Source organism: Andrena cerasifolii, chromosome 15 (assembly GCF_050908995.1).
Source record: "Andrena cerasifolii isolate SP2316 chromosome 15, iyAndCera1_principal, whole genome shotgun sequence".
Taxonomy (NCBI): domain Eukaryota; kingdom Metazoa; phylum Arthropoda; class Insecta; order Hymenoptera; family Andrenidae; genus Andrena; species Andrena cerasifolii.
The window spans coordinates 898504-1042682 of NC_135132.1; the positions used below are offsets into that span (position 1 = coordinate 898504).

The following is a 144179-nucleotide window of genomic DNA, read 5'->3' on the forward strand; positions in this document are numbered from 1 at the left end:
AGTTTCGATATCTCTATGTCATATAGCTAACTTCACGCAATCACATATATTTAACCAGCGGAAACCGCAACACTGGCTTATATGCGGCGCCACGCAAACTTCGCGAGCGAGAGCGTCGCTCGGCGCGCAGCCATCTCGCGGCCGCACTCGGTAGCGGCGGGCAGCGCCAGGCGCGAGTGATGAGGGGAAGATCAGCGTCCCACCGTTATAACTCGTTACACTCTCTTTTAATGTGCCCAGAATATGCATATTGATTGTTTCTTTAATAAAGTAGAAGCTATCCTATGTAAACGCCCAGCCACTGGCGTTAACTTGCTTTTTTTTGTTATTGAACCAAGCGGTACTCGTCTTTTACAAGTTTTGGGAGTTGACTGGATGGCTACCTTCGCAGCAGAATCGGAAGATGAGGAAGGTGTATTCTGCACACTTGAGGCAGATTCAGGAACAGTATGTACACCAATTGTTAATGCATAATTGCTCTATTCCTTCATCAGGAGTTTCACTACTCTTACAAGGAATGATCTGTATATTATCAGAACTGGGCAAAAGCATTAGATTTTCCAACCTACAATGCCTCTGCGTCTTCTCATCTTCTACTCTCATATTTTTTAATGCGGCAGAAGAACTGATGTTTAACATCAATTCAGGAATTGCATCTTGTTTCAATGTTTGACGAATAAGTATACTGTTATAGGAACTTTTCAAAAAATGCAGTTGACAAACTTTATATTTGCGTAATTCATTACATGTGTGACCATGCAGGCTTGGATTACACTGTCTAACAGCCATTTTGGTCTGTAACATTCAATAGCCGTTTCTTATAGATTTCTGTGCGCTGAAAACAAATCCGCAAACCATTTGTCGCCATCACCCTGAGTTTTTGAGAAATTCGATGTTGAAAAAAACTGCAAATATTCAACTTTGAACATCTTTTGTGTCGAAACGGTAATAGTTATTCGGTTGCTTGTCACGTCAAATTATTCTATAAATCCTCCCGAATACAACGATACAAGTTATTGGTGCATTATGAACATTTAAATTTGTTTAAACAACGATCAAAGGGGAAAGAACACCCGAAATGCACCCACTTTTGCAGATATCTTTAAATTTATTTGCAAATCTAAGGGTCTAGATGAAAATCTGACTACTCCACGCGATGCGGTAGAGATTTTTCCTTTGCGAAGCTTCAACAAAAGTGGTAAGTCATGTTTTGTTTTCAATACAAAAGCGAAATAGTTTAGCAAAACGTGCGGCGTCGGCAATGGTAGTCAACGGCGGCGCGCGAGTCACTGCCGCTCAGCCTTACAAAATCGCGTCCGTGTCGCACGTTTTGCCAAACTCTTTCGTTTCTGTACAGTCTTATACCCCCTTAAAGTGACATATAGCAACCGAAATTGTAGTGCAAGAAATGAGTTACTTTTCAGTTTTTAGTGCATATTTAATAAAAATCGTTTAACATAACAATTCTTTATCGTATATTTTTTTTATTATCGAAATTATATTTACATTATACTAATCAATTTTTCATGTAATTTCCTTAATTATTGTCTGAATTATGTCGTTTCTAGGGCCCTTTTCATCGGGAAAACATAAAGAATCGATTGAAGCCATTTTCGCAAAGATCTGGTGAGAAATGCAGAACTTCAGATTCGTCACGTCTTAGTGCGCAACATTGTATGGCCCCCCTGGTCTCGAGCGTCGAAGACCCCGAATCTCAGCGAGGCTCCGCTTGTTCTCAGCACTGCCTTGGAGGACTCTAGCGAGAGAATCACCCTGTATTACGTTACATCTTGCTAATATCAGATTGATTTCAAGTAATGCAACTTGCTTTGGATGGATGTTTTCCTATACTTTTTTCAGTCATACCTTTAGCTACTATTTACATAACAATTAGTCGATAAGTTTAATGCTAATAAAACAACACCATTTTTGGCAGTATAGCGACAAAGTATCCGATAGATGGTATAATAAGGTTGAACAAAGTGATGATAAATATTTCGGTTAATGGAATTAATTTCCCCGTGTTTTTATAAATACGTTTCCAGTGATAGTTGAAGAATTGTGCATAACACGTAAATGTATTATGTTGCCATTATATTTGTACACTTTTTGCTAATATGTGAATGAAAAGTGCAATAACAATTTGTATAAAATGAAGCTTCCAGGCTTGCTTCGGTATCCTATTTTTGATATTTGTTATTTCTTTAATTTATTTTGCAATGAATATAATAATACAGTAGTTAGTTAGTAGATGTGTATGTGCTCTAAATTTAAGGGGTCATTCTACTTTGATCGGCCGAAAGATGAAGCTATTTTTAAAGACTTTTTCTCCATAATTACAACATATAATGAAATAAATCTGTTTGCAATTTATTAAGCTACTCTTATATTATACAAAAAAAGTGAAAAGTTCTTTATTAATTTGTTTAAAATGTTTTTTATAGCGTCAATGTGACACCTACAAAAAAGAGGTATGTTCGTGATTTCCCGCCTCAGGCTTATCTGAAACAAAAAATTCGAAAAGATTCTTAATCTGTATGAGTGTCGCTATCGCCCGTAGCTCGATTAACAATTTTTATTGAGAAATAACAAAATGACCTCGGTTTGAAAGAAAATGTTCCTCAAAAAGGTGTTTTCTCGAATGTTCCCCGCGAAAAATCTCGGTTATTTTTCGACGAAACTTGTTAATTGAGCTACGGGCGATAGCGATACTCACACAGATTAAGAATCTTTTCAATTTTTCTGTTTCAGATAAGCCTGAGCCGGGAAATCGCCTGCGCCACGAACATACCTATTTTTTGAAGGTGTCACATTGAGACTATAAAAAAACATTTGTAATAAATTGAAAAAAAATCTGTTTAAATTTTGTTGTATAACATAAGAGTAACTTAATAAATTTCAAAAATATTTATTTCATTATATGTTGTATTTATTGAGAAAAAAGTCGTTAAAAATAGCTTCATTTTTCGGCCGATTAAAGTAGAATAACCCCTTAATTGCAAATAAACCCTCACTTGACACCAGAATATTGTAATATCGGAAACATAATAAACATTTCGAGTAAACTTGTTACATGCTCGATTATGTGTAACATTTACAATTGACTACTATAATATTTAACAGAATGCCACCTTACAATTATTACTGATGACGTTTGAGATAAAGAAATCATGCATATGTAACGGGACATGCAATAAATACAACACATAATAACTGGTAAGTTGTGGGTGTTCACTAAATGCGTAATGTTTACAAATATATTTCTTAAATACATTAAATAAGATATTCATTTTTATAATCCATACTCTATGTAACTGGCACGATGACATAAGAGAACACATAACTAAGTTCATTTAACCGACGGTTCACTTACGATTAGTGATTACAATTCTTTAAACGTGTTTTTCATTTAGATTTTCAGAAGAATTTAATGGGTGGACAATCGGCCGTTGTTTTATCACATTACGATTTGAAACTAAAAGTTCTAAAGTAAATAGAGACTTAATAAGCAGCAAACGTAGGAGAATGCTTTCGAGATTACCGCATTTTTATGTAATCGGTATCATTCCAATTTAGTTGTAATTAACTGTCGATAAATTTACAGTAAGTGTGGACCTTGATTTACGAAATTCATATCTCTGGGGAAAACTAATTTATTTGTAGTATGGGTCATGTTAATGGCCGCCAAATGATACAAGTAAAGAATTTTCGTCTTCTTAAAAAGCATGAAAGTACTAAATCTGTAGTAGAAGCACAGCGAAAGTAACCACAATGTTGGTAATTTACTAATAATAACATTTACGGTACAATATTAGTACGAGCTGTTCACTGTGATTCTCAGACTGAATCTTATCGACGCAAATATCAGCTATCGTGTCACGAGATTTTGCCCCCCCAGAGAAGATTTATCGCTTCAGAACGTGAAGTCGTTTTGATTTATATCTGAAGCTTGACCATGTAATTACGAATGGCGTAAACTGCTGCCAGAATTCTCTTACGAACTATACGAGATTTTGGTTTGCGGTTTCGAGTTTGCCCGGTCGATTCATTGGGTTCAAAAGAATAATGTTCATTTAAACCATTTTTCCTTTCCGCTCCAACGACTGACAATGCAAATATTAGTCATTCCGTGATTTATGGCACGTGCAATCTGTTCTTATATAACAAATATTTATAAACGTCAATGTTGTATTCTACAACAATGCATGCGTATTTTATATTTTTCAATTAGATAAGAGACAAATGTGATAATATACGGTTGTGTATACGTCTCGCAAAGCGTGCAAGTTGAAGAAAGAGAGTGGGAGAATCCCTTTTCGGTGATGGACTATAAAACCACGATCGTCCGATTGATGGATCGTAGTGTCTTTTTCGCGATTTACCTCGGAACTCAACCCTACCAAAGAAGTCGTGTGCACAGAGGAATTTCCTTATCGATATGACGCGCTCACACGCAATGAAGAGAGTCTCCATCATTTCCATCTCGGACAGAATGCAGATACCGACGACCAAACCTAAAGGTACCTGTCGCAAAGTTATTTTACGGGTTTTATTTCACAGGCACCGTAGAAACAATCGTTGGGCGCGTTCAGGAGACCGTAAAACGACAATAACGATATCAAGTGGTTCGTGATTGCATTATCGTTGAAAACGCAACCGCACTTTTCCATGGATTACTTTATCTACTTTTACGTCTGTTTGTGTTTGGATTTGCAGTTTTCTTTTCTCATTTCTGGCGGCATTTCTTAAAACCCGCGGATATATTTCAATCGATTTTATATTTGATTCTTATTCTATACACCGAGTTCCCTTGATTCTTGAACACCAACCGCACTCGTACAGTGAAAGAGCCGGCCCTCGTTCGCGCGCTACGCAAGAGAAACATAGGAAACGTCGAGGAGGGGCCGGCTTTCACTGTATGCGTGTGCCGCTGCGATCCGATAATCGAGGGAACTTATATTAGTTTGATACTAGTGTGTAGAGAAACGTATGCTACAAATGCGTAAATTGAATAAACAATGAAACCGATCATTCCGACTGATAATGAACAGAAATCAATCTGATCCTGATTTAGTGTCACTGATAAGCCGTTATTTGTCACGACTTCTGCAATGATTAGCTACGCTTGTCCTCATTTAAAATCGTGCTTCTCACGTGCCTGGGATCTCCCACTCAAGCAATTATTTTTTTACGTTTCTTCAAATGTTTTTTTATCGAATTTCATTGGACGGGCGCTTTCAATGACGTTTTAGTTTTTTTAGCTCTCTCATTAAGGAAGTGAGCATTTCACGTTCAAACAATTAATATATTCTCTTCATTAAGTTTGTCCAGTAAGAATACCACTAATCTCTTTATGCATTCGATTGGAATACACTACAAAAGTAAGGTACCCTTAAATAAAAATTCTTTCCATCTAATTCTCAATAAAAACATATCTACTTCCTTTAGTCTATCAGGCAGAATTATCTTGAAAATTAAAAATAAGAAATTATCTTTTATATTAGAAGAATAGCTAAAGATCAATGCTACAGGAGCAATATTTTTTTCTTTTATGTTTTTCATAAATTTTCATATTCTTCCTATATCCTTTCGAAAATACCATACAAATTATTCAATTTTCTCCGTAAATTTATTCAAATAAATGCCTTTAAAATTTGAGTTGGTCGGATTGTGAGGATAATTAACCCTACTACCTTACCCAATTGTATTCATTCCTTTAACTCGACCATGTCCCTCGGGCCTTTTTTGACCCCCCTGTTTCTTCATTTCGTTGAGGGTTACTTAATTTCTGGCGTTACGTTAAATGTGTAGATGAACAGAACTGAAGGCCGTAGCAGGGTTTGGAACGCGTTGCACAATTGTGAGCAGCGTGGCATAAGATAATGAATTTTCGTGCAACGTGTGCAGCATACGTACGTGACGAATCATATTTGAATTTCAAGACGTGACGCGTATGCAAGTTCCTCAATGCCAGATTTCTCGTAATGTCCTAGAGACATGGAATAAATGAATTACTCGTCCGCATTCCTTGCATCGGCCAGTTCGGTGGAATGCAGAGAAACATAGAAATGCAGCTGCTTATCTTAAGGAGTAGACTGATAAACACTATTAAGGGGACGCTGACATGCGACTTGTATACTGATAAAAACTGATTAAAATTAAACAACTACGCCAGTGAATTATCGAATATTAACACAATATAGTCGACGCAGGCTATAAAACAAACGTGTAGTTTGTAACAAAGAAGGTATCCGTTAGGGCTGGGACTATTCGAATATTTTACAAGTATTCGAATGCTACGAATAAACTTCGAATATTTGAGTATTCGAATGTTATTATTCGAATACTAGAAGAACACATCAGTATAGTATGGTGTGAAGTGGGTAAAAATTAGCTTATAAGATTTCACCCTGACAAATGAACCTAAAGAACTTGATTTATAATTCACACCATACTATTCGAATACTTAAATATTTGAATAAATATTCGAATATTTAAGTATTTGAATAGTGTTAGAATACTTGGGTATTTGAATAGTGTTCGAATACTTGGGTATTCGAATTATATTCGCCAAATAATTGAGCAACTGAAGTATTCGAATTTTCGAATACCGAAAAATTCGACAAATAGTCCCAGCCCTAGTATCCGTACATCTTAACCTCTTAATTTCACCAGCATTGACTTTTTATATAAAACCCCGAAACAAAGTACGACAGAATATACTCAAGGTGTTTAACTTTCAGAAAATACACATTCTATTATGCATTTATGATAATTATTATTATTGTTATTGTCCATATACTATTCTACATATTACGCACATTATCACTATGCGTATCTCTACGTTATACATATTTGTAAGTTAGATATTTTCACAAAAATTTCACCGACTTTATAAGATACAGATACACTTATTTTATACAAGAAGTACGTATGTAAGTGAGAATTCACTGCTGTGATTTAGAAAATTAAAACTTAAATTCCATAGCAATGTCCAAGAAATAATATTGCGTATAAAACAGTTTTCACAAATGATCTAAAAGAAATGCAACAACAAAAATGTTTAGCTTAGTAACATCAAATAGATGAATCTCTGGATTCTATTGAAGTCTTTTAATATTTGGAAGTAACAATGTATAGGAAGAATATTGTTTTTCCGAGAAAATATTTGAAAGCAAAGCATAATTAAAAGCATAATTAAACCATTTACAAATGTGTTTACACGCATATAAACCTGAATTACGTTAGTAACTGTTCAGATATTCTCGATTCATTAATGTTACCCATACAGAAGTTAATATTGTAGAAATATTGTTAAAATATTGCAAATATCCTTACAATATTTCTGCCATATTGTGTAAATATTGCCATGCAATGTTGTATTGAAAATATTGTGCAAACATTGCAGCAATATTCTGAAGCTATTCTGAACTATTACTTCGACAATTATATACTTAACATCGCGTGGGTTTTACAGTGTATCTCTTCTAACTGGATACGCTAGAATATCTTTCGGACCGTTAATGATATGAAAAAATTATTATTATGAGAGATGTTTGGTACGTCCCACGATTTTGGCATCATTGGTCACACCTCCCCGGGTAAAGGCGATGTGTTGTATCAAGAATGTAAGAATGTGTAGCTGTATATCTACGAGCTTGTACTACTGCCGCCACAACGCTGATAGCCGACGTTATTGCCTGGAGCTTCGCCCGCAGCATTGCCCGCGGGCAACGGTGGGTGCCCTTTGTTAAAGTGAAATTAGACGGAAATCTTTCCAATCTACGGAATAAATCCCAGCAAGCTAAATTTTGGTATGGGCCTTTATTTGGTTGTTTTAAACAATATGTGAAAAGTCCCCATCGATCCGAGCGCCGCTAAAAATTTTACAGAGGGTTGAAAAAAATAATAACAGTTTTTCGCGAATATCTCGTTATCTAGCAGTTTTCCGATAAAAAGAGTTATTATGAATTTTATAGGTTAGGGAATTCTCTATAAAAAGGTGCTATGAGTTTTTTTTCGTAGGAGTAACCATTTTCATGTATGTCGGGTTACTAAGTTTCAACCCCCATACTTTTGACAAGGAAAAATCTCGAACCTGGACATTCAAAAAATTCTGAAACTCTGTAAATATGTAGGGGATGTCCTCCTGAGTACAAGACAATTTTGTTTGCTGCCCAAAATCACTCCAAAAGGGTGCAATTGACCCCTGAAATTTTTTTTATTTTGTATTATTACCCGCAAAATGTAGGAGATAGAAAAAAAGTGTTCAGGAGAAAGTTACATCTTTTAATTAGGACTATCATTTGGTAAATTATAGTTCTTACAGTTCTTACGGTTCGCGAGTTATAACACAAAATCGAGAAAAAAAAACGGTATTTCAGGGGTCAATTTCACACCCCTAGAGTAAATTTGGGCAGCAAACAAAATTGCGTTGTATTCAGGAGGACATCCCCTATGTATTTACAATGTTTCATAATTTTTTGAATTTCCAGGTTCAGGTTCCTCCCTTGTCAAAATATGAATGTTGAAACTTGGTAACCCGACAAACACGAAAATGACTACTGCAACAAAAAAACTCATACTACCTTTTTTGTAGAGAATTTCTTAACCTATAAATTTCATAATAACTTTTTTTATCGGAAAACTGCTAGATAACGAGATATTCGCGAAAAACTACTATTATTTTTCAACCGTCTGTAAAATTTTTAGCGGCGCTCGGGTCGATGGAGACTTTTGACATATTGTTTAAAACGACGAAAAATGGCTCATACCAATATTTAGCTTGCTGGGATTTATTCGGAAGACAGATCCTAATTTCACTGGACTACTTGTCCGCTAGACCATAGGCTGAACAGCGCTGCCGTAGGGTCATTACAGCTTAAAATAATTTTCATTTTGTGATTGCAAAATATATTTTCGGCACTACTGCTGGATATGTTGCAGAAGTGTCGCAGTATCATTGCTGCAATCTTGCAAACAAGCGGACATAGAGATGTTACAGTAACAACTCCAAAATATTTCCTGCAATATTTCGAATCTTGCAAGGAAACGTTACTACAAGACGTTTCTGGAATGTTGCGTGCCGTATGGGTATTGACGGTTAACCAATTGCAAAATTATAAAAAGTAATTATTCAAATATATTTTTTTCGTAAGTCTCAACTTACTTATTTAAGCAGAATATATAGAAAAGTATATATTATATAATTACGATTTTGGGTGGTCATCTGTGACCGGCAGCAGTTTTTTCAGTGGCAATCTGGTCACTGATGGTCAGTGATGACCGGCGTTACGAAATATTTTAAAATGCTTGCAACAAATGAACACCTTCGAATATTAGAATTTGCACAATATATATGATAACTAGGTAACAGTGTATATTAAAAAGTGCGCTATTTAACAATTAATATTTTTTGTTTTTATTAATACATGTAATATTTCACAAAAATTAAATATTACGGAGAACTTCATTAAGAAACAACGAAGACAGTGACATTTCTTGGAACAGTGGTAAAAGTAGATGACTTCCGAAAGAACTAGAAAAATGGCGCAAAATGACGGTTGTTTTTACGATCAGTTACACTCGTTGACATAATGAGTTACACGTTATATAAGTTGTGCATACATATATTAGGTAATATTTGAGGTATGACAGGGTCATCTCGTGTGTGGCAAAACTGTCATACGTCAAATCGATATGACTGCAATCACAAAGATACGACGGTATCTACAAAGCGTTTAAGCTCTCATTCTTTCCTATAGACATGGAAAAATAAATATTCCCAGTTAAGCTTACATTCGAACTATTTCTCTTGAATTGATACATAAGAGTAGGAAAGTTTCGATCACCCTTCTGAGAACAACCTACATCGGCAGACAATAGTTTGTTTGTTATTGCTATTAGGGATGAACTTCAGTAACATTACAAATAAACAAAAATTTGAAAATTGGAAGAATGAATCTTTATGCCCCTTGCAAAATTTTAGAAAAATTGATTCGGCAGTTTTTAAATTATTTAACTTTCAATTTAACATGTATTCTTATGGAAAAACGCAATATTAGGAAATATAACTACAAATTTAAGAGTGAAATAATAGGCCAAAGTTTTTGAAATCTTATGTACAGAAAGATCAGCCACTAAACAAAATTCTCACAAAAATCCTGGACAATTGATTCGATGGTTTATTTTTAAATAAAAGAAAATTATACGAAAACTTGATTTTTCTTTGGGTTTTGGCTCACTTTTCACTGACTTTCGTGTAAGTAATAATAAATTTGAAAAAAAATAAAACCACCTTAAAAAAAATAAAAATGCACTAAAAAGTAAAAAATAATTTTTATCCTTATTTAATCTACGACTCTCAATTTTGTTATGTCGGCGCCTGATCAGTTGCACCGTGTAAGTCTGACGCCGACTTAAAAAAAAAATGAGAGTCGCAGATTAAATAAGGAACAAAATTATTGTTTACTTTTTAGTCAATTTTAGTTTTTTTAAGTTGGGTTTAATTTTTTTTAAAATTCTTTTATTTTTTACAGTTTAGTTACTTCAGTTGTATAACTAAATATATTTTGAAAAATAGGGAAGGGCCTACAACAAGAGTTGCTCGTAAAAAAGAGCCGTTTGTTAGAATTGCAAGATTCCAAAAATAAGCGACTTGAAAAAGTGAGAATATGGATGTCTCAAATTCTTTATATGGGGTCTGCAACTCAACGCGCGGAAATACTTGCGAGAATACAAGAAACACAAATTATGTTAAGAGGCGAAGTTTGAATTAACCAGTACAAGCAAAGTATTGAGCCAATATTGATACAGTGTAGGATGAGGCCACCGGGGTATCGCCCTGTTTCGAATAAAAAAAGATCATCAAAATCGGAGCATATGCTGAGGAGTTATGCGCGGACAAACATAAAAAAAATATATACGGTCGAATCTGTTGAACTTTTAGTTTATAAGCAGGTAACGTCGAGACGTAGTTGACCACACTTATATAACAAAACGTATTTATTCTGATATAAAGCACATACAGTGACTGCGCAAAAAATATAATAAAAAGATATAAAGTACATGAAACAAGTCCGAGATAAATACAACGAACTCTTATAACCGTCTTCTTACCGCTCACTTTTACTAGCTTTCTGACTGTGCACGCGCTCGCTCAACATCATGGCAGCACCTGCATTTGTGTCGCCACCGCATGGCGCCTAATACAATATTAATTTCTAACACTCCCTTAATTTTGTATCAGATCAGCGCTTACATCTTAACTTATTAGTTCGGCTTTAAACTTATTAAATCTTACACGACACAACCCTTTAGTACATATGTCTGCGATTTGGTTTTCTATAGAACAATAATTTATATTTAAAATTTTAGCCTTAGCTGTATGATATATTAGGTGAAACTTAATATCTATATGTCTTGAATTGATCTCTTATTTGTTACCCAGTTTTTAATTAGCTTAATAGCGCTTTGATTGTCTATATTTAAGTTTAACTTTGCTTTATTCCTTGTCAGCTCTTTAATTAACGGTCTGATTTCTAGCAGTTCCATACAACACTCCGTTGCCGCAACATACTCTGCTTCTGTAGTCGATTCTGCTTCCTCGAACACCAGCTTATAGGGTCTCCAGCGTACATGATAATATACCCTGTTGTACAGGGTCATCCGTTAAAACTGCAACCTACGCGCGCGCGAACAGACGAAAATGGCAACACCGCCTCACGGACGCATTCCACTACAACCATTCGCGGGCCCAGCACACGATGGCGTGTTTATAGGGAAAAATTGTGAATAAATTATTTTATGCCCTATTCCTACGTATTTCGACCTGCTGATTTAAAATATATTGTTATTTTTGTTGTGAACTAAAAAATGGTCAAAATGAAGGTTTTATTTCCTTACAAAAGAAACATAACTCATAAACTATTTATATGGATGAAAAGAAGTTATCCAATGGTATTTCTGTATATATTTACAAAATACAAAAACTGAATTTTAAGGGTTAGTGGTTGGGGTAACTTGAAAGGTCTGGATGTTTTGAAAATTAGTTTTACGCGGTTTTGTAGATATAAAAAAAGATGTATTTTCTGTTTAAACTTCTTTTCGATATCTCTCACCATTCTCAAAATATTCCACGAAAATGAAATTTTTTTTTCGAGTGGTAATTTCAGCCCCTAAAACCGTACGATGGCACCAACAAAAAATATAGTTGTGTTACGGATGAATTACTCTACATGCACACCATGTTTCACAATTTTCTGAATTTCCGGGTTCCCTAACTTCCCTTGTTAATCAGCTATTGACCATTCGGACGTTAAGGGGACATTCTACAGTCTCGGCTGAAAGTTTTTATAATGAAATTAACATTTAACGTTTTCAAACTTTTGAGGGTATATTCTACCACTCTTGAAGCACAAGAGAAAATCTTTGTTGTTTGTTTAATTCATTTGTTTACATAAATATTTCACAGTCAAGTTGGCGTCTTTAGAGTTGCTGGCGGTTGAAATTTCGGGCGACTGGATCACTTGAAATAAAAAACCAAACATATTTTTATTTTGCACGAGTATGCAGGCTATCCGGTTTACCGCGAATATGTTAATTTTTTAATATTTTTCCATTTTTTTATATTGATTAAATAGGAAAGAAATGCCATTTTCGGCACTTCCTACTCTGATCGATCATCATTTTAGTAATTTTTGTCGAAAATTGTTTTTTCACTGTATACTCGACAACCACACTCTTGCAAATTAAAAATATGTTTGGTTTTTTTATTTCAAATGATCCAGTCGTCCGAAATTTCAACCGCCAGCAATTCTAAAGACGCCATAATCATTGCGGAATATTTATGTAAACAAATGAATTAAACAAACAACAAAGATTTTCTCTTGCATTTCAAGAGTGGTAGAATACACCCCTAAAAGTTTTAAAAAGTTAAGTGTTTATTTCATTATAAAAACCATCACTGAAAAGTAGCCGAATTTTCGGCCGAAACTGTAGAATGTCCCCCTAAGTACTTAATGAGATACCATTGGCTATGAACCATTGATGAACCATTCTGCAGTTATCAAAGCATAGCTATAAAGTCATTTGTCTAATTTTCTGTACAATAAGGCATCGCGCACTCCCGGTACAGCCTACCTGTTTTAATATCGGGTACTCGCACCCTTCTCGCCGCTACTTGGGGGTTTATGGTTTTACATACATTCAGAGGTAATAAAAACAGAGAAAATGCGATTGCCTGTTTTTGAAGGAAAAACCCTTGAATTCCTTCTCTACCATTTCTTTTGTCCCTTTTCATCCCTTAGCCAATAACAATAGTTTTCTACCCCCACCTTTACACCCCCGAGTAAACTTGCCTTCAAACTAATTGATGTGAAATCAGAAATCACCAAGAGCTCAAACGAGCAATACGTATTGTTTTGTACCGTGCAACCAGTTCGCAATTAGTTCGCGTTTAATTTAATATAAATAGTGAAAAATAGGGAGAATTGTTACTAGAAAAATTTTACATAAAAAATATAGTGAGTTCCGTGGTAACATGAAAAGACTAACTGATTTTGTTATCGATACCTTTCATATACCAGTTAAGAATAAGGAAAAAGTGCAACGACATTTAGAGACACATTTTCTCTCGAAATATAAGAAACGGTGGAGAAACTGTTACAGCATTGAAAGGCGATTTCTTTTAACGTATGAAGCGTGGTTAAACGAAGATTTTACAATACCGGATGAGTTGTGTGCCGGGTCTTCATCCAATCGTGCAGTAGGCAGATCGAAAAAGACATTCGACAGTTCTGGGGATCGATTGAAAAGGAAGAAGATTGCTGAGCTTGAAGCAAGTACATCCACTGCGGAATTAACGTACGCAACAACTATTAGTCTGCGCAAATAAGGAGACGTGGCAGCGGCGGAAATTGTGAAAAAGATCACGACAACAACTCCGACACGTGGTCAGAAAATATTGAGAAGCCCGGATCGAAGTTCCATGCCTGTTGAAGAAGCCTTGGGCATGATTATGTTTGAAGGTTTGAGCAGGGCTACAATATACAGGGCATTATTATTCACGACTTTTAATAGTAGGCCACAGTTGCCTTTTATAATGTTATTTAAGCTGTGAAAGTTTGATCTTGATCAACAAATTTTTTGAGGTGCCGCAAGCCAGTAAAAAGTCACACAATCAGTAAATATGAATTTTTGAATGGCTTGCGGCACCTCAAAAAATTTGTTGATGAAGATCAAACTTTCACAGCTTAAAGAACTTTATAAAAGGCAACTTTTGTCCACTATTAGAAGTCACGAATAATAAAAAATATTTCGCCCCTACTTCCAACCTAGGCTACATACAGAAATTTAAGAAATCGTGCGCTTAAACACGGACATAACTTGTATCCTTCTGAGTACGCGTTATCTAAAGCACGCAAGGAAACTTATCCAGAAGAAGGAATTCACATAAATGAGGAAGTATACAAAGTAAGGTTACAATCCCTCCTTGATCAAACCGCCAAACAAATCATACTTTCTAAGGATTACAAGGGCAATACATCTTGCATATTAACTGTAAAATATGAATTCGATGGAAGCTCGGGACATTCGGGGTGGAAGCAAAAGGGACTTAGCGAAGAGGAAACTGACGAGTACCTCTTCCTGTGCTCCATGGTACCACTGGAATTAAAAGAGGATACTAGTGAAGAAGTTATTTGGAAGAATCCTCGGCCATGCAGTACACGTTTTTGCCGGCCCATCCGGCTTCAGTGGAAGCACAAAACTAATGAAGTTATTATAGCTGAAAAAATGAACGTGGAAGAGCAAATTACGCAAGTGACTCCATTCAAAGTTGGTGACGTTTTAGTTAATTATAAGTAGTGCTATGACCGACACGAGCACTCAGAAGTGCTATTTATGCAATGAAACACCAAAAACTATGAACAAATTGGATGAGCATAATTTGTGAAGAATATTTACAATTTGGATTATCAAATCTGCATTGCTACATCCGGTTTTTGGAATGTATTTTACATATTTCTTAGACTAGATTTTTGTTCGCGGACTGCAACAAAAAAAAAGTGGAGACAATGAATTACTAGCAAAGCGTAAAAAAATGGTGCAGGAAAAGTTTTGGACTCACATGGGATTGAAAGTTGACCGTGTAAAACAATCCTATGGAAATACAAATGACGGTAATACTGCTAGACGTATATTTAACAATCCTCATTTAACAGCAGATATCACTGGAGTTAATGAAGAATATACCTCCCCCCCCCCCACACACCCATCATAAACATGACTCATGTATGAAAGAAGCTAATTCCCTTTAATTCTCGAAAAAATTAAAAAAGTTCAGATGCAAAGATTGTGAAATCAACTTTGCTAATTCCAATTGTATACCTACAAATCAATTCAGTGCTCAGATTTTCAGATTCGGTTTTAAGTAATTAGCGGCCCGTATGAAGATCATTTTACGATCGAAGATAATAAAAACTTGGTAGAGACTAATTTAAACGAATTAAAGTCAGTAGTGGATTAAGAGAGATGCGGATTTTTTCTTATACAACTAATTACTGAGCATTGAATTGATTTGTATACAATTGGAATTAGCAAAGTTGATTTCACAATCTTTGCATCTGAACTTTTTTAATTTTTTCAAGAATTAAAGAGAATTAGCTCCTTTCATACATGAGTCAAGTTTATGAAGGTGTGTGGAGGAGGGGGGATTTCATCACTTTTTTCTTACATACAGATAAATCTAACGTAGAAGTACAAATAATACTCTTTTTTGTCCTCTACTTGTTCATGTATTGGAGGGGGGTAGGGCAGAGGAGTTACATTATAAGATACTGCCACAGACAAGGTATAGAATAGACCTGCCAAGCAATGTATTTTTGTGTCGCCGGTTCGGGGGATCCTAGGACCCCCTTACCATTTTAGTGTCGCATGCAACGTTACTGGTGAAGTTTCAAAACAGATTGTAACGCTACGCGTGGTAGGAACTAGAATTAAACACGAGTAAAACTAGGTTATGTTTTGAGAGTCAAAGCCCGCGATTTACAACTGTTTCTGTTAGAGTAACAATTTAAAAATCGTCTTATGAACATATTCCGTTCAACGGAAGAGAACGGAGGAAGAAAATAAAACGATATCACATTCGTCTTTTAACCTTGCTGTCCTATTCCGGTTTATTTAACGCAAAACAAATTTCAATCCCTTGCAATAACGTAATTTGTAAAAACAGGACTTTAATGTTTTTTAAGAGCACCTGTTGCTGAACCCTACCTATGTATCATGTGTTTCCGCATACATTAATGATGGTCTATACGATATAATACAGACATATAATAATAAAAAAAATAATAATAATAATATCCTTCTATTGTACTATATTATTTAAAAGGAACATATCGAACCCGTACACACCGATTTTGCTGCAATTTTGCAAGTCCGTAGAGTAGCCAAAAATATTCGATACATATTTTTTTAAAAAGGAATTCATTCTCCTCCATAGCTATTAGAACAATTGAGGGCTCGGATACAATAAGGGGACTAGCGCTCGAAAATGGGAAAAATTATTGTCCGAACGCTAAGAAAGATTGGAAACTTAAATTTTGTTAAACTGGATTTTAAAAAATATAGTGTTGTAAAGCTCGTCACGGCACACATTTTTTCTATTTACAGTATTTTTTATCGAATTATTAGTATTCGAGAAAAAAATTATAAACAAACAAAATTTCGACCAAAATCATTATATCTTTAAACATAAATTGCGATAACTTGAGTAAATATTAACGGATCGTTATGAGACTTGAAACATAAAACTCAGAAAACTCTAGCGGAGCCGTAAAATGTATGCACAAAACCCTTGTGTTAAAAAATGTAATAATATTTAATTAAAAAGTAATACTGGACATAACCCATGCTTTTCAACGTTCGCCGTTAAAAAGTATCGAGGCAATTTTGAGGTACATATATCTTGCAGCGACAAAGTTTTTCCTTAATATACAAGGATAATTTTCACCAATTTTCAAACTGATTAATAAATAATTGTAGATGATATGACGATATATATAAATCTCTTCGCGCCGCCAACAGTCAACAGCCGCGTATAATGCGCTATTTAGCAGTTTTATCACTCGCGTTGACAGTTGGCGCCGTGCGAGAAATATATATATCGTCATATCTTCTACAAATATTTATTAATCAGTTTGAAAATTGGTGAAAATTATCCTTGTATATTAAGGAAAAACTTTATCGCTGCAAGTTATGTACCTCAAAATTACCAGGATGGACAACAAATTATTTGAAATCAAAATTTAATCTGCGACACTCAATTTTTTTAAGTCGGCGCCAAATTTAAACAGTGCAAATGATGAGGCGCCGATATAACAGAAATTGAGTATCGTAGATTAAATAAGGAACAAAATTACTCTTTACTTTTTAGCGCATTTCATATTTTTTTGAAGTTGGCTTTAATTATCATTTTCCATTTTTTGGAACGATGCGCCAGTATTGTGACTTTTACACGCTGGTGGCGAAAAATCTCTCCGTACAGGGGTATAGCGCCGCGGTCAACCCTGTCTTAGCTGAAAATTTTGAAATTGAGACGGGTACGAGACCAGTCGACATTGTTTGCAAACCTCATTACAGTGATATGGGGTGTGAGTGGTAAACCGATCGTAAAAGCGGAGCGCGCGGCTTGCTTACCTGGGCCGGGAAATTCCCAATAGCTCTTTGCCACGTTCATTTGAAAGAGACCATCCCAAAATTTTCGAAGCTCAGGGCTCACCGCTGTCCAGCGGACGCTGACAGCCAGGGGTGTGCGGGTACCCGACGTTTCGGGCTCGGGACGGGCCGGAAACTTTCGGGCGAGATCGGGCGGAATCCTGTTACTTTCGTATTGCTCGAGAACCCGAAGTTTTCGGGATCCCGAGACTCGTTTCGGACTGCAAGCATCGCCGCCATGAGCGGGCAATTTGATTTCCGATCGGCTCGGCAAAACGCGGACGCGATCGGATTCCTTCAGTGTCGCATCTGTATTCATATTCAGGAAGTTAAAATTGGATGGCCATGATATTCTGGCCTATCTCTTGAAATCGGTTGAACGGTAACGCGTACCTTTTTTTACGACCCTGATGGGTTTTTAGGTAAAAGCTTTCGAACGACGCGGCTCGGAGGTCATAAACGCTGGACTAGTGGCATAAGGACAAAGTCAGCAATAGGCCATTCAGTAATGACTATGCCAATTTCTATCATAGACGTGTCAGTAATGGATTACTAGTGTTTTTCTGATAAAAATAACACCAAACATGATATAATTCTGATTATTTTTAATGACTGTAATAGAAAGTACTTGGAGTAAAGTAATTGAGGAAAGTAATGAAGAGTACTTGAATTCTACGTGAACTTTTCCACGGGTTGGGGTAACTTTGAAGTGACGGTGGTGAAAATTATAGTAATGAAAAAACGAGTATCCCGCTTGCTTTTTTGAACTCATTTTGTATTGCCAATTTAATTAAAAATTTAAATCCGAAATTGTCGGATTTAGTATTATTCACTTTCAGAATTTTAGAATTCTAAATTTCGAATTATTCACTTTTTTAGTATAAACTTAATAGAGACAAGTTCTTAAAAATAGGCGATTTTTTTCTCAAAAGACAGGGGGGAAAACTGCCCCTTTTGCACCCCACTCCGGATGCCCATGACTGACACGGAACTGATATGTGTACCCAGATCTTAACGTAAGCGCTACATACGCTCGTATAGTTAATTTTCGGTAGTTAATAAGGACAGAGCCAATCAATTTGTAACGACACGTAGGGATTTAGGGGCCTCGGGTCCAAAAGACTACAAATATAAATTTTACAAAAACGTTTAAATTCATTATTTTCAATGACTTTTAAGTGTCGTAGGATGGGCACCGTCTATTTAGACACGCGCGAAGTGCAGAAATTTGCGGGAATGTCAGTAGCAGCGTCAATTTTTAATATTTTTCCGTGTACGACATGTGAAAATATTAATTAAATGTTCCACTTCACGAAAAATACTAACAATCAATTTCATCTTGCAATTTATAGCTTGTATAAGCTCTCAAGAAGTGCCATATTTCAGCGCCATATAGGCTCCTGATCCCCGAAATAGGTTTTCAGAAAGAAATCCGGCGTGAGTCGTTGACAAACCGAGCCAAAGCATAGCTTAGCGAAAGCCCGCCCTCTATGTTAAACTCTCGCTCTAAACAAGTCGCACGTATACAAGCACGCACACATATTTAAGTATTTCAACACATTTCAGAGTAATTCTTGAGTTGGCCGCTGTTCATTAACAGATGTCGCTAAATTCAGTCCTCAAATTATGGGTCGGTAACACAGATTGGGTGGCGACACGAAGTCCCATAAGGTGATAGGTCTATTCTATACCTCGTCTGTGATACTGCTTTCGAAAGACGACATCTACTGGCGTCAAGTGAAAAGAAACGACAATGGCGACATCTACTGGCGTCAAGTATTAGCGCTACGTGGTGTCTGACTGTCTCGTAAAAAAAGTATCATTTTGATAACTATTAATTCAGAATAATTCTTTTATCTTTTAGAAAAACAGATTGAAACATTAAGTAAAACGACAAATGGGTTAAAAAAAATTATTCGCTGGATCATGTTAAAACACCGGAACTATGTTTAAGATAAGATAATAAGGCCAAAATAGCTGCGGGGTCGTACCCATTTCGCTAGCATTCGTGTATAGAGACATGATTGCTCATGTGTCTATGGGTAGAGGGGGAAGGGGAATTAGCTTCCAGACGCGACCGAATGTGGCTTTTATAACATTGTGTTGAATAAAACATGATATAAATTTAATTTGCGTCATAACTTGCTAGGTGCATGATATTCTTATTGTCAGTTACTTTTGTACCTCTTCTTACAACTTTGAGGGGTGGTTTTACCCCCTAAATATGTAAACAGGCCAAAATAAAAAGACACGTATTTCTTATTTTTCGGTCCTCTAAAACATATCCAAAATCCAAAGGAATCGGAGGGAACCTCTCCTTGTAAGTCCAAAAAAAGGAGACGGTTTGCTGCCTAGTTACTTTTACTTTACAATGGTTTTCGGCACCTAACACAAAAAGGTGCATCTAGCAGCAGCCGATTCCTTTTCCATTCGATAGTACACAGTTCTGCCTTCCTTATAAAACAACTTTTAGCGTGGCACATTTTTTATATACGTAAAATTGCCGCAAATAAAATGTGCTTACTTAAGAACGTTACATAAAAGGTTAAAAGAATCGGAAAACGTTGGTCTATGGGTCATTTTGTTCGCCTTGAAATATACTATACTGTCAACTATATCACAGATCTGTTGCAATCTTTGATGCACGAAACACAGAAGAAATAGAACGCCACGAGAAGTGCCTCCAAAATTTTGTTCAAATTTAAACATTTATAGAGCAGTCGGTAATAATTTTAAAGAAAAAACAAACTTTGGCAATCATACTACACGTATTTCAGAACATTTTCATGTGTTTACATTTTCAGTATCAGGTCAAATTGGAAATTGATTTTATTCACAATTCCCTAGAAAACACGCCACTGTGCGGCGTTTGGAGGGCTGCTAGCGACCGCTGGACAGCAGTGATGCCCGAGCTTAGAAAATTTTAGAATGGTCTCTTTCAAATTAACGTCGCAAAGATCTATTTGAAATTTCCCGGCCCGGGTTGAAGAATTTGGGGCCATGTTCGTATAACTTTTGAACTATAAAAGATATCGGAATGCAATTTGCGCCGCAAAATGAGAAAAAATTATTCCCTCTTAATGATGGATAATTTAAATTTGTTTACATTTACTTAATTTTTCTTTTATCAATTTTATAACCATAATTGTTGTGAAAAGCTTTTGCAAACCGTTTATTTGATACTGTATTTAATGTTCTTTTTAAAAATCATGGTGTTGATAAACAATAGGCTAGTTGTTTCTCTATCATTACTTTCATAAATCGAGAAATGAAATTTTTATTCAATTATAGTTCTGCTAACCTCAGAATCTATTGTTCTGGTTTTCTTTTTTATAATTTTATCCTTAATGCAGTGCAGGCATAGATCGAACGTAACGGGTAACTAATAGGACGTGTCTTTGATTGTAGCGGTGTTTGATTTTTTTCCCACAATTTTTGTGACCGAGTGTTTTAACCTTTTAGCTACTTAACGCCACGCCTATACCGGTTTCCGTTAATGTCATTTTTTGGAACGATGCGTCATTATTTTGGCTTTTACACGCAGGTGGCGGAAAACCTCTCCGTACAGGGGTATAGCGCCACGGTCAACCTTGTCGTAGCTAAAATTTTTTAAATTAAGACGGGTACGAAACCAGTCGACATTAGGGCCCATTAAGGGGTTATACCTAGTCAGGCGGTCGAAAAGAGGCGAATATTTGTGAATTTTTTTTAAGAAGCGGATGCGTATATTTTTACAGAACTTTTTGCGCTTAAAAGAGCAACATTTAAAGAATATTTGGTAATTTTTTCGTACACAAATATTTAAGTTTATAATGCAAAAATCACGCGAGAAAATCAGGATTTCAAATTTAAAAGCTGCCATTTTGTTTTAAATTAATGTTTCGGAAAATTCTCTCCGTCAACCTGAGGATACATTAATATACTAACGAAATCTTTTTTGTTTTTTGATTTTAGATAATCTGGTTCCGAATGGCAATGCTCACCGCAAAACCAAATTTTTAAAAATGATTCTTGGATGTCGCATGTTATTTTATTATAAACGTAAATATTTTTCTAAAAAAATTACCAAATGTTCTTTAAATGTTGCTCTTTTAAGCGCAAAAAGTTGTGTAAAAATATACGCTTCCGCTTCTTCAAAAAAATTCACAATTATTCGCCACTTTTCGACCGCCTGACTAGGCATAACCCCTTAAACTTACGTTCTTGCGCGCAGTCCAGCGCGCCACACGGCGCGTGGCAGATAAAAGTACGTGAACGCCGGAGTGCGACGCTCCTTCGTGCACGCTAGAAGATTATACTCCGCACTACTTAAAGACAGCGGGTTCGGCCTCATATCTCTACGTCGACTCCATCCACATGTTTTTTTCCACGATCCACCGCAGTGGTATATTGTGTACTACCTGTTCGATGTATATTATCGATCTGCGAAACGATTGGCAAGACACGATCGCGATATATTTGCAGTTAACACATTCACTTTTCTGACCATCATAATTATTATTATTGACGGCAATAATTACCATGTCATTGCTTGTTTTAATATAAAAACTAATATTGATAGACAATAAATACACATAGGTATGCAAGATGTTTTGAAGAAAAGGGGTAGTCTTCTGATTGTGCGTGATGCAGGTCAAATTTTTCACCCTCGCTCTTGCGTGGCACGTTCGAAAAATTGTGGCGCACCAGAAAGCACCACAATCCTGCCCGCGCGCAAACCTCGACTCCAGAAGAGTTTACATAAGAGACGGAAAAGGTAGTTAGAAAAGGAAAACGGCACTTGAAACCAAGGGTTCGGCGTGGCGCGTGGATTTCCGACAGTGCAGAATTCCTGAAGCACGTCGAGCCTGGCAGCCAAGCCTCTGCGAGCTGCTACAAGCGGTAGGAAGTGAACGCGAATTTTTTAAAGCCAAACAATTAAATATACCTATTTACTTCCAGCTTTGCGGCTTCATTTATCTTTAGGGAATATGAAAAAAATTGTATGCAAAAATAGTGGTTATTTCCGCAGTTATAGTGCTTCATATAGAGCGCCTTACAAAACTCATATGCGCACTGTTAGCATAAAATCAGTCGTTGTAGTCGCCTGAAATAGATTAATAAAGGATTAATAGATTAAATTTTATTAACCAAAATCATGATGTTATTTATTTTCATCTGCAACCTAGTAAATTATGTCTGTACCTACCTATCGCAAACTATTTGCGTAAAATCTAAACATTCGGATATTTAGTTAAAAAAATAAATATGGATATCTGAAACCGGATTGTGAAACCGTATATTTCGATACACGTGTACCCGTGAATTTCAGTATACGGATACTACGATCCGTGAATTTCGATACACGTGTTCGCGTGTATCTTCAATACACGTTCTACGTCGGGATCTCTAGTAAGAAGTGAACGCGATTTAAGAAAGGGTCAAAACTGATTTGATTGACAACTATGCGGGTGGTTAATTTCCGCAGATTTAAAAAACAGAACTAGACCATCGTATCTTTTAAAATAATAATGTAAGAAAAAAATCGTCTGGCCTAATAAATTTGCCCCATCGAACCATGCAATCCCATATAAACATTGTCGTCCTCCCTTCAAATTAAAGACGGCTCTCTTATGTCTCGAGTATAAACACGCTTTGGGATATGGAAACAAAAGGTCGCTTGACGTATGTGTTGCTAGAGAAGGTAAGCCGAGATATATATATAGGTAAGAATGAGATTATATTATAACCAATCGGAGCTGCAGTTGTTACAGCTTCCACCTCTTCGTGCCCCGAATCATCGCGCGTCCTTCTGTTTTCATATTCGAGCACGTGTATGAACTCGAGCGATACGGGATCCCCTTGTAATTTGAAGGGAGGACGGCGGTGCAGGCGGGACCCCGCGCGCGCAAACTACCTGTTCCCCGGTCTCTACGCAAAGGGTATTGACCGTTTTATATTAGGTGTTTCTGAAAATATACCAGCAGTGGCTTGCTGATGTCGAGGACAAGAACCGTTTATGAAAATCAAACGCTGCGCAAATCATTTTTCGCCCTTTTCTAAGGGGTCACCCTACCTTGATGGCCTAAAAAGCAGCGCGATATTTGGGATGTTTTTAAGAGAAACCAACAAATTATATTAATTGAAAACTTTATGCCTATATTTGTACAAATTTAAGCAACATGTAAAAAAATATTTAAAAAACGGTACCTAAAACTTTAAACGTGTTTTTCTCAAAACGATGTTTTTTCGAATTTTTTAGCATGACATCTGAAAAATCAAACACCGGATTTACTTCAAACTTGGCATATATCTTCAGTAGATGTCCCATTCTCGCCGGTACTAAAACTAAGTCGGTCGTTGCAAAATTAGACTGTTGCGACTAAAAAAAAACAGTGAATTTGTTTGCAGAAATCGAAATCCGTTTTAGAAACTGACATTTTTTTTTTAATTTTCAGCAATTCTCATTTATTCTAGTTCTGGCAGTAGCCACACTAATACAGATTACACAAATTTATAAATTTTCTATTTCAGACGAATACAACGACTGATTTTATGCTGACAGTGCGCACATCAGTTTTGTAAGGCGCTCTATTTGAAGCACTATAACTCCGGATATAACTACTATTTTCGCATACAATTTTTTTTCATATTCCCTAAAGATTGACAAATGAAGCCACAAAGCTGGAAGTAAATAGGTATCCCCATAAAAAACTTAAAAAAAAAGTAAAAAAAATACGCCAAGTACATGAAATCAAATAAATCACAAAAAATAGAAGATAGTAATAATTACAAAATAAAAAAAATATATGTGAAATCAAAATGAGCTGCAAGTACATAAAGGTGCTTTCCAACTGCGCTTAAGATGACACAACTACATATACACAGCTAAAATGCTGTGTTCATAGCTTCCATTACTCATATCGCGGACATTTTAATGAACCCATCTAAACGAATCAAAATTAATGATATACAAAAACTGCGCCAATTATAACAATGGCTATTTCTACAAAGAAAAAAGGTATTAAATAATATTATGCAGATATATTTTTATACAAATAAATATTTTAATACGAATAAATATATTATTCAAAATACTTGGCGCTGCGCTCCGAATTGGTGTTGCTAAACTGAATAAATATGTTTTAATTGCATTAAACTTTCTCACTCTTTCTTGCGCGAATAAATCTGACTGCGTTTCTAGTATGTATATGTACATTATGTATTTTAGATTGTAAAGGAGTTATTGTAAATTATTAATACTAAGACAATTAGCATTTCTTCGGTTTCACAGCGCCAAGTATTTTGAATAATATATTTATTCGTTTTAAAATATTTATTTGTATAAAAATATATCTGCTTAATATTATTTAATACATTTTTTTCTTTGTAGAAATAGTCATTGTTATAATTGGCGCAATTTTTGTATATCATTAATTTTGATTCTTTTAGATGGGTTCATTAAAATGTCCGCGATATGAGTAATGTAAGCTATGAACACAGCATTTTAGCTGTGTATATGTAGTTGTGTCATCTTAAGCGCAGTTGGAAAACACCTTTATGTACTTGCAGCTCATTTTGATTTCACATATTTTTTTTTATTTTGTAATTATTATTATCTTCTATTTTTTATGATTTATTTGATTTCATGTACTTGACGTAATTTTGTTTTTTTTTTTACTTTTTTTTTTAAGTTTTTTATGGGGATATCACTTCTTTTTACAAAGATAATTTGCATAGGAAATGACTTCAGATAATTTTTAATTTTATATTATTATTATCTTCTATAAAGTATGTAAAACAGTTTACAAAATTCTTTTTTAAACTATTTTTTAGTATTCTCCAAAGAACGAATATAAACTAAATAAATTGGTGATAATCCATCCTCTAATGTAGAAAAATACAAATATTTAACAGTAAATATGGTGTACCTTGGATTCTAAGTTTATTAAATATTTTCTAATTAAACATACCTCTGGCATTGATTAAATATATAAATTATGTTATACGTCTTCAGTGGATTAGTGGAATTGGTTTAAAATTGAGTTTTCAGATATGAACCCTGATAGCCAGATCTGGGCAGCAAAATCTGACGTCAGAACTGCAGCAGTCTGTGTCCGCATTTGGCTGCGTTCTGATGTGCAGAGCCTGAGGTGCAGTGCCTGATGTCAGATGGACAGCAGATCGACAGCAGATCGACAGCAGATTTCGCCATCTGCTAGGCACAGCAACAGCGCCATCTGTAGGCAATTGCTTGGTAATTCTGGATCTCAGATGGCGCTGTTGCTGTGCCTAGCAGACGGCAAAATCTGCTGTCGATCTGCTGTCCATCTGACATCAGGCACTGCACCTCAGGCTCTGCACATCAGAACGCAGCCAAATGCGGACACAGACTGCTGCAGTTCTGACGTCAGATTCTGCTGCCCAGATCTGGCTATCAGGGAAGCAAACATACAAGAAGAAAACAGAGCATCGAAGCTGAATAAAATCGTTTAATTATTAATATAATACTATGTCACAATAAATTATTTTCTCTGACGTAGATCACTCTGTTATTATAGATATAATAATGTTCATCTCTTTTGTTATTGCGATTCGACTGTATGTGTGTGACTGTTTGTCATGTATGATTGATAGTGGCACCGCGTGCGAACTCTGAGTGTAACGAAGGTGCGAAACGATAGTGACGCATTTCCTTCTTCGTTGTTGCCCGTTGCGCATTGTGGTTCATTGTAAGATATAAAGAGTACAACGAGATTATTGAAAAGGGATTCAACTTATATCTAATCTAAACCAAATATATTTACTAATACTAAAGACAAGTGTGGTCACTTATTAAATTATCCAATATCATAAAATCTGTATCATCTTCTACTTTGATTATCTGTAAATATATAAAATCCACATTTTAGTGATTTTAGTTACAACTTAACGTACAATTTATATAGAAATAGAGTGGCATTTTGGTATTATAAGTGTAGAGACTACAAAATATGTCCGAAGCAGGTGAGAGCGTATGTCAAAAAGTCTTGTTGCAGAAAATTTAAATGCTAATGGTAATAATGCAGCGAAAATGAACGAAGAGGTCCAATATTTTCAACACACAATTTATTGGTTTTGGAATAAAATTAGTTTAATATGTTTATTGGTGAATTGAAATATTGTTAATGGGAACCTAAAAAATTAATGAATTAATGAATAGCGTGGCAACTACTGTGGATTTTAATTAAAGTATTACAAATGTCTTCCACAAAAAAATGAAAAGCATCAAGGGAGATGTGTTTTCAGCGTACTTTCTTCACTAATGTGACTTGCTCTACAATGCAAGCAGTCCACCATAATCTATTTTCTTAATTCTTAATAAAATGTCTTTTGACAAATTTTGGCGATTTACCTTATTTTACAAGTTTCCAGAAACTTGTGCGAAACAAGATACTCTGTCTATCTATCTAATCTTCTCCGGACAGCCTCCAAGCCTGTGCATCCCCTTCATTTTTATCCATCCAAGCCTGTGCGACCCGTTGAATTCTATCCCAGACTGTGCTCTCCCTTCATTACTGTAATATAAGCTTTACATAAAAACTCTAAATTGCTGGTATATAAATATCTGGCAATTTAAATACAATGCAATTTGTTACTACAATATATTATTTTGTACATGCATGGTACAAATTTCCAGAAACTTATGCAAAAGGAGATGCTTCTCTGTCGAACCTTCTACGGACAACTTCCAAGTCTGCGACTCTGCATAAGAAATCTATTAAAAATATTTTGGAGACTTACCTAGTTAATTGAGACAATAATTCAGTCTCTTATGTAGTGTAAAAACTCGTGACATTTCACATTTGGACTCAACTTATTTGACACTTGACACGTTATGATGGATTGACACTTGGCAGGTTAGTTCAAAATAGTATACATAACTATATGTATAATGACGGACGACGATCCCTGCCGAATGGTCTCAAGAGTCGACAAATCGACGATCAAAACATGTGTTAGTATCGTTTTGGTTGAAAGTGTGCGTGTAACGCGTATACGTTAGACCGAAATTTTAACCGAATCGACAAAGTCGAAGATGCGACTTAAAGAGAAAAGACTGATCTTTCTATTGCTTTTTTCATGAACGTTCTACGATGAGTGTATCACTTGCTAGAAGCAATTAAAGTAAAAAAAAAACGGTTTTTACTTCAAAGTTGAATAACTCGGCCAAAAAAAATCGCACAAGAAATGTATTACTCTCTTTTTACACAGGAATGTAGCCGCTTTCGACTGGTGTAAATGGAATTTCTGTAAAAAAATTCATGCTCCCCGTGGAACATCGCAAAGTTGAAGAAAATTTTTTAAAATTGACCAAGTGTTCTTTATATTGCTATAACTTTGCCGAAAAGCAATGCATCTAAAATTTGAAAAAGCGGCTTAAAGTAGAGATTCCACGCTTTCGTACCATATTTTCATAATATCGATACGACTATTTTTACCGGAGTTATGACCATGTGAACTTGCCCCTATTTTTCGGGCTCCTAGAAGTGATCCTTTAATTAATGTGAGGAGTGTAGTAGCGACATCGACATATACAGTGTGTCTTTCATGTACTTGGCGTCGAGACGCTACCGCGTCTATAGATATTTAATTGTTTGGCTTTAAAAAATTCGCGTCCACTGCCTACCGCTTGTAGCAGCTCGCAGAGTCTTGGCTGCCAGGCTCGGCGAGCGCTTCAGAACTTTCCGCACTGTCGAAAATCCACGCGCCACGCCGAACCCTTGGTTTCAAGTGCCGTTTTCCTTTTCTAACTACCTTTTCCGTCTCTTATGTAAACTCTTCTGGAGTCGAGGTTTGCGCGCGGGCAGGACCGTGGTGATTTCTGGGCGCGCTATACTTTTTCGAACGTGCCACGCAAGAGCGTGGGTGAAAAATTTGACCTGCATCACGCGCAATCAGAAGACGACCCCCTTTCTTCGAAACATCTTGCATGTTACTTCTCTTCAGCATTTATCTTACGTATAACATCACTTACATACCTATGTGTATTTATTGTCTACCAATATTAATTTTTATATTAAAACAAGCAATGACATGGTAATTATTGCCGTCAATAATAGTAATTATGATCGTCATAACAGTGAAAGTGTTAACTGCAATTTCATTTGCCATCGCATTGCCGGGGAAACATCTGGACATTTTTTAATGTAGCCTTGTAAAATTTTACAGTCGTTATAACTGAGTTATAAACCATTTTCATAATTTGTACCACCTTCAGGTCAACCAAATGTAGCTTCGTAAAAACAGATGTTACAGTGTGCCATATAGTAACAGGATTTATGATATCCTCTATGAGCCAGGTATATCTAGGATTTCGTATACTATTCGCGAACTTATATCGCGATCGTGTCTTGCCAATCGTTTCGCAGATCGATAATATACATCGAACAGGTAGTACACAATATACCACTGCGGTGGATCGTGGAAAAAAACATGTGGATGGAGTCGACGTAGAGATATAAGGCCGAACCCGCTGTCTTTAAGTAGTGCGGAGTATAACCTTCTAGCGTGCAGGAAGGAACGCTCCGGCGTTCACGTACTTTTGCCTGCCACGCGCCGTGTGGCGCGCTGGACCGCGCGCAAGAACGTACGTGTAAATGGCCTTATTGTTTTCAAACGTCATTACAGTGATCTGGGGTGCGATTGGTAAACCGATCATAAAGGCGGGGCGCGGCTCGCTTACCTTGGCCGGGAAATTCCGCACAGCTCTTTGCGACGTTAATTTGAAGGAGACACATCCTACAATTTTCGAAGCTCGGGCATCACAGCTGTTTAGCGGTCGTTGGCAGCCCTCCGAACGCCGGGCCAGTGAATAGGCGTAGCGGAATGCGTCCGTGAGGCGGTGTTGCCATTTCGTATGTTTGCGCGCGCGTAGGTTGCAGTTTACAGATAAACTGTAAGCAGAGCGTCAGCACGGGACCGTCGCTCATCTACTGTTTCGGTAAACTTGTCGAAACGCTACCTCCTCATCGATTTCAGTGACCTTGACACATATTGTCAAGGTCATCATTCTAAACAATATTTCCCTTTAAACTTTTTGGCGGTCGGCTTTGGTTTACGAGATATTCGGAATAAACTTTACTTAACACTAGAACTACCGACGGTTTCACAGCCGACGATATTAGTATTGGTTGGGGCTAGATCAGGGCGAGGGGCGCGCGCTCGCTTGCAGGCGCGTAAAGAATGGTAGCTAACCGATGTGAGTATGTGTTAAACTCAGTAGTTCTAGTGTTAACTAAACTTTTTGCAAACATCGCGTAAACTAAAGCCGACCGCCAAAAAGTTTAAAGGGAAATGTTTAGAATGATCACCTTGACAACAATAGCGATATTGACCTAATCGCGCGATGGATGAACCGCAGTCCCATTTTGAACATCCCGAAACTCACATCGGTTCGCTAACATGCTTTACGCGCCCCCGTCCCTGATCTAGCCCCAATACAAATTCCGTCCGTTGTGAAACCGTTAGTAGTTCTAGTGTTAAGTAATGTTTCTGCCGGATATCTCGTAAACCAAAGCCGACCGCCAAAAGGTTTAAAGGGGAATGTTGTTTAGAATGATGATCTTGACAACATAGGTACGCATACGCTGCCCCGGTGGAGTACATATACAGGGTGTTCCAAAAATGTCGGAGTTCCTTGAAAGGGGTAACTCAGGGGGTGATTTGAATCAACTTTTTCCTTAGCGAAAATATTGAACGAAGCTTCGTTAACGAGATATTAACAAAAACCCCCGACCAATCAGAGCGCGCGCCTTCCGCCGGAGCTCCCGTTGTAGCGTTGGCTACGCGGTAGGCGGCTACGCTTGTACTACGAAGGTACGAACAAGCAAGTCGGCATGCATCGAAGGAAACCGCGTTACACAGCTTTTTTTTTAAGCAGAATCTTAAATAATAATTGTTTGAAGTGAGAGGACAAGAAATACGCAAATTTCATTTTCAAATAAGGCATAAACGAAAAGGTAATGTAACAAAAAATGTACGACAAGTGATCATAATTCATTATTGAGATAAAAATCCATAGTTTAATCAAGGCCAACATAACTAAATTTAAACAATAATAATAGGTGTATGAATAAATTCTATCAGACTGGATTTACATAATCGGTATAAAGCAACCGAATTTCTATCGCAGATGATTGAGTTGTTTTCATATTTTTTAAATCAAACTGTTATTAAACCCTAAAATCGAACAGAATTTATTTCTACGCCCGAAGGGGTGAGTGTTATTTAATTTATTAGTGATTATTATGTGTAGAAATAAATTCACCCTTTCCTTCCTTTTTGGAAACCTGTGTCACTCTGTAGGTCACTGTGCCGATCCTGGTCATCGGTGGACGAAAAGATTTATGGTAGGGTTGCGCCCAGTGCTCAGCTGATCGCAGGTATACGACACCACCCGAAGGTAAGGATCGCAACGTCAAGTGCATCCGGGTTAATGTACCGAATATTTACTTCACTGCACGGCCAATAACACTGATCACTAAATTTACTTTTCATGGAACGTGTTGTTCCTACGTTATAAAATTGGTGGCCCCGAAAGGGGCCGATTACTGTTAGTTGAGCAGTTGCTCGATGTGACCACCCTCAGCGTCTATGTACGCCTTGCGGCATCATTGACTCCGTTGAGAATAATCTTGACGCCAAACGCCGAATCGTACCCTCGCTGGGGGTTTGGATGTGCAGGTATTCTCGTGCAAGCGCTCGCACAGTAGCACTTGCGTTCCCGTTGTTCCAGGCGTACACCCAGAACAACGCGTAATATTCTTGAGCGGAGAACATTTCTGGGACGAGATTGCTAGCTGACTGACAAGATTTTTTCCAAGCAACTTCCTCCACCCCCAAGTAGTTTCTCTCGTTCCACCATGAGAAAACTCCCACCAGGACAAAAGGCTTTAGGTAAACAGACGCCAGCACATTTTTGAAATACACGTGCTTTGCAGAAGTGCAACGAACGACCCATCCTACACTTTCACAAAAGCCCGCGCTCGGTCCTTTTACTGCCAATGTACCCGTTGTTTCGAGATAGTCAGCAGACACCACGAGTTTGGGTTTGAAAGGGCTCGAAGGCAAGAGAAACGGAAAGTCTTCGAGTTGCTATAAAGAAGAAAAGGCATACCATTCCTGTTTCCGTTTTCGAATACCCTGAGTTCACGTCAGCTACGAGGCAGAACCAGCTAAGCCATAAATTACCCAAAACAAATCATTCTCTACCGCCAACTCGCAGGACAATACGGTCATAAACCGCGATCCTGGCGAAATGCTTTGGCCGACCAGCCTGATTAATTTTAAATACGTCTCGCGGAGAGACACAGGAAGAAAGGGGGTAACTCGCTGACTGCGCATAATCCCACCTGCTTCGTCCTTCCTTCCAATTAAATGCAGGACCCTTATCTCTCGAGTATAAGCATGCGCTCGAATTTCAAAACAAAAGCACGCGTCCGATTGGTCCTAATCTAACCAATCTGCCCTGTATCCCTCTGAAGCGGCCACTGTCTTGAAGAGGCCTTCTTCACAGCCATGTCTCCTCCCCAAGGCCCACCTTCTCTCGCACGGAATACGTCGACATGTGCTTTTGTTTTGTAATTCTAGCGCGTGCTTATACTCGAGAGATAAGGGATCTGTCTTTAATTTGGAGGAAACACGAAGCAGGCGGGACTACGCGCAGTAAACGAGTTACCCCCTTTCTTCCTGTATCTCTCCGCGAGGTGTATTGATGTTGGATATTACTTTTTAATTTGCTAGTTCACAAAATTAATCAAGCTGGTCAGCCAAAGCATTTGGCCAGGGTCGCGGTTTATGACTGTATTGTCCTGCGAGTCGGCGGTAGAGAACGATTTGTTTTGGGTAATTTATGGCTTAGCTGGTTACGCCTCGTAGCTGAGGTGAACTCAGGGTATTGGAAAACGGAAACTCCCTCATGGTATGCCTTTTCTTCTTTATAGCAACTCGAAGACTTTCTGTTGCTCTTCTCTTCGGGCCCTTTCGAACTGGAACACGTGGTGTCTGCTGTCTATCTCGAAGCAACAGGTATATTGGCAGTAAAAGAACGGAGCGCGGACTTAGGTGAAAGTGTAGGATGGGTCGTTCGTTGCACATCTGCAAAGAACGTGTGTTTCGAAAATGTGCTGGCTTCTTTTTACCTAAAGCCTCTTGTTCTGGTGGGAGTTAACTCATAATGGAACGAGAGAAACTACTTGGGGGTAGAGGAAGTTGCTTGGAAAAAATCCTGTCAGATAGCTAGCAATCTCGTCCCAGAAATGTTCTCCGCTCAAGAATGTTACGCCATGTTCTGGGTGTACGCCCGGATCAACGGGGACGCAAGTGCTACTGTGCGAGCGTTTGCACGGGAATACCCGCACATCCAAACCCCCAGCGAGGATACGATTCGGTGTTTGGCGTCAAGCTCATTCTCAACGGAGTCAATGATGCTGCAAGGCGTGCATAGACGCTGAGGGTGGTCACATCGAGCAACTGCTCAACTAACAGTAATCGGCCCCTTTCGGGGCCACCAATTTTATAACGTAGGAACAACGTGCATGCCGACTTACTTGTTCATACCTTCGTAGTACAAGCGCAGCCGCCTGCCGCGTAGCCAACGCTACAACGGGAGCTCGGGCGGAAGGCGCGCGCTCTGATTGGTCGGGGGTTTTTGTTAATATCTCGTTAACGAAGCTTCGGACAATATTTTCGCTAAGGAAAAAGTTGTTTCAAATCACCCCCTGAGTCACCCCTTTCAAGGAACTCCGACATTTTTGGGACACCCTGTATATTTAAATACTGCACTCCCTCCCCTCTGTACAGTATTTCAGTTAACTTATTGCGAAACAACGCATTTCACTTTCTAATTTGTCCAGGGTATTAGTATTGGTTGGGGCTAGACCAGTGCGGGGAGCACGTAAAGCATGGTAGCGAACCGATGTGAGTTTGGGCATAACCTAAAATAATTTTTTCCTGAGGAAAAGTAGGAAGAGGGTGCGTTTTTAGTATCTCAGGATCTGTGATTATACTCACTAATACAACCGTGCCAGGCCCGTGGCATACGTGGTATAGCAGGCTTGGGAATTAAGTGAACGCGGCGGCCGATTTTCAGAGGCAACGCCTCCTTTCTCCCGCCGTGCGTCTTGGCCCCAGCGGCGGCCCGGCTGCTTGGAGCGCCTCAGGCCCGTACCATATGAACCACGCGTGACGCATTGAGACGACATTGTATCAATAGGTTTCCACATCGTCCCAGAGAGCACGATTTTCGATGCGTTTTTGTTTTGTCAACGCGCCACGCGCGGTTCACGTGGTATGGGTCTGAGACCCTCGAAACACCTTGACCGCCGCGGAGGCCAAGACGCGCGGCGAGAGAAAGAAGGCGGTGTCTCCGAAAATCGGCCGCCGCATTCACTTAATTCCCAAGCCTGTTGTATAGTATTGGTTAAAAAAAAAGTATCCATTCAAATTGAAGCATAATAGTTGGTCACATTGTGGGTTAGAATATACGTCAAACGTTCACAGTCCTTTTTACTTAATACCTTTTTACTGAATATATTCCTAAACTCAAAATTGTTATTTTTGCATGTTGTTTGATACGTACTTTCGATCCATATAAATTTTCGGTGAAAAAAAGGTTTCCCAGAGAAAAAACTTTACCCAAAACTTTAAATTACAATATCTCGAAAACGAAGGCCCATTCGACAAAAAGCCGAAATGGTATTTTCATACTACATGAGTACTACGACCCCCATATTCTGTCGTTCCAAAAGCGTTTTCCACATCCGCGGTTTCCCCTTGTCAGTGGCTTTCGTTCCAGTGTAGTTACTATGATCTTTTGAGGTTGTGCATCCTTTTTCTTACATTCCCCCATTTTTGTATATTCTGCTGTTACCTCAGAATTTACTACATCATATAGATCGCTTGCTCGTAGTAGGATACTGACCTAAAATTTCCATATCTGGAAATAATCTGCAGCATTGAGTTTTTCTATTTGATGCACATCTTCTGATGTTGTCTTATCCATTTTTATTTATTTCCTCTCTTTATATATCTTTTCCTTTCCTCTTTGTTTTACTACTTTCCTGGAATACACCACGTGCTCTTTCTATCGTAACTGCGTAGTTGCGTACGTTAGGGCTGTTCGAGTACTCGAATATTCGAGTTGCTTGAAATTCGGACCGAGCCGAGCCGAGTACTCGAAAAATGCGAGCGGCTCGAATAGAACCGAGAACTTTAATTTTTTCGAGCTGAAAATACGCAGCGGGCCGAAAGAACCGAGTGGGCCGAAAGAACCGAGCAGTCCGAGTATGTGGAGTAGTTTGAAGCTTAAATGTTTCGAGTATTTACGGAAATGTTTATCTACTGGATAATTGTTCTTAATAATGTGAGTAATTAAAATGTAAACAACAAATGAAAATATTCTCCAACTATTGAAAATAATCTTCCGGGTATGTATGATTTAATAATATTCCTTCTTACGTTTTCCTTTATTTTTCTTTCTTTTTTGCTTTTTTCCTTTTTTTTTCGTTCATTATCAAACTTTAATCAAAATATTAACTGAATACGGAAATAGTAGGTAACTGAAGGGAGGGAATTAATAATAAATTAATAATAGTAACTATTTTTCGATGGAAAAGTGTGGAGATTAAATTTTTTTAAAATTTCATTAATTTCATCCTCGAAGTCTTCCAGCTCGTGGAATTCTTCAGCGTCTTCAGTAGTGGGCAATGCCCAACAAAAACTTTGACACATCATGAATTGCCACCTCGCTTTGTTTCTAAACTATCTATCTAGGACCTCTCCTGTTTCTTCTATTCATTAACGACCTTATTGACATATTCTGGAATAGTAAATTTCTACTTTATGCGGACGATCTGAAAGTCTTCCGAACTATTCGTGATGGTCAGGACGGGGAGAAACTGCAAGACAACCTGTGTAGATTCGAGCGGTGGTGCACCGCCATCAAGATGCAGTTAAATACTGACAAGAGTGTGTTAATAAGGACCCGCAGGGCTGTCAGCGTTGTAATATTTACCTATAGGTTGGGAGACGCCCCCCTGAACGAAGTCTGTGAAGCTAAAGACCTTGGTGTTACGATAGCGTCAGGCCTTGATTTTCGTAATCATTAAAGGACAGTAACCAGTGAGGCGATGAAAACACTTGGTTTTATCGCAAGATTTGGTAGGCATTTTAGAAGAGTTGAAACACTAAAGCTCTTATATGTTTCTCTCGTCAGACCGCTGTTGGAACACGCGTCGGTGGTCTGGAACCCGAGACACAAGCTATACATAAGCTATGTTGAAAAGGTTCAGCATAAATTCTTGAGACTGGCCTCAAGAGCTTCAGGTAGCCTGATGCGTTTCTATGACCATGACTATGGTCCTGCACTACGCACAACAAGGATTGCCACCCTTAGTGATCGGAGGCTTGTTTCGGATCTGATGTTTCTTTATAAACTAATACACGGTCAAATTGACTGCCCGGAGCTCTTGGCAATAGTTCGCTTTCACGCCCCACAACGGCAACTGTATCCCAGGCCCCTGTTCGAGTTTAAGGTGCCTGGGTACCATAACTACACAGCTGATCCCATTAATAGAGCTACGGATGCGGCAAACCAATACCTCACAGACATTGATATGTTCTCTACATCGCTTGATTCATTCCGGATCAAAGTACTCATTGCCAGTCGACTCTCCGAATAAAGGCGGCCACACACGTTCCGGCCCGCATGTCCGTTTGGCCTGCGCAGTCCGGACTGTACAGGCCGGGCGGAACGTGTGGGGGCACTACGGGCGTGTGTGGACGCCTTAAGGTAGGATCTCCTACCCGCGATTGGTCGCAGCGATTTGACCCAGCGACTGGGCCTAGGCTGAATCTCCTTGCCTGCGACCAGGGGTGTGCGGGTAGCCGACTTTTCGGGCTCGGGACGGGCCGGAAACTTACGAAAGTATCGCGACCCCGCCCGACCCCACCCGAAATTTTCCGACTCGTCCCGAGGGCCAGGGACCCGAGCCTCGGGACGATTCGCACACTCCTACCTGCGACCAAGTCCATTGCCACAGTGGGGCAGAATCCCAAGAAACAAGGAAACGAGTCAGAATTCAAAAGTTGGGGGAGGATTATGTATTTTTATATATTTAATGCTTTTTCCGTAGTAGCAAGGCCTAGATTATGTTGATTAGAAAACAAACAAAAAATTTGTTCAGAAGTTCCCGGAAGTGGAACTAAAAAGGGGATGATTGCTGTCAATATTTCAATTGGTTTCGTATGGAAAAAAAACTGTATGTAACTAATTATTTGCTGTTACTTAACAGAATCGACACTACTCATTTGGGGCCCCAAAAATTGTTTTCTTTTATATCACCAACAATTAAAACACGCGATTTAAAATTTTGCGCAAAAAATACATATAATCATAGACACGTGTTTACACACAGATCAGAAGTAGACGTCATGATATTTTTACCGCTTTTAGGTGCTCATATTAGTAGTCTACAGGTAACATAAAAATACATACTCCCATATCTTTTGAATTCTGACTTCTTTCCTTATTTCTTGGGATCCTGTCACACTGTGGCAATGGGTCGCAATGCAATTAATCGCAGTGCCCAGCCTGCGACTAGGTATAATGGGAAACAGACCCTCATCGCATTGTGTAGTCTCTCGAGTAGCCTAGGCTGGTACTCAAACAGACTCGCGTCAGGCTCCTACGCCTGGCGTAAACCCGACGATCGCAGACGCTTGTAGGAGAACAGATACATGCTTTCCCATTGCACCAGTATACTGCGACCAGTCGCTGCGACCAATCGCAACGACCAATCGCGGGTAGGAGATCCCGCCTTTAACTGTCTCCGGTGCGAAAGCACAATATGCTTAGGTTACTAGATTAGGTTGTCAGACTCATATCACTTTATACTATTTCCATGTTTCCATGTTTCTTGTATACTAAAGGGTTTTCCCGTTGAAAATAATAAATAATAATAATAAACTACACGCTGTACAGATGTCATATTTTGCAAACATTCAGATATCATCAAGACACACATGGAAAAACCCATAATTTTAATTCTGACTCTTTGCATTCTTTATTTATTTATACTTATTCATTTTTTTTAACGGATAACAGCCTTTGTTAACAGTGACTCGACAGAAATATAGTCCATAAGGAAATGGCAAAAAAAGAAAGAAAAATAAAGGAAAGCGCAAGAAGAAATATTAAATTATAGATACATATGCGAAAAATTATTTTCAATAGTTAGAGAATATTTTCATTTGCAGTTTAAAATTTAGTTACTCACATTATTACGAACCACTATCCAGTAAATAAACATATGTATTCTAAAATATTCAAAACATTAAGCTTCAAACTATTCGACATATCCGGACTGCTCGATTCTTTTGGCCCACTTGGTATTTTCGGCCCGCTCGGTCCTCTTCGAGCTGCTCGCAAAAATTCGAGTTCTCGGTTCTATTCGAGCCGCTCGAAAAAATTCGAGTTCCCGATTTTCTTCGAGCCGTTCGTTTTTTTTCGAGTATTCGGCTCGGTTCGGATCTTCAAACCGAGTCAGAATCGGCCCGCTTTTTCCGTGTACTCGAACATCTCTAGGGTACGTACATGCGTCGTATACTGAGCCCATAACCTATTGGACTTTTAGTTTATAAGCAGGTAACGTCGAGACGCAGTTGACCTCATTCATATAACAAAACGTATTTATTCTGATATAAAACATAAATAGTGACTGTGCAAATACTATAATAAAAAGATATGAAGTACATGAAACAAGATCTGAGATAAATATAATGAACGAACTCTTATAACCGTCCTTTTTACCGCTCGCTTTTACTAGCTTACTCACTGTGCACACGCTCGCCCAACATCATGGCAGCACCTGCATTTATGTCGCCACCGCATGCAGCTTAATACCTCCTCCTTTTTGAAGCCGGTTAAAAAGCACAATTATTTACGGTTTGTTTATTTCATTGCTAGCAGCTACATTTCAGATACATTTCAACAAAAAGGTTTATGATAAAAGATTAAATTCAATAAATTGACAAAATGAAATAAAAAGTAAAAGCGAATTCAACTAAATTTGCGATAAGAATACACCATTTCCATTTCTGACTCGTTCTCATCACAAAAAACCTTATACACATCTTGAAAATTGATTGACTATTAACTAGGATTGTCACTGAAATTCATCCTTAAGGCGTAGATTCCGGTAGCATAAATCGAGTAATTAGCAAAAAACTACAAAATTGTTGCACTATTATTGTATAGGACGATTATTTATCTTAAAACGATGTTGAATTTCCAATATTTTGCATTAAAATCCAAGCAACAAAATAATACAAATTCCATAATATCGTCAGTAAATTGAGTAACTTATGTTAAAATAGCGTTAAAGTACATAATTTATAATCTGTAAACTTATTGTTGATATTTTTTAACAACGTACGACAAACGGTAACTTCAAACTTAAAGGCCACTGGTAAAAAAATTATCGCAGCGCGTTCCGGTGAAACTCAAAAGAATCGGCAGACTCTGCACTTTAAAATGAGCTGAAGACATTGATGTTCCGGTTAGAAAACATGGAAATTTGTGCAATTTTTAAGCATATTTTCGAAAGGACATCGTAGACCGCAATTTTAACCGAATCGAGAAAACCACAAATGCGTTTTGAAGAGGAAAGATTGATCTTTCTATTGTTCTTTTCCATGAACGTTCTACGATGATTTCTTCGCTTGCTAGAAGCAACCAAAGCAAAAAAAACGGTTTTTGCTTCAAAGTTAAATAACTCGGCCCAAAAAAAATTGCACAAGAAATTTATTACTCTCTTTTTACACAGGAATGTGGCCGCTTTCGACTGGTGTAAATGAAACTTGTGTAAAGAAATTCATACTCCCGTGGAACTTTCACAAGTTGAAGAAATTTTTTTAAATTGACCAAGTGCTAAAATTTGAAAAGCTACTAAAAGTAGGGATTCCACGCTTCCAAACCACATTTTCAAAATATCGATACGACTATTTTTGCTGGAGTTATGACAATGTGTACTTGCCCCTATTTTTCGTGTTCCTAGAGGTTTTAATTAATGTGAGGAGTGTAATAACGTAATTACATTAACACAGTATTTATTGATATAACAGCAACGATAATTTATAATCTTTTGCTCATTAATATTCATAAAAGTTTCTACAGAATCTTTGTATATTAATTAGCCATCGATATCTAATCACAGGTCATTCAAGCATGGTTCCATTAAACAACATTCAATTCAAAAGCATACAGCTTAGTGAACAGTGTGACCACAATGGAGGAAAATATTCCATATATTGGTATGTTTAAAGAAAATAATAATGTGCATTAGAAACAAAAGTGAAGTAAAAATGTGAAAGGACTCCCTAAAACCGATAGGGTTCGCAATATTATTCAATTATGTATAGGTAGTGTCATGTAGTCAAAATGTCCAAGATGACACTTCAGTAATCAGCGTAAGAAATGGTGTACGGAGAGTTTTATCGGTGAACAAGTTATCGAAAACGTCACTAGGGATACTACATATACAGGGTGATAGTCACTAATCTACGGGGTGATTATACAGACGAAATCAAGAGTGATGAAATTGTGGTAATGATTTTATTTTTTGAGAAAATTGACTTTGAATTTCAGCTAAACACGCGTGCAGCGAAGTGGGTATAGTTATAGGCGCCTGAGAGGCATGCGTATTTAGCTGAAATTTAAAGGCAATTTTCTCGAACACGATTTTCTTGATTTTCGTCTTATTTTCGCCTGTAGAATTAGCCCCTAGAGCAGGCCTGCCCTTTAGGGTGCAAATACCTCCTCAAGTTCTGGGACCCGGGCAACAGCCCGGGGCTGAACTGTTAACTTGCTAACCGTTGCGTGGGTTTTAGGAGAACTGCAAGAGTGTGTGAGCGCCCATACGCGTGCGGCCCAGCTACGTAGACCCGTGGTACGAGCCAGTATGGACGCACGCACACTCTTGCAGTTCTCCCAAACCCACGCAACGGTTAGCAAGGTAACAGTTCAGCCCTGGGCTGTTGCCCGGGTCGCAGAGCTTGAGGAGGTACTTGCACCCAAAAGGGCAGGCCTGTCCTAGTCGCACTGCGACCCATTGTCACATTCGGACAGAATATCCAGAAATAAGGAAATAAGTCAGAATTCAAAACTTATGGAATTATGTTTTATTATATATTTCTTGTAAACTAATAATATAAGCTCTTATAAAAAAGAGTAAAAATATCATGACGGCTACATCTGATCTGTGTGTAAACACATGTCAAATTTTTTGTTTTGTGCAGAATTTTAAATCGAGTTCTTTAAAGTTTGGTAATGTAAAAGAAAAAAAAATGAGGTCCGAAATGAGTAGTATAGATTTTGCAAAGTAACAGCAAATAATTAGTTACATTCAGTTATTTTTCCATAAGAAACCCATTGAAAAAATATCAGTAATTATCGGCTTTTTAGTTACCTTTAATAATCTTTATATATTATACAAGTTCGCGGAAGGTAACTAATAAGCCAATAATTACTGATATTATTTCGATGGGTTTCTTATATATTTTATATGTATATATATATAGTAAATATATGTAGTAATATATATATATATGTGTATATATATATATATATATATATATATATATATATATATATATATATATATGTAGTAAATTCTTTGCTATACTCTTCACATTAATTAAAGGATCACCCCGAGGAACCCAAAAAATAGAGGCAAGTTCACATGGTCATAACTCCGGCAAAAATAGTCGCATCGATATTTTTTTGAAAATATGTTTTGAAAGCGTGGAATCCCTACTTTCAACCGTTTTTCAGATTTTAGCTGTATTGCTTTTCGGCAAAGTTATAATGATATAAAGAGTACTTGGTCAATTTAAAAAAATATCTTCAACTTGTGAAAGTTCCACGGGAGTATGAATTTCTTTACACAAATTTCATTTACACCAGTCGAAAGCGGCCACATTCCTGTGTAAAAAGAGAGTAATAAATTTCTTGTGCAATTTTTTTTTTTGGCCGAGTTATTCAACTTTGAAGCAAAAACCGTTTTTTTTTGCTTTGGTTGCTTCTAGCAAGCGAAGAAATCATCGTAGAACGTTCATGGAAAAGAACAATAGAAATATCTTCAAGACGCATTTGTGGTTCTCTCGATTCGGTTAAAATTTCGGTCTACGATGTCCTTTCGAAAATATGCTTAAAAATTGCACAAATTTCCGTGTTTTCTAACCGGAACATCAATGTCTTCAGCTCATTTTAAAGTGGAGAGTCTGCCGATTCTTTTGAGTTCCACCGGAACTCGCTGCGATAATTTTTTATCTGTGGCCTTTAAGTTTGAAGTTACCGTTTCGAAAGGGTGAGTTTTAGTTACTTTATTGCTGATAATTATTTTTTAAATTTAACGCAGACTGTGGTTAATTTCCTGCGATAATTCTCCAAATTTCCGTACATAAATTTTTCTTCGTGATTTTTAAACAGTCTTATTCAATATCAGCAACAGTGTTGGCCGTTAATGTATTACGGATTTTCATCAAAATAACGAACTACGATCACTTTTCGTTCATTTCCTGTTACATCATATTTTCGTCTGTACGATATTAACAAAAGGAAATTTGCATATTCCTTATCCTCTCACTTCAAATAATTATTATTTTCGATTCTGCTTTAAAAAGAAAACTGTATATTCGCCTTTTTACATTTGACATGCATTCCTTGCGATTTATCCTTTATTCATTATTCACTTTAAATGACAACCAAAATATAACGGAAAACTCGATTTTGTATGTCTTTTTCATTTGTTATTTTGCGCGGTTTCCTTTGATGCATGCCGATTTGCTTGTTCGTAGCACGTGCAAGCGCAGCAGCCTACCGCGTAGCCAGCGCTACCGCGGGGTTCAGCCTCTGGTTGGTCGGGGTTTTTTGTTAATACCTCGTTAACGATGCTTCAGACAATATTTTCACTAAGGAAAAACTTGTTTCAGATCACCCCTTCAATACCCCCCCCCCCCAGGGTATCCCAAAAATGGTGGAGTGATTTGTATATAAATATATATATATATATATATATATATTTATATATATATATTTATATATATATATATTTATATATTTATATATATATATATATACAGGGTGTCCCACTAAGGAATGGACAGCGCGATATCTCTTAAAGTATTGTCGATAAAAATATAAAAAAATAGGGAATTGCATGGTTTGAGGGGGCCCATTTATTAGCGCGAACGAATTTTGTTTTCGATTATTATTTTAAAAGATACGATGGTCAAGTTCGGTTTTTCAAATGGAACTATTTTTTTTTTGAAGACCTGAGTTGATAGTGCGTTCCAAGACAAATTCAATAAGCTTTAATGTATACACTTTATTTCCACTGGTTTTTAAGATATTGCGCTTGCAAATTTACTGATTTTCACTGCAAGAAACCCTTCTGGAATGGCAAAAACCGGGGGCGGTCTTACTGACGCACGGGTGGCACTGCCTGTTGAAATGGATACTTACCTGCCAAAGGTCTACGCCAGAAATGGCAGGCCCAAAGGCTGGACAATTCTTTTCCGTCAGAAATGCTACTTAGGTAGGTACATCTGCGGTATTTGTTTCTGATACAATCTGCTCCCTATGTTTGAAATTTAGTCTAGCAACTTTCACTCCTCCTAACAAATCCAACTTGCATCCCTCCCAGAAGAACCGGTCATCCGAGCGTAGAAGCAAGTGCGAAATAAAAGTAACGATGCGCTTCTCGATACCGCAGATGTACCTACCTAAGTAGCATTTCTGACGGAAAAGAATTGTATATATATATATATAAAGGGTGTTCCAAAAATGCTGCGGTTTGTTGAAGAGGGTGACTCAGGGGGTGATTACAAACAACATTTTCCTTTGCGAAAATGTTCTCCTAGGATTCGTTAACGAGATATTAACAAAAAGCACGGACCAATCACAGCCCGAGGCTAACGGCCGAGTTCCCACGTTAACGTGGCTGCGCGCCACGCTGCGACTAGGAACAAGCAACTCGGCATGCATCGAAGGAAATTGCGTAGAATGGCAAATGAAAAAGACGTAACAAATAAAATCGAACATTTCGTCATGGTTTGTTTGTCATTTAAAGTGAATAATGAATATAGGATAAATGGATGAAAATCATGTGTAACGTAAAAAGACGAATACACACTTTTTCTTTTAGAAGAATCTAAAATAATAATTATTTGAAGTGGGAGGATAAGGAATATGCAAAATTTCCTTGTGTTAATAACGTAGCCATGAAAAGGTAATGTAACAGGAAATGAAAGAAAAGTGACCGTAGTTCGTTATTGTGATAAAAATCCCTAATTCAATAACAGCCAACGCTGTTGCTGATAATGAATAAGTCTGTTTAAAAACGCCGAAGAAATATTCACATACGGAAATTTTGAGAATTGTCACCGGAAATATGCCATAGGCTGCGTTAAGTTTAAAAATTAATGATCACCAATAAAGTAACTAAAACTCATCCTTTAAAAAATTCACCAGCAGCTTGAAAAACTGTGTCACTAGGTCACTGAACCGATACCAGTCATCCACGGGCGCGTCCAGTGCATAGCTGGTCTTAGGTATACGACACCACAAGTTAATAGTCGCAACGTCAATTGCGTCCGGGTTAATGTATCGAATATCCACTTCACTGCACGGCTACTAACACTGATCACTTAATTTATTTTTCATGGAACGTGTTGTTCCGATTCTGGACCAACGCAGATGGAGGGGGTGAAGCGGGGCGGGGGTACCTCAACGAGAGCGGGGGGTGAGGCAGGGAGGGGTACCACATCTTCGGCGAGGGGTGGGTGGGAAGGGGAGGAGGAGCGCTGGTCGCCGACGTGAGAATGAGGCGGTGGAGGGGGAACGCTACTTGTCGACGCCGGGTGGAGGGTACCGCTGATGACTGATGAGTGGTGACATGATGATGCGTTGTCGGAGGCGCGAAAATTCAAAAGGATCCGTAACCCTCTTTTAGCCTGAAGGTCAGATCGCGCCAAGCGATAGTCGCGATGATTCGTGACGTTTGAACAAGGAGTGCGGGAGAAAGGCACGATCTCCCTCTCCCTCTCCCTCTCCCTCTCTGTCGCAGTCTATAGACAAAACATAGGAAGGTATGACGCGTAGAAGATGCAAGTCCAAACCTGCATAGTCCTCGCGCAAACACCTATCGTAAACATATAGCTGTAATGATGGAAGGTCTACTTCCGAAATTAATGCGCAGTATTTTCGCGTGCCCACATTCTCGGAACCGCGACAATTCAAAGCGAACCGGAGCACTTCTATCGCCCGAAGACTAGATCGCGCCCGCAATAGCCGTATCATAGCCGCGCAGTCCGTACGCGCAGGCGCGACCGCGAACGATTCGAGACGTTCGAATTAGGAGCGTGAGACGCTATCTCTCTCTCGATCAGTAGACAAAACATAGGGAGGTGTTACACGTAGCAGATGCTAGTCGAAAACTGCATAACCATCGCGTGATCACCACGCCAAAAACATATGTAGCTGTAATGATCGAAGGTCCACTTCCAACATTAACGCACATATGCTATGCGACTGTAAGTATACATGTATCGACGTTGCGTAGGTCATGTGATTTACGGACACGCGAGTACAGTTACATTGCAGGAGAATGTACCTAGTAAGGAATGAAGATCGAAAGAGCGCTAGTTTTAGGATAAGTGATATGTACCGCGGGTAGGAAAGGATTGTGTAAGGTATCAGTCGACCCTTTCAAGTGCTCCAAACCGCTCGAAAATCCGAGAAACTCATAAATCTGACCTGTGCGCGGCGCGTAGTGGCACCAGTGGGAACGTCTTTCTGCAACAAATCGGTCTTACGCGTTGAAAAAAAAGTGCGCGGAGCGCCGTTGCACTATTGAGACCCTGCTTTAAAGTTTAACACCGCGCCGAACGCGTTCGTCTAGCAACGGGGACTTGCGCATAAGCGCCCTATTTTCCATGTGTTTATTCGATTAAAATAAAAATTGATTCTTCTTTTAGTTCAAGAAATGTATTACAGTATTGTCTCGTTAGCGACTCGCTGGTCGGGACCGGCGTTGAGTCGGTATCGTGAACAGAACCCTAATTCCGAGTGTTCGTTTCTCGCTTCTTTCTGGCCGGAGGGGGGAGCGAGATGGAACACTGCGTGCGCGGCGAGCGTGCGCGATGGTCGCAAGCGCAAAGGACAGAATGTCAGGCGACCGAAAGACGGAGCGAGACAAAAATCAACGCGTCGTCGGTCTCGTACCGTCCTCGCTCGCTTTCAGTGCCTCTCGCTCGCTCTCGTTCCATCTCGCTTCAGCTTTCGCCGGGCAAGAGTGAGACAAAAGTGGTGGGCATAGCGAAGAGTCGGTATCGTGTACACCAAATCGAGTCGCTAACGAGGAAATACTGTATTAATTAAAAGAAAAATCAAATTTCTATTTATTGTACCTGCGCCACAATTCATCTTAAAAAAATACATATTTTTAAGGCCATTACACTGTTGGTCCCCCTTAACTGCCTGTAAAATCTGTTCCTTTAGGAATTTCGTTCTCAAATTTTACCTGGTCATTCTTAAGATGATGTGAGATGAAAATATAAAAAAAATTATGTTTTGACCTGAAAGTGCGCTTAAAGATATGCCCAAAAGCAGGCAATCCGCGTGCAACGGCGCACGCAGGGGCAAAGCAGGCAAGCGGTCGAGCGGTGGTATTCAAAACCAATTGCGCGTGGCATAATTCACCTCGCAAGGAGAGGATCCTACCTCTTATTAGAGGGTAAATTACCTGGGGGTGGCCCACTCCTCATTGTCAGTAACGATGGTCATAAAACCACTGATGTGTCATCATAAAATAATTTATGTCTTAGGTTTCTTAAAAATTTTATGAATTTTTTTACACGTTTGAAGTATCTTATATGCGTATTTAAACGATTACGGCTAATTTTTACTCCTAATAAGGGTGACAGGCGACAAGAACATCATCCATACAGCACATTATGGCGCAAATGAAATTTATATCAAGTTTTATTCAACACAATTTTTTACCCCTTATGAACATTGAGGGGTGGTTAACCCCCTGAGTATGAACGGGCCTCTACAAAAAAAACACGTATATCTTATTTTTCTGTCCTCTAAAACATATACAAACACTAAGAACCTAAGGACCTTTCCTTGTCAGAGAAGCTGCGACGAAATTTATCTCTTGTTCTTTATCACTTCATCCAAAATAGATGGGGGATCGTTGGATTACACCCGAAGTGCCTACCCGCTAAAATCTATTGTTTTCATTATATCCACTGTAGTCAATTGTGTTATTCACACACACACACACGTAGAAATCACACCACCCCAATAAAAATACCACATCTCTTGCACTAAGCCATGTGAAAAAAATTAAAAAAGAACACAAATTTACCCGCACCGAAGCACATAAAAAAAATAAATTTATGCGCCGTCAGATAATTGAAACTGATAACTCTTAATGATTATCAACTTCGCGATGTGTTCATGCTGGTTGAAATAAATTAATATTGACGGAGCTAGGTTGAATATGAGGATCATCAAAACGAAAATAGTTGAATTAGTTTATTTGTATGATTGCTTAGTTGATGTACTGCGTTAGGAGAATTTGGTGAGACTGACGCATGACGTCTTCGTCGGTCAACCTAAGAGAGTTTCCCTAAACTGATGCAAAGAAAGTTCAAGTATTTTAAAACTGCAATAAACGGAAAAGAAAGCAACTCCAAACCATCTGCCACATCTGGGATTATAAAGTAATGTGGGCCTACCTGCTCGACGGCACGACTCGTTCAGGTTAGCCGCTGCACTTCATAAATGAGCATTTTGTTTTGGTACTTCTCATAGTGAACACAGCTCCGCCGATATTACATTATTTGAACACATCGCGAAGAAGACAAACATTCAGTCGACCCACAAATTTACGTCGAAAAACTTACTTTAATTTTATTTATTGGGAGTTATTAGTTTCAATTGTCTGAGTACGTGTGAACGTGTTTTTTCGTGGCGAGTATTAGTGCAGGCGATGTCGTTTTTCATTCTTTTGCGTGTTTTAGTGCGGGTAAATTTGCGTTTTTTATTAAATGTTTTCACACGTTTTAGTGCAAGAGATCTGATATTGGGGGGGGGGGGTGATTTTTGCACGTGTGTGTCTCGATAATACAATTGGTTACAGTGAATATAATGGAAACGATGGATTATAGCGATTTGGCAGGTCTGGGGTAATTCAACGGTACCCTCCAATTTTGGTGAAGTGATAAAGACGAAGAGATAAATTTCGTCGCAGCTTCTTTGAGGTGAGTGACCCCATGCGACAGAGCCTTTAAATACAACCACAGCTCGACCCTTCGCATACACCGGGTCTAGGCATATTTATAAACGCTTTGAATTAACATTCGAAGCCTCAACCGCAATATCGTTATATATAATTTTCGTATTAGTCTGGTGTTTAAACACACCTTAAATTTATTCCCCCTTGTAGCTGAACACCCTGTACATATGTTTCATATTGTATATTCTTTTAGGCAATTATTTACACTTAAGCCCACTAGTTCAAATAGTAAGTAGTTTAAATATTAATATATTTAATTATTATTTATTATTCTAAACAAAATTTGTTTGAACATAATTAATGACTATAATTTCATTTGAATTTTACAGCTTGGTTTGGATGCAGACATGCGCAAGTTCTTCTAATGTCCTTCGGTTTCCTGTGCTGCTATGCCATCAGAGTCACCACATCTGTGACATTGGAAGCGATGACCAATGCCGCCAGTGCGAATCCTGACTTCGAAGTATAATTGCATCTTCATTTTTCATTTTTCTCGTTAACACTTTAAATGGCACAAGATTTGGACAACTGCCGGAAAAGGTTTATTCAGCTCGCCCCGCGCTTTGAATATATGCCGACACTTATGAAAATTTATACTTTTGTATTTCCTATTAGATCTTTATAAAAGTATTGCCATTAGATGGATTATGTACTTCTAATGAAAATGAGTAGCCATAATAGGGGCGTTCTGGATCAACCTTAGGCGAGGGGGTGAAGCGGGGCGAGGGGTTTCGTACCGAAGACGAGGGGGTGATGCGGGGTAGGGGAACGCGACTCGTGACCGCGGGAGGGGATACGCGAGGCGCGAAAATTCAAAACAACCCGCCACCCATTTTTCGACTAAAGGTCAGATCGCTCCCGCAATAGCAGCGAACGATTCGCGACGTTCGAATTTGGAGCGCGCGAGAGAGAGAGGTACGATATACATTTCTCTCTCTCTCTCTCTCTCTCTCTCTCTCTCTCTCTCTCTCTCGATTGCTGCGTCGCAGCCGCGCAATTCGGATGCGCAGGCGCGATAGCGGTGTACGATTCGCGACGTTCGAATTTGGAGTGCGCGAGCAAGGTAGGTATATATATGTTATGCGGCTCTTTCTCACTGTCTTCAGACAAAACATACGTATTATTATTATTATTAACACCATCATGTGCACAAGACGAATATGCAAGTCGAAACCCGCATCACCATCGCGTGATCACCAAGCCAAAAAACAGAACATATAATTACTATAATCGAAGGTTAACTTCCGAGAATAATGCGCATATGCTTCGGCGATCTCGCATCGCCAGAATATTATATGTAGAAGCGTGACAAGGTTTAAGGCGAAACCCTATATCTATCATTAGGGACCAGGGTGTCAGGGATTTTAGGTAGGGAGGTTCGTATATATTTAAATTGGAGCGTAACTGAGTTTACATATATTCGGATGCAATGGACATGTTTAAACGCGCGAATTTCACGTTGACCAAGGTGTAACGTTCTCGAACGAGACGTTGCCGTTTAGTTACAGGAGATTCCACAAGTAGAGCGGTTTACTCGTGGAATAGTGGGATTGGTTCGGGTGGCATGCGATAAAGAAATGAATTTCACGAACGAGAGTCCTTCTTTTAACAATAATTAACAAAAATAGTTTATTCAAAGAAAGATTATTGAGTTGAACAATAGTACGACGCGGAATTACGCGAACTTGTATTAGAACGCAACGACACGTTGATCGGTAAAACAGAATACTGTTCGATTTTCGCTCGTGACTCTAGGTCGATATAATAGAACGCAAAATTAACTTAAATATTACTTCGATCGGTACGAATGACGTTTTAGTCAAAGAAAATAGTAACTGACGCTTGGTCGAAAAGAAATAGTAGTTGACGCTTGGTCGAAAATAAATAGAACGTAGGATTGCACTTAGCTGATATAGAAATATAAAGATACGATACTAAATCGTTGATTAAATATGGAAATGTCGACTCGAAGTCGGTATGACGTATAATACGAGAATTGACTCTTTGGTCGATATAGAATGTTAAGTTGAAAGTTGAGAGTGTTCTTTATCCTGGGTTCCAATAGCTTCCAGTTGCCTATCAGCTGGTCCACGCTTTCTAGGATTGGTGCTAAGGTGCCTCGTTAAAAGCGGCCTTAGTTGTAGATTCCACGTTGCTCAGGTGTCTGGTCAAACGGCCTGAGATGGTAGCCAAGGTGCCTAGTCGAGCGCCTCGGATGGTAGAGTGCGAATGATGTTGAATGTCTTTTTGGTGCCGGTACAAGCGTCTCGGGGAGAGTCGTGAAATTAATAGTGGAATCCCAACCAATGTGCCTAGTCGAGCGCCTCGGAGAGAGTGTGAATGGTTTGGATGTCTCATGATCTCTGCTCTCTGCTGCATGCGGGTCTATATTTATACCAATCTGTGAAACCTTGCTCGCACCAATCACTTGTCGCACTTTTACGCGCACCAATTAGCTTTTGTATTTGGTTTAGACCAATCAGGTGCTACACTCGCTGTTGAGGAGTTTGAATTTCGCGCTATGCCAAAACAAGCGACGATCACAAGCCCTCAAAGAGGCGCTCGGTAAGCGCCCTCTCTACTACCGGGTAGAAGCATGCTATGTGGTTACGTCAACAGGTCGTACAATAAAGAGTTTTCTTGCTCAGCAAGATAAAGTCAAGTGAGTTTGATTTATTACAAGCCTGATATCAACACTCGCGTTTCACTCGATGTTCGAAAGATCGTACGTTTAGCGCATGCGCACTCCATCCGCTCGCGGTCCGCACTCGGTTCACTCGCTCGGTTGAATGACACTGCGCATGCGTTCACTTCACTTAGTTCTTTGACTCGTCGCTAGGTTGCATTCATCCATACGTGCATACTTGTCTTATTGCTAATACAAATGATTTAGGTAGAATATAACATAATACAAGAATTAGAATAATAAAAGGAAATATTCTAATGGCGACTCGTCGCGGTACGTTACAAAGGACTGTAAGAGTTTGTGTACCGCTAAAGAATGTAGTGCTTTTATGCAGAGGTGTGACAATGTACTAGATCTTATCGAAGTGTTTCAGTGTTCAGACCGTGTACGCGACAGTAGTAAACGTCGGGTACAAGTTATCGTTAGACATCTTAATGTAATAAAATTGGAGGCGTATTTGAAACTGTTAGAGCTGGAGGAGATTGAGGAGTAGGAGGTGGGAGAGGCGCGAACATAGTTCTAATGCTGAAAAATGGATGTAATGAAAAAAATGGATGTAATTTTGAAAGTGTATAAAACGTTGTCGCAGAGTTGTATGGATTTGTGCACGATTGAGCAATGCAAGAACTGGGTATGCAGGTACGATGAATTCATGCATCTTGAAATGCATAAGATGTACGACACCGTACGCGTGCAATCATTGTGCGAGGCAGCGTGGACCAGTATTTTTAATTATGGTGTAGAAAATTTTACACGCGAGAAGTGCGAGCTGTTGAACCATATAGCGCGATACGGTAGTGCGCGGGAATGTATGGTGTCATGTATTGTGGGAGACAAAGACACGTACAGACAGAAGTACGGATACGCGTATATACCGAAGGAGGAGTATATCACAGCGATAGCGTGTACACCATTGATGTTATTACGTGATACTGAAAATAACGTGGAGAAAGTGCGCAAAGGATTGTATCCTGTAAGGGTAATGTCCGTATATACTTTCGTAGGAGATGAATTTATTCGTTTTCTGCAAGAGCATCCGAAACGTACTAGGCCTGGTGTACCTATCCGATTTCCTGACGCGGATTTAACTACTTGGCGTAAACGTATTATGTCGGTATATAGAGTAACGACCTTTAATCTCTGATTCTGAACTGTGATTGTGAGGAAGAAAAAAAAATAAAAAAAAATAGAGATGTTCAAGAACGCGTTCGTGGTGTTGTCTCGGATGTCCGGACTTTTGAAAAGCACCGCGGAATTCCGCGACTGGATGGACAGATGTGATCAGACAATATGTCTTATCGTCGAGTATCAGCAAGGCGAACGCGTACCGGTGTGCACGAAACAGCGGATGGTATCGCTGCTTGCGCGGACAAAAATATTGCGTGCGATAGTGCGTGGACGGTTATCGCGTGAAGGTTGCGGACTCGCTGCTCGAGCGACGGTACCCAAGGTCGTGTGGGAGGAACTTGAAACCACGTTCGAGAAATTTACGAAGCATCGCGGCGTGTCCGTGAACACCGCTCTCAACGCCGAATTCATGTTTCGGAACGAGACAGACGTGAAGCGTTTCGCAACGCGTAATCAAGTACTTTTTATGTTTTCGAATGTTCGCGAGTGGTACACGAAGCAAGTGGTAGCTCCGACGTTGATCGCGATAGAGGAGTTTCAGGAACGCGAGAGCGGATGGACCTTACGGGCAGTGCAGAATCTCGTAATAAATATCAACAAACACAATCCACTCCGCGCCGGCTGCAACGTACCGCTTCCACGAGTGATCGTGGCGAAAAAAGCGGTGGTGAACGTTCAGTGCAAAGAGAACGCGTGTTTTTTGTGGTCGGTCGTCGCTATTCTGTCGTACCCGCACTATTCGACGGTGCTCCGCACGGATGCTCTGAGACTTCCCATGTCGATGGATCAGGTGCAGAAGTTCGAGGTGCCGAACGATGTATCCGTGAACGTGTACCTATGGTCCGATGACGAAGGTTGCTTGCCTCTACGCGTGACCGGCAACAAGCGAGAGGGAAGACACGCGAACCTGTTGTTGGTACAAGATCCCAAGGATGCGCAGCGGTATCATTTCGCGTGTATTCGCAGTCTCTCTCGGCTGATTTCCAGACAATTGCGCAACCATCATAGCCAAGTGTTCGTTTGCGATAGGTAAGCAAATAATAAAAAAAAATTCCAGCGATATGCGACGAAGCGTTTGCATTGTTTTTTCCGTATACGTTTTAAGTGTCTGAACTTTTCCTCATCGGCAGAACGATTACAGCAGCACACCGTGGATTGTCTGCGGTTGAACGAGAGTGCAGTAGAATTGCCGTCCGACGAGGACAAATTTTTACGATTCGAACATTATGAGAGCAAGCAACGAATGCCGTTCGTCGTATACGCAGACTTTGAGTGCTTGCTGGAGAACATCGAGCAGTCACCGATGGATCATAGTCGCACGTACGCGTATCAACGTCACAAAGCTTATAGTGTAGGATACTATGTACATTGTTCTGTCGACGAGTCTCTGCGTAGATATCGAGTGTATCGCAGCGATACCGATTGTGTAGAGTGGTTCGTGCGCGAACTGCGCGAATTTGCAAACGTTGCGTTCTCGTGGTTATGCATCAAGAAACCCCTGACGTCGTTGACGAAGCAACAGTGGCGGAGTTTTCGCGAAGCGACCGTATGTCACGTGTGCGATGGACTCTTCGACAGAGATGAAGATGACGTGAAAGTACGCGATCATTGTCACTCGACGGGAGAGTACAGGGGCGCTGCTCATAGGTCGTGCAACTTGCGGTATCAACGTTCGTGCACGATACCTGTGGTGTTCCACAACCTGTCCGGCTACGACGCGCACTTCGTGATCAAGGAGTTGGCAGACGCGTTCAAGGGCAAGATCAGCCTGCTACCGTTAACGAAACAACGTTACATCTCGTTTACGAAGAACGTGGAGGACCTCAAGGGCGAACACAAGGATTGGCGAAAAATGTTGAAGTTTGGAATCGTCGATTCCTTCATGTTCTTGGCTGCGAGTCTGCAGAAACTCGCGTCGGATCTCGGGAAAGAGAGACTGACGATTCTACGACGAGAGTTTCAACATCTACCGGACGAGCAATTCGATCTCCTGACCAGGAAGGGGATCTTCCCATACGATTACGTAACCACGTACGACAAGTTGAACGACACGCGACTGCCGCCTCGCGAAGCATTCCATAATAGACTGAACGATAGCGACGCGTCGGAGTCTGATTACGCGCACGCAACGAACGTGTGGAACAGTTTTAATACGCAGACATTACGCAAGTATAGTATACTTGTATCTCAAAAGGGACGTGCTGTTACTCGCGGACGTGTTCGAGAACTTTCGCATCGACTCTAAAGCGAGCTACGAATTGGATCCCGCGCATTATTGTACGTTACCGGCATTCACGTGGGACGCGATGCTTAAATACATGCACGTCGAATTGGAACTGCTCACTGACGTGGACATGGTGTTGTTCGTGGAGCGTGGCATACGCGGTGGCCTGAGTCAGTGTTCGCATAGGTATGCGTACGCCAACAACAAATATCTTCCGACGTCGATGTACGACTCGTCGAAACCATCCACATACTTGATGTACTTCGACGTGAACAACCTGTACGGATGGGCAATGTCCCAGGCGATGTCGCAGGGTGGATTTCGATGGATGGACGAGGTGGCGGTGGCCGATTTGGACGTAAATTCCTTGCCGGAGGACGATGGGCCCGAGGGCTATCTGCTGGAAGTGGATCTTGAGTATCCACAGGAGATTCACAACGCGCACGGCGACCTTCCGTTCTGCCCTGAACGCGAGCACGCGACCGCCGGTAAACAAACCAAGCCGCTCACCACGGTCCGCGATAAGGAGCGATATGTGATCCATTATCGATACCTGAAGCAGTGCGTTCGGTACGGACTCCGCGTATCGCGAATTCACCGTGTTCTGCGATTCGAACAATCGCATTGTTTGCGCGGTTACATTACCCTGAACACAGAGTTGAGAACGCGAGCTACCAGCGACTTTCAGAAAACGCTATACAAACTTATGAAAGACGATGGAAAATGTTCGAAATCGAGTGGACGTGCGACTGATTACGCGATGGGACGGTCGTTTTGGCGCCGAAACGTTAATTGCTAGACCTAATTTTCACAGTCGAGTAATATTTTCAGAACATTTAATCGCTATCGAGTTGCGGAAATTGAAAGTTAAATTCGATAAACCCATATACGTGGGTATGAGTGCGTTGGATGTGTCTAAGGTATGCTTGTATGAATTTCATTATGCGTATATGCGTGCGAGGTTTGCTGATCAGTGCAAGCTTTTGTATACGGACACCGACAGCCTCTTGTATCAGCTGAAGTGCGATTATGCGTACGAGGCAATGAAACGCGACGTCGTTGACCGTTTCGATACCAGCGATTACACGGCGGACAATCCGTATGGTATGCCGCGCGTAAACAAGAAAGTGCCTGGTATTATGAAGGATGAAAATAACGGCAACGTAATGACAGAGTACGTGGGATTACGCGCCAAAATGTATGCGAGTCGAGTGTGTAACGCGGCGGCGGCGGCAGCGGTAGGACGCGTTCAAGGAGAATTGTTTCCACATCAGGTTTTGAAGCGTGCGATTGAAACGCTCGACGATTGACGCTTTCATCACGCTGTACGTCGAGTAGTGGTTGATTCCGTGAGACGTCACGCATCGTTGAAACTCCGCGTTGTAGAACTCCTTTCCCATGTCGGTTTGTAGGTTTCGTGGGCATCTGCCGCTCCGTCGCAACACGGTCGCGAAAGCCGCGGTCACGTCGCGCCCGCATTTCATTTTCACGGCACAGCCCACGCGTACTTGCTGAACGTATCGATCATCGTGAGTATGTAGTTATGACCGCGATTGTAGCTATCGTATGCGCGCATTTCCACCAAGTCTGCCTGCCACAGATTATCGGAGCCTCGAGTGACGACGCGCCGCCGCGGGAAATTTCGTCTCGCGGAAGCATGCAGTTCGTCGTACTCATAACGATGATGATGACGACAATAAGTATCCGCTAGTGCTACGAGCTAACAACAACACCATGAAAAGCGAGCTGTACTGCTCGTTCGTCGTGGACTTCACGAAATCGAACAACGTGGGATCGTTGTTGAGATTCTCGACGACACGTGTTTTAACACCGAAAACCGGCACGAGTTCGACGAACTCGTGAACATTATAACCGTTAACGTGATCAGAGTAACGTGCAACGTCACTACCGGTGCGTACAGCAACGATAAACCGGTACACACGATTCACGAATTTTCGCCTCGTGTGCCCCGGGATATAAGATATCGGAAACTCGGCGACACGTCATTTACCTGCCGATCGTTGCACGAACGATATACGATCTAACGGTACGTATCTTTGATCAATATGATCGTCCTATAGATTTTCGCGGAGAAGAAACAACGATTCGCTTACACGTGCAACGGCGCTCGCGCGACAAGATAACGTGACCACGCGCACGTGAGTGCATAGCATGTTGGTGTTCGATCACACGTACGACTCGTCGTTCACCGTCGCTGCTGCTGCTGCTGCTTCTACTCCTCTCGTCTCTGTCGCGCATCATCGTCAAAGCGAAACAACATCACCACCACCACCATCAACAACAACAACAACAGGTGTGCTGATAAAAACGGGGAGCGGAACGAGAACAAGAAGAAGAAGAAGCGGAAAGCCGTTGACTCATCGAAACGCGCGTTTCCTACGATTCCTGGGATTCATCGTTACATACTAACATATCATTTATGTACATACGTACACGATGTCTACCATATTGGACGTGACGAGTAGGCTGACTTTCGACGATCATATCACAAAGATCGAGGTGCACGCTTACAATCCGTACGCTAACACGACGTTCGACAATAACGATGAGATAAGAATACCCATTCAGCAACAAGATCTGTACACGCTCCCGTGCGAAAGTTATCTGTACGTCGAAGGTCGTGTCTCTTTGATGACAGCCGCGATGACTTCCGAGGACGTGAAAGCCGCTGCGAGAGTTTTTCTGGACAACAACTGCGTCGCGTTCATGTTCGACGAGGTTCGATATGAACTGGACTGAGTGGAGATCGATCGTTCCATAAACCCGGGAATCACCACCGCGCTAAAACATTACGCGTCGTTGTCCGCCGACAGGAGCAAACCGCTGATGAACGCTGGTTGGAACCATGCCATCGCGTACGACAAAGACATTTTTAATAGCGCGGCGTTTAATTTCTGTATGCCCCTGAACGCGTTACTGGGATTGATTCGCGCGCGAGTCGATGCGAACGCGATGTCCGCAGCCTCCATTACCCCCGCGATAATACCGAAACTCAAGGTCAACAAGATACAATGGCGTATGCCCCACGTCGCGTTAGAAGAGATGAACAAATTGTCGATGCTAAGTCTCCTGCAAAGTGATCGATCGATCGCGATGAGTTTCCGATCGTGGGACCTGTACAAGTATCCATTGCTGCAAATGACTACGAAGCATACGTGGACCGTGAAAGCCTTGTCGCAGATGAAGAAACCACGATACGTGATATTCTCTATGCAAACCGATCGGAAGAATAATCTCGAGAATAGCGCGAGCAGATTCGACGCGTGCAAACTCACGAACGGACGATTGTTTCTGAATTCCGAGGCGTATCCGTACGACGACCCAAATTTGGATTTGGATAAATCTAAATACGCGCTCCTGTACGATATGTACGCGAAATTTACCCGTTCCTACTATGGCTACGGCGAACAGTTGTTGAATACGATCGAATTCTTAAGTTACGCCCCTATCGCGATCATAGGTTGTTCTCGACAGAACGAGTCGGTGAAGAGTGCAACGGTGGACGTGCCAATCGACTTCGAGTGTAGAGATAACGTACCAGCTAATATCACTGTATATTGTTTGCTCATACACGACCGTATAGTCCAGTATAGCCCTTTGACAAACGTCGTACGAAAAATCACGTGATGCATGCAACGACTACTATACCGATGATGACCGCAAAGACGTCAGTCGTTCTTCTACAACCGTCACCGATACTTCGACTAGTAATAATGTTGTCGGCAGTGGTTGATTTACAAGGTTTTAAAACTACTCGAAACTTGTTTGTGCCGAAAGAAATCGCAATTCTAACAAATCATCATCGTCAGGATATTGCGACACATCATTGGCTCTTCGAGCCCCCATACGCGTACTCGCGTCTCTCGGCATTTGAAAAACGGCAGGCGACTTGGTTATCACAAAATCATTATGGTTTGCATTGGGTAGATGGATGGATTCCGTATCGGAAACTACGATCCATGCTCACTCGTGAGCTTTCGACGGTTGACGCAATATTTGTAAAAGGAGCTGAAAAGCAGGAGTGGATCCTTGAGTTTATATCTGAACCTACATTTAATATCGTTAAAATTAACGATATGTACAATGAGCAGGAGAAAACAAAGACAGCCATCCCTGAATTTTGCATTGAAAACTGTGACACCGCCTCCAACATCAACTCTGTCATCTATGAAGACTCTAACGATGGCGATGATCGATGATGAGGGAAACATCACTGAGAACACCGTACCAACCCTAAAGATCATGTAGAGAGAGGAAAGCACTATTCGATATGAGTTAAATTCTATCACAGAGTTCGTTTACGTATCACTGTACAGTATACGCATTTTATAATATATATTCTTTTTCTATTCTTTGTATATTGCGTTCTTTAATATTATACTCTTTTTTATAAAATACTGTTTTTATATACTCCTTTTATATTATATTCTGTGTATATAGTAACGTTTTTATAATACTTTTTATATCATATGCGAAGTAATCAGTATAAATAAAAAAAAACAATTTTTCATAAATGTACGATGTCTATTTTTTTACCACTCCTTCTCTTCCTCCTCCTCCTCCTCCTCCTCCTCCTCCTACAACAACGATGATACAATTACGAATATTTCATGCAAAAATAACTCATCAATTACTACACTATCATCCTTATTTAAAATGTCTTATCTAGCATTTCGAAACAACCGAGAAAACTAAAGTTTTACCATTTTCTTTGTGATATCCCCGTACTAATTAAATACATCAGATTGTTTCTAGATCTCTCTCTCTCTCTCTCTCTCTCTCTCTCTCTCTCTCTCTCTCTCTCTCTCTCTCTACTAAACACTTAAAGGTCTATAACTTTACTCTCTCAAGTCTAAAAACGTGTGGAACTTCAAACATTTGAACTTGTCTCGAACAATTGAGAAATACAAGATAAAAGATTTTAATTAAGAAGGGCAGTACACGCGTAAAGAAACATACACTTTTTATGCGAATACACAATTTTTTTTTGTTAACTATTCCTCCTCCTCTTCTTCCTCCTCCTCTTCCTCGTACAACAATGATATACATTAGTATTGATACATTATAAATATAATAATGACGATGATACATATGCTTCTTTTGCGAATTAAGCAACATTTTACATTGGTTATGATATTGATATATTATAATTATGCACTTTATAATAATAAATATGTTTTCACAATTATTAGTGTCTCTATCGATGACGCCACATAGTGATCGCAACAGAGATGAGCTACACATAACCGATGTGATTGAACCTACACAACGAGTATGTAAGCTCACCCACGTCGCTATCGATGTGGAGTTCAAGAATTGTACATGGTACGTGTGCGTGTGAGTGTGTAAAATTACCAGCATACATATGCCATTACTGCTCTGTTAACACTTAAATACACGTTACTAGAACAACAGTGGCACATGTATGTGCGGTTCAGCCGTCAGAGCCAACATTGCCATCGTCGACGATCATAATGTCACAGTCTTCAATCGCGGAAACACTGTAGCTTAATTGACAGTAGTGTTACGGTGATTGCACACTGTGACACTATCAACAACTATCACACATATTCGACCTCCAGAAGTATCGATACGTTGACATGGACAACGATCATCTGTACATTTCAACTGTCACTGAGAAATTCATTATCAATAACAAAAAAATGTGCACAGTGATGTTGTCAACGACGCATACTCTTATTTACAGCAATGGCAACGACATCGTTACCATCACTAGTAACATCGACGTATATAAATACCTGCGCGTTGCCGCATGCCTCGGTGTCGCATCATCGAGGACGACAATCCTCGGCAACAGTATCGTCGTCGTCGTCGTCGTCGTGGACGATGATGACAGCTTTCTCGGGGAAGAATGACAGCATTCTCGAAAGGGCTGACAGCTTCCTCAGGGAGGGATGGCTGCATACTCGAGAGGGATGACTATGAAAAACTCATTACTGAAAGCGAATACTACGAACCGCACTCTTTGTTAGATTGTGAATTATTAGCGTTAGGCTTGGGTTCGATGATACGCGATGCTCGCCATGTGCCACAATAGTACGAACATGTCTATATGCTTTATCAATAAATAAACCACTTATTCACACGAATACCCGTATTGTCTGATACCTTACACGATCCTTTCCTACCCGCGGTAGATATCACTTATCCTAAAACTAACGTCCTTTCGAACGTCATTCCTTACTAAGTATTCAACGATCTCGAAACATCTATACCTATTATGCATTTCGAACATCTATACCTATTATGCATTTCTCCTGCGCTGTAACTGTGCTCGCATGACCTATGCAACGTCGTTTACACTCTCATGAATATAGAGTGATAACTGGTGCTCGCAACCGGACGTTCATGCAGCATCACATATCTCGCGTCAAATATGTTTTGTAAATCGTAATCAATATCATGTCGAATTCATCTCTCGCCGAGTGGAGTGCGAACAAAAGTATTCGTTTACATCGCTTTAATCTTCTACACATAATATTCTGGCGATGCGAGAACGCGGAAGCATATGCGCATTATTCTCGGAAGTTAACCTTCGATTATAATAACTATATGTTCTGTTTTTTGGCTTGGGGATCGCGCGATGGTGATGCAGGTTTCGACTTGCATATTCGTCTTGTGCACATGATGGTGTTAATAATAATAATACGTATGTTTTGTCTGGAGACAGTGAGAAATTCGAACGTCGCGAATCGTTCGCTGTTATCGCGGCAGCGATCTGACCTTGAGTCGGAAAGAGGGCGGGTTGTTTTGAATTTTCGCGCCTCCGACAGTGCGTGAAGAGTCATCGGCGGTATCCCCTCCCGCGGTCACGTGTCGCGTTCCCCTACCCCGCATCACCCCCTCGTCCTCGGTACGAAATCCCTCGCCCTGGGTTAATCCAGAACGCCTCTATTATGGCTACTAAAATGAATACAAATACAACCTTATCCAGACTATTTTGTAATTATACATACGTAGTTGGAATTGCTTCCAAATTCCATAGCCCAATTATTTATTTATTTACTTTAGTTAGTAAGTAAAAGGCAGTTTATAATAATTAATCTACAGGGTGTCCCACTAAGGAGTGGACAGCGCGATATCTCTTAAAGTATTGTCGATAAAAATATAAAAAAAATAGCGAATTGCATGGTTCGAGGGGGCCCATTTATTAGCGCGAACGAATTTTGTTTTCGATTATTATTTTACAAGATACGATGGTCAAGTTCGGTTTTTCAAATGGAACTATTTTTTTTGAAGACCTGAGTTGATAGTGCGTTCCAAGACAAATTCAATAAGCTTTAATGTATACACTTTATTTCCACTGGTTTTTAAGATATTGCGCTTGCAAATTTACTGATTTTCACTGCAAGAAACCCCTCTGGAATGGCAAAAACCGGGGGCGGTCTTACTGGCGCTACGGGTGGCACTGCCTGTTGAAATGGATACTTACCTGCCAAAGGTCTACGCCAGAAATGGCAGGCCCAAAGGCTGGACAATTCTTTTCCGTCAGAAATGCTACTTAGGTAGGTACATCTGCGGTATCGAGAAGCGCATCGTTACTTTTATTTCGCACTTGCTTCTACGCTCGGATGGCCGGTTCTTTTGGGAGGGATGCAAGTTGGATTGGTTAGGTTAGGAGGAGTGAAAGTTGCTAGACTAAATTACAACCATAGGGAGCAGTCTGCTCCGAGCAGATTGTATCAGAACCAATCCAACTTGCATCCCTCCCAAAAGAACCGGCCATCCGAGCGTAGAAGCAAGTGCGAAATAAAAGTAACGGTGCGCTTCTTGATACCGCAGATGTACCTGCCTAAGTAGCATTTCTGAAGGAAAAGAATTGTCCAGCCTTTGGGCTTGCCATCCCTAACCCAGACTTTTGGCAGGTAGGTATCAGTTTCAACAGGCAATGCCACCCGTGGCGCCAGTAAGACCGTCCCCGGTCCTTGCTATTCCAGAGGGTTTTCTTCCAGTGAAAATCAGTAATTTTGCAAGCGCAATATCTTAAAAACCAGTGGAAATAAAGTGTATACATTAAAGCTTATTGAATTCGTCTTGGAATGCACTATCAACACAGGTCTTCAAAAAAAATAGTTCCATTTGAAAAACCGAACTTGACCATCGTACCTTTTAAAATAATAATCGAAAAAAAATCGTCTCAGCTAATAAATTAGCCCCCTCAAACCATTAAATTACATATTTTTTTAAATTTTTCATCTTAAGTACTTTAGGAGATATCCAGCTGTCCAGTCTTCCCGCAGACACCCTGTATACTAGGGTGACCCTTATTTTCAACCTGCGATTTCTTTTGCTCCCACCCCTTAATATGATTCAATTTCATAAAAACATTGTCCCTGGAAAAGATTATTGCAATCGGACAATAGGAAAGGCTTTTGACCAGCCCTTAAAGTTTAGAATTCTTCAATGGTTTGAATTTGAAGATTTTCTCAAAAATGGTAAGCCCTATCGAAATTTTGTTAAAATAATATTAAAAGAGCATTCAATTTTCTACAATTACTGTATATATAATTTCTTCATACTTTCAACCATTTTTTAGATAATGGCGTTTGAATATAGAGAGGTCCTCACTTCGCGCATCCCCCCTGTACGGCGTGACATGTTGTCTGTAGGCGCGTAGTGCGGACCTCTCTATATTCAAACGCCATTATCTAAAAAATGGTTGGAAGCACGAACAAATTATATATACAGTATTTGTAGAAAATTTAATGCACTTTTAATATTATTTGAACAATATTTCGATAGAGCTTACCATTTTTAGAAACTGTTTAAATTCAAACTATTGATGAATCCTAAACTTTAAGGCCTGACCGAAACCCTTTTCTGTTGTCCGATTGCAATAAACTGTTCAGGAACTATTTTTTTTTTATCAAAATGCACCGTTTTAGGGGGTGAGAACAATGAAATATAAATAAGACCCACCCTAATACATACTAGTGAAATGTAAAATGTATACATACCTTTCATTGATGTTGCCAGCATTAAGTTGATGTACAGATTTCAAATGATTTGCCATCGTCGATGGCAATCCATGCTAATATAACATTGCACCACAAATATTGTAAGTTGCTTCTGCGCTGCCATCCGATTTCTTTGCGAATTTCCACACCCAACTTTTTGGATGCGGTATATCGAAAATTGTATATTATTTCCGACATGAGAAAAACAGATCTTCTTTAAAAATATCAACAAAAACGTAGTTGTTCTTAAAAGAACAGATTGTAAATCGCGTTCGTGAACTGTCAGAGATTTCAAAGCGCACTCTTTGAGGTGTTGAAAACGACTGGTCATCGAAACGGTGACAAATATCTAATACAACTTTAGCAAAAGAACTGAAAACGCCCACGTAGTGAATACCGAAATGCTATTGATTGTTAAGACAGTATACTTGGTCTTGCAAATGGTTTGTGGAAGGGATAAATTGTGTAGAAGGGATGAACTGCCAGGAAGAAATGAATTATTTAGAAACAACGAATCCTTGAAATGGATCTTGGAAATTTCGTTACCATGATCACTTCACTTTCTGCAGTTTGTCACGTTTTAGCCACATGTGTTAGCCGAGAGGAGGCGAAGTCAGCTAGCCAAAGTTTAAGACCATACCCTTATCCTTTGTAAATCTGTTAACTGATGTCACAGTGTTAAGGGTAGTAGATTCCATGAGTTTGCGCCAGCAAAATTTCACTTCCTGGCCTCCAACAGTGTAATGTAAAAAGAAAGATTTACAAGGATGTTGGGTTCCATCACTCGATTGCTTAACTCCATTTCTTTAGGATGAACACATGCACCGAAAGAGAAACTTACGCTAGAGCAGAAATTTAGATAAACTTTCTACACAAACGTCCCAGAGGATACGGACATGTGCTACCCCTACTTCTAAATCTATTCTTCTCTATCCATACACCACACCTTACAAGATATTTGCGTAAGCTACCTGCGGCGCACGGGTCTATTTTCCGAACAAAACAACGCATGGGACAAAATAAATGCAATCGCACTTCTGTAATACTATAATTTAATTAAAATTTAATGTTTCTCTACCCATAAATAACTAAACTAGATAAATTATATAGAAGTTTATTACAATTCATTACTATAGAGTTACATTAAATTTTGTTTTGTACCGTGAAATAAATTATTTTTGTGTTACTTGCTGATTTTATAATGGTATGACAAAAAATATAATTATTAATGAACAACACAATTAAAAAAATATTGTTTACCTCGTTGTATAAGCTAAAATGTGTGGCCGTTTTTATATTACATTCCCATTGTACAGTACTTAACGAAAAACAGTAGATTGGCCAATTTTAAAGTGTCCATAGTTTTTAAAACGTGCCAAAATAGAGGAAAAACAAGACTAGATCCTCAATTTGTTTCAAATTTTTAAAAAGGTACGTATTTTGAGAAAATTATATTTGTTTAAAATAATTGCAAAAACATGGTCAAATAATTTGCTTTTTAGAGTGAAATAATTTTTATTTGGTATTTTTATATATCCACTGTAAGCTACCAAAAGCTCATTTTTATCAGTCTCTTAGTTCAAAAGTTATAATTTATTGAAAAAAGGTCAACACTATATTTCAAAGAGCTGTAACATACACAATTTTTAAAATTTTTAAAAATCCTTCGAGATACGTTTATATATCACTAAAGACTATAACATAATCGAGTTTCACCACCATCCGAAATGTTACTCTGAAAAGTGTCCGATATAGCGTGGTCCTTTTACAATATGTGTAATTGGCTCGACAATTTTCCAACTTTTAAGGACTTGAAAATTTCAGCACGAACGTTATCATATACATACGTATGTATAATGCATACTTATATTCTATATGTTAAGAATTAAATGCACATTACTTTTTTACGATAATAAAAATGATTTGTTTGCTTCGCAACATAAAGAACAGAAATTACTACGCTCTGTGTGCAAAGAAAATAAAACTCAAATTATACAATTACGTATAATAAAAAAAATTTTGTTGTGCCCAATACTTTTCACTTTTCACGAATAACATCAGATTCGGCCACAGCAAGAAGAGGGTATATATGTGAAATTTTCGTTCTGTTTATTCAAGGAATTTCCATGGGATAACAACATTAAGGATACTATTCTCAGCTCCTTTTTCTGGGGTTACGTGTGCACGCAAGTAATTGGAAGCATAATAGCACATCGTTGGGGAGCTCATATACTTTTCTCGCTTGCCCAAATTATTTGCGGTTTGGTGACCCTTCCTATCCATGTGGCAGCTCATTATAGTGGCTGGGAAGCTGTTTGTGCTTCGAGAGTGATCGCTGGTTTGTGCCAAGGCACCGTACTTCCAACTCTTCACACGTTGCTCGCAAAATGGGTGCCAATAGAGGAACGGGGAAAAATGTGTAAGTGTGAAGTAAAGAAATATTTTAACTAATAAGGAATATTCAATTTATTTTCTGGAAAACGAGGTCTCTCTTACAGTCTTACAGGAATACATTTATTACACGCTTTAATTTATTTCTATATAAAAATCATTTTCCTCTTTTCAATTATTCTAATCTAATAGTTATTCTACAGGGTGTCCCACTAAGGAGTGGACAGCGCGATATCTCTTAAAGTATTGTCGATAAAAATATAAAAAATAGGGAATTGCATGGTTCGAGGGGGCCCATTTATTAGCGCGAACGAATTTTGTTTTCGATTATTATTTTAAAAGATACGATGGTCAAGTTCGGTTTTTCAAATGGAACTATTTTTTTTTTGAAGACCTGAGTTGATAGTGCGTTCCAAGACAAATTCAATAAGCTTTAATGTATACACTTTATTTCCACTGGTTTTTAAGATATTGCGCTTGCAAATTTACTGATTTTCACTGCAAGAAACCCCTCTGGAATGGCAAAAACCGGGGGCGGTCTTACTGGCGCCACGGGTGGCTCTGCCTGTTGAAATGGATACTTACCTGCCAAAGGTCTACGCCAGAAATGGCAGGCCCAAAGGCTGGACAATTCTTTTACCGGGAGGGATGCAAGTTGGATTGGTTAGGTTAGGAGGAGTGAAAGTTGCTAGACTAAATTTCAACCATAGGGAGCAGATTGTATCAGAACCAATCGGATTTGCATCCCTCACAAAAGAACCGGCCATCCGAGCGTAGAAGCAAGTGCGAAATAAAAGTAACGATGCGCTTCTCGATACCGCAGATGTACCTACCTAAGTAGCATTTCTGACGGAAAAGAATTGTCCAGCCTTTGGGCCTGCCATTTCTGGCGTAGACCTTTGGCAGGTAAGTATCCATTTCAACAGGCAGTGCCACCCGTGGCGCCAGTAAGACCGCCCCCGGTTTTTGCCATTCCAGAGGGGTTTCTTGCAGTGAAAATCAGTAAATTTGCAAGCGCAATATCTTAAAAACCAGTGGAAATAAAGTGTATACATTAAAGCTTATTGAATTTGTCTTGGAACGCACTATCAACTCAGGTCTTCAAAAAAAATAGTTCCATTTGAAAAACCGAACTTGACCATCGTATCTTTTAAAATAATAATCGAAAACAAAATTCGTTCGCGCTAATAAATGGGCCCCCTCGAACCATGCAATTCCCTATTTTTTTATATTTTTATCGACAATACTTTAAGAGATATCGCGCTGTCCACTCCTTAGTGGGACACCCTGTATGTGTTCTTCGTATTATAAAATACCCAATGAACAGAATAATATTTGTTATATCGATAAAGCTTTTGAACATTGAACAGAGGCTTGAGATCTCATGAATATCACACCAAATTTTACTTTAGATAATACCTTAACTATTGCGTTACTCACATTTTCTTGTATCACATTCGATTTATGTGTTGATAAAATCATTAAAAGTGAATCCCTAGGAGTTAGGCAAATCAAAGAATAAAATGTATTTAGATGATTAATACATAAATAATTCACTCTTTGTTCTTTCTTGATGAATTTTATTATAAATTCATTATAATTGTTCTATTATATTTGGCTTATTGTTAGATTTACTGGAAGTTCCGTAAGATTAATGTAAAATGATATTATTATGCCTCAAAACGTACAAAATTAAAATACTGAATATATTTGTATTATTCATTAAATGTACGTTATACATACAAGGTGGCCACAAATTCAGATACATCCCGGTACAGGCAGACATCTAAAAGCCTTTACCGTTTTGGGGACCGAGGCTTTGTTCTCAAGATATAAACAGTTGAATATTAGCGGTACAACTTCCGTGCCGCGCAGTTGAAAACCGAAACAGCTCAGCGGGGGGGGCAGTGGATCCTAGCGCGCACACTGCACAGTGTTCGAAAATCGAGAAAACCTGGCCAAAACATAAGGTGACCTTCGATTTATACACAAATGAGTATACTAAGGTTCTCGAGGTCGCTGATTATGAATTTGACATAAAAATTCCAAAAAACAAAATGGCGGACCCAATATGGCGAACACACATATTAGAAAAACATCATATTTGGTTTAAACTTAGTATCCTGGGGTTTTCGAGGTCGCTGATTACGAATGTTACGTCAAAATTGCAAAAAGTTTTTGTAATATTCAGGGGGGCAAGATGCGCATGTAGAGGAGACGGTTAGGAAGGGGGTGGTGACATAGCGGGTGTGAAGTTTGGGAAACAGTAGGTTTGGGAAGGACTGGGGGAAAAGAATCTGGCTGTGTGACAAGTTGGTGTGGGCTGTGGTGGAGTACCGAGTGGAGATGTGAGGATGGAAGGCGGGGGAAAAAGTGCTAGTGGTGTAGGAAAGGTTCCTGAGGTGGTTGCGGGGGGTAGGCAGAATCACGTCAGCGTATATGGTGAGGAAGGAGCTTCAAAGACAGATGATGAAGGGGCGGGCGGAGATGAGGGCGTGGGGATATGAGAGTAAACTAGAGGTAGGGGGCGGGGAGGTAGGGAGGATGTGTTCGCAAAAGATGAAAGAGAGGTGAGGAAAGGGAAAGGTGCTAGATGGCTGGGAAAACGAGAGACAATTTTTGTTTGAGGAAAAGGGGTGGAAACTGGAGGAGGTGGGAAGGGTGAGAGAAAAAGGGGAGCTGAGAGCGGAGGAAATAGTAAGAAGAGAAAGAAGGCGGCAGGAGGTGGAGAGGTGGAGGAGGATAGGGGAGTCCGTTTCAAACAAGTGGTATGGGGTAGTAAAGGGGGTGGGAGTTCCGGACTACCTAACAAAGGGATAGGTGGTAGAGGGTGGCAAGGTTCAGGCTCGGTAATGAGATGAGGGGGGATGCTGTTGGGAGGAGGAGGAAAAAAGGTGTAGGATATGTGGGTAGGGGAGGAGACGTGGGTGCACGTGTGGGAGGAGTGCATAGGGTGAGGGGAAGAGAAAGGGTGGCAGGAGATGGTGAGTGAGGTGCTAGGAGATGGGGGGAGGGTGGATGAGGAAAATAGAGTCAAGGAGAGGAGTATGAATGTATTTAGAGAACAGAGGCGTGAAAGGAGAGATTGAAGTGACAGGGGAGTCGTGTGGAAGCGGAGGTCAAGGATAGGGAAGGGGGTTGTGTATGTGTGTGTGTACGCGTGTGCAAGCGTGGGTAGCGATAAGGTTGGCGTTTTGGCGTTGCGGGTGGCTGGATAGGTAGTTTTTCAGCCACCCGGATGAGAACCACTGGACGGATTGTGATGCGGTTTCCACCGTTCTATAGAGCATTTCGTCGGGGAAGTTTACGTATACAGGGTGTCCCACTAAGGAGTGGACAGCGCGATATCTCTTAAAGTATTGTCGATAAAAATATAAAAAATAGGGAATTGCATGGTTCGAGGGGGCCCATTTATTAGCGCGAACGAATTTTGTTTCCGATTATTATTTTAAAAGATACGATGGTCAAGTTCGGTTTTTCAAATGGAACTATTTTTTTTTGAAGACCTGAGTTGATAGTGCGTTCCAAGACAAATTCAATAAGCTTTAATGTATCGCATCGTTACTTTTATTTCGCACATGCTTCTACGCTCGGATGGCCGGTTCTTTTGGGAGGGATGCAAGTTGGATTGGTTAGGTTAGGAGGAGTGAAAGTTGCTAGACTAAATTTCAACCATAGGGAGCAGATTGTATCAGAACCAATCCAACTTGCATCCCTCCCAAAAGAACCGGCCATCCGAGCGTAGAAGCAAGTGCGAAATAAAAATAACGATGCGCTTCTCGATACCGCAGATGTACCTACCTAAGTAGCATTTCTCACGGAAAAGAATTGTCCAGCCTTTGGGCCTGCCATTTCTGGCGTAGACCTTTGGCAGGTAAGTATCCATTTCAACAGGCAGTGCCACCCGTGGCGCCAGTAAGACCGCCCCCGGTTTTTGCCATTCCAGAGGGGTTTCTTGCAGTGAAAATCAGTAAATTTGCAAGCGCAATATCTTAAAAACCAGTGGAAATAAAGTGTATACATTAAAGCTTATTGAATTTGTCTTGGAACGCACTATCAACTCAGGTCTTCAAAAAAAATAGTTCCATTTGAAAAACCGAACTTGACCATCGTATCTTTTAAAATAATAATCGAAAACAAAATTCGTTCGCGCTAATAAATGGGCCCCCTCGAACTATGCAATTCCCTATTTTTTTATATTTTTATCGACAATACTTTAAGAGATATCGCGCTGTCCACTCCTTAGTGGGACACCCTGTATATATATAAATTTTATGACGTTTTGAAACATTAACGGTACGCTTCTCGCTACCGCAGATGTACCTACCTAGCATTTGTGACGAAAAAGAATTGCCCAGCCTTTGGGCCTGCCATTCCTGGCGTAGACCTTTGGCAGGTAGGTATCTGTTTCAACATGCAATACTCAACGCGTGCCACCCGTGGCGCGAACACGACCACCCCCGGTGCTTGCTATTCCAGCGGGTTTTCTTCCAGTGAAAATCAGTAAATTTGCAAGCGCAATATTTCGAAAACCAGTGAAAATAAGGTGTATACATTATAGGTTGCTGAATTTCTCTTGTAACGCACTATCAAGTGAACTCTAAAAAAATAGTTCCATTTAAAAAAACAAACTTGACCATCGTATCTTTAAAATAATAATCGAAAAAAAACGTCTCGGCTAATAAAGGACAATGTTAAGTCGCAGAGGGGATTAGTGACCTACGAACCTACAGCGTATGTTATACACCGTTGGAAAGATCTCGCCAAGACGAATCGATTGATACCATTTTTAACTTCGAAATCAAATGGGATCACCTCGAAAAATGGCCTCAAGTTCAAGATTTTGCGGTTTGGAACAAAAGATACCGGTAGTAAAATCCCGCCCCGCCTGGGGGGACCTCCGGTAGGCACCTGAGGGAAAACCGAGAGATACAAGCGATACTCTAGCAGGTTGCGGCGGCAAATGTGTCGCACGATCTTCATTTCAAGGCCGTGTTGGGCCTATGTTTGCTGCATGGGCCCCATTTCTAATGCCCGGGACGAAATCGGAAATGGATCAGTTGTTTTTCATGAACATGTTATGTTCATGATAGAATATTTGCAGGTATTATTTTGGGAATGTGCAGGTTAGCATTCAGACTAATGCGTCGCTTCTAAATTCTAAATTCCACGAATTTTAAGTACAGTTTTAAGAGTCACAAAAAGCACCAGCAATTTCACTAAGAGGGTAACAACACTCCGCCAATACTCAACTTTGGAATGAGCTGTAGCAAATAATGACAAACTTACTTTTCTCTAACTGTTGGTAATTAGTAGCCAGATAAGTGATGAAAACTGTGATGGGGTTGAAACCATAACTGGTGACTTTAGAAATTAGGGTTTTGGCCAGGTTTTCTCAATTTTCTACCACTGTGTGCTGATTCAAACCCGTGAAAATGGGTTAGCGCAATCGACGCCTTCAGCGTGTGCGTACGAGCGTACACGACCGCGCGATCTGTTGACACGGTTTTAAACTGCGTGGCCCGGAAGTTCCATCGCTAATGTTAATATCTCGAGAAGGAAGTCTCGTTTTTGCATCAGGATAAGGCATGTTCTGGGAAGTCTGTGAGTTTTGAGACACCCTGCATATTGAACACATCCTCAAATAAATATTTAATAGTTTAAATGACGCAATATCATATTAGAAAAGTAAGGTAAAAATGCAATATTTTTATGACACTTGTGAAGAATAAAAAAATGTGCCATTTCTGCAGATTGGTATTGCCATTCTTAGACCACAATTCGTATTTCTCTATCTATTCGATCATCTTAAAATCACTTTATTTTTTATAAACGATAGTTTTGCAAGATAAGATTTAGAGAATCAAAGGCTAGCAAAACTCTTTCATTGCAAATTGAAAGTTAAAAATGAAAATTTATTATTTCTATGAAAAAGAATCAAATTTTGTTCCATATATTCGAAAGAGGCACATTCACACACAAATTCGATATGACTATAAATAACAAGATATTATTTTAATGTAAAGCATAAATAAGTTGTTATTTTTATATAAGATAGCGCCCATTTTTCACTATACCACAAATTGTATTATGCAACGCATACTAATTGGTATTACGTATTTCATATCGTTGCCTAGAGTAATATTTTTGTTATTTTATTGTATCTTACATTATACAGAGTCATTATAAAAATGCGGGATATTTTTCTGGATCGGTTCTACTCACCAAAATTGTAAAAAATTTGGTATGTGCATATGTTTAATAACACTGGTTTACAGTCATTTTGCGCAGCAGATGCCACTATTTTTTCTTATGTAAAATGGCCCGCTGATTTCGAAAATAAGGTCTAAAAAATTTCTATTTATATGTTTTCGAGATATCGACAGATGAACTTTTTACCTGTCTGTCAAAAAAGTGGTCCCACTTAATTGCGAATACTTCGTGTTGCGAATGACCGATATGGTCGAAAAATATCTCAAATTAAAGACAATTTCCGTCTCGTCCTTAAAAAAACAATGCCGAAATGATAATCAATATATCGAGCCCCGGAAACACAGTTGTGTTTTACAAAATATAAAAATGCTTATACCTGCAAAACTGACCATTATTGGACATATGCGAAAAAATATCCCACATTTTAATAAATACCCTGTATAACAAACATGATAATATCGCATATAAAATTTTCCAAACTTCTACAGTGCTACCTTTGTAAGTCAAGTAACATAAGCTCTGTAGTGTTTTGCTTTGTTTGTGGTAACATTGGATATACATATTACATTAACAACTACAATTGGGTTGTGTTACAAATTATTTTTAAACTTATCTTGTATGTTTGGTACATGTAATTTAGCGACCTTCGTTTACGCGGGAGGTTGGATCGGAAACGTAATCTGTTTGCTGAGCTCAGGCCTGTTAGCAGACTCTGCTTTAGGATGGCCTAGTTGCTTCTATTTTTGGGGTGGTATTACTGTTATATCTGGGATCCTTTTCTTCTTCTTTGGAAAGGAATCACCAGCCGTACATCCAAATATACCTCAGGACGAAAGAGAATATATCGAAACTAGTCTCGGAATAACCGAAACGGAAGAGGTATGTATAATAATATCATTATTGATCAAATTTACAAAATTCAGAACAACTGTATACAGTTTTTTAACAGCTCCTGTTGCACTAACTTGAAATATTATATAAGTACCTTTTATCAGATAGTACTAGAAATATACTAGAAAAGGCAACTTGATAGGCATAATATTGTTGCGCTGGGGTGTTTCCTCGTTGACCATTCCGTCGCAAAGAATAGGGTAAGAGACGAACGAACACAGAACACAACTATATTTGAGTGTACAGAGCAATAGCTTTAAGTCAAAGCAATAAGTCTTTACAATGTAGGACTAAGGTCGTGTTCAGATATACCGGCCGGTGGATTCGTTTTCACGAGCGGCGCTCAAGGAGAAATCAGCCACCACCATCTGACGATCGTGGATTAGCAGTTGGAGTTGCTGGGCCCCCGAAGGGTACGGTGGGGCAATGGGAACGCTGATCGGCTCCGCCGACAACAGTGAACGTAGCCGTGTCGCTGTTGTTTATTATTAGCGCAATAGTTGTGTGCATTACGAAACTATGCGTAAACCAATACGAGATGAAGCTATCGAGAAAGAATCAATGCTCTGACCAATAAAATTCCTGAATTTTTTCGGACCTAACGTACACTTATTCTGATGTATGTATTTCTACGCTAAGAACTCGGTTTGGCCTACACGTCAGAAGCTTGGCGCTATCCCCGCCACTTCTGGCTCACTCTTGTTCTGCGAAGACGAGAGCGAGATAAAATGAGAACGAGTCAGGGGGACTGAAAGCAAGCGAGGAACGGTACAAGACAGATGACGCCTTGATACATACTTTGTCTCGCTCCGTTTTTCGTACGCCTAATACTCCGTCCTTTGCGTGTGCGAAGGGCATGAGCGTTTAGAATGTTTAGGGTCTCTTCCATATCATCTCGCTCTCGCCTTCGGCAAGAAAGAAGTGAAATCGACCGCTCGAAATCATGTCCCCTCTATGTACTCAAAGTGGTGGAGATGCTTCGCTGCATGTGTACGTACCTCGCGGACAGCAATCCCCACCGCGCGACGAGCAGGCGTGGCCCGAGAAAGAGGGAGAACGTAGAGAAAAGGAGCACCGAAGCAGGCAAGCGGTGTGGAGGAAGAATACCCCTCACGAAACTCACCGGCCAATATATCTGAACACGACTTTAGCTAATTTCACACGATCAGTCGTAATGGCGATTGGTACAAGACAAACAGATCATCGATATCGTTGAAAGAGACCGACCGTCTTCTCTCTTCAGGAGCGCGTACCAGCAGGTCATGAACGGGCCTATACCGTGCACACAACAATATTATAAGGATGTTGAAAATTAATGCCAAGTTGATAGGCAGGACAAATAGTACCCACCTTCTCAATCTGCTTCGCGATGTGACTTTTCTGCGCGAGCCTTCTATCTAGGGTTACACCTGGATATTTCATCACTGGGGAGGTGCGAAAGTCTGTGCCGAATATTAGGGGGCTTTAAACATAAAGTTCCGATTCCATTTGAATAGTACCATCTCCGTCTTACCTGGGTTTACTCCCCAAGTTTTGGAAGTGGCACCATTATTGGACTAGTGTGAGTGCTTCCTGCATTCTTCTAGCCATGGACATTGGGTTCTTGCTTCCGACTAAAAGGGTTATGTCGTCGACGTAACCCTGTACTATTACCCCTTATTCTCCAAGCCCACGTACTAGTTCATCCACCACCAGAATCCACACCAATGTGGAAAGCATTCCCCCCTGCGGATACCCCTGTCGGCACGAGCCCTTTTCGTGGCCCCTTCCCAGCTGACCACCACGGTTCTGGTCCGCAACATGTTGCGGATCTATTTTCCGATAGATTCCTCGACCTTAAAGCTATTTGCCGTAGAGGTTTTCAACATAGAATAATCTACTATTGAAAATGGCTCATATTAAAATTAGACTTCAAGTTTCAAAACATTTACATTATTTGTTAGGATCGAGCAGGGAGCTGTCTGTAGCTGGACTGCCAACTATCAGGGATCTGATAAGATATGGGTTGCATTTAAGGGACACCACTAATAAAAACTGATGGAATTATACCAATGCTGAACTTGTCGATGACCTAACAACTGGATTACTTGCTGAGTGGGGTAAAGCAAATACAAAATTGGCTTCTCGCTAGCTGAGACCGCCCACTACCAACCATCCCACGGACAACTACCAGCAACGAGGGGGTCTGCCTCCATGACGCCTTGAAGAACCCAGAGCACGCCAACTCACGCTGAATACACCTAGAACGTGCGCTGCGCCGAATTCTCCACCAATCCGCAGTGGTGGCACTGTACCGTTGCTAACCTCTGTATACGGCGCAGGTCCCGTCTGAAATACCCGTGTCCGGTCAGCACCAGCGCCACACAGCTGGTGACGCCACCACAATCTCTGCCCAGACAAGCCATCATGCTTGCTCATCCCCCCTCCCCCCTCTCCGAGGATCGGCAAGCGACGATCAAGCGCGGACGTCGTCGTCTCCAACCGGGGGACTAGGCGGCCGAAATCCTCGGCAATGCTTCAGTGGCTCTCCAAGATAAGGCTAAGATATTTTATCCGGGCCCCATCCTCGACACGGACATGGCCCACCGAAATTCAGGCTTGGAATGGGCTGTACGAGCCCAGCCCGCATAACTCCGCATGGGCTCCGTCTTTCGCGGAACCGCACTGAGCCCCAGAGCCTGGATTTCCGTGACGACGCACGCCAACCCTTCTTCCGCGAAGCGCATCGCCTCCGCTTAGTCTCTCCCGCCGGTTCATAGCAACGTTTCGCCAGCGTAACACGTTACGCTGACTCCAGCGGAGACAACGGCCCGCAAAACGACGTCATACGCGAGGCCCCACAGGATCGGCCCCCAAGCATCGATATCTGCAAAACCCCGTAGTATGTCTTACCCTCATTAGAGTCTCTCCTTTGGTGTGGTAAATATGTGTTCAAATTTTCGGTTCGATCAAACAATTCTAAACCCTCAAGAGGCACAAAGTTTCCAAAGAAACTGCGCTGTTGCAAACAGTTGTTTTTTAATATGCAATCCTGTATGTAAACAAATGTGTGCTAGAACTGGAGTTGGGACTATCGATTATCGATATCTTATCGATCACTTATTGATACTTAACGATATATGGATAATAACGTTAAGTTATCATTAAGTGGTGGAAGAACGAAGGTGGTACAAGTTTTCCGTTCCCCCAGTCTTTGGACTACGGCGGTAAAATATTTATGCATTCCAGGAACCTCTGTTCCAAGTGAACGATTATTTTTTAAACGTGGACAAAAAACAAATAAAGTTTATAGTATATCGTAACTTTAAGCTTGTTGCGGCAGGATTCAGAATAATCCGATTGTGCCGAAATGTTGCATACTTACCTCGCATACCAAAAGGAATAAAATTAGCGGGCGTCCCAACATTGTATCGCACCTTCAAGTTTAAAGGACACCCTAACCCTTACTACGAGCCGGGGCAGCGGCAACGCGGGGGGCCAGCAAGAAGGGTATTTCCCAAGGAATACGGTTTATGCGTTTGTTAGGTGCGTGGACGAACCTGATGCGAAATCAGGGAGCCGCTAGGATTGTTGACGGCGAGGACGAAGCTGATGCGAAATCAGGAAGCCTCTTGGACAGGCATGCACAGGACCCCCAATTGCGGGCGCGAGCGCACATTCGAGCTCGAGCTCCGAGCTTGTTTAAGGACAAGCGTGTCCGCCAACGGAGTGGGAAGCGGCTGGAGTAGTGGGAGCGGAGCGTGTAATAGACAGGTTGCCGCAGGGGTGTAGAGAGTTTGACGCTCCGAAAAGGAAGCACATTTTGGGGAATTTTTGAAAGAAAAGTACTGAATATTATAATTCCACACATTGTACTTTTATTAATTAAAAATTGAAAAATGTGTTTAAATTTTTGTATGCAATAATAGTAATTTGGTTCAAAGTTCTAACGGTACTAGTAAGAGGGGTTTGAAAAAAAAGTTTGTTGCTGGGGAACATGATTTTAGCTGTCCTAATCATCTGATACAAAAAAAAACGCAAAAATTTTCTTAATCTATGTGTGGGTATCGTATGAACTAAAATGAATGAAAAATGTTGAAAACCACAAAAATGGTTGTATTTCAAATGAAAACATTAATTTTTGGGGAAAGCATTTGTTAGTTTTCTCTATTGCAAAATTGGATTTTTGCAAATAATTACTTCATTCTAGTTCATACGATAACCATACTCATATAGATTAAGAAAAATTGTACGTGTATTGTTTCCGATGACTACGACAGCCAGAATCATGTTCGCCAAGATCAAACTTTTTTTTAAACCCCTCTTACTTCTACTATTATAACTTTGAACAAAATTAGTATTATTGTCAACAAAAATTTAAATATATTTTTCAAATCTCGATTAAGCCTCTGCATCCTGTGCCTGTATCAATTTTGATCCACCGCTTAGAATTACTAACGCATACAGTGACGGATCAGTGTATGTCAGTTGCGGCCAAGCCATCATTTAGCAGTTGGGGGTGTCATAAAAACATAAAAAGGACCTTTCCGGTGACTGCGTTGGAGCAACAATGGGAAGCTCGAGACAATACCATATTTTCCTTAGAGAAAACAAAATGGGCATACGGCCTCTGCAGTCATACAGTTCTCCACCACGAGACCTTGTACCGAGGAGTGGGGAGTGATCATACTACGGTCGAGCTCGAGGGCGCATCGACTGCCCTAGGGCAGACTTAATGTGCACCCCTGCTCTAGGAATAAAGTCAAGCGCGGACGAACCTGACTTTAATATTCAGGGAGCCGCAGGAGGGTGAAACGTCGTGAGCGAACCCCATGCGAAATTGGGGAACCACTGCGTTGGAGAGGACTCCTTGTTTTGGTGAGAGGTGCGAACGAACCTAATGCGAAATCAGGGAGTCGCGGGAAATGTTAGTGATGCCTCGTAACTCTTAATTGAAGTTTGATACAACTCGAGCGGTAAAGTTGTATCGGTGGGTATGTGCTACTAATATTATAAGAATTGCTGGGTAAAAGATGGGTTTAATGAATTTACTCGATTTACACGCGAACACGATTCGTATATTCTATAATCAATTATTGTACAAATGTAAGTGTCACGGTTAATTAATTAAATAAAGTGTGCAAGTTAACACTAGTTTTCACGGTGTTGACGCACTGGTGATGCGGGGCGCAAGAGTGGCTATTTCAATGTGCCAAATAGAATATAAACCGGACTCGCGGATTCAATGAGGTTAACTTGTGATTCTGACGGGGACTCTAGCCCGATCTTACTAGATTCAACCAACTCTGTACAAGCGTTACACGACGTGACTCTATGCGTGACTGTGTAGCTTTCGGTTCAAACCGGAGAGGGTAGAAACCAAATGGTTTATATAGTCCCGGAATGAGTGGGGATTCGCTAGGAATCTCCGTATAAGGAAATCCTAGGCGTCGTCGTCGTGTCACTCCCGTTCCCATGATCGCAATTCAGCTGGCCGAGATCATGACCCCTATTACTGGTACGTGATAACCGAAAGGCTTTTAGGACGCTTTCCCATCGCAGACGCGAGCTCGAAGTAAACGGTTGAGAGCGGCGTAGGAGAAAATTCCACATACGTAACACCCTCGCGCGTGACACCGCACCGGCCCGGATACTCTATTTACCTGTTCCACAGGTAGTTCCCGATAAGCCGTCTTAAATGGGGAGGTACGCGGTGGTATACGAGTGCCTCCGTGATTGCCCCCAGGGAAGGGTGTTAAATGTGTTGACTATATCCAACGATATAGCCAACGCCACCACACCCAGGGAAACGACCGAGACCGACAGGGACCCGTCGGAACCCAAATTGGCCAGAGCGAGACCCTACTCCGGACTGGTGTGCCGGAAGGCGGGAAGTCACTACACGCTCAAAGAGTATCCCCGCCTGGCCGAGCAGACAAATGAGCCGGTACGCGGAAGGAGAATCCGCCGGCCATCCCTCCTTTCGCAGGAGTACCAGATGCCCCCTCTTTCACAATGTGGAAAAAAGTAAGACAAGTTCAGGCGGTTTTTGGACGGTAGTTTCCAAGGACACCATCGGCCATCACCCAGGCTCTGCCGGGGATGCCATCGCGACCCAGAGCCGCGTTCTAGGCCCCGAAGCCGCCCGTCGCACCAGCCAAATCCTCTCGCACGACACCCAGTTCTGCAAACCAGAAGATCAGATCCCGCAGTTCGGTTAAAAGTCGCGCCCCCCCCCCCCCCTCCAATAATGGGGACGGGGGTATCCACGATCTCCCCGACAAACACCTGCTAAGTACTATCTTGTATCAATATACGGTCACGATTCAACGAACTGTGGAGCTCATTCCATGCCTGGGTTTTGGCCCACTTGATAGCCAGCCGCATGGCCTTCCGCGCTTCTTGATAGCCCTCCTGCAGCTGTGCAACCTCCACGCCGTCACCCCATCCTTTGCGAAGACGACGTCCAGTTCGGGTGCACCGGAGGCGCGCACGAATACACATGGAAAGCAAATCCGCAATCTCGCGCGACCATCGGTATACCGACAGTCGAGGAGAGACCCTGGGACATAGAAATGTCGTATATCGACGTCATGGCGCCCCAGGACTACTGGCCCTCTCCCTGCACGTCCTCGAGGGCCTCACCCGGTTCCTCGGACGAGGCGACCAGCGGTGGGGGCTGCCATTAAGAAGCTACCATTAAGGCAGTCCTATCGAGACGCTTCAGCACCCATCGCTGTGGCAAACGCCCATCCCGGTGGCGGGGTCGAGCATAACCGGAGCCAGTAGCTATATCCATTTGGACGCATTGATGGTCGGAGAGCGTCTCCGTCTTTACTAGCGAAGGGCGATTCCGTTAAAAAAAAAACGATACTTAAGAATCTATTCTAATGAAGCATCGATGCTTAAGAATCGATTATTTCCAAAAAGAATCCAAGAATCGATGAAAGGAATGATTAGGAATTGAATCAATAGTAAGATAAAAAGAATTTTTATTCAATCATTATATTGGAAAATACAATATGTAATATACATATATTCTGTATTTTATGCATATATTATAATATCTTTTAAAAAGGTATAGTGTATACATCCATGAAACTCACACACACACATGCGCGCGCGCGTGCATCACACACAAAATTTCAGTTTTTATATACAGTTGTAGTTTATTTACTTTACGGCATCTGAATTTCATTTTCATTTGTGGAGACTGAAAAATAAAAGATTATAATTAGAAAATTCTTAAGAATACAAAGTGTACATTTAAAAGCTTAATTATATCATGCTTCCATTTTATTAAATCCAAACTTGTATTAACAATAAAGTTGAAAGTTATTTAATAAACAAAATTAATTATACATATTCATAGCGATTAATAATTAGCAAACTTGCGTGGCAGATTCAGATAATTAATACTCACCTAGTAATTATTACTATTAAACACAGAAAGGCAAACTATGTTCCACGAGCCACGAGGGAAGCAGTTGAGACAATGATGGAGAATGCTCAATAATGCTATGGGGATACGCTGCGCGGAGGAGGTCCGTTCCCTCGTGGAACAGGGGTAGAAAAAATGTTGATTTTTTCTCGATTCTTGGTTAAACAATAATCGAGTTATCGAGAACCGATTCCTAAAATAATCGGTAAAATAATCAGAAAGAGAATTGATCGATTCTAGAGGAATCGAGTAGAATCGCTGGATACACGGCCAGATACACGGTGCACGGCTTGATGGGTCGCCTATGTGAGATCCACAATGGATTCCGCATGCCACCACTACACGCCCGCGCTTACCGAGCCGCAGTTGATCAACCGGTACTCGCACTCCGCCGCCGACACCAACACTGTCGCCCCCCACGCTGTCGTCTTGAAGGAGTCCTACGTAATAGCGTGGGCGTTGAAATCCCCTAGGACAAGCACGGTAGAGACAGACAAGGGGGACACACACCTCCCAACCTCGTCCAAGTACTCCCCGTACTCGTCGAGTCTGCATCACCCACATAATTTTTCAAAAACTCTAAATATACTACTCCCGTTACATTTCCATCGAAAATATACGGTGCATATATTTTTCGATTGAAAATACCACACCATACTGAAACTGACTGCCGATACTGGTTATTCTACCCTATACTGGTTATTATCTTCTCGTATCCACTGTGGGTTTTCCGCTGCCCACATTCTTAAATTTTGATGGCATGTCATACCATTTGAATAAAATATACATTCGTCCGTTATCATTACGTTTCTCACTAACTCTGCATCATCTTTGAGGTGCTGCAGTGTCGACATCGAAAATTGAATCCGTTGTCCGTAATCTCTACAAAATAGTTTGTGTTGTGTCTGCTTATACGACTTCAGACCATTTTTCTTTAGGATCTTATGAATTGTCGATTTCGATAAATTATAATTCGCCGCTATTTGGCGAATTGATGTCCTTGGGTTCGCATGGAACGCAGCCACAACATCTATTTCTTGCTCTGGTGTGAAAGTTGAAATTTTTCTGTAGTGTATGAACACTCCCCCTTATTTCAAAAAACACACAAATACTTTTTATTTCAAAACATACCGATTTGATGTAAACGCATTTAATTGATACAAAAAAGGCAAAACTGGATATTTAACCCTTTCTTTGTTCAGCCCATACGTCGTGCTTGCATGGGTAAAATTAAGTACTGTGCAGTGGTGAAAGAATCATTGCGGGAGGAGATTCTATCGTAACCAATTGGACCAGCGTTCTTTCCAGATACAGGGTGATTCTGGAGCTACGCCCGTCAAAGAGATGCGGCCTGGTACCCCATGGCGAGGACAACCTCCTGCAGAGTCTCACTGAATTTTATGGCATTCGACCCTCGAAGGGGTTGAAGTGCCTATTAAGAAGTGGGAAATCATTGACTTCCGCATTTCTGATCAGATCTTTGCGAAAACGACGCCAATTGGTTCCGCGTGTTTCGCCGATGAAACTGGCACCAAGAACGACGTAATTCGGACCATAATGAAGGAAATTCCATGAAAAATTCATTTCCATAACCTCAAGCTAATATCGTTAATAATATGTAGTCCGATTTGTATGATATTTGGTATCATTTTCGTCAGAAAAACATGAGAAATCCATTGGTGTGACTTCCCTTTCGATACGATGAAGAGAAGAATTTCTTAATACGCTGTAATGGATATATCACCCTCGACTGCGGGGGGTCGACCTCAATTCGCTATGTTCGGCCGAGGATTCATACCTGTTTCAGAAAAAAGCCATAAAATTCGGTGAGGTACTGCGGGGGGGGTTGTCCTCGCCACGGGGTACCAGGCCGCATACCTTGACGGGCGTAGCTCCAGAATCACCCTGTATCATTTGTACAGTGTGTAAGCTCGAGCATTGTCAGTACTCCTGCTCGAGAGGAATACGATTTTCTTTAATTATAGTACACATGTGTTTTGTAATAAAGTGTATCTATCGTCTCCTGAATTCAATAACTGACATCCAGACATCTACGCTCCTACAATCCACCATTAATACGCCTCGTGGAGAGACTCAGGAAGAAAAGGGATAGCCCGCTGTCGACGCGTGGTCCTCCTTAAAAATTCTAACAGATCACTTATCTCTCGAGTATAAACACGAGCTCCAACATCAAAACAAAAGCATGCGTTGACGTATTCCGTGCGAGAGAAGGTGGGCATTCGGGAGGAGGTATTGCTGTGTAGAGGGCCTCTTCAAGAGAGCAGCCGTTTTGGAGGGATGCAATTCCGATTGGTCCTAATACAATCTGCTCCTTATGGTTGAAATTTGGTCTAGCAACTTTCACACCTCTTAACCTAACCAATCGAACTTGCATCCCTCCCAAAACAACCGGCCATCCGAGCGTAAAACGAAGTGCGAAATATAAGACTATTGAAGGTGAAAATTTAGTCATATTTTCCTACTTTTTCTTGTGTACAAACTCTAAATAAATTTTATGACGTTTTGAAACATTAACGATGCGCTTCTCGATACCGCAGATGTACCTACCTAAGTAGCATTTCTGACGGAAAAGAATTGTCCAGCCTTTGGGCCATTCCTGGCGTAGACCATTGGCAGCTCGGTATCTGTTTCAACAGGCAATGTCACCCGTGGCGCCAACAAGACCACCCCCGTGCTTGCTATTCCAGCGGGTTTTCTTCCAGTAAATTTGCACGCGCAATATCTCAAAAACCAGTGGAAATAAAGTGTATACATTATAGCTTACTGAATTTATCTTGGAACGCACTATCAAGTGATCTCTTCAAAAAAATAGTTCCATTTAAAAAACCGAACTTGACCATAGTATCTTTTAAAATAATAATCGAAGAAAAAATTCGTCTACGCTAATAAATTGGCCCCTTCGAACCATGCAATTCCATGTAATTTTTTTTTTAATTCTAATACGTTAGAAGATATCCAGCTGTTCGGTCTTCCCGCGGACACCGTGTATATTGATACGAGGCGAAGTATTTGTGTTTCTATTTTCAGACGTAACACGGTTGTAGTGAAAGAGGCACAGATTTCATTGATTCAAGTACCGGGGTCTAACTACGTCAGTCATGTTTTTCGAACGTCGAGTTCTGGGAGAAATATTACTGGTAGTGTCATCTCACATCTAAATGAATTGAAAATCTCCCTTGAGGACTTAGATGTCGTTGATTGTGATGGAATAGCAACTAATACTGGATGGAAGAATGGTATAATTCACAAAATCGAAATGATTCTTATAAGACCTCCCCAATGGATTATTTGCCTGTTCCACTTCAATGAGCTTCCATTCAGACATTTATTAGAAGATTTAGATGGTCAACCTACAGGTCCAAAATTGTTTTGCAGTCCCGTTGGAAAGTGTCATTTGAGCTGCGAAAATGACAATGTTAAGTCCCAGAGTGGATTACTGACCTACGAGCGTGCAGCGATTGCTATACATCATTGGAAAGATTTCGTCGAGACGAATCGATAGATACCATTTTTAACTTCGAAATTAGATGGGATCACCTCGAAAAATGGCCTCAAAGTTCGAGATTTTGCGGTTTTGAATAAAAGAAACCGGTAGTAAAATCCGCACTGGCCCGCAGGACCTCGGGTAGGCACCTGACGAAAAACCGAAGGATTTAAGCAATACTCTAGCCGGCTGAGGCGGAAAATGTGCCACATGACCTTTATTTCAGGGCCGTGTTGGACCTGCGTTTGTCCCATGGGCCACTAATCCATTAGCGATTTCGTACTGGGCATTAGGAAAGCCCATAGAGCATACGCAAGGGGACCATCTCACTGGGCCTTGAAGTGTGTGCGTACGCTCTCACAAGCTACGAAAAGCGTGTACGCATACGCGATGTAGTAAACAAACCGTGTCAACTAACTTTCGTCTTGGAATCGGCAAGAAGGAAGTTTTCGCAGGTATAGTTGCCTCCAGAAGACATTCGTGCTGAGTGGTCTGGTGCATTTGAACGCTAATAAGCACCGTACGTTGAAATAATAATGAATTTATGAATCGTGTCCTGAGACAGGCTCGAGAAATGAAAGAATGAGGTGTCACGTCCCGGGTGAAGGTCTTTTTAGGGGAATGACATAGTTGAGGTAGATCGGGAGGAAGCCTCGGCACGAAAACCAGTTTCGCGACACAAGGCTAGTTGAGGGAGTTTAGGCACGAAAACCAGCTTCGCGGCACTAAGGAGGGTAGGACTTTGGCACGAAAACCAGTTTCGCGGCACAAAGTGAGGCAGGAGTTAGGCACGAAAACAAGTTTCGCGGCACTAGGAACGATGGGCGTTAGGCACGAAAACCAGTTTCGCGGCACTAGGAACGATGGGAGTTAGGCACGAAAACCAGTTTCGCGGCACTAGGAACGATGGGAGTTTTGGCACGAAAACCAGTTTCGCGGCACTAGGAACGATGGGAGTTTTGGCACGAAAACCAGCTTCGCGGCACAAGCAACCAGGGAAGGTAAAGCAGTAATCAAGCATCAGAGTGACACCCGTTAGACACAAGCATGGGTATTTAAAGTCCTGATAATTGGATTTACCGTTGCATTAATATAAGAAACCTCGCGTTATATTTCTTTGTAATAGAGGTAACGGTATGGTCGTACAAGGCCTATACGAAAGTAAGCCTTGTAAACACTGTAAGAAATCCCGGAGTTCCCGAACCCAGATCAGCTGTTGCAGTAGCTTGTTATGATTCGGTAATTCCGTAACCGAAGGATCACTACAATAATTCGAAGCGTTATTTAGAATAAGAACGTTTATTCAGTTTAAAGCATATGTGGTAATATTATAATAATGCGTGAGACGTTAAGCATTAGCACAAAACATTTATATAAATGGTAATCAATAGCAATATATAGATGAACATGAAATATGCGAGTATTAGCAATGGACAAGAATATGAAAAGCAATAAGGAAAAAATATGAAAGGGTAGAGCTGGTTACAATATAGATGGTGATGATATGCGATAGTAAAATAAGTAATTGTAATCGCTTACAGTGGTTGTCGATAGTGAATCTCTCGTCGAACGGGGTTGCACTGATTTTAATGCACGTTTAGTTACGTTCTTAAGACTGTTTCTATGGCAGAGATTTCCATAGAAGAGCTTTCTGTAGAAGAGTTTTCCGTAGAAGAGGGCTACGGCCTCTAGGGCCCTTGTATTTATACGGTGTTTAGGTATGAGGGGTGTGCGCGGTATGCACCGTGACTCATGCACGAAATATGCGTCGCAATAAGACTTCCGGGGTTTTTATAAAGGGCATTCGAAAAGGACTTCGCAATATTATTTCCGGGGTTTTTATGAGGGGCGCTCTAGAAGGGGGACTCAAACTAGTTAAATGTGGTTTAGGTGTTTTGGTTGGAACGAGGTAAGAGTGGCTTTGACTCGGTGGGTCGTAGGGAGGTCGTGAGACGTAGTCTCGATGTAAGGGGGATTTTGGGACGAGGGACTTGTTTAGACTTTGAAGGTGAGGGAGGAGCTCGTGCCTCGTAGGGCGTAGAGGGAAGGGGATTTCGTAGTAGATCACCTTGAGATGGGGACCGCTAAGGTACATCGTCAAGGTGGTCGGTAGTTGGGAAAAAGGGGTAAGATTTGAATTCGAGGGATTTTGGCGAAGATTTGGAGTAATTTGTGGGGAAGACTCTAATTACGACTGCGCGAAAAATAGTGGGACGTCACACTATTAATAAAATGTAAAACGTAACGTTTTCATTAACATACTGCAGAGATATTCCAGATTAAAATCAGTTCAAACACGGTATAAATCAGATTATTTCTAGAATAGTACTAGAAAATTAAATATAAATGTAAAATTTCTAATCTAATAATGTTAAAAATAATCCGATTTATACCCTGTTTAAATTCATTTTCATCTGGAAAATCGCAGCAGTATGTTACTGAAACGTTCATGCCGATACGATAGAAAATGTGAAAGTTTGACATTTTATTAAAACAAACAAAATAAACAATCATTGAACAATCATATCACTATATTTTTTCATAAGAAAATATAAATATTGCCCTCACTGCATACGTTACATTTCGCTCATTTGCTGCAACAACGACATAACTAAAAATTCACGATTTCTGGGAAAATGGGTTAAAAATTTTTGTTAGACAACAACCGCTTTTTCTATACTTATAACTCAAAAATTGCAAATTTTTAGTAGTGTCATTGTTCCAGCAAAACGGCGATTTCATTACGAGCGATCTGGCAAAATTGTAGAAGGACCGTCAATAGAGAAGAGGAATTACACAGAATGAGAGAAGATAATAATAATTGCGAAGTTTAGAAGGAATATTGATACGCAAATAAGTTTTGTTTCGTCCAAAGATGGGCATTATATATTATTGAAATAACTTATCAAATTATAGAGAATTTACCTTTATTCATCGTCGAATGCAAATACCCCACAGTTATTTTAATTTGAAACGCCACGGACGAATCAGTTTATTAGATAGGATCATTATTCATCCGTCGGCCACAAATAATTTTTTAAATCGAAGGCCTTCATTTTTGAGGTCCCCGAGGCCCGAGCCGAGCGTCATTGTATCGCTCACCCGTCTAACCTGGCGCCTGAAGTTGCTCGGCGATGTATCATCGATTATGCAGAAACAGAATTTCTTTATTTTTCATCGTATCAATATGAAAGTGACTCTGGCGATTAAATTGACAGAAAATAATTTAAATCGAACTATTTTGAAAGAAACGGGCTATCAACTCTGCAAATAAATTTTATATCTAATATCGTTAATAATTATCCCCTCAAAATTACCTTTTTAAAAAAAAGGTACGAAAAAAGTGCGCCAAGTATACGCGCGCGCAGACAAACAAAAAAAACTGTCGTAAATTTATTAATGTGCTATATTTAGCTTTACAAAACTAATGATATACAAAAATTGCGCCAATTATAACAATGACTATTTGTACAACCAATCGGGTTTAAATTGAATAAAAGATTCATAATTGGAAGAAACAAAGAAGATAATAATATTAAGCAGGTATATTTTTATAGAAATAAATATTTCAATACCAATAAATATTTTATTCAAAATACTTGGCGCTGCGAAACCAAAAAAATGCTAACTGTCTTGGTATCTCTACATAGTATAAAATAAAGTCCCCGATAGGCGTCTGTATGTTTGATTACGCTAATCTCGAGAACCACTGGACGGATTGTGATGCGGTTTTCACCGTTTGGTAGAGCATTTCTCGAGGAAGGTTGAGGTGTATGCAACATTAACCTATGACAAAAAGAAGCCGAGCAATTACAATTTTAGTGAAGCAAGATTTACGTGAATCGTAGCGCTCGCAGAACTATGTATAAGATCCACACTAAGTAGATTTTACATATTGCGCGTATGGACCTGTATCTCCCACCTACAACTGATTGTGCTTTAAGGAGCTTCTTACTAATTTCGGTTTTCTATCATTATCATTAATCATTAATCATTAATCATTAATCGTTAATCGTCAATCGTCAATCGTCAATCGTCAATCGTTAATCGTTAATCATTAATCGTTAATCATTAATCAGTAAATATACGTATCCATCCATACATACGTATACTTATTCATTTTATTTTATCATTAAAAAAACGTATTTTATCATTAAAAAAAAGTATTTTATCATTAACGAGAATACTTTATGAGGTGGTGGGGGCTGCATCGCAGTCTGTCCAGTCCAGTGGTTTTCGAGATTAGCGCGAACAAACAAATAGACGCCTACCGGGGACTTTATTTTATACTATGTAGAGATGTAGAGAAACCCGGGCAACGCCGCGTACTTTAAGCTGGTAAATAATAAAATAAGACAAGACACCACTGAGACAAAAAAGAAAGAATAATATTAATGCAATTTATACATATTTATTCAATTTAGCAACACCAATTCGGAACGCAGGGCCAAGTATTTTCAATAAAATATTTATTGGTTTTGAAATATTTATTTCTATAAAAATATATCTGCTTAATATGATTATCTTCTTTGTTTCTTCAAATGAGGAATCTTTTATTCAATTTAAATCCAATTGTTTGTACATATAGTCGTTGTCATAATTGTCGCAATTGTTGTATATCATTAGTTTTGTAACGCTAAATATAGCACATTAATAAATTTACGACAGTTTTTTTTGTTCGTCTGCGCGCGCGCGTATACTTCGCACACTTTTTGTACCTTTTTTTTAAAAAAAGGTTATTTTGTGGGGATTTCACAAATTTTGTAGTGTTCATTAATGACTGAATAATTTTTTCACACCCTCGGAGTTATTTGTTTTTTTAAATATATTGTATTGTCATCCAAAATACGCACGTCTGCATAGCTTCAAGACAATTGGATTGGTGGAATTGGTTTAAATTTTAATTTTCAGATATGAACCAAACATACAAGAAACAAACAGAGGATCGAAGCTGAATAAAATCGTTTAATTAATATAATACTATGTCACAATCATTTTTTTCACTGATGTAGATCACACTGTATCATCTTCTGCTTCGATTATCTGAAAATATATAAAATCCACATTTTAGTTACAACTTAACGTAGAACTTATATAGAAATAGAGTCGCCCTTTGCAATAGTAACTGTAGAGACTACAAAATGTGTCCGAAGGAGGTGAGAGCGTATGGCAGAAAGTCTTGGTGCATTCAACGAAACTGAACGAAGAGATCCAATATTTTTAACGCACAATTTATTGTTGTTGGAACAAAATTAATTTAGTATGTTTATTAGTGAATTAAAATATTGTTAATGGGAAACTAATAAAATTAATGAATAACGTGGCAACTACTGTGGATTTAAAAGTATTACGAATGTCTTGCACAAAACATTGAAAAGAATCAAGGGAGATGTGTTTTCAGCATACTTTCGTCACTAATGTGACTTGCTCTACGTTGCAAGCAATCGACTCTAATTTTCTTAATTCTTAATGCTACGTTTTTTGACAAATTATTTGACAAATTTCAAGAAACTTGTACGAAAGAAGCTGCTTCTCTGTCAAACCTTCTCTAGACAACTTCCAAGTCTGTGCGTCCGCTTCGTTTCTATAAGCTGAACATAAAAAGTCTATTAACAAATTTTGGCGGCTTACCTAGTTTATTGAAGCAATAATTCAGTGTCCTATTTCAAAAATATATAAAACTTACCTTGACATGTTATGATTCATTCTGGCTCTCACGTGACAACAATTTGCTACGCGATTGGCCGAAACCTTCATCGAATGAACGACGTGCCTGAGAGACATTTCCTCACCATTTCATGTTCTCCTCTTGCCCACATTTGACGATGGAGAAAATCTCTTAACATAAAATTCGGGAAATTGCAACTTTGCATCAAAATATCTGAGCTCATAAGGCACGTAGAAACAAAACGAGGACACTTTTCTGATGTAAATCAAACCCAAGCTATCCATTAAGACCAATCAAAACTTAATCGGATCAACCATTATTGAGATTCGATAATCGAAGGGTTCTTCCAAAACCTGCTCGGCGTAATATAGGCACGACCGTCTTGCGCTGCGCATGAACTTGGCGCGAGACCAAAGAGGAGATATAATAAGAGGCGTCACTCGACAAGGACAGACATAAACTAGGATAATCACTAGAAAACCAATTTAAATGCCCATTCGGCAATGATCGGTAAACCACGCTAAACTAAGCGAGGCAAAACATGAACGCATCGTCTGTCTCGTACCGTCCTCGCTCGCTTTCAGTGCCTCTCGTTCGCTCTCGTTCCATCTCGCTCTCGCTTTCGCCGGACAAGAGTGAGACAAAAGTGGTGGGGATAGCGAAAAGTCGGTATCGTGTACACAAAATCGAGGCGCTAACGAGAAAATACTGTATAATGTAGCATACGTATTTGAGAAGAAAAAAAGTTATTGTACAAATGAGAGCAAGGTGAATACCACTATTAATTTTGTACCTAATAAGGCAAACTTAAAACATTTATTATATACGAATGGGTTATCGCATAAAATAAAACGATATTATTGCTACATTTTAGATAATACCATGAAGAATGTGTGTACCATGTTTCAAATGAATCGGACAAATAGTTTTCGATCTGCTGGAAGTTAATTCGGCCCGCTCGCTTCTTTCCATGCCGCCAAGTTTCTTTCGGGCCACTTGAAAAAAATTCAAGTACTTGGTTCTATCCAATCCGCTTGGTTCTTTTCGGTACCTGCTCTGGCCCGGTTTTTCGAGCCGAGCTAGCTCGGCTTGCTTTTTCCGGGTACTTGAACAGCTCTAGTATATATATGTACGCCATTCGTATACTATACTGATGGAATTGTGACAACGTATATACACGCCTTTCGCAGGCAAAGGGTTAAAAGTGAAAAGCAAATGTTAAGTCAACTAACCCCATCATATTTGTCAACTAACCCCACAGCCGGGATTTGTTGACTTATTCGTCTCACTACTCTAAATATAATAAACACTACAACCTAAACTTAATTAAAACGATTTTCAAATATAAGCCTGTACAAAATGTGATCTTTACTAATACCGTTGTAGCGACCTACGGTTTGTACATAGAAAACGTTTGGAATACTGATGTTTGGTTTGATTTATGATGCGCGCCAGCGAAGCTATTGTTGAGAAGGCCGCTTTCCGTTCACATGTTTTCCTTTCGAGTCTTTCGTTTACGGCCGGAATAGCTATTGCGGGTGTCATAAACCTGGAGTTTCTGATGGGCCCACGATGCAGGCCTGGCGGCCTGCAACCGGCCACGTCACGCGCTTCGGACCGGAGCTCCCGCCAAAATCGCACCCCCGTTTCCGGAAACCACGCCAAGAGCGCAAGAAATAGGGGGCGCGATTGGTATTCGGTAAATTACCTAATTAGTCAGCATTCGTTCGTTGGATTAATCAATCACCACAAATTTCCGACCGCGGGTGTCTTCCCGGAAAATCGGAAGACTGTCGAGCGTCAGTTCCGCAACAACTATCAACCGTGACTGTACCAAATGTATCGTTACATTCAACGACTCTAGTGACATTACGGAAGAAAATGACGTGCTATGCAGAAAAAATGCATTGAAGAGTTTATTGAAATATACAGAAGTGAACCTTGCCTCTGAAAGATTAATACTACAGGGTATCGTGACCATGACCTTAAAAGTACAGCCTACTTAAAATTGGTGAGCAAATTAAAAGAAATCGAGCCTTCCAGCACCAAGAAAAGTGACGTGACTAGAATTAATGGTATGCGGAGTAACTATCGGAAGGAGTTAAAGAAAATAAAGGCCTCTATGAGGACAGGATCGGGTGCAAATGAGGTGTATAAACCGACACTATGGTACTTCAACGACCTAAATTTTTTGGACGATCAGGAGACTCCTAGAAACTCTCGGTCGAATATTCAAAGGGATGCGCCTCTCATATTTGTATCTTGTTTTTGTATGAAGGGAGTGACGAAAGAAAGGAGCCTTAAATATGTTTCTTCATTCATTCTTAAATAATTGTGCCAATCTTTACGCGCAAAATGCAATTTCTTTAATAAATTAACGTGTGAATAGGGGCCCCTTTCATTAACCATTCTTTGCACTACATACTTCGTTCTATTTTGCGTCTGCATCACTTTTTTGTAGCTAATAATAAGCCTGCTACAGCTAACACGTCGTCTGTCGATGTCATGTTCGGTTGACAAAACGGTGAACACTGTAGGGCTGTTCCAGTGCCCGGAAAAAAACGAGCCAAAGCGAGCCGAGCCGAGTATCCGTAAAAACCGATCGGTCCGAAAGAACCGAGTAGCTCGAATTTTTCCGAGCGGTTCGAAAAAATCGAGCGGGCCGAATGGACTTAATTAAGTTTGGAGCAGACCGACTGTGTCGAGTAGCTTGAAGCTTGGACGTTTCGGGCAATGAAAATGTTTTGAATATTTTAGGAAACGCGTATCTACTGGAATGTGAATAATGGTTGTTAATAATGTGAATAATTATAAAGTAAACTGAAAATGAAAATACACTGGTGGACAAAATTAAAGGAACACTATAATTTCCGAAAAATTTGGTCATTTTGAAATGGCTGTTCGCGAAAAATAGTCGCAAAAAATATTTTAAAAAAGCATTTTAACGCTTCAAGTTTCTAGTTTATGATTTAAGGACACAATTTTTGTCCAGCCATTATGATACTGTTTTATCAAGGTGAAGCGCAGGAAACAAAATTTAAAAATTGTAAAATACTGTCAGGCCGGCCGGAGCGTGTAGATGCACCATCCAGCCAGCCTGTCAGGCCGGACGGAGCGTGTTTGTGTGTGGGGGGGGAGGGGAGGGGGGCACTACGGGCGTCCAGCCGACCTGCGCAGGCCGGCCGGACCGTGTGTGGCCGCCTTTACAGCAGGCTATCGATGCATAATGCATGTGAGTGAAGTTACCTGCGCATAAAATACAACATAACACAGATAGTACAGAGTGAGAGGGATAATAGGAAGAAGAATAGGTTCACCGCTTATCTTCTATTTTCCTCGGACCGCTATCACCTCTACTTCTTCCCACTGCTGTTCACTCTTCGTATTGAGGGGTGAATGGAATAATGATGACTACGGTCTCTTTCACCACACTCCTTTTAATACGCGAGAAAAGGTGATGCTCTGCGAATCAGTGTAGTAACAATTTATTATTCTAAACAGCGCGAGTCGATGCCACTAAAGGCAGTTCCACGGAGTGAGTGAGGGCGCGCGTCACCTCTGGAGGCTATTTATACAGCCCTCTCAGAGGGACGCGTCCCTCAAGCGACGCCGAAAACGCGCGGCAAATTTTGGCGCGAAAAGCGCGTCCCCGCGCTGGAAAAACCCTGACCTGGGCGAGCCTGGCTGCCAGATGCCTACGTGGCCATAGCCTGACAGGCCCACGGGGGAAAACCCAAGCGTACACAAAGCTACGGAAAAGTCGCGTCTCCAATATGGAGGCGAAGTAACAAACAACCGCTACATCACCCCCCCGGTAGTAATTAACCCTAAATTACGAGAACCCAACTTGCAGTCTATCCGGAAATTTAACTCTTCTACCGAAACGAGTAACAAAACGTACCGGCGTAGTTAAATCCGGTGCAGGTACCAACGGTAACGCGTTTCGAATAACCGGCGGAACTACAGGTGGTCTTGTGTCCATATTTCGCGGTGTCGCAGCATCAGGTAGAACAGGCAATATCTGAGTGCGATCTAGCTGGATCGGAATATCATCCGCTATAACGAACGCTGGCTTAAGTCTATTTATTGATACAACCTTATGTCTACCCTTAATATCTATTGTAAACGTCTTATCACCACGACTAATAACATCGTATGGCCCATCGTATGGCTGTTGCAAAATAGTTTTCGCCGCGTCATGCCTTATAAAAACACGCTTACACGTTTCAAGTTCTTTAAAGACAAAAACGCGGGGTGTGCCATGCCGAGACGGTGCAGACGGTCCAATATTGCGGAAATGATCACGTAATCCATGAACAAATACGGCGGTATCGGAAATTGCTGATGGCGCTAAAAATTCGCCCGGCAATCGTAATGACTCGCCAAACACCAGCTCCGCCGAAGTCGATGAAAGATCTTCCTTCTAGGCTGAGCGGATCCCCAGCAAAATGGTCGGAAGAACCTCCGTCCACCGATCATTTTGGTAGCACCGAATGGCAGCCTTGAACTGGCGGTGGAACCTTTCCACCATGCCATTAGCCGCAGGATGGTAAGCCGTGGTATGGAAATGAGTCGAGCCTAGTAAAGCGTTTAGCTCTTTAAAAAGGTACGACTCAAACTGCCGTCCCTGGTCCGTGGTCACACGCAGCGGGGTCCCGAATCGGCAGATCCAACCCTCAAAGAAGGCTCGTGCAACCGTGGCTGCCTCCTGATCGTATAGCGGAATCGCTTCTGGCCACCGCGTAAAACGATCAACGCACGTGAGGCAATACCGATATCCCTCAGACACCGGTAGAATTACAATATCAATGTTCACGTGCTCGAATCTCGCCGATGGTTGAGGAAACGATCCCAAAGGTGCAACAACGTGCTTATGGACTTTTGACCGCTGGCATGGGACAAAAGCTCGAGTCCATTCCCGACAATCCGATTTACACGACGGCCAAACATAACGCTGCGTTATCAATTTAACCGTCGCTTTGATCCCCGAATGAGACAGTCCGTGGAGGGTATTGAAGACGAGCTGACGAAAAGGACGTGTCAGGAAAGGCCGCACCCTCTCAGTCGATGTGTCGCACCAAATACGGCTGGATGATCCTGGAATCGACACGTGCTCCAGTGCCAGGCCAGAATCCCTCAGCAAAAATGATTGCAATTCCGGATCCATAGCTTGTGATGCCGCTAACGCTTCAAAGTTCACCGTCCTCTCCAGAGTTTCAAGCCTAGATAATGCGTCAGCTACCACATTATCCAGACCAGCAATATGACGGATGTCGGTGGTGAATTGGCTCACAAAACTCAAATGTCTGATTTGCCTCGGAGTATGCTTATCTGGGCTACTATTGAAGGCAAAAATCAGTGGTTTATGGTCAGTAAAAATTGTGAAAGTTCTACCTTCCAACAAATGTCTGAAATGTTTAATCGCTTTATAAATGGCCAACAACTCTCGATCAAACGTGGAATAGTTCCGTTCCGTTGTCGACAGTTTGGTGGAGAAAAAAGCTAACGGCTCCCAATCATCACCAATCTGCTACTGCAAGGCGGCGCCCACCATGGTGCTCGATGCATCGCAAGTAAGCGTCACATTTGCATTGGGCTCGGGATGCGCCAACAAGGTGGCCCGCGAAAGACCCTCCTTGCACCGGCGGAACGCGTCGCGAGCTTCAGCCGTCCATTCGACCGGGGTGCCTTAATATTATTTCCCAGGAGATCGTTCAGAGGAGCCTGTGCCTGCGCCGCCTTGGGCATGAAACGCCTATAAAAGTTTAACATGCCCAAGAACCGCCGCAACTGCTTTGCTGTAACCGGCTCTGGAAAATTGTTAATGACGTCCACTTTTTCCGTTCCCGGACGCGACCCCAGTTTCGACACTACGTAACCAAGGAATTTAACCTCTGGTTTACCGAAAACGCACTTACTCGAATTAATAACTAGGTGATATTTACACAACCGGTTAAACACAATTTTCAAATGTTCTAAATGTTCCAACTCTGACGTAGATGCTATTAAAATATCGTCAATATACGCGTAACAAAAGTCCAATCCCCGCAACACCTCGTCGATGAATCTTTGAAACGTCTGGGCAGCATTGCGGAGACCAAACGACATGAATGGGAATTCGATTAAACCAAAAGGTGTTGTAATCGCTGTCTTCGGAATGTCTTCTTCCGCCACTGGGATTTGATTGTAAGCGCGCATCAAATCTATCGTGGAGAAAATCTTCTTGCCCCTCAACGACTGCGCGAAATCTTCAATGTGGCGGATGGGGTAGCGGTCAGGTACGGAACGTGCATTAACGCCACGATAATCACCAACCGCTCTCCACAAATCCACACCGGAACCTTTGGGCACCAAATGCAGTGGAGACGACCAGCAACTTTTCGACGGCCGCGCTATTCCCAAGCGCATCATCGTCTCAAACTCCTTTTTAGCAAATTGGAGCCTATCCGGTGCAAGTCGTCTAGGCTTGCAAGCAACGGGAGGCCCCGGCGTTGTTTTAATATGGTGACACGTGTTATGATTTACCTCGACGGGCGTGTGCCTCCAGGTTTCGTAAGATCCGGATATTTCCGCAACAATGAATGGTAGACGGACTCGCTTGCCACCATCTTGACCAATGCCACCTCGTGCCGAACCGTGGTTCCTTTCGACCGCATGGTCGTAGTCGAATCGATGAGGCTCTGGTTGCGAATATCCACCAGAAGACCAAAGTGCGCCAAAAAATCGGCCCCGATAATTGGTTTGGAGACATCCGCCACTACAAATCGCCAAATAAAATCTCGACGCAGACCCAGATTCAGCGTAATCGTCGCTGTACCATAGGTCGCGATCAAAGTTCCGTTTGCCGCGGAAAGTTCGTAGTCCGATTTCGGACCATGACTGATCACAAATTTTCGGGGAACAACACAGAGGTCCGCGCCGGTGTCGACCAAAAACTGCGTATTAGTGCGCCGATCAAGCACAAAAAGACGGCGGAATGTCGGGCCGGAGTCGCTAGCCGACATCAACGACCGCCCCGAGCGTTTCCCTGGCTGTACGTGCAGGGCTCGATGCACCGATGAGCCTTATGCGCGTACCTCGCGTGGTACCAGCACATGCCGTTTTCTGCGTGCTCCCTGGATCTCGAACGCGGCCTCGAAAAACTCCGCGGACGACGCGAACGCCCCTGGTCGTACCTACGGAAGGGTTCATCCCTCCGGGAATGACGCAACTCATCGATCTGGGCTCTCATAACTTTCGTCTCCTCCTGGAGGGAAACGAGGAGTTGCAGCATCCTCTCCGCCACCATATCCATGGAACTAGAGTTTGTCGACGGACCAGGACGCGATGATTCGGCAACCACTGGCCTTCCGGGAATGGTGTCCAAGATGGCGTCCGCTAACTCAGCCGTCTTATCCAGCAACGTGTCCTTTTGCGTTGCTAAGATAGCTTGAACACTAGTGGGGAAACGTCCCAACCATAGCGTCCTCAACAAAGGCACCGAAACGTACGTCCCCGCCAAGCTTCGTAAATGTCGCAGGAATTGTGAGGGTTTACGATCCCCCATTTCCTCACGCTCGAGCAACTGACGGATCTTCTGCTCTTGTGATACGCACACGCGACTAATCAATTCGGCTTTCAATTTTTCGTATAGACCCGTCTCCGGTGGATCTAATAACACGTCCCGCACTTCCGTCATGTAACGCGGTCCTAACGCTCCGGTAACATAACTTGACTTTATCGCGTCGGAGACGATCCCAGCCGAGAGGAAATTCCTTTCCATAATACAGAACCATAGTTCTGGGTCGCTCGGCGTAAATTCTGGGACTCGGATCCCTACTCGATTTGTCGCATTCGCGGGAAACAAGGACGCTCCGTCAGTTTCACTATTTTGAGCCATGGCGCTAAATGTCTAACACAGTCTTTGAAGTACAAAGTTTTTCACACAAGCACGAAATTGCAGCACTATCACCTTCGCGTCAAATCACGTCGGGGTCACCACTTTGAGGGGTGAATGGAATAATGATGACTACGGTCTCTTTCACCACACTCCTTTTAATACGCGAGAAAAGGTGATGCTCTGCGAATCAGTGTAGTAACAATTTATTATTCTAAACAGCGCGAGTCGATGCCACTAAAGGCAGTTCCACGGAGTGAGTGAGGGCGCGCGTCACCTCTGGAGGCTATTTATACAGCCCTTTCAGAGGGACGCGTCCCTCAAGCGACGCCGAAAACGCGCGGCAAATTTTGGCGCGAAAAGCGCGTCCCCGCGCTGGAAAAACCCTGACCTGGGCGAGCCTGGCTGCCAGATGCCTACGTGGCCATAGCCTGACTCACCCAGGCCCACGGGGGAAAACCCAAGCGTACACAAAGCTACGGAAAAGTCGCGTCTCCAATATGGAGGCGAAGTAACAAACAACCGCTACAGTATGTTTAGAACTCAATGGACAGAGAGAACAGAAGATGTGGTAACTATGCGTCAAAAATTCGTCTACACAGAGTACCTCACAATGTCACCTCTGTACGAGTTCATTTTATCGACCCTAGTAGTTTCATTAGGGTCCGTTTATTTACTTCGATCAATTCGGACCATAACAAAAATGAGACGGCAGCCTTAATATTCAGGCAAAACACCAGATAGTATAAGCTTATAGTTTTTGTTAAATAAATTCCCGAAGATGGTGTTGAAAAATGGGCATTTACACTAAAATACCCCCTTAATGCTTATTATATCGTTATATTCTGCATCAGGAGCAATAGAATGATGAAATCCTTTTATTCTAAATGGTTGTTCTTTAATATGTACCTAAAAAGAAACATATGGGATGCATTATTATTATATTATAATATCGAAATGATTATTTCTTAGAAATTGCCAACACCGTGGATAGCAATGTTAACTAGTCTTCCAATGTGGGCACTGTTACTGACACAATCTGCTCATAACTGGGGCTTTTGGTTGCTTCTAACCAAAATTCCCTCCTACATGGCTTCCGCCTTGGGCTTTGATATCAAAGACGTAAGTAGTAAATTATGTATACCGTATAAATATATGTATGTATACTATACATAAATAAATGCCAATACTTGGGACTGAATTTACACACAAAAGAAGTAAAAAGTGTTATATGAACAAAGATCACGTAAATCAAAAGATGCTTAAGTATTTGAGGCTATTTTCGCCTAAAATCGATTGTTTTCGTGTTGTGTAAACTGAAAGAACTGAGCCACCATATGACCACCGATGCCTGGTCTTATTCTGGTAATTATTTACAAAATGGCAATTTCCGATGACCTTGAAATATGTTGTCAAAGTTAACATTCTGAACCACTTTTCCCATAGGGTGGCAGTACCTAATATTGCCTAGCAAAATTTAAATCGCTGTCAATTGAATAATAATTGATATTTTCCATGCAATTCGTTTCAAAGTAAACAGAAATTATTCACCTTTTACGTAGCCTAAGTTAGAATCGTAGAACCTACAAATTTTTAATTAGGAATTAAAACACGTAAGACATGTAAAATCCGGTCCTGAAAAAACTGTACCTTATATCGCCTACTCAAGAAATATTGATTAATTTATGTATATATGAGTTTTTAAAGTCATTTCCATATGTGCTTGTATTACTTATTGCTCTATAAATGTTTTTTTAACAATCATTAATTTTATTTTTATTAAAAAATTATAGAAATAGGATTTTTAAAATATTTTATTTTTTACGTTCGGATGTACATATTGGACAAATAAAGTTTATTTCGGTTGCTCCGCAAATTTCGTGACCCCATATGTAACAAACATTCCATCGAAATCATTGTTCTGCGGTAGGCGGTATTGAAAACACGCACACTGCTAAAAGAAAAACGCTATTTTCATTGCGAAAATTATTTGAATCGATTTCATTCCTTAAGTAGATCATTAATTAGGTATTTCTAGTAGATATTCTTGCATTCATAGAATTATTAGACTTACCTTCTCCGAATGTCATGTAAAATTGTGGCAGTCCAATACATTTTTACACTATTAAGATTCACTAAAATATTTCCCTTTCTGTAATTCTTGATCACATGACGCTGAAATTACAGTATGTCTTCGTACATATGTTTAGGTATTAATTCAATGCATAACCGATAAGTTTTAGTGCTTACTTTGCGAGATATAGCGACTGGCGATATTAGGAACATGGGTGATATTAGGTACGGTCACCCTACATGTTACCGTCGTTCAGTTTAGTTTTCAAGATATTTGCAAAAAACTGTGGTCGGTAGTTGATTTGGGTTAGACGGTTTAACGGCGAAGCAAGTTAGATTAGTTTAGAGGGGCCGCCAAATTTTGAGAGATTTACGATAAAAAATGTGTTTCATAAATTGATGCGCGTGAGGATTTGAACCAGCAACTAGTACTTCTAGAGTATGTTTCTGAAACACATGTTTTTATCTTTTTACCCTCACCCCAACAAACTACCGATCAGAAATTTTGTTTAATATCTCGAAAATTTCGTTAGCTTCATCATTTGCTTTGTTTTCGACTTGTGACCATCGCAATGTATTTATACAAACAGTAGATAAGCGGCTGTCCGATGCTGACGTATATATACGTTGCTGCGGACGCGTAAAGGCTGCCGTTCCATTAGAACGGCAGCCTTAAGGATACGCAGAATTCATTGCAATAGTTACAGCAATTTTTCGCGAATATGTACTCGAGAAAACGAAAGAATGCCACAAGAAGATAAATCAGGCGAATACGGAGGGCGCTCCAACGTTGTCATTGATTTTGAAGTTAAAAACTCCTTCACTATATGCAGGGCTGGGAATCATAGCGGCGTAAGTCCCAATTTTGAGAATTTGAGTTAATAACAGTTTTTAAGTCTTAAAGGATCCATCTGTTTGCTTCCACAGTGAATTAAGTTATAATTTGTAATGTATAAGTAAAAGTTGTTCAGAATGTTGAGGTTTACAATATATTTCATCAAAACCGGAGAGGTGTACCCTATTATGCACAAATTGTACCTTAAGTTTTCAGCTATTGGAGATAATTAATACTTAACTATTTATATATTTTACTATTTTTATATTTTAACTATTTATCTTAACTTTTTTAACTATTTTATCTATTAAGCAAGAATCGTAATTTCGATCTTTGTTTCAAGCCTGCTTAGAAAGTAATAAATACTATAAATTATATTTATTATTTATAGCTATTTCTCATAAAAGGCTGGATTAAAAAATATTATGTACTTAACAGTTTCTTAGAGCAACCCTTCTGTATTGAACCTTCTATCTAATTCATTTTTTTTTTATCAGAACGGTATGCTGACTTCGCTACCGTACCTAACGGCATGGATTATCAGTTTCCCGATCAGTTATTACTCAGATCTTCTCATCAAACGGAATATCTTTACGATTCAAACGTCGAGGAAAGTTTGCAACACGATTGGCCAGTGGATTCCAGCAGCTGCACTAATTGCTCTAGGATATGTTGATAAAGAGCACACTAAAATAGCAGTAGCACTTTTGGTACTCGCTGTTGCTAGTAATATTGCCATTTACTGTGGTCACAACGTAAATCACATGGATCTCAGTCCAAACTTTGCTGGCACTTTAATGGGTATTACAAATACAGCAGCAAATATTTGCAGTATTTTAGCACCACTGGTTACCAGCGTCATTGTTAAAGATCCTGTATGTATAAATTTATTTCTGGTAATTAAAATAATTTATTATTTAGGGCATATTATATGTAGGTTTAAATTATATTAAAACTTTGAGTGGCGCAATGTTTAGCGAAATACTGTTTCAAATTAATTAGATGTTTTCGAGCAGACCGGGCTGCTAGGTGACTTTTGTACAGTTCGTTCCACGGTTGAAACACTCGGCTAAAGAATACAGGGTATTTTTCTCGCGATGCTCCTCAAAGAGATGTTGCCCGGCACCCCGTAGCGAAAAGAACATCCCGCGACGCCTCACCGAGGGTTATGATTTTCGACCCTCGAAGGAGTTGAAGTGCCTATTAAGAAGTGAGAAGTCTCAAATTCCGCATTTCTCATGAGATCGTTGCAAAAACGACGCCAATCGAATCCTTATGTTTCTCCGATGAAAATAACACGAAGAACGAAGTAATTCGGACCATAATGAAGGAAAATACCTTCGTTAAAAATAGTTCGGTTTACATATATGACATGTGATATGATTTTCATCGGAAAAAACATAAGGAATCCATTGGTGTCACTTCCATATCAATACGATAAAGATAAAGAATTTAGTTTTTCAGAAACAGGTATGAAACATCGGCCGAGCGTAGCGAATGGAGGTTGACACCCCGCAGTTGAGGGTTTCATGCGGTTATACCCCCCGCATTTTCACCTAACTTTATGAAGTGAAATATTTCTGCGATATTTAAAATTTCATAAAAATGTTTCCTAGAAAAGTTGAATCATTTTGTGGGGACCAGTGTATAGTAGCAATAGTTTTATTCTGTTGGTAGGGATTAATAAGGTGAATCTTTGTTTCTTTAAAGTTTTTTAAAGGACCTTTTCTCACCTTGAAGGATATATTGTTCAAAGTCGTTGAATTCGTCTTTAAAGTTACTACCAGGTACCAACAAATAAAATATAGCATTCCATTTAAAAAACAGAGTTGACCTTCGTGTTTTATTAAGGGAACATTCTACAGTCTCGGCCAAAAACTCGGCCACATTTCGGTGATGGTTCTTATAATGAAATAAACACTTAACGTTTTCGAACGTTTGGGGTTCGAAATTTCAAACTATTTAATCGATATAAAAAAGTTAACATATTCGTGGTAAACGGGATAGTCATACCGTTGCAAATTAAAAATATGTTAGGTTTTTTTATTTACCATGATCCAGTCGTCCGAAATTGCAACCGTCAGCAAGAGGTCAAATTCTGAAGACGCGAATTCGCCAAGTTCACTGCTAAATATTTATATAAATAAATTAAATAAACAAACAACAAAGATTTTTTCTTGTAACTCAAGAGTGGTAGAATATACCCCCAAAATTGGAAAACGTTAAGTGTTTATTTCATTATAAAAACCATCACCGAAAAGTGGCCGAATTTTCGGCCGAGACTGTAGAATGTCCCCTTAACTTAAGTCATTCCAACGGAATAAAACTATTGTTAGTGTGCGCAGCCCCCCACAAAACTATGTAACTTTTTTGGGCAACATTTTTATGAAATTTTAAATATAGCAGAAATGATTCAGATGATAAAGTTAGGTCAAACATTCTGTACAGTGTTCCCAGGATAAACGAAAAACCTCCGGCCCGGGATAATTGAGAAAGACCTACCCATCCGACTGTTTTATTTTCTCGCTACGTGGTCCAGTGAAATTACGATTCGTCTGAGGAATAATTCCCAGCAAGCTACATTTTGGTATGGGTCTTTATTTCGCCGTTTTAAACAATATGTCAAAAGTCTCCATTGATCCGATATCTGCTAACAATTTTACACAGGGTTGAATGTAAAAAGAAAACAGTTTTTCACGAATATCTTATTATCTACTAGTTCTACGGAAAAAATAGTTATTATGGAATTTGTAGCTTAGGAAATTGTCTACAAAAAGGTTATATGTGTTTTTATCGTAGGAGTAGCCATTTTCATGTATGGCGCTTTAAACTTTCAACTCTCATACTTTTGACAAGGTAAGATTCCGACCCCGAAAATTCAAAAAGTTATGAAACTGTGGATATGTAAGGGGTGTCCTCCTGAGTTCAACGCAATTTTGTTTGTTGCCCAAATTCAGTCTAAGAGGGTGAAATTGGTCTAACGCGAACGTTGTTCGCCTCGGTGTGAACGCGAAATAACAGTTTTCGCTAACAAATGACCCTACTACTGTGGTTTGCAAAAATGTTGACGGCCGGATGCTGAGCGGAGCAAGGGGGCTACCTCACTCGCGCCGCCCTACTCTCTGCCGCGGAACTTCCCAATTTCCCACTCGTATGTTCTTAGCGGCACATGCTGCATCCTTCGTCTCTTCGTCACGCGGTGCTGCTGACCGATTCGTTGACGTGACGCGTCGGCCAATAGCGACAATACGTGTGCCTTACCTCTACCACTGTGTTAGAGAACCGTGGGCCTATGACGATACACTCGATCGGACCACCAAGTTTCTGCTCGTCAACATTTTTGCAAACCGCAGTACTTAAGACGTGAAATCGTCCGGATGGTCACGGTAAACGTGGAGAGGAGGCGTTCGCGAACAAAATACGGTGATTCAGCAGAGTGGAACATTTGGGATGAACATCGACTGTTATCTCGTTCTTGTTCCTTTTAAACCGATGAAACTTGGGCCTTGCTATCCATATCAATAGTGGGGCTGCTCGTAAACAGGCGGCCCTCTATGACCATCCACTGACAGGTACATACTCCAAAAATATAGTACATATGTGTGATAAGCACGAATAAAATTTGTATAACTTTTTTTTAACTTAATCAGAATATTTGCAACGTTTTTAGCGAGATCTTTCTGGTGAAAATTAAACCAAACACGACATAATTCGGAGAATTCTTAGATCCAGACACAATATGTATCTAAGGACGGTATTCATAAACATTTCTTAAGCAAATGCTTAAGATCATCTTCTGGAAGACGATCCTATTACACTTAAAACATCAGGAATTCATAGACGTTGCTTAAGATGAGCTTAAGCATTTGCTTAGAATAAGCAATTGCTTAAGTCGCGTCTATGAATCTAGGCGGCATCTTGAGCAAATGCTTGAGATGGTCTTCAGAACATGTGTCGTCATACAAGCATTTACTTATTTGAACAAGATCTTCCTCAAGCAAATACTTAAGCATGACCTTAAGATTATCTTAAGTCACGTCTATGAATCTAGGCGGCAACTTAAGGGGGTAGACACGTCACGTGACCTGGCCGATTTGGCAGGTCGGTATTACAGCAGGTTTTTTCTGCACTGAAATGGTATTACCCATAGATACGCCGCTACCTGGTGCACGCGAGAGGGAACTGTTTGCTATTTCCGTATTTTATTCTGAATAAGGAAATAAATTCTCAACTGTTGCGTTGTACTTATAAAAATTTAAACGGATAGTCGGCTGGTACTACAAACGTAGAAAATTCATTGTACATTTTAATTACTTGAAATGTGCTTATGCTACAATATTCTACGTTAGCAGTAAGGAATTATAAGTGAAAAGGAAAAATAGATGAGGAGATGTCCCCAGAAAATGAAGTTTGTTAGTTTAGACATTTTTTTATTAGTAAAGCATCGAAACAAAACATGAAATACACTTATTACACGCCCTATGCAGAAAGCAGTTATGAACAAACATTATATATAAAATTTGTTGGATGTTGAATTGGACTAGTGAAAATGCGCTAGCTGGATGCGCGTGATTATTATGTGGTCGGCTCCTCGAAATGACAGAAAATATAACCTGACTATAAGCTATATGACAACAAATGTTTAGTGGCTGTTTCGTTCTTTTACGAAACATTTGTGAACTTTTTAGCATCCTCCCAAAACATTATTATTACGCAGTAACAGCATCTTTTGGAAATCCAGTATAGCAATTAGGTTATATTTTCTGTCACTTCGAGGACAGTAAATCCGCTTCTGGAAATGCGCAGGCTGGATGCGCGTGGTAATTATGTGGTCGGCTTCTCGAAGTGACAGAAAATATAACCTATATGCTATACCCGATTTCCTAAAGATACTATTGCGGCGTAATAATAATGTTTTGGAAGGATGATAAAAGGTTCACAAATGTAGCGTAAAAGAACGAAATAGCCACTAAACATTTATTGTCATATAGCATATACATACGTTATATTTCCTGTCACCTTGAGGAGCCAGTCATATAATAATCACGCGCATTCAGCCTGCGCATTTTCAGTAGTCCGGTCGGCGTCATGGAAGGGGTACCTCCTCCACCCTGCATTTGTGGTAGTTGAAATGATATTTCTGAGCCCAGTGAAATACATGGGCCATTCCATGCGAAATCGGACACTTTTCGGAGTAACATTTCAGATTTAGATGAAACTTGGATATGTTGTAGTCTTTAGGGATATATAGGCATATCTCGACGGATTTTTCAAAATGTCAAAAATTGTGGATCTTACAGCTCTTTGAAATATAATGTTAACTTTTTTCAAAAAATTATAACTGTTGAACTAACAAACTGATCAAAATGAGCCTTTGGGTGTTTACAGTGAAGACATAAGAGTACCAAATAAAAATTATTTCACGCAAAAAAAATTTTAAAAATTTATTTTGCAATTGTTCTAAACAAATGCCATAATTTAATAGCGGGGCACTATTTAAAAATTTGAAAAAGTAAGGGTATAGTCCTATTTGTCTCTTTTACGGACCCGTTTTGAGAAATACGGACACTTTAAAATTGGCCAAATGAAAATTAGCCGAATGTGACGCTGTGTCGCCCAGCACCGGCTCGACAAATTCAACCATATGGTATACAATGACTTTCAAGGCCACGCAAGGTTAGGAAGTAAAGAAATAGATAGTTCCATATTGTAGTACGCACGGCTCAGCCAGACGAGCCGGTGCTGAGCGACGCGGCGTCACATTCAATTAATTTGCATGCGACCAATTTTAAAGTCTCCGCGTTTCTAAAAACGTGTCCGTAAAGAGCACAAGTAGCCCTATATCCTCATTTTTTTCAAATTTTTAAATAGTGTCCTGGTAGTATAAAATTGCATTTGTTGAGAACAATTTCAAAATAAATGGTCTAAAATTTTTTTTTTTTTAAGTGTCGTATTTGTTATTAGGTACTCTTATTTCCCCACTGTAAGCACCCAAAAGCTCATTCTTATCTGTTTCTTAGTTCAACAGTTATAATTTAATGAAAAAAAGTCCATTTCCACAATTGTGAAAATTTTTAAAAACCTATGACATACATATATCACTTAAGACTATATATCACTAAAGACATATACCAGTTTCACCAAAATCCCAAATGGTAATTCGTAAGTAATAAAAGATTAAAAAGGAGAGAGTGTTACACGTATTCAGTAAATTCTGTCGCATCGAACCTCGGTTCGAAATTTAATTTGTACGATGTAAGTAGGTATAGGTATTCAGCGAACAGTATTCTCCGATGCTCGCGGTGGCTCGCGGTTATTTTGTCGCTGTCGATGGTTCGTAAAAGAGAAGGATAGAACGGGGGTCATAGCAGCCGAGAAATAAAGCCAGTGCCTCGGTCTGCTAACACAGATACACAGCGTTGCCAGCAACATTATGCAGGACCACTTATTTAGCGGAAGGGAAACACCTACAGGAGTGGTGGTAACGCATGCGTGAAGACGTTGCTGCCGCACACATTACCACCACTCCTGTGGGTGTTCCTCTCCGCTAAATAAGTGGTCCTGCATAATGTTGCTGGCAACCCTGCAGATACATAACAATTTTTCAATAACAATAAGGGCTTAACTTTTTTTACTTTTAGTTTTTTCTGCATAAACATTTTTTTTTCAAATATTGATAACATTTTCCTAATCATAATGAGAGCAAACGTGATACAATGTCGAATTTTCTTTTCTCTCTGCTCAAATTTCTTTACACTGTGCCCTAGATTCACCAGCCCATTGTGTTGTTATTTAAACTTCACGCTCTAAACAAAAACGTTTTCCTATTTTCAAAACATAGGTATTTGCTGAGGGAAATTAGAATAAGTCACATCTATTATTTTATGTTGTTTTATTTTTTTTAACCCTGTCTGCATTTTAAATATTATCTAAGGACTATTTAACTTAGGAGATAGGACCGTAAAGGTTTACAAAAAAGGTCAGGGAGTCAAATGTTGACTAATTTGGAGATTTATTCTTATTATATGTTCTATACAATAGTCGGAAGAATAAAAAATAATAATAGTAAGAGCAATATTTCAAATAATTACTGTAACATCCATATTCTGAAAAGATGATATCAGTAAATAAATACTTCCAGTATTAGTAAAAAAGTTTCAATCTCTCTTTTTTTATTTCCAATAATGTGGCCATATAATTATAACATAAATACGACAGCGATTTCAAGTGATGTATGTGTTACTGTAAAAGCGTTAATATAGTAAATGTACACAGTTCCCAGCAGTTCGTAGTCAATGTATGCCTAAAATGAATATAACCTAACCTACAATCGTCCGAAAATGCATACATTGACTCCATCATGCTTTTATTATGGCTCGTATATCCAGCTATCGCTTCAGTTTTGCTATGAATCCACGTTGGCAGTCCTCCCGAGTAGGCGCCATTTTGTATCTACTACCTCAACTAAATTTGTCACGTGACTTGCTCTGTATTATCGCCAATATGGCGGAACACTGATTTGGAAATGCAGTCACGATTTTTCGTTTTTCGTTCTTATATGAGCAGATTTTGGCCTGGGAGAGGTCTCGTTCGATAGAAGAAGATTCAATGCGGAGCGCTCTGCTCACCGTTTGAGTCACAAAACTCTTTTATTGTCCTAAAAATGCTTGGATTCTGCGGGTATATTTTGTCGACTTTTGCTTTACTTTGGACGCTGATATTATTACATGTCAACACAATCTCGTTGAACCATGAGCAGAGCGCTCCGCATTGAACCTTCCGCTTTCGAATGAGACCTCGCTCAGCCCAAAATCTGCTCATATAAGGACGAAAAACGAAAAGTCCCGAACCCATGTTTCGGGCCAGATTGTGTCGGTATACAGCGCGCTGCATTACCCGTGTCTACCCCCTTAAGCAAATGCTTAAGACGATCTTAAGCTTAAGAAACGTTTGTGAATACCGTCTTAATTGTTTTATGATATCAATACCTTTCTATATTACATAGTCAGTAATACATTTTCTTAAGAAAATAAATAAATAGATAGAAAAAATCTTATCCGGAAATGATATAGTAAAATTTAATTAATCGTCGATACCAAATACATAATGGGTATCGAATTTTTTATAGAAACAGGGTTCACAGCGATTAATTGCAGTGAATGGAGGGGGAAACACCTACAAGAGTGGTGGCAATGTGTGTGTGAACTGGCGCCTCCGCCAAGCCAGCTGACACCAGCGCCAACGCGAAGCCAGCCACGGCCAATCAGTGTCGCCGGAAAATAGGTTGTCGACGCTGGTTGGCCGTTAATTGTTTATTAATTGTTTTTGGTAGGATATTTTAACCATCTGGAAAGCAGTTAGGTTAAATACATTAGACTGTTTCTTGATCTCGACGGAGCACGTAGGTTTTTCTAACTTTACTTAAAAGGTAAAAGACGTGTGGAACTTCAAATATTTCAACATATTTTGAAAAATGAAAAAATGCTAGGTGGGACATTTTAACTAAGGAGGGCAGAATATAGGAAAGACTAATTTCTTACAACAAACATGAAAGTAAATAAATTTGTTTTAATATATTTATTTTTAGAATAATAAAAACAATTGAATAACTTCACTTTTATGCGTATATTTGAAATGCGTAATATCTATAAGGAAGAATACAAAATAGAAAGTTTTTTCAAAACTATTTATTTACAAATATTTAAAAATAATTAAATTAGTTACATTAATTATATTTCTTTGTTATTAATTACGTTGCAAATAAAAACATATATATTGAAAAACTGATTTTTTTATTCCTAAGTTCATTGGACAAGTAATGTTTTGATCTGTAAAAAGTACATAGATGTACTTTTACATTAAATGTTTATAAAAAAATTTGTTTATAACTCAATCGTGAAAATATGATGAAGAATTTAATAATGTAATACAAAGGAATAGGCATGATTAAAAATAAAATTTATGTGGTATTTTCATGCATGGCCATGCACTTACTCGTAAATTTTTTCTTGTTACATTTGGTAGTTTTGGTACTTATTTTTAGTCTAAAGGCACAAAATTTTTAAATAATTTTCATCTCAATGTTATGACAATCTGGCAAGGCAAAAACAATTTCGTTACACTTTGTCGCAAGGAACTTTTTTAGGTTACATCTAGTCCTGGTTCCGCTGAACGACACTTGGGAGGGTAACAATATTTGCAGCAACTCAACACGTTCCGTAAAAGTAGCAGACTTTATATATTTAACCTTACAGAACATTAACCTTCCAATACATGGCTTGTGTTTCAGGAACCCTTGAGAATATCGTTTTTCATTTCTTTTCGTAACGCTGATCCGAATTATAATTTTTTCCCGCTCCCAGATAGCACACGACGTCTTAAAGACGTCCATTATACGTCTGTTTTTGGTCTGAACGTCTGACGACCTTATTAAGACGTCTTTAAAATGTCGGTGTCGAGACGTTTTTAAGATGTCTGTCTTAGGCGTCTTTAAGACGTCTGTGCCAAGACATCTTTTTTATGACCTTTTTAAGACGTCTTTAAGACGTCGCTGTCAAGACGTTTCTAAGACGATTGTCTACAAACGTCGTTAGGACGTCTTTAAGACGTCTGTGTGTTATCTGGGACTTTTAATCATTTGTTTATCTAATAAATTTTCATATATGTGCAGCTATATACAATAAAGTAATAACCTTAGTATAAGTAAAAGGAACTTTGTTCATTAATAAAAATATTGATAAAACAGTGAGTCTTGGAACTCCACTCATGTACATTCGGAAATATTTTTCACTCGTGCACTGACGGGTTAAGTTTATCTTAAATTTTGTCTTACAAAATCTGATTTCAATGATAAAAAAGATTAATTTTATTAATCACTTCAATGACCAAATCAAATAATTTGCAACAGTTCGCATGTTCAAAGCTCACAAATTGGTAAATCGACTCCTCAGGCTCAGTATTAAATGAAGTTTGCTGCTGATCCCAGTTTTCGCTCATGTTGCTTCGCCCAATAGGAAAAATTACGCAGATAAACGGTGGTGGGGCTAGGCACATACCAATTAAGTGCGAGCAGTATCTCTTTCCTTTTCTACTTATTTATTTGCTCTCTCTATTTCCGGGTTAGGAGAGCAATGGCGTCGTCCAATAGAAAACGCGGACACATTTTCCGATCACTCCCTAGAGGATCACTACTCATAAGCAAGTGGAACGAGAAATTTGCGGTCGTCGTGGGCGCGGTCGATTTGGGCGCAAGTGGATCGCGCCCATTATTGGATTTAATTTGGGATTAAAATTATATTCTTATTATTTAATTATATTAACTTTTTATGATTATTGATAATAATGAATGTTTTTGTATTAATTTAAATTTGTTGTTGACTATAGTACTATTTTTAACTTTTGGTTCTTTAAGATATGTAATGTTTTATTTTTTTTTTTTAGTTAAGATTGTTAATTGTTTCTTGACAATCTATACATACGTAAACTCTGAGGTGTGAATGTATGGTGCCGTTGTCGAATGCATCACACTGGTTCGCAGCTCGCATAGCGTGCAATACCACAAACTTTAATTTTTGAATATAGGGTCTCGAAATCGTTCCACCTTTTTGGAACGCTCGCTTTACTGAAAGAACTTCAATGAATCGATTGCTGTATCGTTTTTAAATCGGTCCAAGGGTGCGACACTGGGAACAGCGTGAATTTGAGGATCAAAAGTATAACATCAAATATTGATATTTGATATTATAAATGAATAAACTGTTGTGCGCATCTTTGAAAAGAACATTTAGTCAGATTTGAAACAACTATAAACATAAAATGGTTTCTCAAAGCAGAGTGGCAATACTGTAAATATATTTACTTGTGTATATGTATATCTATATACTCGTTAATACTTTCTCCTTATTTCCCTGAGTAGTATCCTACAGCTTTAAACACGAATCACCTCCTAACAAGAATGTTACTATCTTCTTTTTCAAAAAAATCTGTTATTGACTAGTATAAAAATAGAATTGCCTCGTATATAGTTTCATTTTTAATAAACAAAATCTCATCCATACGTTGAATATATTTTCATAAAGGTAAAATAAAAAATATAAAAATTTTATATTTCTCAAAAGTGAATATGTATGCACTAGCTTCTGTCTCGCGTATTATCCCTTTGATGTATCTACCAGCGGGTGGTCGTAAAGAGTCGCTTGGTATCGAGTAATCCCAGAGGTGGAAGGAATGCGGATCGCCAGGATTCGTCAGAAACATTCGTCCGCTACATTCCCACCGAAGTACCGGCACGACATTCCCGAAAACGTTCGTATATGCGCCACATTTTGTTCGTGTTCGCGGTGGTGTGGACGCGACGAGAACAAACAAAAACGTCTGCGAACAATGTTTTTGTTGCTGCTCGCACAGGTGTGGACCCGAGAAATACCTAAAAACCAACATATACAAATGTTCATTAAGTAAAGGTTACTTTAAAAATTACTTAAAAAAACAGATACAAAAGTAATTCCTTTTAATTATTCTACTGTAGCGAATCACGGGTATCACGAGAATCGGCTTTCCTTCGGAAATTTGGCAACGTTGCATGTCACTAGAACTGCTGAGTTATACCCAGGGTTGCCAATTTAGTAGAATTTCTACTAAATATAGTAAAATAAGGTATTCATTTAGTGACTAAATTTTTATTCTGGTAGATGGTAAAAAATCTGGTAGATCACAATATAATTTTAGTAGATTTCTGGCTGTTTTCATTTTTACATGAACTGATCTTTTTATGGCAAATTCATAAAAATAAATAAATAAATTATATGAACAACACAATTTTTTGTTATAGTGAACTTATATTTTGCAATATGTCCCTCTAGGGGTTACTAGTATAATGATGAGATCAGGCTTGCTAAGATAGTAGAATTTCTACTCAAGCGATTCGCTCATCCACTCACAATATCTACTTCTTACATTGGGCCCCTATGATAGGGGAAGACCCGGGCTAACCTATAAAAGCATATGCCAAGAGAATTGCGTCGTTGGATGAGCTCATCTAATTGGCGAGATTTTTCCTGAAAGTTTTCAACTATTTCGTTGTGGTTTCAACTTTCAAAGTTATCATATTTAGTGATGACTTAACTTTTTCTTTACGGAATCACTAAGCCAACTGGCCCATGTCGCATCCAGTGTTATAGATCAGTATGGATCCTGAATTCGCCATAAAATATTAATCGATTATTTTTTTAATGCCAACTACGTACCCCCCCCCCCCCCCCCCCCCGCCACACACGCACAGAAAGTTAGTAGAATTCTAGCAGATTTTCTTCAAGGCCTTAGTAGAAAACCATCCTCCACTGTTGGCAACCCTATTTATGCCTAGTGACATGCAAAGTTACTAAATTTCCGAAGGGAAGCCGTTTTGACGCCTAGTGTATGTATAATTTGTCTATCGAATGTGGAAGGAATTCAAATTACGTATAATTGAAAGTAGTAGCCTGAATGGAGTAAGTAGTATTTGATCGCATTCCCATCCGGCAATTTTCTACTATCCATTAATAGTGGTCCTATAACTAGTTAATAAACAATATAGACCTTTAAACCTTCATTAGTGTTGACATGTGTTCAAAGCGTAAGGCGAGCTAAACAAAACTTTTTCAACTGTAGCGATCGCTTGGAAATGTCCTAACCCACTTGTAGAATCATTTCTGAAAAACTTGCGCCACTCAAAGTGTTAACAGATTTTTAAGAACCATTCTAAATAATATTAACAACTTTGACCGTGTGCTTGATCTGTATTAAAACCTACATAATATATGATTCTAAAGCAGGGCTCTCCAGCGTAGGGGCCCCTCACGCGCCTGCTTCCCTTCCAATCTTTATTTCGCGTAGCATGCCTTCCGTTGTCAAGGAGACCGCGCGACGCTACGAAGACTGCCACGACGGGCTAGCGTCCTCGCGGTTAGGGCAGGGGGGCCAAGCTTCCCTCTTACGAAAGTTGAAGCAGAGTTTGTAGCGCCTCCTACCAATAAGGTGCGTACTAAACTGTGAATGTGTGAATTGGTGTGAATCGGGACGTATGTGTATGTGTATACGTGTAATGTACCGTTTACTTTAAAACCTGTCCACGGATCGTCGCGCCAGCGACACGTATGCAGCAGATAGAAGGATAAACATTGAAATTGAATATTTCTTCTTTTCTTAGGAAAAGAAAATATATTCAATTTCTTTGTATATCCTTCTATCTGCTGCATACGCGTCACTGACGCGACAATCCATGGTCAGGCGGCATTAGAAAGGGTAAACCAGGGAAAGTGAGGACACTTCCTCGTGTCTGCGCCAAACATTTCTAAATGACGACGGTCGTCATGGTAACATTTCACCAACGTCGAAAGGTTGCGTGTCGTGCTCACTGATACACGTAGGTATGTGTGTGTGTGATATACCTAGCGCCTCCTACCAATAAGGTGCTAACTAAACGGGAAAACTTCAGCCAAACAAAGACGGCTTGGCCCCCCTGGGTTAGGGATGGAGTGCAAAATCACTAACAGTGATTTATCACAGTGATCACAGAATCATGATCACGGTCGTGAATGAAGTTAAATCACGACCGTGATCATGATTTTTTTAACATGAGTGAATTATTTACTGTCATCGTAATTCTTTATCTTGATTGTATAATTTTTTATAAAATACTTCAATATAGCTTGTGTTACAGTCAAAGCGTGCTAATTCAGCGAATATATAACTAGTATATACATTCATAAATAGTCAATGTGTGCACGCACTGATTTGATTGGCTAAAGTATTCACATATACATTATACTTTTTACCTAAAGCGAAGAAATATTCGTTAATTTAAATAGATCAAGAACGATTACATTGGTTCAAAATATACAATTGAGATTCTATGAGCACAGTGAGGACTTGAGAATGTTTTGAGAGAAAGTAGAAATTGGGGTTATGTGGCGCGTGCAAAGAGCAGTTATGCTTTCCACCAATCAGATCACGAAAATTGTAAATCACTGTTCTGCCTGCGCCAATCAGAAGCGATCACGAACATCACGGATCACTGTTCTGCCTGCACCAATCAGAAGCGATCACGAAAATCACGGATTACTGTGAAAAATCACCGTGATTGAGAATGAACGTGATCGGATCACTCGTGATTCACAAATCACGGTTCTAGCCAACACTACTCGCGGTTAGCGTCGCGCGGTATCCCTGACAACGCGGACGAGAGTGGGAGAACCTCAAGCTCCCCCGAGAGCGACCTTGGAGAGCCCTGTTTTAAAGTCCCATTATTACATATCAGCATTTGAAACATTCTATGAAAAAGTTAATGAGCATACGATAATATGGAGTTATAATTCTTTAATAATAGTTGTATAAAATAGAAAATGACTTTATGAAAATTACCTAATTTACAATACTTTCATATGTTTTAGAGCAACGTTTCAGAATGGAGAAATATATTTTTCTTGTCAGCTGTAATATATATTCTTGGAAATCTTATGTTTATTTTATTTGGCACGAGTAAAATTCAAAAATGGAATGATCCTGTGGAAAAGAAGAAAGATACTGGTTTAAATGGTGTAACAGAGTCATCAGTGGAAAATGGGTACTCCCAAAAGATGAAAGACATAGAAAGTGTGGAAATATAGAAAAAAAAGTGCAATACTACCATGACATTATGAACGTGTATGGTTTCTTGTCTTTCCTATTTATCATAACTGTTGCGAATGAATTTTTGTTGCAAAGTGAGGAGGTTTTAAAATGTGACTGTTGTACATAAAGAATTATATGTATATGTGTCTTATATTTAATATTTATTATGAAAGTAATATAATGTTAATTTTAAACAAAATTTCTATTATAAAAAACATTCAAGTGGTTTATTCTTATACTGCACGCTCATATTACAAAAGTACTGTAAAGGAATATATTTAAAATGTATTATTGTCTTTTTTTATTTGGTTTTGGTATAGATTTCCTTATTGTTTGCAAAATAAATATTGTAAATAGAATGGTTATTAGCAATGTGACATAAGTTGCTACAGGTACCATAGATGAATTACCAACTGGTATTGTCCACACAATATCTTCTATGTCCTATGACAAAAATACATAAAAATAATACATTCCTATCCATACTATTATGAAACAAGATAGTTTTGTCAGTTATATAATGGAATTTACTATCTACCTTATATGGAATTTCTCTCCATTTAGATACAAGCTGTACACATGGAGAACATAAATCAATTTTAGAAGTTCTGTGTTCTCGAATTCTTTTCTTGCACCCTAAAAGTAATGATGGTTTTTGTAAAGTCACAGGCGAGTGACTACTATTTTCATTAACATAGAGGTAACGTTGGTGTATTGGAAGTTTTAAGGTTGTCTTTGTACCAATTAAAGAGGAACAAATAGTTATATTTTGCGACGCTGCTTTGTCTGTAAACAGTTCAACATCTGTCTCTCCAATGGCACATGCTGTGTTCTAAAATATAATAAAAACCTTAAATTCATTGAACAGATGGGTAATGAAACATTTGATAAGAAACAAAAATATTATTCAAAGAAATAATATTTAAATGTAAAATTTGAATTTCATTAAAACGATATATCTAAGAATGACGTATATTACTACTTATTACTTACAATTCCTAGTCTACTCAAGTCATTTAGTTCATTAATATTGGCATATAAGCTGGATGGCAGTCTAAGAAAAAGAGCAATATAACACCCATCTACATAATCATCAAAATCTACTTGATATGTTAAGTATCTGTAAACGAGTTTGCCTTGTAAAGGTAAATAAGAACATTTCCAAAATATAAAAAAACGCGCATTCGTTGAATCCCTATTATCCGAATACTCTACTCCATTCTTTCTTCGTTTATGGAACCATTTCTTGTAAATTAAAATACTTGTAAAAATTAATATTGATTGCTATATAGAAACTTAAATGTAAAGAAATACATTCTTATCTGTTTATAATGTACCCTGATAACTATCTGTCCCCAGTCTGACATCAGATTGGTAGCAGGGTCTGGCTCTGGCATGAGAGCACAGAGTCTGACATCAGAACTGTAGCAGACGGCAGAATCTGCTGCCGATCTGACATCAGGCACTGACATCAGGCTCTGCACCTCAGAACACAGCCATCTGCGGACACAGACGACTACGGTTCTGATGTCAGATTCTGCTGCCCATATCTGGCTATCAGGGTATGCATATAAATATCATACGAAATTTATGCGCTTTTAACAATGATGTTTTATTTAATTATAAGTAAATGAGAATGTATTTCTTTCCATTTAAGTTTTTATATAGTAATCAATATTAATTTTTACGTGCATTTGTGTAAACACATAAATATATTTCTGTTACAATTCCCCTATGCCAATAGCACCAAGTGGTTGATGAGCTAATCAATTAGAAATGCATTTAACTTCAGGGAGTGTAAACTGATATGAAATTAATTTCACTTCTTGAAATAATTCCAAAAACCTTTACATTAAATAGCAGTTAAAAGACCAGAAATTAAGAATCATATTCATTCTGATTAGAGTTCTATTATTGTTGTATGCATCATTTCCCTGATTCTAGCATTTGTTCCTTGTTCTACCATATCTTAAGGCATATAAACATGGAGGAAGCATGCAATGAGCGAAAATGTAGATGACAGTAGAAAGAGAAAGATATACATTGGGGACATACTGCCACCCCTGGCGCTAGAAAGGGAGTGGGCTCCCTCATGTGTATTTTTCTCTTTTTACCGCCGTCTACATTTTCGCCCATTGCATGCTTCCTCCATGTTTATATGCTCTAACAAGAAACACTATTCAATTGATGATGGAATCACGCAGATTTTTTTATATAGATCGAAAAAATATGTCACAAAGGTCACAAAACTGTAAATTAAAGATGCTCCCAACAGCTGGTCTATGGACAGTCAGTCGGTATCGAGCAGTTGCTGTATTACTTCCCGATGACCTCACACGAGTCTCTGGCTATATTGTCGTAAGCTTTATAACAGTATTATCATTTATTATCATTAATTGTTTCTAATTACTATCTATCATTAATTTATTATCATTCATTTACTATAATGTATTTTCATATAATAGAGATAATTAAATTCGAACACACGGATTTGTCATTCTCTTTCCCTCATTTTTCTTCTGTCCCTGGTTCCACCTTTGTCGATTTTTCAAGGTCAGACCAGCTTTTGGAAGCGTGTTTAGTTTACATTTTTGTGACTTTTATGACATATACTTTCGATCTATATAAAAAAATCTGTGCCATTCCATCATCAATTGAATAGTATTCCTTGTAAGTACCATATTGAATTTCATTATGAAACTATTAAATATGTCTGTGTTAAGGTGTATAAAGAATGTTTCTAAAGTACTTATGGGGATCGAAAGACATATTTTGAGTAGGAATCATTTTTCATACCAGTTTTGGATTCTGTCTTACTATGAACTCTTCTTAATTTCTTCAAATTACGTGTACATAATGACATACATGTGAGATAACATGTGTTTATATGTGTAATACGTGTTACGCCTATAGTACTAATATACTAAAATCATAAGATTGCATTGCTAATGCATACAGACATCATGTTCTATGATAAAGTGACCAAACGTCCTGCATTGTGTGGGACAGTCCTGGATTTGAGCCCTTTGTCCCGCAAAGTGTTCCGGATTGGACATGTAATCTTTTACATTTTCCCAGTGGCATAAAGTTACTAGGGTAAACCAACCAGTGAATGACCGAATTGTTGAATCTATGGACCTTTGAGATTAATACTTGAATATATGTATTTATAACAACAAAACAACTGTTGAAATTGCATTTAAATTTATTTTTCTTGAAATTTCTATAAAAATAATTAATTATTCTTATCGCAATTTAAAAAAAAAATTACAAAATGCAAAACGTGTAGAAGCCCAGTAAATGACCGCATACTTTTAATAAGAATTGTACTTATTTATGTTTGCTTAATACCCTTAACTAAAAATATAGGATATTAAAAGTGCAACTACACTCCATTTATAAACATATAATAATGTTTAAATTTATAATTGACATTTCTTTGCCTAATGGTCATTCACTGGTATGCGGTCAATTATTGGTTGGTTTACCCTGTTTCCTCTACTTCTATTGTTGTGAAAAAAGAAATACTTTCAATTTCGTTTCAATGTATCACTTTATAATTACAAGTATGTATTTTTAAATATATTGTAAATGCTTTAATAAACTATGGAAAAGTTCTTCTCACCGATCTGTTAACCCTTTTTGTTTTGCTTGCTTGTTTGCCTGTCGCGCATTGAAAATATCTGGTCACTTTATTCTATGAAAACTCTAAATATGATTCACAAGGTGAATGCGGTTGCAAAGTTATCTGCAACCAGAACGAATAACATTGTTTTGAGTTTGTATAACTGTTTTAGTTGGAACTTGTACATAATAATTTTTAATAATTTCTATAAAATTTTCAATTTCAATTAACGTACAAATGTATATCTGACTAACAGGGTTGCCAGATCTTTGGCATTCAGCCGGAGTCTCAGGCTTTGAACCATTGTCTCTGGCCTCAGGCAGGCACAATAAAAATCTCCGGCAGAATAGAGAATATTAGCGAATTCAGCAGGCACGCACTGGCACTGCATTGGTGTAGCATGCCATACAAAAATAAAAAACTATTAAAATCTGTAACAAATTATAATAAATATTCATAATACTTTTATTATTATTATTACTCCTTTATAAGAAGTCATTGGGCGAATTCCGCTTATGCCCAAATCGTCTGAGAGTTTCATTAGGGTAGATTTCCTTATTCGCAACTAAACGCATCGTCAAGAATTTCAAAGTCGATTTTCTCGAAAATGAAGCGCAATATCAAACAATTTTATACCTCTTTCTCAACTTATTTACTTGTTACAAGTCGAAAAGAAACAGTAACTTTTTTTCATATCGTGCTTCATTTTCGAGAAAATCGACTTTGAAATTCTTGACGTTGCCTTCAGGGAAATCTAGCTTAATGAAAAGCACGAGCGATTTGGGCATAAGTGGTTTGCCCATTATAATGAATTTTAGATGCCTGTTTTCTTATTGGTCCTTTTCTCTTCCTCCCCTCCTCCCCCCCCGGCTGCAATCCTCAACGAAATTGAAATCTCCAGCAAAAGATCAGGCCTAATCTGGCAACCCTGCTGACTAAGGAGTCAGATAGCAATTATAATGTACAAATCGTTATCAGTAAAATCTTAGATTCCTGCTGAAAGTACCTACACTGCTGGAAAAATGTTATAAAATTTTTTCAGAAGGTTGCGAGCTACATGATGATGCTCCAACATTATCAGCTAACAGATAAAATATTTAGATTCTTTCAAAATAGTGTATATGACGTCTGCATGTAATATAGAAACTTTTACAACTATAAATTTAGCTTCAGACTACAAATTTGGTTGTGTTTGAAAATGTAGCTAAAGACTGGTAGTATACATTTTCAGTTAACAACTGATAACGTATTTTGTCAATTTAATTACTTCTAAATCCGTATTATGATTGATCTTTTCATTCATTATTTTAATAGACGAAGGAATGTTAAAAACTAATTCGGATAAGAGAGATTCTCTTTTCTTTATCGTATTAGTATATTTAACCTGTGAAATCCTTCTCCATCTACTTTCAACGAAACGTGTGCATTTAATTTCTCGCAAACTACTACATTTTGCAGAAGCAAAGCGAGAAATATAATAACTTGTACAAAATAACATTTAACATGACTTAGTGTCATCTTTTCACCAAAATACTCGATTAGATTTGTTTTCTGCTTTTTGACATTTTTGTACAGGTTAATTCCATGGCCAAACAATAGTAAGGATGAATCGATACCGCCACGATATCGATACTTCTACTTGTTACTTGTATCGAATGAAAGTATCGATAGTTACTTGTGAGTGTTGCGCGATTCCGAGTAAATTAGGCTGTGTTCCGAAACACGCATACTGCGCATAGACAGCAGAGAAAACCGTTCCATTTCAGTCTATGCGCTCCCAGATAGCACAAAACCGTTTTAAATACGTTTTAAAAACGTCCAGGTCGGACGTTCAGGATGTTTTGAAAACATCCAGAAAAGGTTCTAAAAACATCCATTTTCACAAACCAGAACGGTTTCAAAACGTTTTCAGGACGGTTTGTAGAACGTTTTTTGGCTTTTGCCAGTTAATAATTCTATTTTATTTAAAACTCCCGCACACTCCGCGAGCAGAGTGTTTTAGCACTCCACGGGCACCAACCCGCGTTCTGTTCTTAAAATCACCGCTAAAATACGCAACAACACCACTTTACGCACGCTTTGAAAAACATGCACCAAATTATGTGGTCCTCTCCTCAAAGTGACAGAAAATGTAACCTACATATATGCTACATGACAATAAATGTTCATTAGATATTTCATTTTTTACGCTACATTTGTCAACTTTTTATAACTTAACATCCTTCCAAAATATTATTGTTACGCCGCAAAACTTTATGAAATCGGGTATAAGATCAATGTCCGCATTTCTAATCATGTAAGAGTTCCGCTATCGTAAAAATACATTTTTATTATTTATTTGTGCATCAATCGACAAAAAACTTATTAGACGTAATATTTAACCTCCCCTTTACACATAAAACAAACAAGAAGTATTTTGAAAAACATTTTAACCTAATAATAGTCTATTTAATATCTATTATAAAATGTCTATTTCTGCTCAGCGGAAATGCTCGCATTTGTGCTCACGATCGTGACCCATTCTCTGCTTACATATCCACGTGCTATAATTATATTTTGGATAACATAAATAAACAAAATTATTTAAAGGTTTCAATGCTAATTATTCACCATTCGGAGCTACATCAGCCAGTAAAAAAAATCAAATGAACCAAAATTTGTAGAAATTTGGTGATGACATTGTATAATACTGATAATTTATCAGTAATCTTAATAAAGTAAGTCATCTCAATAGTTTATAAATTGTTTTAATTGTTATTATGGCGCAATTTATTAAAATATTTAAAAATACATGATTTTTAGTCGTATTATATTAATTTTGCGATAAAATCAGTATTATCCCTGATAGCCAGATCTGGGCAGCAGAATCTGACGTCAGAACTGCAGCAGTCTGTGTCCGCATTTGGCTGCGTTCTGATGTGCAGAGCCTGAGGTGCAGTGCCTGATGTCAGATGGACAGCAGATCGACAGCAGATTTCGCCGTCTGCTAGGCACAGCAACAGCGCCATCTGTAGGCAATTGCTTGGTAATTCTGGATCTCAGATGGCGCTGTTGCTGTGCCTATCATCAGGCACTGCACCTCAGGCTCTGCACATCAGAACGCAGCCAAATGCGGACACAGACTGCTGCAGTTCTGACGTCAGATTCTGCTGCCCAGATCTGGCTATCAGGGATAGTAAACTAAATCTAACAAGAAACAGTTTTATCGTAATATTATGTACAATACGTGTAAAAATCATGTCTTTTCAATTATTCAGATTAATTAATAAATTATAAAAAATTAAAACAATTTATAAATTAAAATAAAAGTCTTTAACCGTTGGTACCGAATACACTTCAATGCATTCGCTGTTTGTTGCTCCTACATTCTTATCTCACATCAGCTTTCTACGTTTCAGTCAAACTGAAAATAACGCCTGATACTTTTCTTCTCCGCACCATTCACGTTCTCTAGCTTCAGTCACTTTAAAAAGATGCAGTATTTTGATGTCTGTACAATTCTCTATAAATGTCTAAGTGCATTCATGGGTATTGGGTTGTGCTGTGGAGCTATTTGTATTAATATTTTTTTGCTGCAGTGCTAGATTGTGATTCAATAACTTTGCATAATTGATTGCATCTGCAGAAAGTGGTGCAAGTCCACATGCAGCAAAGCCATGTGATAAAATATTTGCCAGGTTAAGAGATTGTAAAGCAGTTTGTAGAATTGGTACAAAGTTTTATTTTGCTACAGCTATCCACCCATTTTCCATTCTCTAATCTGTGACAGCTTTTTTCCAAGCTTCGTTCAGTAGACGAAATAAGGCAACATCCATTGGCTGGGTTATATGGGTCGAATTGGGATACAATGAAATAAGTTCTATTTCATGTTCCACACAGAAATTATTTAGAGCCATTGCAGCATGTGACGAATGTCCATCTAGGTACATGACTATTGAAAATATAATTCCATTTTCAATGCACCATGGGTGCAAAACATTGATCATGAATTTCATAAAATGACTCTCCAGTCATCCACCCATTATCAGACCTTCCTACACTCCAAGCTCTTGGCACTTTGTCATTGATGGTTGATGGTAGCCTTCGGTATGAATACATAATCAATCTTGGCATGTGGTCCATGGGCATATGAAGAATGTTCAAAATGGAATACCCCTGAAGAATACATTTGTGATTTATGTAGTAATTAATTTCAAAACTAAAAAATAATATTTTTTTATTAATTTAACACTTTTCCCACTTCTTTTATAAAGAAAAATCATGGCCGGAATTACCCCACGTTAATTCCGTAATTCCGTAATTTTTGCGTTATTTCTTTCAACTTTGTTACAACGTAAATTTATGCTTTCTCGGTCATACTAATAAAAACTAGACAGTTGAAACTATCAATTCATATAACAAAAACTAGCAAATGTGTAAGTTGCTAAAATTTTATAGCGTTTCTTCCTTATAGAGCCGGAATTACCCTGCTTTTCCCTGTTTGCAGTATTCGAATTCGAAATACATAGGCACACGTAAAGCGACAAATACGCATGCGCGTAATATGCGCATTGACGGTACATGCTTTTTTCTGCATTTGCTGCATGCATTATGAACTAGTAGTTGGAGGATTCTAGGGAATTCTACGAATCAGGTAATACCGTCTATGTACTCGCTGTATGAATCGCAACCAACGCAGTGGACTCAATTTCGAAGCGAACAACACATCCCTAGAAGGTTTACGGCAGGATCGAAACGGGAGATGAGAAAGGATGTAACAAACCTCCAAAACTGCGCCTTTCCTTTTCGCATTAATAAAACCAATTAATAAGCACTTAAATACTTATATTTTTATTATATTCTTATTAATCCTACTTTTATAAGGTGTGTTTAGTATTAATATTAAAATTAGCTCAGAGTATCGCGAGACGCGAGTGCGATGAAAGAGAGAATCGAGTGATGAAGAGTGGGAGAATTGAACGCATGCGCGATCCTCAGTCAATCGGCGGATCGGCGAGAGTAAGGATCGAGAGCAGAGAAATATGCATAGCAATGAGTGGGAGAATCGAGCGTTCCACGCGCGCCTGCGCACTAACCAGTCGATTTGTAGACCGGCTGGAGAACAGATCGAGCGAGTCGAGAATGATTGACGCGTTATAGTCGAACTCCATTCCTATTGGTGCGCTCCCAAAATCCAGAACATGTATAAATACGGGCACGATAGCCCAGAGATATTCATTCTATTCTATTCGGTTCATTCGATGCCAGTCAAGAATTCTATTTCAAACAGTCAATTATTCAATGTAAAAGGATCATTTAAAGCTTATAGCTGATCCCAACATAAATTAATGCTCCAACTTTGGAAGCCGCTTTGTAGGCCCCTCGGTTCTGTCGAGCGTCCCAACCAAAGCCATAGTCGCTAAGTTTGACGAGACGTTCAGGCCGTGGAAGCCGCCTTGTAGGCCCCTTAGTTAGTTGAAGCAAAGTTATTAATTCTTATTCTCAGGTTAGTACATTACTCCTGAGCAACGTGGGACTGAGATCACTCCAGGTGGCAAACCTGACCCTGATGAAACGGAGAACAATTTAAAACGTATCTCAACTTAACATATTCAATTCCTAAATCCTAAACTATTACATAAACCTATTATCCTTCTATATTGACCGAGAGTCACTACCCATAATCTAATTCATTCTATCGACTAAGACGTTATTATTAGTCATTTAAGTTATATATATCAAATTGATCGATCAAACGGGCGTTCTTTTGTACCGACCGAGAGTCGCAACCCAAGACGATCAACTTTATTTCTTTGTACCGACCGAGAGTCGCAACCTATTTAATTATTATAATTCCTTTAAAATTATAAAGAGTTAATTTATGTTTGTTTGTATAATTCAGAAGTGTTTTCCCGAATAAACACTATTAAGTTAAATTATTGTTCTTGAATTTTAATTCTTTATCGCACGCCACTCGAACCAATCCTGAAATCCTGTAAGAAGCGTTACATCACGCTCGAAACCGTTACACGCGCTATACTCTGCAAGTAGACGCGATAGCGAATCGGTCCATCTATAGGTTCCATTCAGCGTAAACAGTTTCCACATATTGTTCTTCAAAGTTCGATTGAAACGTTCTACGACGGAGGCCTTCATCACCGAATACGTTGAATAATGATTAATGTCGTACTTTTTCAAGAGTTTCTGCACATCGGTGTTGTAAAATTCTTTCCCTTGATCGGTTTGCAAATTTTTCGGATATCGATCTCTACATATCTTTGCAAACGCTTTAGTCACCTCAGCGCCACTTTTAGGAGTCTTGTCTTGGGAGGCAACGCCCATGCATACTTGCTCAACACATCGATGACGGTGAGTATGTAGTGGTGACCCTGGTTGAATCGCGAGTATGGACGCATTTCTACAATGCCAGCTTGCCACAGATCGTCGTATCCACATACTATGACGCGCCTCCGAGGAAAATGTCTTCGAGCTGGAGCGTGCAATTCCTCCACAAGTTGTAGCTTCTTGTGGCCATGGTTTTCTTCACTCATGGATTTCGATAATGGTTGCATGTTTGATCGCAGATGTATCTTTGCCACGAATGATGCGATAATTATCTTTTACGTGCATTATGTGCTCTCCACCGCCCCAAGGAAATTCTGGACAAGTTCAACCGTCTCGCATGATTCTCCTTCGCATTGTTGCTGCGGGATAGGATTCAATGCTTGCGATATCTTTTGAACGCTGTTTTGCAACGTCAGCATATCTCTCTGAAACGCAACCAGCTTCATCTCTAATTCTTCCTGCTGCTCTCTCAAAAGTTTAATGCTCTTTTCCACATATAGTTTATTAACGGCATCTGTGTCGGCCACCGGCTGAGCTACGCGTCGTATCTTGCGCGATTTTGCATCAAAGTCGGCACCGGTCACGCAAAGAGCGTTATCACGCATATAATTTCGAAGCATGCCGCTCCATTTGTAATAGTCCATTGTAGCTGCTCCATTCTTCTCGAGCGATACCCCAAATTTGTTGATCGGCATCTCGAAGCATACAGTGCATATCATCAGCGTGCGGTTTAATTTATAATGAGGCCTGCCTCGCAAAGTTCTGCTATGTTTGTACTTGTATCCCTTGTTACCCAATATGGGGTTTTGTGCGCTATGGCCACGTCTGTGAACATTCGTCATCAGCAGTATACTTTTGTATTTTTGTGTATCAGCATCTGTGTATATAGCATCATCGGGAATTCTCTTGAAAATCAGTTCGTACAGACCGGGCGTTCCTCCATATCTTACACCGTCTATGATTATATTATCATCCTTGTCCATATCGAAAGCCTTATCCCCCAGCATCATTCCACTACCACCAAAGTGTACACCGTACACATAATCTATGGTCGTATCCCTATCACCACTTAGGATTGCGCTCATGTATTTTTGTCCCAGCGGACCGAAATGGTTGCGAAACGTTTCTTGCCCCTCGGATGTTTGGAGTTGCTCTCTAATAGATGCTGCAAGCGACTCATCGGCAGAAGTTTCGTACACGTCTTCGTCATCATTGGTTGTGAGCGACTGTACATCTGGAAATGTATTTATTGACGCAGGAGGAACCGTGGAATCGTTTGATGTGACATTCAACCGTTTCCGCTTCGATTGAACTGGTGTGGAGGTTACGAGCGAATTTTCCAATGACATGTATAACTGTTTACTATTTCTTTTACGCGATGCGTTCCATTTCGGCCGGATTTTTGTTTTAGGCGTTAATGTCTCAATGCTCATACTCGTCGCAGGTGATATGATAGCTTCTGGCACAGCAGTATTTTCCACAATATGGTTTAAGGGCTCGGTAATAGGTTTAAAGTATCTTTCCAGCGCGATATCTTCATCCATCTTGTCAGTCTTCAAAGACTGATGTTTCCTGCGAATGGATTCGCTAGTTTTTGCAATTTCCATCGCTATTCTCTCGCGATCCTTAAACTCCTGACTACTAATCATCATTGTATCGCAGACGTTGCTTTCCCACTGACGTGTTGACGACGATTGAGCATCTAATGTACCGCAAACTCGTTAAATCCCTATCTATAACGTCCATTGGACATCGCGCTATCTTTATCTATCATCATGAAACCATACTCCCGCTGCCAACAATTACGACACAAAGCCCAGAAATCCTCGTAAGACATATCGGTGTTTACATGATCGTTGTACACATGTTTCAAGTTGGTACCATCCTGCTTAAACAATATCAACAGATTCGCATTGTCGCGTATAAGATGTTTGGGAATCTTTGCATACGTCTGACAGAGATAGAAGCAGTCAACGTTCGAGTGGCGCCCCATTGCAAAGTATTCCCTTATCGTATCTTGCTTGTCGCATGCCACGTCATCAAAGATAAAAATGGAATTCGGAAGCGATTCACTCGGTGGGATGACGTCACTGTTATTTGAAAATGTAAAGTAAATGTAAATGCCAATTTCATCTATCGGAGTCAATAAATTCTCCAAATACTTATATTTTGGCTGTTGCAACGACTTGGAATACACGTACACGTTCTCGAAGCACACGCCGTGAGGACTTTCCAACAAGCTGACCAGCACGTTGGTCTTTCCACAATTTGATGGGCCACAAATGAGGCAGCGTATAGTGTTTGGTAGCATGCTACCGTGTCTGCGTCTCGTTTTCGGAGACATCATTTGCGATTTATCGTCAAAGTTAGTCACACGTATCGCCACAGGTTGTCGCACGAATCGCATCCTCTCCGTGAACTGCGAAAAATGATTTTGATACGTCGAAGCTGCGGTGCGCTCTATTTATAGCCTCGCGCCGAAGCAAAACAGCTCATTATTCAAAATGCTTCTGATCCTGTCGGATAATTGTGATATTCGAGACCTAACCACTGAGCAGTTGAAATATATACCAAAGATTATTCTATTGCGAGAGTTTGGCAGACACATCGATCGGTTATGGGACAGACTCCCCGAGCATATAAAAGCCGATTCTGAGGTTCAGCAGCATCGTCGGTGCTTGGAACATTATAATCGCCCTTGGCAGTGAATGCATATCGACGGTCCAGCAGCATTGATTAAAAACTGCAGCGAATGTCGCCGAAGAGAGTAAAGAAAGGGCCTCGAGCTGTATACTTCGACAGCTTTGTCAATCTTCGACCGCCTAAGGAATTGGTACAATATCTGGATAAAGATGTCGTGAAAATCGAATACAATCACGCGCCTTATCAGGAGTACAATCAGAGCAATTGTGGTCAACTATGTCTACGCTTTCTACAAACGATTGGCCGCAAATTTAAGGATTGACTTCTCACCACTTTGATTCAGTACGAGTCCAGTCGTACAGCTTGGAATATGTCGTTAACATTCACTCTAACCGGCAAGAGTAGCACCCTCGCGGCGAGCTACTTTCCACCCATAGATTTGAGCGACGATGATTACGAGCTTGGCCTAGCAACCTTTGAAACTTACCATACAATACCCAACATCGACTCGAGCAACGATAAATTCTACTTCACCACAAACTATGAGACCAACAGCAGCGTCGACACCAGCCATGAATACATTACGATTCCCCACGGTTCATACGAATTAGATGCCATTGCCAAGTATTTGAAACAGCGATTACTCGAGCGGTATCCTCAAAAACTCGATGGCACCGATGCCAACGATGGCAGCGACAACGATGAGTATCCTATAGTGTTGCGCCCCAACAACAACACCATGAAAAGTGAGCTGTACTGCTCATTCATTGTAGACTTTACGAAGCCCAATAACATTGGATCGTTACTGGGATTCTTGACGAATCGCGTATTAGAACCGGGACAGTGGCACGAATCGGACGATCCGATTAATATGATGAATGTGAACATTATTCGCATAGAATGTAACGTGACCGCTGGCGCGTACAGCAATGGGAAGCGCGTACATACGATACATGAATTTTCTCCCAGAGTACCGCCGGGATATAAGATATCGGAAACGCCCGCACAGATCATTTACCTTCCAATCACCGCACAGGTCATTTCGGATCTAACGATACGCGTTGTGGATCAAGACGGACGGTTGCTTGATTTTCGAGGTGAAGAGATTACCATCAGACTGCACGTACGACGACGTCGATGATAATACATGTGGTGCGGTTGAATGAGATGCTTGTGTTGAACGACTCCAGAAACACGTTTCTTCCAAACGAAATTGTTTGCAACAACAACTACAACAACAACAAGAACAACAACAATAACAACTGCAACAGCTCTGATTACGCTAAAAAGAAGAGGCTCAGTGCTGCGAACATTGCATTTTTGAAATCGCTGGGATTCATTGTACGCAATTAAGTTGAAAAATGACCGACATTCTAAGCATTGGCGGGAAGCCGACGTTTGATGATCGCATCGTCAAGCTTGAGACTCACACATACAACCCTTACGTCAACACGACGTTTGGATACAGCGATGAGATAAGAATACCTATACAGCAACAGGATTTATACTAGAGGCCACGATATAGTACGTGTAGTAAAAAGACACGTGTACTAAACGTATCCGTACCTCAATCCGTGTATCTTTTAGTACACGGATACCCGTGCACAATTTCACGTGTATTTAAATACGCGTGAATTTAGATACACGTGTATTTAAATACACGTGTACTAAACGTATCCGTACCTCAATCCGTGTATCTTTTAATAAAAAAATAACTTAAATAACGGGTCCAATAAAAGTTATTTAACTTTAGATTATTTGTCGAATAAAGTTAATTTTTTTATTCGCTGAGCGTTTCAACTTCAGCGTCGAATAAAGTTTTCAACTTTAACTTTATTCAAGATGGAATAATTTTCTGACGCGCGTTCGAGCTTATTACTATTATTAATAAATTTTAACATAATTATAAAATTAACAAAATTTATTCAATCAATTGCCTATTTTGATATAAAAAAACTACGGCATTTACATTTTCTGGCAATAAACGGGATCTTTTCGGCGTAACAATATTGCCAGCAGTTGAAAAAGTTCGCTCGGAAGTAACTGATGTTGCTGGTATCAGTAAATATTTTAGTGCAAGATTCGCAATTCTTGGATACTTAGTTGTCCGCATCTTCCACCATTCAAAAGCATCAAAATCAAATCTTAATTGCGGTTCGGCGACATAAGTATCGTATTCTACAGCTAAATCTGTCATTTCATTCCGTTCGTCATTATTGTATAGATATTCTAAAGCAGTTTTGTGGAATGTCTTCTTCTGATTACTGTTTGTTGTACTTAGTGGTGAGGCTTCAAGTAAATGTTTCACTTTGGTACGTATTATATCCCTTACTTTTACTGGCTCGTGTTCCAGGTTTTTATACCTTGGATCAAAAAAGCAAGAAATATGATATAAAGTTACAACTGTGCTTCTATCCCCGTCGAGATCAAAACGTCGTACAAGTTCTGTTATTATTGTATTCTTCAATGTAGTGATACTTTCATCATCATCATTTTGTAATATTAGATGTTTTTCAATCACTTTCCTAATTAATGGTCTAACCATTGAAATTGGAGAATGACTTTCGGTACAAAGAAGGGTGGTCACAATTTGTAATGGTTTTAGAATATTAAGCAGAGATTCAATTATACCCCACTGACTCTCTGTGATTTCTAATTTTTTTGCCATGCTTGAATTGATGACGGTTCGATCTGCTATTGTATTTGAAACAGGACATCTGTTTATATTTAGTCGTTCTAACATTAAAAACGTAGAATACCACCTCGTAGAACAACATTGCAATAAGGTTGTTTTTTGCATGTCAAGTTGTTCTTGCTTTTGTTCTAATACTGCTTTCGCAATGGTTGAATGTTTAAAATGTCCCACTACTTTACTGCATTGCCGAATAAGTTGTTGTACATTTTCTTCCTTCAGTGCAGTATTTATAGCGAGTTTGACCGTGTGAGCTGCACATGTAATACTAGAAATTTCGACGGTTTCAGATATTAAAGGTATTGCATTTACCATATTTTTGGCGTTATCCGTAACAATAGCTGTAACTTTTTCGGTTATTCCCCATTCATTGAACGTCTGTCTTAATTCATCCGCTAGATTTTCGGCTGTATGTCTTTCCTCCATTTCATGCGTGGTTAAAGTGTACGAGATTGTTCGCCATTCAGAATTGATGATATCTGCATTTACAGTAATCTACGATTCTTGTGATAGTGAAGACCAGCAGTCCGTCGTACAAACTACGTTTTTAGCAGCACTAAGATTTTTTTTTATTTTGTCTTCAATCGTTCTTTTTAAAATTGTTAGCCTTTTTTATGGCTTCTTCCTTGCAAGGTTTATAGTTTGAATCAACAACACTCATAAAATTTTGAAAGCCAATACTTGAACAAAATGAAAGGGGTAACTGGTTCATTACTATCAGTTTTGCCAAAGCTTGATGTATTTGTTCTGTTCTTTTAGGATCAAATAAGCGGCTGGCCGAAGTATTAGAAGGATGAGGTTGTGAACGCTTTCGACGTTTTCTTGAACGTTGTGAATTTTCTGGGTCCGCATAATCATTTGGATATTCACAATGGTCATCTTCATCTGCTGTATTCAAAGATGGGCAAAATTTTTATTTAAATAAACTTTCGAATACCGAATAAAAATTAAAAAATTATTCGTCACGTGTCGAATAAATTTTTTAACTTTAATCGTAACTGTAACTTTCACTTTAGTCGCCGAATAATTTAAAGTTAAAGTAACTTTTATTTGATCCTTATTTAAATAATTTGTTTGTTTGTTTTTTTTTAGTTATTGCACTTTTGCAACAATTGCAAAATTAGTTAATGCACAACTCTGGCTGCATTATGGCACTCACCGATATCAGAAATTTGCTGGCTTTCGGTTGGGGGCCTTAAATTGTGTATACCAGTCAAATGTCTGCTTAAGGATCCGGTAGTTCCACCAACACATGAAAATTCGTTATTTTCTCCCTCATCACACATGTCACAGAAAGCTTTATCGCCATCACGATGGGCATGTTGCCATACCCAACTTTTCCGTTTAGACATTGTTTAAACAAATCGGAATTAACGAAAATTAATTTATAATTGAGACATTGTTTAAACAAATCGAAACCAATAAAAGACTTTTCGTTGTCTTTTTGCATTAGGATGTTGCATGTTCCTCAGAACTGAATTGATGTTTGCACATAGACGTACAAAAACGAACTAAACGTGTCTAAAAAGAAACTCGCTTATTATCAGTAATGCCTAAATTTTTTGTATCAAAATAGGTAATCGATTAAATAAATCTTGTTAATTTTGTAATTGTATTATTAGTTACAATCTGAAAATTCGTAAAACCATATTTTCCGCATATTACTCTAGTAAATATATTCAAATACATTAATTTTTTTATTAATTTCACAATCCCTCAGAGTTCTGGGATATCCATAGATATTAAAAATCTGACGAATCAAAAGTCAAAACACGTGTATCTAAATTCACGCGTATTTAAATACACGTGAAATTGTGTACGGGTACCCGTGTACTAAAAGATACACGGATTGAGGTACGGATACGTTTAGTACACGTGTACACGTGTATTTAAATACACGTGAAATAAGGACCTCTAATTTATACACATTACCGTGTGAAAGTTTCCTCTACCTGGAGGGGAAATTGACGATAAATAAGCCGAATGATGTATCAACGGTGATGTTGGGAAATAATTGCATGGCATTCATATTTGATGAGATTCGATACGAACTGAATGGTGTGGAGATTGATCGTAACAGAAACGTTGGAATAACTAGCACGCTTAAAAACTATGTATCGATGACATCTGATGAAGACAAAAATATGGAGAATGCGGGATGGGGCTTGAAACGGCACGATGAGCTAATAGTGAAAAATCATTTCAATTTTTGCATCCCGCTCAAATATTTGTTGGGATTTTGCGAGGACTACAAACGCATGGTTATTAATGCACGTCACGAATTGATTTTAATATGATCGCGCAACGATAACAATTCTCTAATAGGATCGCCGACGTTGGAACCAGAAATTGAATTACTTAAAGTGCAATGGCGGATGCCTCACGTGACGCTGAACGACGTTAATAAGCCGTCGTTGCTACATGCTTTGGAAAGTGGACAAAACCTGAGCATTAGTTTTCGCTCGTGGGATCTGTACGAGTATCCTCTCTTACAGAGCACGACCAAGCATTCGTGGGCCGTGAAGGCAGCTGCACAGTTGGAGAAGCCGCGATACATTTTATTTGCTCTACAAACTGCTCGAAAGAGTGTGATGACTGAAGATGTTACTCGATTTGACCACTGCAAATTGACCAATGTAAAACTTTTTCTCAACTCGGAATTTTACCCGTACGATGACATGAACTTGGACTTTGACAAGAATAGGCACGCCATCTTATTTAACATGTATACGCATTTTCGTAAATCGTATTACGGACATAGTTGCAACGAGGCATTATTCACCGTGGCCCAATTTTTGCAATTTGGCCCCGTCGTGATTGATTGCTCGCGACAAAATGGGTCGATCAAGAATAGCACCGTGGACGTGCGCATAGAATTTGATTGTAAAGAAAACGTATCTGCAAATACTACGGCCTACTGTCTGATTCTGCACGATCGGGTTTTTGAGTACAATCCGTTGACAAATGTGGTGCGCAAAATCAATTAAATTACTGCGCTACTTGCCCGCCCTCTCCTATACCAAATTCGTACAAAATTTCATCGTGAAAATCGAGATGCTTTACGAGAAAGACTGCATTCTCCAGTCTGTCTTGGAAGCGAACGGACCTCTAAATTGTATCGATAATGGTCGTACCAACATTCGTTGACCTGCAAGGGTTCATCGTCGATGGAAGATTTGTCGCGAAGGAAGTGGCTATCCTACGAAAGGGAACAATTCTTTCGCACTATATTTTTGGGAGTTCGATGCCACAATATCTTCTTACAAAATCCGACAAATCGAGCATCCCGTGGTTGGTGGCAAAACATCATGGACTACGTTGGGAAGATGGAGACGTTCCGTACAGTATGGCTAAACAGCTAATTATGAAAGCTATAGCCGATGCGATCGACGAGGAAGATGACACACCCCATGTTGTATACGTTAAAGGGCTGCAGAAACGCGATTGGCTCGTGAATTTCCTCGATGAAAATACGAGAGCGGACGTGATCATCGAGACGCTAGACATTGACTACGAGGATATCAAATCCCTAAATAAACTAAACGTAGTTAATACTCTGCGATGTGGCAGACACGCAAAGCACTGTGCCATGCAAAATGTATTTAAAATATTCAACTGGTGGTCTAAACGCCAGAGGGAAATACACAAATAAAATATAATCAATTTTTAATGCATAACTGTTTTTTCTTCACCCTCCTCAACCTCCAACCTTCTGCATGTACGCTTGATTAAGACGATAGTTGTAATTATTATGTACAAGTAGTACGATTCATGATCAACGCGGTACCATACACGTATGATAGATGTTCAAGTGGTCTGATAGACGTTCGATAGATGTTCAGAGTGGTATGAAAGACGTTGAAAGTTGTACGATAGACGTTGAAAGTGGTACGATAGACGTTTGATAAATGTTCAAAGTGGTACGTTAGGCGTTGAAAGTGGTACGATAGACGTTGAAAGTGGTACGATAGACGTTTGATAGACATTCAGAGTGGTACGTTAGGCGTTGAAAGTGGTACGATAGACGTTGAAAGAGGTTCAATAGACGTTCGATACACGTTCAAAGTGGTTCGATACATATTCGATACCCGTTCGATAGATGATCAAAGTGGTACGTTATGTGTTGAAAGTAGTTCGATACACGGTTGATATGCGATCAAAGTGGTGCGATTCACGTTTGATACATGTTCAATACATGTTCGATAGATGTTCAGAGTGGTGTGATAGGTGTTCAAAGTGGTTCGATACATGTTCAATACGTGATCAGAGTGGTATGGTCTAGTCGAATGATGTGCCCAAAGAAGAAGGGAGAAGAATTCGAAGAACATGATAAGTGCACTCCGAGGACGGTCAGTGAAGAAGAAGATAAGTACATGGAGAAGGATGATCAGCGAAAATGCAGGTGGCCTGTGATGAAGATGGCGAAGAACAAAGGCATCCTACTTTGCAAAGCTATGCATTTCTCGATTTCATCATAGGAGGGGGTTTTGACGTGCGAGAGCCAGGAGATGTATCGAGACTAGTCACCAGTTGTCCATCAAATCGTGAAGGCGTCAGTTCAATTTAATAATTTAACTAATTTCTGCGAAAATGGGACTACTAAGGATTGCCCCCGAGTGTGAACCTGGGGTATGTACTTAACAATTTTTTGTCATTTATCGCGTTTAACCATTGATACCGAGTGAGATTAAAATCAGACGTTTGTATAAATATTATATCGCGGGTTTCTATGTTCCAGAACTCGCCACCTTCGTCACCCCCGGGACCGCCATCGCCGCCATCGCCACCACCGTCACCCCCGTCGCCGCGCGTGTGGTCACCGGACTGGGGCTCGCCGCAGTCATCGCCGTCGCCGCCTACACCGCCTTCACCGCTGCTGCAAGTATGTAATACTTTGCATTTTTTTTTTGCGTTTGATATTTAATATGTTTTGTATCAATATTATATCGATGTTTTGTGTGTTCTAAAATTTATATTTTATGATGAACGCGCGGCTGGTGGAGGATGAGGCACCGGCGCTGGTCGAGGAGGAGGAGAATGCGGCGGGCCACGTGATGGCGGCCCGGCTGCGGCGAGGGGGACTAAGACGGCCGCGGTCCCCATCGCCACCGTCGCACGGCGTGCGACGGTTACGGCAGCCGCTGCCGCAGCCATCACCACCGCGGTCGCCGTCTCCGCCACAGCCATCATCGCCCCAATAATTTTATTTCTATTTTTATATTTATATTTTTTTATATTTATATTCTTTTTTATTTTATATTTTTATATTTATATTTTATATTTATATTCTTTTTTTATTTTATATGTTATATTTATATTCTTTTTTATTTTATATTCATTTTTATTTTCTATTTTCTATTTATATTTTATATTTTATATTCAATTCTTTTTTATTATATATTTTTATATATATATATTTATATTTATATTCTTTTATTTTATATTTTATGGAAGAACTGCGAGCGCTCATCGATCAGGGTAGTGAGGTGTCACTGGTCAGCGAAGCCCTGGCCCAGCACCTACGGCTACCCAGGAGACCGTCCAGCATCCGCATTGTGGGCATCGGCGGGCGGCACTCCGAACGAGCCCATGGACAGGTTCGTCTGGACTTCACGGCTGGGGCTATCCCTACAGGACGTCAGACCGTGACAGCGCTAGTCCTACCGCGGATCACGTCCTACCAACCACGCTTAGGTTCCCGGTCAAGAACGTGGGCACATCTGGACGACCTGCCCTTGGCGGATCCTGATTTCACCGGAGACGACCCCATTGATGTCCTCTTGGGCGCCGACGTCTATTCCATGGTCCTCATGGAAGGGGTGCGCAAGGGTCGCCTGGGAGAACCCATCGCGCAGAAGACCTCGCTGGGGTGGATCGTCTCCGGTCCTACTCCCCCGGTGGAAGAACGCAAGAAGTTGGGTGACGTCCTGCCCACCTCGCTCATCTGCACGGCGACCGACGAGCTACTGCGATTGCTACAAAGCTTCTGGGAACAGGAAGAAATGCCGGAGCCACCAACTTATTCAGTGGAGGAGCAGCGCTGTGAGGACCATTTTCAAGCTACTCACAAGCGTCTGCCCTCCGGACGCTATCAGGTCAGTCTCCCGTTCCGCGACGACGCTGTCATCGGAGAATCCCGCCACGCAGCCAAGCGCATGCTGCAAAGGATGGAGACATGCTTCAGCCGGGATCCCACTTTCGCCAGGAGCTACTTGGAATTTATGCGTGAGTACCGAGATCTCACGCACATGTCTAAAGTTTCTGGCCACGACATTACAGGCTCAACCTACTATTTACCTCATCATAGAGTACTGAAGGTAAGCAGCACCACAACCAAACTGAGAGTGGTCTTCAACGGCTCCTACCCGTCGACCAACGGAAAGAGCCTCAATGACCTGCTGCTAGTGGTCCCCAACCTAGTCCCTAGCCTCCAGCAGCTCCTCTTGCGCTGGCGGATCCACAAGGTCTGCCTGACGGCTGACGTGGAGAAAATGTACCGTCAAATCCTCGTGCAGCCGGACGACCGCCACTACCAGCGCATTCTGTGGAGGGAGAAGACCGACAATGAGCTGGGTGACTATGAACTGAAGACGGTCACCTACGGACTCGCGTGTGTCCCGTTCTTAGCTATACGCACGCTGCACCAGCTGGCCATGGATGACCAGCTACTCTTCCCTCGCGCCGCTGTGATCCTCAGACGCGACGTCTATATGGATGACGTCGTCACCGGGACTGACTCAGTACAGGAAGCCCTCGAGTTACAGGAAGAACTGCGCCAACTCTGCAAGGCGGGCGGGTTCAACTTGCGTAAGTGGGCCTCCAACGAACCTGCCTTGATGGAGCTGTTACCCACTGGCGACACCATACCCGAGGTCAAGTGGCAGACGGAAGCGACACATACCGCCCTGGGCGTCCATTGGAGCGTGCTGGATGACAGCTTTCGGGTCCGGGTACAGGCGGGCCCCGTTGGTCAGCAAGTCACTCGACGGCTGGTGCTCTCGAAGCTGGCCCGAATTTTCGACTCGCTGGAACTGGTCGCACCTGTCACCGTCACGGCAAAAATATTTCTGCAATCCCTATAGTTGTTAAAAATAGATTGGGACACATCTCTACCAACTCACGAGGCCGAGGACTGGAACCAGTTCCTGGGGGAGCTATCTACCTTAAACTCCATCGCTGTCCCATGTTGGCTGAGCCTCCACCCAGGTCCGGGAACTTCATGGATTTGCTGACGCTTCAGAACGAGCCTATGCTGCTGTCATCTACCTGCGGACCGTGAATGCTCAGAGTCAGGTACGATGCCAGCTGGTGACGGCTAAAACCAAGATCGCTCCTCTGAAGAGGGTCACTCTCCCTCGGCTCGAACTGTGCGCGACCGCGTTACTCAGCCGACTGATGTCCGTGATACGAGAGTGTATGGGACTGGAAACGGTGGCTACTCACCTGTGGAGTGATTCCGCTATTGCCCTGGATTGGATCCGCGGACACTCATCGAGGTGGAAGACGTACGTGGCCAATCGAGTAGCCTCCATCCAGCACGAGCTGCCCGACGCCCAGTGGCATCACGTTTCAGGACTAGAGAATCCAGCCGATTGTGCTTCTCGGGGCCTCCCACCTAGTCGCTTGCCGGACTTCACGCTCTGGTGGTCCGGACCTTCCTGGCTAAGCTCTCTATCGGATTGGAATCGCGGATCATCGGTGAAGAGACCGTTGACGGACCACGAGGCTAGAGTGGTCACTCACGTTGCAGCTTCGAGTGACCCAGTGATTGGTGAGAGTATTCTGACTCGGTTTTTATCCATCCAATCTCTTCTCAGATTCACGGCCTGGAGTCTGCGATGGCGCCAATACCGGAGAAGCCCAAGAAGCGACTTTCACCCGCTGACCCCGGCCGAATTGGCCGCTGCCCGCTCACGCTGGATAACCCTGGTACAACGCCAGGAGTTCACAGCAGACGTTCGACAGCTGGAGCTAGGCCGACCACTACCGAGCCGCAGTAAGCTGCTGCGCCTCACCGTTTTCCTCGACGATCAGGGATTGCTGAGAGTAGGCGGCCGACTGAAGCACGCTCGGTTGACTGTCCCCGAGAAACACCCTATCATCCTGCCAAAAGAAGGACCGTTCACTAGGCTAATCGTGGATGAGGCCCATCGCCAAACACTGCATGGTGGGGTGCAACTGACGCTAACCACACTACGCCAGCGGTACTGGATACTCCAAGGACGCCAAAGAGTAAAGGCCCACATACACCGCTGCGTCGCTTGCGTGCGCTGGCGATCAACCCCAGGCCAGCAGCTTATGGTCGACCTACCCGCGGCTCGAGTCAACCCCGGACGACCATTTCTCCAGGTCGGCCTGGACTACGCTGGACCCCTCATCCTCTTGGCATCACGTGGACGAGGCCAACGCACTCACAAGGGCTACGTTGCTGTCTTCCAGTGTCTGACCACACGCGCTCTACATCTAGAATTAATTTCTGATTATAGCACTGAGGCCTTTATTGCGGCTCTCCGTCTCTTCACTTCCCACCGAGGACTGTGTGCTGCCATTTTCAGCGACAGAGGCACCATCTTCGTGGGTGCCGAGCGAGAGCTGCGCTCCTTCCTTCCACAGTTACTCACGGAGGATAGCGGAGTCAGGGCCCACTTGAGTCGCGAGGGGATCGATTGGCGGTTCAACCCTCCATCTGCTCCGCACTACGGCGGAACCTGGGAAGCCGCAGTCAAGAGCGTTAAGCATCGTCTCCACCGCGTCATAGGCGAACAAAAACTCACGTTCGAGGAGATGACGACGCTCCTGACGCAGATTGAGGCGTGCCTCAACTCGCGCCCGTTGCAACCACTAAGTGACGATCCGGATGACGTCAGCGCCCTGACGCCTGGGCACTTCCTCATCGGCGATGCCCTGCTGTCGGTCCCTGATCCTCCCGTCGACGGTATGCCCGCTACATGGCTCTCCCGGTGGCAGCTGATTCAACAGATGCGCCTGCACTTCTGGCGGCGGTGGTCCTCGGAATACATCCAGCACCTGCTGGCCCGCAACAAATGGACGCAGCAACATCCACCACCACGCGTCGGCGATCTCTGCCTGCTACGGTCGGAGCTCCTGTCCCCTGCCAAGTGGCCACTAGCACGGGTCACTCAATTACACCCCGGCCCCGATGGTCTAACGCGAGTCGTAACCATCAAAACTGCGCGTACTGAGTTGCAACGGCCAATATGTAAACTCGTGTATTTGCCTTTTGTTCAGGACGATTCCGCCACACTACCAGCTACTACACAACACGCCACTTGAGTTGTGCCTCGAACTCCACCTGAGCCGCGCAGCGCCACGGTCTCCGCGACCGGATCTCGCCACTCTCCCGCCTAATTAGCAGCCAGCGATCGGCGCTTCTTTCATCAGTCGACGAAGGCGGGCGGGAAATGTTCGGAAAATTGACAACGCTGTGCCATCTCCCGAGCTGGATCATTCACGAACAGCGAGGATTCAGGACACGGCCTGCCTGCTCACGTGGAGCGTCGATCGGCGTTCCCTTCCATCGAGCGGCTATCCATGGAAGGGGTACTCGATCACGATTCCCGGAAACCGACGTCGTTTTCCTCGACCACTCGCTTTGGAAATTCTTTCGCGTACGTAACTTTCGCTTGTCTTTGTGCTTGCTCTGTCGTACTTACACGCTAAACGGCTGATCGCTTTCTGCTTAAAATCTGCTTCAACGCACCGTAGTTAAAACTGTAAGAGTGCTATATCTTAAACTGCTGTGCGGGCTTGCGGTTAAATAATAACTCTTTATTGCTTGCTTAAGGTATTTATCTAAATTTAAGACAGTGTACATAGTGTAAAATAAACTTATAGACTAAGACAATCGCTCTCGACCCTCTTTTCTGCCGCGAGTAGTTCTTCGGTAATCAGGTGCAATCCCAAAAGCTTAATTCTAAACACTATGGAAAGTGAGGAGTAAGGAATATCAAAATCGCAATTTAAGAAACGATTGTTATGAAAAATTAATAACGTACTGCAAAACAATATTCTCCATTGCGGGCAGAGAGTTCGAATATAAAAAAATTCAATCTCTGCGTGGGACATTTATGACAAAGCCACGTCACCCACCGTGCGAGCATACGGCGCAGATCGGTTATGCCGAGTTCCGACCGCGACCGCTAGGCGGCCGCGAAACCGCGAATCGTCACGCGAGCGAAGATGTACGGTCTGTCAATATAAAGGCCACAGCGAGCAATGTTGAGAGATCTTGTACAGTACATAGTAGTGTGTAAACACCGCCGGACCGTACATTCAAGACGCTCTTTTTGTATCCGTGAGGTGTGCACGTGTCGACCATAGTCACGCGGTGCCGATTACCAGCCTCCTTTCCGAAATAGGCCGAGAGCAATCTTGCGCCCTGCCCTGCCGATGAGGTGTCTCCGCGCCCAATAGGCCAGAGCCTTATTGCACATCGGAAGTCTATTGTACGACTCCCGCACGACGCGCCTTATAGACCGTCAGGGCAGAACGTTCACTACCTCCACATCCTCCGTCCCCCAGCTCGTCGCAAGCGCCGCCGCCGCGTGAATTAACGCCGCCGCGATCGAGCCGAACCGAGAACCCGCGACTCGGAATTGTATAACCAAAAATAAACAATTCTTATTTATTAGAACCACGCCTCTGATCATTCGTCGAACCTGGCCTTACCGACTGAGTCGGGATCTAACTCCTTCTCCGTCCCACCGGTAACCGTCTCGCCAACCGGAGACGGTCACATGGTTTTGAATCAATGATACCTTTATAAGGCTGACTATCACTGTCTCCAATATATGACAAATATTTTATACCATGTAATGTTTCAGATCTTGCAAACATTTCTATTGCTCCATTTACCTCCATCTTACCGGAGCTTCCTTCGTGGTTTATGGAACACTCGTTTTTATGTGATTCGAACCACTCTTCGAATTCATGTGTATTTTTCTGGGATTTTCAAAATTCACACATTTTACAGTATAAAGATTTTACGTTGAGATCTAACACATTTCCACTATAATATCCAAGTAATGTAACAACTCCTTAATAGGACGAAAAACCGCGTTGTCTCCACGTGCCGTCTCCTGAAACAACTAATCCTGCTGGTTTTAGTGTATATGGTGTTGCTGCTGCTGCGGATAAGCGTTTTTCTTCTGTAGCTGCTTCGGATAATATGAATATTTTTTACAATGCTATTATAAACCGTTTTACTAAATATTTTGGAAATGTCCATAAATCCCCAAAATTTTCGGATACCGTCGTAACCGACACCAAGAAGTCTCATTGCGATAACAATACGTCGATTAATTTCGTACGCATTTTTGATAAGAGGACAAGAATTAATGTACCGCGGTTCACAATTGTTACACATGATTTCTAATTTAAATCCAAGCCATCTAATGCTCGATTCGGCGAAAGTAATATCTCCATTACATGCCTTGCATTTGATAAAGTCACGAAGTGTTGAAAACATCGACAAAAAATTAATTATGCGATACCCATGTGCTGCGCTTATGCGTATCTTGTCTATATCATTGTTCTTTAATTTCTTCGCGGAAGCACTTGTAGAAGTTGTAGATGCCGCTTTGATTTCATGCGGATTTAGCGGTCGTATTCTTCTTCGTGGTTTGGCCACACGTCCACTTAAAATTCGTGAGCCTTTTCTATTTATTCTGTTAGACTTAGCCATGACGTTTAATAGAGTATAAAAACTCTCAAGTGAAAACCGTAATAGCACTTGATTTTCGTACACCTTAGAGAATTGATGCGTTCTGCTTGACAGTCAAGAGAAAACTACCTACTAGCATTTACAGTTTTCGCTGCGTGAAAATATTTTCAAAGGTGCAGAGTTTTATAGTAGGTAAACCCCACGAATCATCATCCGCGGCTCGGCGTGGGTCGCGGTCGGCGAGTTTCCGCGCGGCTCGGCGGATGTCCGCGCGCAAGTACACGCTCACGGCTCTATACTTCGAGAAATAATCCGAATTTAAAGCTGAAACCTTTTCTCATTCTATTTTTAAGGCTTCAAACTACTGTTTAAGCACAAAAAATCGATTTTTCTAAAATTTTACTTTGTCCTAACCCCTTAAGCGATTGTGTTACGCTGAGCGGCAGTGGGTCGCGTGAATAACCGAATAACTATTACCGTTTCGGCATAAAAGATGTTCAAAGTCGAAAATTTGCAGTTTTTTTTCAAAATAGAATTTCCCAAAAACTGAGGGTGATGGCGACAAACGGTTTGCGGATGCGTTTTCAGCGCACAAAATCTATAAGAAACGGCAATTGAATGTTACGGAACAGAAAAAAAGTTCAATTTTGTTGGACAGTGTAATTAATGATATTAATTAGGGAAAAGTCGATGCAAGAATTGATTCTAGAACCGTTTCGGAACCGATATAGAACCGAAACAATAACGGTTATGGAATCGATATGAGAAGGGAAATAGGAACCGTAACCGAAACAGATAATAATTAGAAATATTGGTTCTTCATAACAGTTATTTATAATAAATGTTCTCCATAACCGTTTTCATCAGAACCTTTATTTAACAGTTTTAAACAGTTATTTTCAGAATCGTTTCAAGCCATGCTTACAATTAGTGGTCTGGCAGACCAACAAACATGTTAAAAAAAAATTTCGACTCACAGCGACGAGGCTGAAATATGGTGGAATAATTGTTTATGTTGTAAAACCAATAGAAAACAGGAGCCGGAGGCAGTCTGCTTTTATTTAAGCAATCCACAATTATCGGTGAGTAGAATGGCAGATTTGTAAATAAAAAACATATATATAAAATTCATTTTAAAGGATGTTATTAAAAATGTAGTAAAAACTGAATAAAATGCACTAAAAACTAAAAAATAATTCTTTTCTTGTACTTCAATTTTGATGGTGTAAATATCACTTCAAATAAAATCGTTGGGCACGATATTTTACAACAGGATATAAATCACCTGTTAATACAGAAACAAAAATCGAAATGAATTTGTTGTTAGTGTAACCGTATCCCGTAACGGCTACCAACCGGGCGGGAGGGGGGGGGGGTAGAGTGACCGAGTGAACAAGGCGGGTGAATTGGATGAACGGGCTTTTATTGAGTCGCGTGTACAACAAAGCCCGGCCAGGTCTATGCTGGCTTACAAGAGGATAACGGCTTAATGTTAACCTTAACGCCTTAATCTATCACACCGGTGCCGGTTTGTTACGGGCGCGTCGCGGACGCGGCGCGAAGATCGTTGCGAGTCGCTGGGGGGTGATGAAGGAAGACGAGGCGGTCGTTCTGGTGCCCTGGCTGTGGTCTCCACCAATGGCCCTGACCGGAAAGTCTTGAGTCCGATCGCCCAGTGGGTAAAACCCGTGAGAGATACGGAGACTGTAGGATGTCTACCGGGGCAGGCGTAGCCTGTCCCTAAGATTGACGGTCGATATCGACTTGCGTCTAGAGATCAGCGAACTCGCGTTCCTCCAGGGGCCGTAGAGGTAGGGGAACCCAAAAAGACGCAGTGATGCAGCTTGTTATGTACAAGAGATCGCTTGGAGAACTCTAACCGTTCGCCGAACGCTCGTGGCAGATTCTCCCTGACGGGCCCGCCGCGCTGGCTTATATGCAGCGTCACGCGAACTTCACGAGCGAGAGCGTCGCTCGGCGCGCATCCATCTCGCGGCCGCGCTCGGTAGCAGCGGGCCGCGCCAAGCGCGAGTGATGGGGGGGAAGATCATCGTCCCACCGTTATAACTCATTACATTAGGAACTTTCCATTCGCATTAATGAAACAAAATATTTTAATTGTGGGATACAGATTGTAATGTGACTTAAAATTGATAAACTGTAGTTGATGATGTTCCACTTGCCAACCAATTTGATGAGGTTCCACTTGCAACTTCTGGTTGCACATGGTGCCCCACGATTTTATTTAAAGTGATATTAACACCATCAAATTTGAAGTACGAGAAAAAAAATATTTTTTAGTTTTTAGTGCATTTTAATTTAGTTTTTACTACATTTTTAATAAAATTGTTTGACATAAAAATTGGTTTTATATATTTTTTATTTTCTAGTTTTTAGTGTTTGTGGATTTACATTTCACAGCTCTGACTTCTTTACAAATATCTTTTAGTGCTGTATACAGGTTAAGAGTTTGCTTAAACGTTGTAGTCACTAAAGTTTTAGTTTTACTATTCGTACATACGTGACGGATCATTTCTCGATAAATTCTGTATT

At 40.2% G+C, this 144179-nt stretch overlaps 4 protein-coding genes across 6 annotated transcripts; 3 read left to right on the plus strand and 1 right to left on the minus strand.

Moving 5' to 3' along the window:
* The first annotated feature begins 4233 nt into the window (after nucleotides 1–4233).
* Nucleotides 4234–115268, plus strand: LOC143377196 (putative inorganic phosphate cotransporter). Of its 2 annotated transcripts, XM_076828238.1 has the most exons (7): nucleotides 4244–4520; nucleotides 48431–48564; nucleotides 65257–65557; nucleotides 72383–72621; nucleotides 98075–98224; nucleotides 100508–100885; nucleotides 114440–115268. In XM_076828238.1, exons 1-7 carry the CDS (start codon nucleotides 4439–4441, stop codon nucleotides 114653–114655), a joined length of 1500 nt encoding a protein of 499 aa, XP_076684353.1. In that variant the 5' UTR covers nucleotides 4244–4438; the 3' UTR covers nucleotides 114656–115268. The 2 variants fall into 2 exon arrangements, with proteins under 2 accessions (XP_076684355.1, XP_076684353.1); XM_076828240.1 differs by lacking the exon at nucleotides 98075–98224 and having other exon boundaries at nucleotides 4234–4520.
* LOC143377224 (uncharacterized) lies at nucleotides 114791–119902 on the minus strand. 2 transcript variants are annotated; one of them, XM_076828288.1, is made up of 4 exons: nucleotides 119669–119902; nucleotides 115653–115779; nucleotides 115198–115491; nucleotides 114791–115103 (listed from the first exon to the last, which is right to left on the minus strand). In XM_076828288.1, exons 1-4 carry the CDS (start codon nucleotides 119800–119802, stop codon nucleotides 114948–114950), a joined length of 711 nt encoding a protein of 236 aa, XP_076684403.1. In that variant the 5' UTR covers nucleotides 119803–119902; the 3' UTR covers nucleotides 114791–114947. The 2 variants fall into 2 exon arrangements, with proteins under 2 accessions (XP_076684403.1, XP_076684404.1); XM_076828289.1 differs by lacking the exon at nucleotides 119669–119902 and adding an exon at nucleotides 119295–119646.
* A 15488-nt stretch (nucleotides 119903–135390) lies between these two features.
* LOC143377072 (uncharacterized) lies at nucleotides 135391–137215 on the plus strand. The gene is made up of 2 exons (XM_076827989.1): nucleotides 135391–136168; nucleotides 136253–137215. Exons 1-2 carry the CDS (start codon nucleotides 135391–135393, stop codon nucleotides 137023–137025), a joined length of 1551 nt encoding a protein of 516 aa, XP_076684104.1. The 3' UTR covers nucleotides 137026–137215.
* Nucleotides 137127–139237, plus strand: LOC143377073 (uncharacterized). The gene is made up of 4 exons (XM_076827991.1): nucleotides 137127–137218; nucleotides 137332–137707; nucleotides 137761–137939; nucleotides 138499–139237. Exons 1-4 carry the CDS (start codon nucleotides 137127–137129, stop codon nucleotides 139235–139237), a joined length of 1386 nt encoding a protein of 461 aa, XP_076684106.1.
* Nucleotides 139238–144179: the final 4942 nt, after the last annotated feature.

Excerpts from the sequence above, each read along its gene's own strand:
- LOC143377196 (XM_076828238.1), top strand. The coding sequence starts at position 4,439 with ATGACGCGCTCACACGCAATGAAGAGAGTCTCCATCATTTCCATCTCG. Across the intron at positions 98,225-100,507 it reads TGGGCTTTGATATCAAAGAC|AACGGTATGCTGACTTCGCT; the intron begins GTAAGTAGTAAA and ends TTTTTTTATCAG. Across the intron at positions 100,886-114,439 it reads GCGTCATTGTTAAAGATCCT|AGCAACGTTTCAGAATGGAG; the intron begins GTATGTATAAAT and ends CATATGTTTTAG.
- LOC143377224 (XM_076828288.1), bottom strand. The coding sequence starts at position 119,802 with ATGACACTAAGTCATGTTAAATGTTATTTTGTACAAGTTATTATATTT. Across the intron at positions 115,492-115,652 it reads ACTTGAGTAGACTAGGAATT|AACACAGCATGTGCCATTGG; the intron begins GTAAGTAATAAG and ends ATTATATTTTAG. Across the intron at positions 115,104-115,197 it reads GGAGAGAAATTCCATATAAG|GACATAGAAGATATTGTGTG; the intron begins GTAGATAGTAAA and ends TTTTTGTCATAG.
- LOC143377072 (XM_076827989.1), top strand. The coding sequence starts at position 135,391 with ATGGAAGAACTGCGAGCGCTCATCGATCAGGGTAGTGAGGTGTCACTG. Across the intron at positions 136,169-136,252 it reads GAGCTACTTGGAATTTATGC|TACTGAAGGTAAGCAGCACC; the intron begins GTGAGTACCGAG and ends CTCATCATAGAG.
- LOC143377073 (XM_076827991.1), top strand. The coding sequence starts at position 137,127 with ATGTTGGCTGAGCCTCCACCCAGGTCCGGGAACTTCATGGATTTGCTG. Across the intron at positions 137,708-137,760 it reads TTGCAGCTTCGAGTGACCCA|ATTCACGGCCTGGAGTCTGC; the intron begins GTGATTGGTGAG and ends ATCTCTTCTCAG. Across the intron at positions 137,940-138,498 it reads CCGACCACTACCGAGCCGCA|CGACAGAGGCACCATCTTCG; the intron begins GTAAGCTGCTGC and ends TGCCATTTTCAG.